The sequence below is a fragment of the Cyclopterus lumpus genome, chromosome 19, assembly GCF_009769545.1.
Source record: "Cyclopterus lumpus isolate fCycLum1 chromosome 19, fCycLum1.pri, whole genome shotgun sequence".
NCBI lineage: Eukaryota > Metazoa > Chordata > Actinopteri > Perciformes > Cyclopteridae > Cyclopterus > Cyclopterus lumpus.
Window position 1 is genome coordinate 5,617,780 of NC_046984.1, and position 137,129 is coordinate 5,754,908.

Here is a 137,129-nt window from a genome sequence, read left to right on the forward strand (position 1 = left end):
ACTTCACGTGGAGCTGCTTGTGTTTCGTATTCTGAACGTAACAACATGCATTTCAGAACTCATCGTGCAGATGCAACGTTTCTATTGAATTGTCAAGCGATTTTGGGCGAACTTTTGAACTGTCGCACAATAAGAAATGGCTGTCCTCCACCAGTAAACAGAAAACAAGCTGAGGTTATGAACCAGAAACAAAACAAGTCGGCTTGAACTTCTAACTAACTCACCTACAAGATAAAAATGAATGGAGCAATATCTTCTGTTTGTTTCAATTGATCAAGTTTTTTATTTTTATATTTTCATTTAAGCTAGTATTGGACATGTGTAATGCCCTCTGGAGACAAAGACAAAAAAAAACAATTGTTCAGTCATGTAAGTAAAATGTTTGCCACGTCCATAATTAACCTCTTTTTCAACAAAGGCAAAAACGTCAAGCAAGCAATAAAAAAAAATAATTGCAAATTGAGCAAGTTGTATCCACTCATCCTCTCCATCCTCACTGTAAGAGCCATTTTGTTTGTCTTTTCTTTTGTTGGACCTCCCACCACTAGGGGGCGTAGGGCGGCTGTCAATTAAGATAATCAAGAGGAGCACTAAGGCCAGGTGTTGCTAGACTGGCAGGAGCGCACAGTGTTTGACCGTGTGAGACGAGACATGTCCGACAAACCAACGGTTTGATTTCATTCGTTTATTGGGAAAAGACAAATGGGTTTTGGACAGGGAATGTATTTTTGCCAAAAGACAAAAAAAAATGCATTCCCTGTCCAAAACCCAATTGTATAAAAACAAACAAAATGGCTCTTACACTCACTATACCTAAGGAGTTGGAGTAGAGGTCTATGAGCGTCTCTGCGTCGTTAATTACGTCCGTTGCGAAATTAAAAAGTTTTTGTGAATTTAAAGTCGCCCCAGTGAGCAGGTATATTCAATTCAATTCAGGTTATTTTGTATAGCTCAATATCAGAAATTACAAAATTGCCTCAGAGGGCTTTACATTCTGTACACATACGACATCGTATATGTCTCAGGCTTTTTTTGTGGAAGGTAATAATACAAAATATATTATTTTCATGGCCATAACTTATGGTTTTGTCTCGAATGCGCTGCTTTCTCTCCTCCGTCGGTCTGCCATGGTGGTATCTGGTGACTGGTCAGTAACCATTGGTTGTACACGTCTTTCCACAATGCACTGTACACTACAAAGTCCACTACGGGAGCAGTGAGTGATTTCGGACACAGTAAATATCTGTTTTCTGTTTTCTGCCTTTGCTAGCGGCATGGATGAAAACCAGAGATAGTTTTCTGAAGAGTTGCTGTGAAGCTCAAAGCGGGAGGCTCTGACTGTCCCCATCTTGGCAGTGATGACACAGCCTAACTCACGGTTAATACAAAAAAAAAAAAAAAGTCTTAAACATGTTTTGGAAGTGTAGTTTAAACCGCAGGGGTTTCTGACGGATGCAACATTGCTGCAAAGGATTATGAAAATTAATTGAAAGCCTCTCCCAAAAATACAAACACTACTGAAAAAATACTAACAGGCAAAGAAAATCATTCCAACCGCTTCCACGAGCCTGAGTCGTATGTGACTGATAAACAGAGTGAAGAACCAGCTGCTTGAAAACGTTGAAATGTGGGATTTATTTCATGCTTTAATCGAGGAGTTCAGAATCCCCTTTCCCATGATAAAAGCGATGAGGACCATCTTATCCCTGGACTCGCAGTATCTCAGGGGAGGTTGCTCAACAGGACGAGATAGATCCGAACGCAGTCGGAGAAGACACGCGGTTGTCTTATAATTGGGAACGTCTCATATTTCGGCCAACGAGCGAAGCTCATTCTCGACCATGGAAAAGAAGTTTGACACAAGAAAACACGACGTTTACTGACCGTCTTTTTATTAAACGTTCAACTGCATTTCACGGGCATCATCAGTCGTGTTGACGGGGTCTGTTCAAAGCTTTGGAGAAAGAAAAGGTCAACTGTGACTTTACTTACTTGGAATCTATGCAACCAATCACAACAGAGAAGATGGAGATGAAGAGAAGAGAAGAAATGAAAAGAAAATATCGGGGCAACATTACTTATTTTCATAAGTTGAGTTTTCCTTCTGCCTCTTCAGCTTTGCTTTGTTATTGTTGCATCTGCAGGGATCCATAAAGTGTAATGTTCCGTCACTGTGTAAATCCTACCTTATGATTTACATTTGCACTTTTGCTCCTGTGACCTGTTTGATCGGGGGGGGGGGGGGGGGGGGGGGGGGGATGAACAAAGTACAGAGAGACGCTCGGGTTTTGTTTTTTTTAAAGTTAAAACACACTGACTTCATTCTATTCTGTGGGATCGCAGAACAAATTATTCGGATGACAAACGCAGGACAAAGGCTTCCACAAGGGTTCCGTCTGTGATGTGGACGATGTGGATTCATCGCCACCGCGACATTCATTCCCGTTTTGTCAGAAGGTCCTTCAGGGAAGTGGGTTTTAGGAAGGGCAGAGGTGAAATCCAAACTCTCGGGGTAAAACCACAAGGTTTGCATTTAAAAAAAATTCAAAAAAACCTCAGATGGCAAAATGTGAAGAAAACAACCTGACTCGTTGACTTTTCTCTACCACAGGCTTCCTCCCGACGGGGGTCCGCCGAGTCGCAAATTAACGTCGATTTAGAAACAACAGCCTTTTGTCTCGGAGGGCTCTGATTCTTTTGGAGCTTTCTTTCTGTCCCCCGTCGGGCCACTTGGCTCCGCGCCTTGTTATCTTTCCACGTGTAAACCTTTCATGATGAAATTAAGCAGAGGGCATATGGCGGCTCGCCAGGCCTTCGGCTGCTGTCACTCAACCTGAACGTGATCGACGTATCGTGTGTCTCAGTATGAGTCCGTCTCTCTTTGGGTCCTCGTCTCTTTACCTTTTTTTGTGTATCTCTTTTCTTTCTCCAGTCTCACTTACTTTCCCCCCTTTTTTCCCCTCTGTCTCTCTTTCAATTCACCTAAACTCAATTACCAAATCTTTTTATTGGCTTTGCCAGCGTGAAGATCAATCTTGCTGATGATTCAGAAACTCTTTCTCGTCTTTCCCCAACACACACACACACACACACACAGGCTCAGGTTCCATCGGCTTTGTGGCTTACTGGGATTCATTCTCGATGTCCGATGAAGAAGTACGTCTGGGTCATTTCCACGCGGATGTTGGTTTTCTCCCTGGGAGCGACGCTTTATCGCTTTATCGTCGCTATCTGATATTCATATTCTTGTCATCTCTCGTGTTTTCCCAAGCCCCTTCAACCCGCCCTCATAAATAAGGATACGCTGTGGATTTAACGGGACACGGCAACAGACACCGATGGCTGAAGCCACATTTATCTCGCATGTCTTTCGTTTTGTGACTCGGTTTCACATTTTACAGCCGGGGGGGAAGAACTGAAACACGTGTCCCCTGAATACAAATATGCGCATGTTGAAGAAAAAAGCTCTTTAAAAAAAGCCTTTTTAAGAGCATCTCAACTCATGCTAAGCCTGGGAGCTGATGTCGGCACCGCCGGCGTGTGAAAATCCGACACTGCTATCAAACAAAGCTCCCCGAGGATTCTCCCATTCCCTTTGGATACAGTCGGGGTTTTCACTGAGCTTCTCGTGGCCTCTTCAATGCTCGGCGTCTGATGGCCGCTGTGCAGGAGACACTACCCTATTACTGCGGCCTCATGTTTAGGAACAGTCTCCAGATAAAACAATCCCCCCGGTGTCCTTATGAGTTATTTTCTAATCCCGCAGGGGGGGAAATATGTCACACATGTCTCCACTTTTTATCGTTGTATTCATAATATTTTATCTCCATACACAGAACGTGCACGAGTCACACATTTCAGTCTTCATAACTCGCTCTCCTCCGAGGACCGGGGACAGGCATTGAGGTTAATTGTGAAACGACACATGGAGTCCCTCCCGCCTCTCTCTCCCGCAGAACTATGAACCAGCGGTATCGAATATCTCACCGAGAGCTGTTTGGCAGAGAGTAGCAGCCTGACTTCACTTCTGAACACACGCCTGACGCGCAGAAAAAAACCCAGACTGACTGACAGGAAGCATGAAAGAAAAGAAAGTGTTGCCGTGGGCCGGGTTGGCTCCTCCGTGCCATGCGATGGGGGCGAGAGATCCGAAAAGGAAGCAGACGGAGGGAGGGGTTGCTTCGTGGTTTTGACGAACGCAGCGCTCAAACGTTTGCAATCGCATCACACGGGGTACGGCTGTGTTCAATGTCAAAGGTTCAGGGCCGGGGTCATTCGATCATTAACCCTGAGAGAGCCTGCAGCGGCGCCGTGGGTGGCGGAAGGGTGCGATTTCAGGAATAATTCAGTCGGATCCAGAAGTTAGCTCGATTCATGTCAGTGCTGGCTTACCGACAAGACTCTGTGTGTGTGTGTGTGTGTGTGTGTGTGTGTGTGTGTGTGTGTGTGTGTGTGTGTGTGTGTGAGTGTCCATGCCGTTTAGTCTGTTGCAGTAGAATTATGGGTTAATTAGTGTCAGTGAAAGTGGAGACTGCACAAATTTAACTCGACAATCAAACGATACTGCAAAGGCTGACATAACATGACTTCAGCAGTAATGTATCGGAGGCCGATTCTGTCTGGGCTTTGTCAGATATGATTGTGGTGCCGCTGATACGAGACACAGCTGCACCAAAGTTAGGTCCCCGTAGAGTAAAAAGTGAGATTTCCATGTCTTTTTTTTTTTCTTCATTTTTAAGCAGGTCTGTGTGCTTTGTGGACACTGTAAAATGATCCCAACGTTAAATCCACGGAGAACTGGACACAGCTGGTATTCAGAATGTGCGTCTTTATAAACGAGGGCTTCGTTAATGGTGTGATGTCACAACGATACAGTCACAGGTAGAAGAGGAGAGGCTGCAGTCAAGACGCGGACCAATCAGATTAGACTGGGCTTTTGTTTTTATATACCCGTGTCTGTCTGAAACACTCCAGTTTAGGGCCTGTCCCTTTCAGACCGAGGGCGAGCCAATACAGGTATATTCAGACAGACATTGTGAGAAAAATCAAATGCTTTCCAAACAATAAAGCATGTCAATATGCTCTCGTAGAAACCCCAAATAAAAAGTACGAACCCGAGAATGAGCACGATGTGTCTCCTTTAAAGAGTGCGTGCTGCTAAAATATCACTTTGAACCAGAACCAAAGAGTTGAAGAGTGCAACGCTTTCTACTGCAAACTGAATCAGGTCCAAGTCCAGACTGAGACCAGAAGGCTTTTATTGAGCTCGCCCACTCAGGCTGGAAATAATTGGTTGATGAGAGCGGCGTGGTTGAAGCAAAACAATAAAAGTTGCGGGCAAGAAAACTAAAACAATGAGCCTAAAGACACAAATATGGATCAGTGGCCCTTTACAGTTTTGTGTAATCAGTCCGACTAATTGTCGGGCTAAGCTTCCCCAGTGGCTTAATAAAAGCTCAAAACAAGTACCGTCACTACTGTTATGAGAGCATTGAACAAACACTATGTTTATACAAAAGACTTCTAAATTAAATGTACGGTAAACAATCCATATTACTATGCAAAAGAAAACTGTAAAACGGTGTAAATATAATACAGCTTATGACTTCGACCTGCTAGAAACTCGTGTTTCCAAGTATGCCGTAATAAAATACATCACTGTACAAGTTAAATGTAAATGGTAAATGTTTCCCCGCAGAGGGAACGACTTAAGGGATCTTAAATAATTAATGATGAACCAGAGTGAAACAACGGCGCAGAATTGTTTTCATTAACGATGCCGTGAGATGATTCATAGTCTACAACGCAACGCAAGGCCAGGAGTGGAGCAACAGATCACTTATACATGGTGGTTTACCATCCACAAATAACTCCAACAATAAGTAGTACATAAACCAAAAGGTAATAGCAGTAAGACAATATAATGTGGCACATTTCAGAGTGCAGGAATAATCTGACAGGGTTAAACATCTGTGTGTTGAGGACGGTGAAGACAGAACGGCCGGGTAATACAATATCACCCCCGAGAAACACCCAAAACCTCAACAAAAAACACACCCAAACTCAAAAATATGGTCAACTTTCCCATAAACAAACTTAATATAACATAAGTCGAGTTGATTTTGGTATTGAGAGCTTAATTTCCACGGAGAACAGACCTTTTCATTTCCAGCACTCCCAGCAGCATCTGACCATTCGGAGTATTAAGTTAGTTTTTCCCAGGACTGAGCTGTTCACTGGAAGAACAGAGAGTAGTCTGCAGCCGTTTGTTCATAAAAGAGGACATATGCAATGTTACGCGTCATCATGAGTCATTGCATCTTCGACTTCTTAAAGGAATAGTTTTGCCATTTTGCAGTGCTTATTCACTCAATATAGTTCATATGCGAATGCTAAATATGGAGCCCCGTCCAGTTATCTGTGCTTAGCATAAAGCAAACGGTTCGCCTGGCTCGGTCCAACGTTAACTCAATCTTCCTATCAGAACCTCGAACATTGTTTAATAAGAAAATAGTCAGACTATTCTTTTTTACTAGTCTTTTTAGGCGTGTGTATTGTTTGCTGCAACTCTATTCAGACACCGGCTGGAAGGTGACTGTCAACACAGATCTTTTTTCTTTTCTCACGGCATTGACGTTAAAGTGCAGAACGATAAACGTTAAGTCCTTTCTGTTCTCTCCCATCACTCCGCTGGTTCCTTCGGTTCCACTGGTGTCTGTGCTCTGAGCGGCCTGCTGCCTCCTTCCCTCTCTCACTCGTCAGCTCTCGAGGACGGGAAGTAATTCACTAACCCCTCTCATCACCACTCCAGTTGTTCCCGTCTCCGGGCGCTTTGGCGAGCCGTTTTGATGAATACCATGACGATTCATATGCAGCGAGCCTAGCCATACCATATTAGCCTCAATATGATGGAGTGTGTGAATATGGAGCAGAAAACCCAGGGCCCCTGACTGAGTTGAGAGCAGTATCCGCTTTAATCCCTTCAAGAAGCGAACATTCCCTCATGGATTCATGAAAAGAGCCCATTTATAGACATGAAAAAAAAAAAAAAGGCCCGTTTCAACAGACTTTAAGTGCAACGGCCAAGGAAAACAATGTGCCTGGCCAGAAAAACCCAAGTCTGTAATGCACCGACTTAATTCCATTCTCTCGCATGAAAAGGGAATAAAAACTTCAGGGCTGGATGGAAAGCTCGCTGTGTCCGAATTGTGTGCGTCTGACAGAGGCACTGACATACAAAGTATCACTCTGCACGAAAATCAACTTGAGGCTAAATCACACCACAGGCTGCCTCAGTGGGGCCGCGGCGCGTCACGCCGATATATGACAAGTGATTTATGGACAGCTCGGCCAAGAGGCCGGAAAACAACAACAACAACGAAAAAACCTGAGGGTGAAGCAGAGAGAGAGAGATAGAGAGGGGGGGGGGGGGGGGGGGGAATAAGCTGACCGGGAATGGAAGGGAAAGTATACAAAGACAGAGTGATAAAGTGAGGGGGCAGATAGATGGAGAGCGCTCGGTGGCAGTCGTCGGTCCATTTGGTCCATTAAAGTGGAGAGTAACGGCCTCCCTGACTGAGGGATGATGGGGAGAACCGGCCCTTCCTGTAGGGTATAGCTCTTGAAGTGATGTATGGTCGCGAGGACAGAGCGCGGCGCTCGATGGCCGGTTCCTGCTCCCTCGGCTCATTACAGGCATAAACACCGGGGGGGGGGGGGGCCCTTCCTGTAAGGAGATACACAGCCCGAACTATTGTTTTCCGTGGGATAACTTTGAGTCTGCTCAGTTCTGACTTTAAATGATACTGCACTTATAGAGAGTTTAAAACTGCATTGTACACAAAGCCAAAGTCAACGCTCTAATAACCGTATAGCACTCGTGCCTACTTGTGCTTTTGAGAACATGAAACTTCAAAGCTGCGCTTTAAGGGTTGAATTACTGTGTGTAATGTGCAAGGGGTCACTCATATTGACACCTGACTCAGCAGTTTTGTAGGCCAGGACGTCTATGACATTTCGATTAATTTTGCATTCTTGTGAACACAGCATCTCCAGTGGATACATGTGTAATGATCAGATAATACGAACAGGCTTTGTTTAGCAATAGTTTGGCGTTTATAGTTGTGTCTGGATTTCCGTGAGCCGGAGAACGGACACAGAAACAGCGAAAAAAGGTGCATTCGAGCCTCTATTTGTGCAAGTGGAGGTTCTAAGCTAAAGAGTTATTCTAAATATTGTTCTCCATAAACAACACCAATCACATACGCAGCGATAACACCGGGAACAATCCGGTATTGTTGTCCTAATTCACTAAAGCTGTAGCTTATGTGCTTTATTTGAGAGTGGCAGCTTTAAGCGTGCCCGCTCCACCGGCCTGACAAAACAACAGCATCGTCTGGAGGTAGTTAACCAGGAGAGGGCTGACGAAGTGGAAGCCAACAGCGAGCACAGGTCCGTGTGAAATGGACTGCGTACCTTTCCTACTGGCAAAGAAAGACGTGCGTTTAGTGGCTGGCTTTTTTTTTTTTTAAATGCAGCTGTTCCAGAAGCCTGAGATGTGAAAAATAGGTGCAATTTGAGATCGTTGTCAATTTTTCAAATAACTGACAAACACGCGGTGGATGATTGTTCTCAGACGGGAGGAGGGGGGCGGGGGGGGCCTCTGAGGAGGAATTGCCAAAACAACTTTGCTTTTGAGAAAATTGCAGCCCTGAAAACGCTGGAGGAGAGTGATGACCATTTACTAATGAAAGCCCTCCTCGAGGGAGACATTCAGGCTCATCCGTCACACAGTCACAGACTGACATGTGGTTTAGAGAGGGCCTGAGAAGGTGTGGGCCTCAGCTAGAAAGACTCCCTATGACATGTTTTCTTATGATTAGTGAGAGTAAGAGCTAAGTGGGAGTCATCTCCAACTCCTCAGTGGAAGCCTGCTGTCGGAAGGCACGGCAAACTCGTTTTTCAAAAGTGCGTGTTGGTCTGTCTGCAAGTTGTTAAGCCTTTGTGCGACTGCCTGTCTTTGGTTTTTGGAGTTCACCACCTAGTTTAAGATCTGGTTCCTTACTTTCCTTTTGTGCAAAGGCGTTTCCCCAACTCCTTATTCCTAACCATAATGAAACTAAATGTCCTCCTTAGAGGCAATCCATCTTCTGGCCGACAGCTCGGTACATCAACCACATGGATCAGACGGTTGAGACACAATGAGGACTTAGCTTTTGTTAAAGAAAGGAAGGAAAAAATAAAAAACGAAAAGAAAGTGTTTTCCTAATTGGGCCGCTTGAGGAAAAGCTTGTCAGGGCTGAAATCCATCACGCTGATTGCTGGCCTTGTCTGCGTGGAACCACATGGGGGGGGGGGGGGGGGGGGGGGGGGGGGGTTTGTTGGGGTCCTTGTGGTTTTGGATTCTGCACATGCTAGTTGGATCTCCGGAGGGAAGCCCTCGCACAGCCGAGAGCAGCTCATTACCTCGGTTAGTCATCAGCTCCACTGTCTGCAGCCGGATGATAAATGAGCCGGTCGTCATGACAGCCCCGTGGCCCAGGGTCAGGCTGACATTGACGGTGGGACGCCGACAGCAGCGAGGCCGAAAGAGATGCGACCGCACTGCTTACGGGCTTTCGGGGAATTCAAACTCCGTGGCTGCATCAGAGGTCTTCTCTGGCAGCGTGGAAATGTGTGAACAGTTGATATTGTTTCTGAAGGGATAACTTCCCATCCGTCTCAACCCTGATCATGGTTACATTTCAAAGAAGCCCTGCGTGCTTTCAGCACTTATATCGATGTTTAACACTGGTAGTTACGCCACTGGAGACATCACTTTAACACAGCCGAGCACGCTTTCTCTTTTCTTCTTTGCTTACTCCAGAATAGTTTAAGATGTAACCAGTAATTCTGTTTACTGTCATTTTCACGTGACAATCGAGAATCAATTCTGAATCAAAATGTGAGATATCCAAAATGTTTCCCCACCATGTCTCATCCATTTTGTGTTTGGATCATGAATGGGGCTCAACACCTTTTATGTTTATATTTCATTGCCAACAAACGGTCCAGCAGGGCGACAAGCATTGATGATGAAGATTGATGATCATACAATAGTGTTCTTTTGCATTTCTACACAGTTTTTGTTTTGATCTTTTATCGATGACAACTTTGGAGCTTAAACAATCTGCAGAAAATCTGTTTAAACCAAATATCCTGATATTCTGATATTCTGCAGATTGTTTAAGCTCCAAAGAAATGTAACTTATTGCAAGCAAGAAGAAATGTAACTTATGGCTAGCAAGAAGAAATGTAACTTATGGCTAGCAAGAAGAAATGTAACTTATGGCTAGCAAGAAGAAATGTAACTTATGGCTAGCAAGAAGAAATGTAACTTATGGCTAGCAAGAAGAAATGTAACTGTTTGCTAGCAAGTGGTCAACAAGTGGTTGGTGCAATGTCCGGTATTGTTGGCCAGCTAAGCCGAAACAATTAGTTTAGATCAACATAGCTGACTGTTGCCAAGCTACAAGTCAGGATTTTGGAGTTTGGACCAGTCTCTCCATTTCTAGACAGTTTCTTATAAAGGTTTGCACACAGCTAATTCTGCAATTGTTCTTTCAATGGCCATTTGAAGTGGATGTTACAACTCTACCGAGCCAAATCTGTGAAATTGGAAATACTTTTGCCATTCCAATGTCTGCTTTAGGAACCCTCATTCCTCAGCAGACACATACATGCTCTCTGTCACACACACACACACACACACACACCTGACTCCCCTGTCAGTAAGTTGCCCAGGTGCTGCATGAATGAATAAAAGTGGCCTAATTCTGATCAGATGTCACCTGTTTCAAATGTGCAGTGATTTGGAGTCATAAAATTTGCCGTGCGCAAGTTTCCCCTCTGACTCCAGCAGACATTCCCCGTTCGGCTGGCACTGCTGCGGCTACTTGCAACGCTAATGCATGAGACAGCCGGATGTCTCCCGGAGAGAGCAAGAGGGCTGTGTGTGTGTGTGTGTGTGTGTGTGTGTTTGGACCTGTCACTCTCGGTTGAGGGATGTTGACGTGAGCTCAAGTGGCATGACTGTGGCTCTCTATGAGGGAGGTATGGCACAGAATCCAGACTGGAGGGGAGTATGGTGTGTGTGTGTGTGTGTGTGTGTGTGTGTGTGCGCGTGTGTGTGTGTGTGTGGATGGCTTGGCAGACATCAGATGAGGGGATGTCATGCCCCTCAAACTCTCTCTCACACACACATACAAACACAAACATCCATATCCAACTGCAGCGAGCATGAATGGTCATTCAGCTCCAGCCAGCAGTATGAAAACAAGTCAAAGGGAGGAAGAGGAGGAGAGGGGGAGGGGGGAGGATGAAGGATGGGGTCTCGGGCCAAAAGAAACACGGTGGGCTCGTCTGTCCTCCTCCCTGTCCTGATGAGCACCCCAGGCAAATATTCTGTGAATGAGAGCATATTTTGGGGGTGCTTAAAGGTCCATTTTACCCGGCGAAGGAGGTGGAGGAGAGGTGACTCATCTCATGATGTCATACAAGATGAACATTTCTTTAATGAGTCTCAATGTGTAATAGAGGACGTATATTTTGGCCTGCTTCTTGGTCTGGTACTGCTATTACTGTACAACAGTGCTGGTTCTCAACCTTTTCAGCTTTAGTGATGGGATCCAAAAAAACTAAGTAGTAGCCCATAAATGTCTTACTAGTTTGTGTGGTCCAGAAAGCTCTTGAACAATGAAAGGAAACAACATCTGTGGCGAGGCTCGAATGGCTTAGCTTAGCATTAAGCCTGGAAACGGGTGAAACAGCTGGCTGCTCTTAGCATTTGAAATAGTCCGGCCCTTATCTCCCCTTTAACCCCAATTTTACATTTTTCATCTAATGCTCTGAAATAAAACTAAAAAAAATATTACTCAAATGTTTTGAGCTTTTTCTTTAAACGTGATGAGCTGAGATATTTACTCCGAAGCTACAAAGAAGACGAAAAGGTTTTTTGTTTTTTTTAAATGTATTCCACAGTTTTATACATAGAATAAGTTAAAATCTCTTCATGGAACATAAAGCCACAGGCTTGTTTTAATATGTGAGCTTCAACACTTAATGACTATTTCTCTAGGTTCACTCTCTCTCCACTCTATACGTTGTTTAGCAGCTATGTTGGTAACCAGGCTGATGTGTGTGGCACCACGATAATGAGGTGACTCTAAGATCATTGACAATTTATGCTCATTGGATATAACAATTCAACAAATTGTGAACCTCGTCCGCCTGACATTTCCTCTACGTCTCTCAATGCGGTGAAGCCGTTATGTGAGAGGTTCTATGAAGTCTGCTGTGGGTGTGACAAATACTCATATGGGTTTAAATTACCTTTGAAGTGGTGGCTAATGACTGTGGTGGGGCCGTTTGGGCTCAGTGGCTACAGCCGCGAAACAAGAGGAGTCAATATGGAGCTGGGGCCTTTTGGCTGAGGAAAGAGGAATACAATGACAATATTTCTGCCCGTAATTGGAACGCAACAGCGGATCCAGATGGAGGGAGAGATTTCATTCAGAGACACTTGCATCAAAGAATTCGTCGCAAATGTTTATGCAGTTATACCAAAACGCTTAGCTCACAACGGGCTGGGGTGGTGGAGGAAGCTGCAGCGACATATAATCTGCATGAATGTGATTGGACGTGACTCGTCAGCTGGTAACCACACAGCTGTTCATTGAGCTACTGATTGTGGAGCATGAACGTAACGGCTGGTGTAAGTCAGCTAGTTCATGAATGCACATCCTGTACTTTACTAAAGATTATTCAACATGATTAATTCGATTTTAATGACTAATTTCAGGCACAAAATTCTCAGCAGACCAATCCTTGATAACCAAGTTCTCATTGCCGAATAAAGAGTTGTAAATGAGGTGCTTGAAGTCCTAACACCTAAAGAATAAACTCTGTCATTACCGCCCACAACGACCCAGTGTTTTCTGATCTGACGCCAGCTTGGGGTAACGTTCGGAAACTAAAGCTATCAGGCTACGATTAGGAAAAGAGTATGGTCGTGGTAAAAGAAACCACAATGTTGCTGGCAGATTGGATGTGAACTGTGGTCTCCAACATCAAAGTCATGCCCTTTTGTGGCCCCCCCCCAACCATCTTCCCTGACCTCCCTCCAGAGAGGTTTTGAGGCGCTGTAACAAACGTCAGGCCACTTGCAGGGCCCCACATCCCGAGGGGCCGGTTGGAAATCAAGCCTCGGCCACAGTCGCCTCGGCCTCTGAAAGAGAAGAGTCATTATTCGCATGACCACAAGGTCGCTTGTTTGCGAGGAAAACACAAGCATCGGTCGTTTTAAGTGTTTGATCAAATGATTGATGCCATTGTTTGTGCTGGTGAGGACAGCCTGAAACACCATCAAAAGAAGACTCGCAGCCCCATTACAACCAATTGGGCGAGCCCACGCTGAGTGATAACACAGTTCGATAGCTCCCCGGGTGGAGACAGATGCTATCTGGCTCTTTCGTTGAAGCGGCGCAAAGTCCCAGCAGAGTCCTTTATATCCGATGTAAGACACGGCGGTGTCAAAGGGTCCCTTGTGATCCCCCCTCAGGACCAGTAGGTATTTTAATAGCTGTCTGACCCGCGGTGGCTCTCTAACCTGCTGCAATCTCTCTCACAGGGAAACTATTGTGTTGCAGGAGAAACACGGAAAGCAGAGGAGGGCCTAAAAAGATGCTGTTGACTGCTTGTTACTCAATATATCCTGAGGCTGAGATGAGCATCTTCAGTAAAGTCCAAATGGACTGTGGCATTATTATGATTTTTTTAACCCCTAGAATGACTTTATGTTGACCTCTGCAGCTTTAAAACCTCCTACGGGAGGATCTTTGGGCCTCCACCTGAGTAGGTGCTGCATATAGGTTTATTCTTCTCGTGGGAAGCTGCTTTGCTGCTCACCTCAAACGCTGCGTGTCTCTCGTTGGCTGTGCGCTCCGAGGCGTCACCATCTGACATCCAGCAGCAGAGCTCCGTGCATGCGTCCTCCCCCCGGTCTCCTCCCATTGTAGAAACAGCTGTAGACCGTGAACCGCAGAGTGCGGGTCCGACACGGATTACCTGGATACCGGCTGCAAAGCCTGGGTGGGCATCAAGCAGCGAGAGTAACAGAGAGGCAAGCGCTCCTTTTTTTTTTGTGGCTTTTCTTTTGTAATCCCTTCTAAGAACATCGACCATGGCGAGCCGGCTTCTTCACACTCTGCATGTATTACTGATTCTGGAGTCGAGCTGGGGTAAAATGGGATCTGAGGATCTTGGTGGAGCCGTGCGTCAGGGTGCCGTGGAGGTCTCAGCCGCCGTGGAGCAGCGCGTCTTTGCGCACGACGCCGCGAGCCGGGACATGGTCTCCGTTAACATGTTCAAAGTGTACGAGAAGTACAGCAAAGAGCCGCAGAGCCAGAGGGACGGGAACACCGTGAGGAGTTTCAAGGCCGTCCCGAGTGAGTGACCACAAGCCTGTTATCAAATCCACGTGACCGCTCATAATACAAGAATACAGTGTGTCAAAATAGATAGATTTATATTTAAATTGTTACTCTTTGCTTAATTAAACATCTATCAGATATGTCTCGGTTACTGGTTTTATTATGGACCAAAACATATTGATTGGGCATTTTGTTAAAAAGTCTAAATTAGCTTTTTGTTGTGCCTCTTCTAAATGGTTAATTGAAGCATGTTTATGTCACTCAGATCATAATGATTAACACGGTACCGAGTTGGTGGTCATTATTAAAAAAAACATCACAGCTTTTAAAAAATAGACAAACTGTTTATTTCCTCAAGCACTTTAGAATATGGTGAACTAGCATATTAGCCAAGGCTTATTTACAAAATAATTTGCGAATTCAAAACAGTGTTATGCTATACTGCTTATGTCATATAATCACATTCCTTGCTTCTCCACTTTTATTTTAGTCCTTTTTTTTTTTTTTTTTTTTTACAGAACTGTTTTACAAACTAAAAATACAGAAACAGGCTGAAAGTTTGCGTAAAAACCTCGAATAGTCTAATGTGAACAAAATGAGCTCTTAAAAAAAAAAAAGGGATTCTTTTTTAATAATATCATCAGTCGAGCTCCCTAAACGCAGGTGTTTCAATAACGTAGCCGCTTCCCTTTGGGCCAAACATCTTCACCCCGATGCTCCGCTGGTATCATGATTCAGTGATCCGGGGGACTTTTAAGTCTGTTAGTCCTCCGGTAGCTGCAACAGCCAGGTGTTAGACAAGAGCCTATTATCACACCCAGACACCGGCTGCACAGCGAAAAGCCTCAGAGGAGCTCTTTCGGCTATAAGCATTTCCATATGCCTGCGACAGACCTACTGGACCGATCCAATGTTTGTCTTGCAGGATGAGGTGGAAGTGTGGGAGACAAGGGTGAACTTCAAGAGCAGAGCCATCCAGGAGGAGGCTTTTGTTCGTGCGTGAGGCCGGCACTTAAGCGTGCCGTGCTTAATATTTTCCATACTGCTGCTTATATGTCAGATGTGTTGAGCAACATATTGCAGAAAACGTATTGGATGTTGTTGTTCGTGTGAGTCAAATGTGCCAGAATTATATGATAGAGAGGGGTTACAAGGCAGCAACTTGATCTTTTAAGTCGTCCTTGTTGTTCACTTCAGAGATCCTCCTTCAGGTCTGCAGCGTAGGTTTGACAAAACATCCTCAGTCAAGCCAATAGATACATTTGAAAAAGCATGGAAAGACGGGAGGAAAGTAAGGGCCGTCTTCCTCAGAAGTTTTTAAATTGAAGAGCTTGTTTTCTTCATCCGTCTTCCAATTTCTTTTTTAAATTCTCCAGGAGTCTTGCATGGCAAAGACGTGTTCCAGTTCAACCTGTCCACCGTCCAAGAATCGGAGCTCATACTCCTCGCCTCTTTTCATTTCCTCTACAAGCGGCCCCGCCACCACCAGCGACCGTGGCGTTTCCGAAGGCCTCGCCACCCGTCCGGCAGCCTCCAGCATCCCTATCCTCCCTCCCCGCAGCTCCTCTTCCAGGGATCCTCTTCCACAAACTCAGCTTTTACAACACCGCTGGGGAACATAACTCTGGCTCCTTTCAAGAAAGGCTCTTGGCAAACAAGGGATGTAACGGCCGTGTTGAATTACGCCAGGGATGTCAAACAGCTCGTGGTCACGGTGGAGTTTGAAATGGGGTCCTGGGCGACTCGGGGACAGCAGAGGAGCCCTCACGGCCAAGAGCGCCTCTCTCCAGCCAACCTGCCGTATCTCTTGCTATACGCTGACGATCGAGCCATAGATGAGCCGAACAGCGTATCCACGTCGCTCCAGAGGTACGGGCCCTTCCCCGTGGCGGAGGACGCGTCCCCCTCGGCCTCGGCCTCAAGGATCCGGAGGGAGCTTCATCTCCAGATCCAAACCAACGACATTCCAGAGGTCCAGTACAACACCTTGAAGAATCATGAGCTGTGGCAGAACACGTACTTCCCGGCGAAAGCCAAAGCAGCAGCGAAGCCAGGAAGGAAGCAGGGTCCGCAGAGCAGCGCGGGCCTGGGGAAGCCCCAGGTGCTGAGCTTCGATGAGAGGACGATGAAAAAGGCCAGGAGGAGACAGTGGAGCGAGCCCAGGGTTTGCTCCAGGCGCTACCTCCGGGTGGACTTCGCCGACATCGGCTGGAGCGAGTGGGTGTTGGCGCCAAAGTCCTTTGACGCCTACTACTGCGCAGGGGCCTGCGGATTCCCCATCCCTAAGGTTACTGGGTTCCTCTTCATTTTTATTCAAATAATAGAAAATTAGAATCTTTTCAGGCATCCTATTGGTTTATTTGTGCCTTTTTTTTCTTTTCTTTTTTCCTGTTATAATAGTAAGTTCTATCCACGTTAATTCCCTTTTCCTCCCACTCATTTGCTCAGGTGGTGCGTCCTTCCAATCACGCCACCATCCAGAGCATCGTCAGAGCGGTGGGCATCGTCCCCGGCGTCCCCGAGCCGTGCTGCGTTCCAGAAAAGATGAGTCCCCTCAGCGTCCTTTTCCTCGATACAAACAGGAATATGGCGCTAAAGGTTTACCCCGGCATGTCTGTGGATACCTGTGCCTGTCGGTAGGGCCGGGCAGCCGCACCATGACGTCCGATCGATGAAGATAAAAAGGTTGAGAGGAGGACGTACGTGTAGAGCATATATCAGGAGGGCATTTCCACATCGAAGAGGACCCCAGCGATGAGGAGGGACTCGTGAGTCTCAGTGTGAGAACTCTGCTGTGAAGCTCGGACTAGCGACGTTGACGAAATAGTTTCCATAGATGTGTTTCTCTCCACCCGGGCCGCCGTTATTTCTTTTTCTCCCTTCATCCAAAAGCAAGTTTAAAGAAGTGCACTTAATACAAACCTGTATATGTAATAATGTATAATGTATTGACCGTCTGGATGTTGAAGTTAAGTAAAAAAAAAAAATTTAAAATACTTTTATAAAGTGATCTTCCCGGCTTTGATAATAGACGAGATAAGACTTCATCTTCTTTGGTCTCGGCCTGGTTTTGGAAATGCTTCCAACTCGACTGAGCTCAACGTCTGGCTTTCAAAAGCTTCTGAAACCTTCGGACCTCCGCCTCCTCTGCTGCTTGCTCCATGTCGCTATAGGAGTGAACGGACATTTGGACACACTGATGAACTGCTCACTGACTCCCAGACTCAGGACGGCAGCACATTTACATCCCACCAAATGAAACAACCCTCGTCATGTAAATACTGTAGTTACTAATGCTAACTAAATGGTACTTATTCTGAAGTGATGCCACATTGTTGCCATTTGAACACCTCCCATATATTAGCAAGGAACGTTGTCCGTGCATGAGAGGTAATATCTTCTTTGAACTGTATTTCAATAGCCATTTGTTTAATCTTGGATGTCATGAGTGTGTTTGGACACCTACTGAGATGTAATGTGTTGCAGAGAGGGAGGGAGAGCGGTGCGTGGCTGCCACCTGCTGGGCATTTGTGGGAATGTTGAAGAGACGAAACCCTTTAAAGGAGAACGTTTTAGTACGTCCTGTGGCTACTCGGTATTTCCCTTTGATACATAAATACTGTTTTATCAAAGATGATACGTAGCCTACGGTTTGTAATGATAGTAGATGTCCATAGTAAGTAAAAAGGGATAAATGTATCCGACCGTATAACTGTATGGCTCATATTTGAATAGTGTGATGTGGGCTTTGACATATCGTAGACATAATAATGTATGCGTGGGAAGGAAATAAACTGAATTGTACATACGGTCAAAGACACTTGCTGAGGTTTTATAAAAAGTATATAAATCACAGACTTTGTGTACATTGGACATATACCTATCTACCATACATACACATTATATACAGACACACACGCATTCATATACATATATAGATTTAAAATAACAGGTATTGGGTCTGTGAAAGTGGTGTGATCGTGTTGATTTATTCTTTCTATTGTTTATTTGTTATTCTTTAATGTCCTGTGGCTCTAACTGTGTTGAAAGGGTGATAATAGTTGAAGCTGCACTTCTTTGTTTTGGTTTTACGGTCCACACTTTTACTCTTTTGGTTCACGCTCCCTGCTCTCATCAGACAGCTGTTTTCACTTCAACAGTAGAATTTTGCTAAATCCACATATTTTTCACAGGCGTTAGAAGAAGATCAAAACCAGAGCTGGAGGGAGAGTGAATATTGAACATGGCTTTGTCAGATTGTCTGCTGGATGTGGATATAGACAACTATTTGCTACCAGTTTGACAAATGTATTTTACAGTTTGTTCCCGAGAAGCCCCAAAAAATGAATGCTGCTCGGAAGAGCTGTTCAAAATAAAATAGTTAATTGGAGAGTTTAAATGTCACATGATGTTCTAACCGTTGTTTCAAAGCGTCGTTCACCCTGATAAAGAAATTCTGAATTTCTTGACTTGGAAACAGAAACATCTGTGCTGAATGTTGGCACCAGACATTAGCCATCGCAAGCCTCATCAATATCAGCCATTAAAGACCATAGTCTATATGCCAAACCCAAGTATAATTTAAAGTACAGTTTTCTAATGCATATTTTTCGACACAGTAATTTGGCCAAGAGTAAAATGACCAAAGTTTCACAACACGTAGTTCTCGGTCCAGTTTTCCCTGCGGTGTTTGTTTTCCTCCTGCATGCCGACATTATTAGCTGTGTCCGTGCCAGTAGGTCTTGGACCTCTTAAACGCTTGAATGGGCCATAGTGAAAGCAATTTTAAGAAACCCAGCATGAACCAAGTACTGAGTGACTGCATTGGTGAAAGACAGAAATTCCAAGAAAGGCCGGACTCAGGCCAACGTCCCCCGACACATTGGCTTGTGGTTCCGGTTGAACCCCCCCCCCCCCCACACACACACACACACACACACACACAAGAACAAGGGGCATGTCTTTATTTCATTTGCAAGTGGTGTGAAATAATCTCTGAGTCAGAACATTTTCCCGTGTGTTCTTCCTAACGGCCGGTTGTTCTTTGAAGAACCGACAGATCCATAGAGAAATATGCTCATCAACCGCGAGAGATGTAGTCCGCTGAGCACAAATGGCACGAAAACAAACGGTGACTTTCTTTAGGTGCTTTTAAATTGCCAAGCATCATATGTGGCCTCTCAATTATAGTGGAAAAACTAGTGTACAGTTGAATTCCAGTGTCCATAATGTGTGATTTTAGGTATATAATTATTAATTAACAGTTGTAACTGCTCCTTGTCACTCACTGGTTTACAAGATTAATTAATTTGCACATTCTCATAGCTATTTGTGTCAGTCAAATATAGTAGGCTATATATATAGGGATCAAAGTCATCAGACATCTTGCTATCTGGAACATGTGCGTGACCTGCAGTGGCTGGATATAAGTTAAACGACACTAACACTAGTGTTTTGTTTCCACTGGCCTCAACACTGTCACCCTCGAGCTGGGAAAAGGCATTTTATGGAAATGTCTGCTTGTCAGTAACCTCACAGTATCCAGTGCCTCCCTCATTATCGCTGTCAAGTGTTTACAGTGTCTTCATTAGCAGCCAGCCCTCTAGTGATAACAAAGCTTAAAAGAAGGCATCAATGGCAGTGATAAGCTTGGCCAAGCTACTATTTTGGTTGACACAATTCCCCCTGTTTACTCTGGGAGCATGGGAGCGGACATCAGGACTGTAGTCCTTGCATTGGGGATCTCCATTTTACAACCTTGCCGACGCAAAGTCTGTTTTTAGGCCGGGCAGAAGGTAAAGTTTGTGCCAGCTCAGGGGCTTAGAGAGGATCTACTTTCAAAATGCAGAGCTCCAGATCCTTCCTGTTCCAGGTTTGTTTGGGTCTGGTGGTTTCTATTGGCCCCTCCACCTGTAAACCTCTCAATAATGACATCCAGAGTGAGGACCCCGAGGGACTCTACTCCCAGCTGTCAGAGGAGGACCTTCTGGAGAAGGACGACGCCGACTCCAGGATGGAGAAGCTCCTGGGAACAATGAAGAAGGGCTTTCTGAGGAAACTCAACCTGTCGGATGTTCCTCAGGAAAACAGCAAGATCTGCCCTCCTCAATTCATGATGGAGCTCTACAACAAGTACGCCTCGGACAGCTCAGCAAACCCTCAGTCTGATGTCATTCGAAGCTTCACAGTCCAAGGTACATGAAGAGTTTAACTTGTCAAAGTATGATATGAAAGTCAATATGGGAGTCCTAAAAGTCTGTTTTCCCTTAGAGTTCAATATTTGTAAATCTCTGTCCAATATACATTGGACAGAGATTGTATATTTGTGTTTTCTAATTGCTATAGTTTCTCTGCATTTTTTTTTTACTAGTAATATTGTGGGGGGGCTGCACGGTGGTGTAGTGGCTAGCACTGTCGCCTCACAGCAAGAGGGCCGCGGGTTCAATTCCCGGTCGGAGCGGTCCTTCTGTGTGGAGTTTGCATGTTCTCCCCGTGGCAGCGTGGGTTCTCTCCGGGCTCTCCGGCTTCCTCCCACAGTCCAAAGACATGCTGCAGGTTAATTGATCTCTAAATTGCCCATAGGTGTGAATGTGAGAGTGAATGGTTGTATGTCCCTTCATGTGCCCTCGATGGACTGGCGGCCTGTCCAGGGTGTCCCCTGCCTTCGCCCTATGTCAGCTGGGATAGGCTCCAGCGCCCCTGCGACCCTAATGAGGATAAGCGGTATTGAAAATGGATGGATGGATAGTAATATTGTTTAATTAGGGATTTTTTGTGGGGATTTTACAGTATTTAAAACTCTAAACCAATGGTCCCCAATGAAAGGAATGAATGTCTACTTGCAAACCATAATAACTGTGCTCAAAAGTGAAAAAAAAGTGTGAAGCATAATTAAGCCTTTTCAGGTTCCTCAAGTTCCTAAGTATTTCTGTGGGGGCCCACAATCCTGGCACCACTGCTCCAAAGTGTTTCAGCACATGTTTTTCATAGCAAAATTAGATTACATTAATATATTGTGCCTGAATAGCTACATTATTGCTTTAAAATTGCACTCTTAACTTCAGCATGTCAGAGCCCTGTAGCATACAAACATTGATAAAAACCTGTGTTAGTGTTGGTTGTCACCCAACACCCAAATTCAGATCTGTCAACATTAAAAATGTAGGATTCCATTGCGTGATTAAATTTGTATTTCACTCTGAAATCAGAAACTATCAAGCTAGGCTAACTAAAAGAAAGTGAAAGCTAATTAGCTTAGATTGCTAAATGTAGCACAAATTCAATTTATTTCAACACTTCTGAGTCATTGGCAGCTCCTGCACTCAGTGTAGTGTTCGTCCTGCTTTATAGAAAGCACTATCCTATCTTTTATTTGTGATTGTGAAAACTCAACAAATATTTCTGTGACCTAAGTCTTTTGTACGTTACTCTCTTAGACTGTAAGTTGTCGTTGTGACATAAACCATTGGTTTGGCGACTGTGGTTTTGAAGCCTTGAGTTAGACGTTTTGGCCATCGTCATGTTTGATTTTTGCTACCAGTGAATGGAAGTGGCCATATTTGCAACAGAGGAGTGACATATATACGGCTCTGGTAAAGGTAGCAACCTGTCAATCACAAGGTAGCACCGCTCCTAAAGCCTACTCTGCTTTATGGTCTATTGGGAACATCATTTACTAAATGAACATCATGCTGTATTGAAGAAGACTTGGAACTAAAGATTGAGACCATAAACTCATGTTTACAATGTTTACTGAGGGAATAAATCAAGAGAGAAGTAGAGTCCTTTTCTCATATACTTCTATACAGTCAGACCTTTTTGCGACCAGAGGATTCGCCTTCTGATGGCTAGTAGAAAGAAGGCAACTTTAAGGCACTTTGCATTGGCTTTACTTTTTCAGAGCTGCCACCTGGACCTGGAGTCCAGACAGTGTCACGTCATAACATACAATGTTTAAATCACAGATGGGGCAAACTGCACAAAGTAATTGCTAATCGTTGCAACTGCAGTAACATCAACATGCTTTTTACGTACACTAGCCAAAACAAACCCCAATGATACATATCCAACTGATTTATTTTTACACAGGTATCACACGTCCTTTAAATATTCTGGAAAGTTCCTTATACAGCTTTATCCTTGATTCGACACTTACGGAACATCTTGGTGGGTCATGTGACAGGTCATGTGATTTTGTGTTGCCATAACAACATTTCCAAGATGTCTGCTCCCGGTTGTGAGAGATCTGACACGAGTAGCTCAATTTAAAAAGCTTGCTAAAGGTAATATTCACCCATTTAAGAATTAATAAAACAATTCAGATAAATATCGTTGTGACAGATACGTCACATCGGGACTTTAACCTAAAAAGTTCACAAAAAAACTCATGTGACATATATGCACAATAAGTAACATAATTATGATCTGCTCAGTTAATTTGGCTGATTCAATGATATTTAGCTAATATATTGTATATTAGTCAATTCAAAGCATATTAAAACCATGCTATATTCATTAAATTATTAATACAAAAAGTTTACCAGTAAAGCCCAATGTGACATACCTGTAACATTTCAGATATTTGACACTATTTTGAAAACAATGTCAGAAATGTGTTCAATGTGGTCTATTTAATCTCTTTTATATCCCCCATAATTTTCCTTGAAGGACAAATGGGTTCTTATGGGTTCATATCGTCTGACAGGCAGCAGCTGTGTCATATAAACCGCTCTAACCTCTTGGTTTCTATCCAACAGATATCCCTCTCTCTGTGACAAATGGAACAAAGTCAAAGCACAGGCTGCAGTTCAACGTCAGCCTCCCCAACCATGAAAAGATCACTACTGCTGAACTGCAGCTCTTCTTCTTCCCAGAAGCCAGATCAAGGGTCCACTCCCACATATCCAAGGCCACCATCAAAGTCTACCAAGTAGATTACAATGATTTCACATCCACCACCCAACTGCTGGTTGGCAAAGAGGTGACAGGCTTGGAGAGCACGTGGGAGACATTTGATGTGACCACAGCTATTCAGAGCTGGACCAAGTCTGGCCACGGAGCAACTGTTTTTGATGTCGTGGTGGATAGGAAGAATTGTGGGGCCTCTAAAGGCGGAGAAGAAGGCGCAGGCTGTTTGAATATGAGCGTGTCTGTTGGAGATAATACTTCAGCGGCTTTAATAGTCTTCTCAGATGAACTGGGTAGCAGGAGGAGGGAAACAAAGAAGGAATTAAAAGAAATGATCCTTCACGAAGAAGAAACCATCTTACACTCCGGCGCCGACTGGAACAAAGGAGATCAGCTTTCAAACGAGATCCCGGACGTTCAACATCCACGGAGACCGAAAAGAAAGGCAGAGGGAGAATACTGCCAGCGGACTTCTCTCAAGGTCAACTTTAGGGACATCGGCTGGAACAGCTGGATCGTGGCACCTCCAGAATATGACGCCTTTGAATGCCGAGGCCTGTGTTACCACCCGCTGACGGACGAATCGACCCCTTCAAAACACGCCCTCATCCAGACGCTAATGAACATCAGGAACCCCAAGAAGGCCAACATGGCGTGCTGCGTCCCCATCAAACTGGACCCCATCACAGTCATGTATCTGGAGAATGGACGCATCACTATAAGATACCTTTATGAGGAGATGAAGGTGGCAGAGTGTGGTTGCAGGTAGTCAGAGAGAATTGGTCTGCTCTGGTGGTAGGTAGGTGATCATAATGGTTCAAATGCTGCATTTCATTCAAGTTAGTCTGATCTTCATGCCCTCCATAGGCCCAGTAGAGGAAAAGTACCCCAGGTCTAAAAAGAAGATGAGATAGAACTTTATATATCCCAATGTTGCAGCAGTTGCAGTACAACAAAGAAAAGAGTGCATAAAACATGGATGCATCCTACCTATCTATTTTCTTGATATAGATAGTAGTAGATTAAAAAAAAGTATATTCCTCCCCATGCAACAGTATATGTTACAGGTATGATGTTTGACATGTTGATATGGTGTTGGCAAGTACAGCTGAAGTATTTAGTTATTGCAGGTAGATTTTCCATAAATCAAAAGACATTTTGACCTGATGATGGCGCTAGATGCAAAGTCATGGCATCCTAATAATTTAAATGCATCCTCCTGGTATCAAAGTGTGTAGCAAATTTCATAGCAATCCATCAAATAGCTGTCGAAATTCTGAACAAAAAACAAAAGTCAACCTGGTGGCACAAAAGGAAAAGTAGGAGATCGCCAAAAGTCATAAGAGCTCATCCTCTGTGTAGCATTATGTCTCAAAATATGATGGCAATCCGTTGTTGATTGGAGGACCGACATTGCCCTTAGAGCCAAGTCGCTAGCATTGCTAGCAATATTAAAAAAGGCATGCAATTCTTACATTAAACATACTGTATGTACCTTTTTACACTGTAGTTATGAAACAATGCTATGTAGCATTACAGTTTATTCTATTCTTTCAAATATATTGCTAATAAAAAGTCTTAAACTAAAAAATAGTGATATGTCTTGAATGATGGAACCATCAACAAGTCAGTTACAGCTTGTTGCATGCGCTGCTATGAATTATAATAGAACCCGTGGCCTTAGCTAAAATCATGTTGTTGTTTTTCTGTTTAGTTTTTTACATTTTACATGTCAACACCACCAAGCAGGAAACAAAAAGGAGACCGATATCTTTGCATTGTGTATTTAATACTGGATATATGTACATAAAAAAGCTTGCCCCGTACACTGTCTTGGTCTAATACGTTTAAAAAAAACAAATAATTGTAATTGTATGAAGTAAATATTGTTAAACAGGGCAAACAGTATGTAAAAAGTGAACCCAAAATATATAGTAACATTTTTATCTAAAAAAACAAAAGCACGTGAGTTTTTTTAATCTTATTAGACCACTATGGATCACAATCACAACAACTATAAAATGATTTAATTCATTAATTAATTGACCTGTTAATCATAGTTTTAGTGTAAATCTGTACATTATCATTGGAAATGTAATTTGTTTATATTAATATATATATTCTGTCCAATTCCTCCAACCATACATACATTGCTGAGTGGAGAGTTTTTATTGTACTGTATGTCTCATGATGTCTCCATTTGTTTCTGAGGCTTTCCTACCTTGAAATTAATAAAGATCTTGTCACAAAAGGACATCTTATTTTAGTTTCTCAGCTCATCCTGAATTAACTGCATTTAATAACTTTGTTTTGCATGACTGAAAAACTTTTTCCAACCAATACAATCATCATAGACTAGTGAGACCAAATGCAACTGCCTTTCTTGCCTAAAGTCAACACTAATCACCTTGTATCGGCAACTTCAAAACTAATAATACTTTCACCACACGGCACAAATAACTATGAATAACATAACGCAACAATTGCATCGGAAGACTGAGTTGATTGGGAGCTCTTTTTTTCAAACACAAACTTTCCTGGGATGTTTTTCACCAGTAAATAGTTGCAGTAGCAGTTGGGATTACTGAGTTCCTGCATTAAATCATAGCTGCTGCCATTGCTCGTTAGAGGATAGTGAAAACAGCTGTGCGTCATTGTCTCCTTTAAGCAGTGACTGGAGTCTGTCAAATGACTCTTTGGCAGATTACAGCAGTTATATAATGTATAATGGCAGTTATATGCTGTATAATGGCAGTTATATACTGTATAAGCTCAATGGTCCTAATGGCTCAGTTATGAACAATATAAGTACGTTAAGTACTTATTTGTCTACAAAGAAAGAATTACAAAGTTTAGTACTTTTTTACTTTGTGAGTTACTTTTAGTTTTTAATTCTGCAAAATGTTGAATTCTGTGATTTACGATATTTTTAGTTATTGTAATGTTGGCAATATTTTATAAGGTCGGAAATGAATATTATCTGCATGTACCATTCACACCGTCCAAGACAAATCCTGAATTACCTAAAGTCTGTAAATCATATTTATTATTAATTTGTCATGTGGGTTAGAGGACGGTTATGTGCTACTTGTACCACATAAAGAGAAAAACATGTACATATAAGTATAACAAACTAATTTCACTCAAACCAAATATTTTCGTGTTAATGCACAGTGTCAGTTTTGTAAATATTTGAAGTCAGTGACACATCCTTATCAGCGCTGAAACCTCTGTGATAAGACCAATGAGGGGGCAAGTTCATGTAGACACTTGCACGTCCTTCCGGGATGACCCATAATTGCTCTCGTCTCAAAATAGCATCAATAACAAGGCAGGCAATACTATTTCAATGTCCAAGAAAATAATTGGATCTTTTTGACTTTTGCCCCCAACAGCATGTGACAACAGAATCTGGATTTGCAGTACAATATTTCATCTTTAGCCTGAATTAATTGATTTGTCAAATTGAGAGAACCACAAATAGTTGTAGACTCAAAAGTTACAAATTATGACCGTACAAAGTTACACGACGGCGCCTTGGAGTGACCATAGAGAGAACATTTCTTATATTGAGGCCACAATTGACTAATTTGCTCACACAAGATATAATTCTGTCTCTTAATTTAATCAAATCGTTCCCACAAGATCGACATTTGTGGGCTCAATTTAATTAAATGTTCCCACATTGTGGTTTATTTGGTTGAAGATAAATAAAAAAGTAACCAACGGATCTGCCACGTGCTTGGCAGACACACAGAGACAGAGAAACAAAATTCCACCCAAAGCTACGCAATATTTACAAGCTAGTTGCTAGCTGTGACTAAACAGGGAGCATATAGCCTCTTTTTGGGGGCTTTTACACAAAAAATCTGACTCAAAATGATGCTGATGAGATCAGAGCGGTAAAGTTGTGAGCAAGAGTATTTATTATTGAATTAATGATGTTTCAATATCTGCAGGCTAACTAGCTTACTGAAATAGCTAATGAGTAGCTGTTCTTGCCCGCTAATGTGCAAATTATCCAATGAGATTAGTTCATCCGACAGAGCAGCCTTGCCTTCAGAGAATATTTGTATAGCTACAATTCAACGGTTGTATTTCAAGCAAGATAGCGGTTTAGGGATTGCAATGTCCACACCATTGCTGTAATCAAAGTATAACACAATGCAGTGTATAAAAGTCTTGATCGGTGTCCTGAGAGTTGGCAAAGTGGACTTATTATGTAAGGCGTGAGGCAGTATTAAAAGTTAAGACGTTGAGATTAGCTGAGCACAGTGTACTGTAGTATTTGGAAGGAGATGGCGTCTGGCTGCATAATGCTGAGTTGCGAAATTGCCTGGATTAGGGTCCCACTCCTTATTGATGTCAGCTTCAACCTCAATATTTAGATTTGAACACTTCAGCAAATATAGTTTGAATTCATTGTCAACTTGGGACTTTAGTTTTGCCGAGGTAATATTCACATAAACACTTTCTTTTGTTCACGGTCCACCAAATAAAAATAAATAATTTTGATTAAAAGAAGCAAAAAATCTAACAATAGACTACTGTGAAAATATAACAAATCAGGGTGAAAAAAGGAGGATAAGCAAATGACTAAGCATTCAATCCAGATGAAGACTTGTTGTTCTTATATCCAGAGTGTGTTTGTGTGTTTTTTTTCTCCTTTACCCCATTCTGATCCTGCATGTGTTTTAAGAAGACTTTGCCACGTGTCTATAAACTGTGTAATCATGTCACCAGTGGAGCGGCCCAGACATGACCCTTAAAGCTACCAATGGCATCAAAATACACCACCATAAGCTTTCATAACAAATATGGGAGTGAGAGAGTGTGAGAGTTTCTGACCAGGCTTTCGTATCAATCAGTCCACTCCGAATACATGTGACCTCTCCCTACTTTGTATCTAAGTGGTAAGTGGTTTAACATATAATATATAATGAGATAACATATGGTGAATTCAGAAAACAATGCCTAAATAAGTCGACAGTAAGTAATGGTAAATTGTGTCAAGTATATTATGCTTCTACATTATGACAATGCAACTGCATAAAGGTAATGTATTCTGTTTACGAGAGAAAAGGTGACAAACTGCACAGGCTCCCATTCACCATTTTTTATTATGTCTGTTAATGTCTGCTGACATAGATAATGCGATTAAAGGTTTATTTGGAACAAAAGCCTCTTATGTTGATGTTTGTTCCAACTCTCAACACAGACAATTGGACTAAAGCAGCCAAGTGAAAAAGAAGACGGAGTTGTTCTGATGCAGACTGTGGCGATGGCGCAACACACACCAGCCCCCTAGTGATGCTTCTCCTATGTCCTCTATCCGTCAAGTCATCATTCCAAACCACTCTAATGTTAGGAATGGCCTAGATTATTTTGGAAAACTGCTGCTTTCCTGATAACTTAGTTGGGATGCAGGAGGCCATCCAACAAGCCATTAAAATGATAAGGATCCCCCAGTCGGAGTTCTTCATAACAGTTCCAAGATAGTCTAATCACAGGCCAGAGCTGGGAAGTGAGTGGTGTTTCCCCAACCCTCACCGTCATCGCCATGGAGGCTGTCGCAAAAGCCAAGTCCCCTCTTGCTAGAAGGAGTGCCATTCCAAAAGTTGTGCAGAGTATCGCCAACATAATCGGGAGGTTTTATGCTTTCACCGACAGAGTTCCAGCGATCATTCAACATCTGCCATATACAGACTTATTCTCTGTCGTATATGAGGAGGACCTAGTTGTCAGACTCAACCAGGACCTCCAGATTATATGGTATTAATATGTTCTGTTATTTCCTTGATATAACATTTTAAATGCCAATATTCTGTTGACCCATATAGTAATGCATTAACAATGATTTTATCATTATGTAAATGTCTGTTCATTACATTGGACAATTTATCATGTCATTGATACATTTTTGGATTGCTTGCTTATTTAATTGTCCGCATTGGGTATCCTGTATGTTGTTTCAGCTTCGCTGTTCCATTACTGCAAAACTACCAGCAGAGGGAGGAAGTACCAAACAAACCTAAACTGACTCTTGCTGTTCCCTTCAACACCGCTGCAGAAGAACCACCATGAACTGAACAAATGATATGAAATGTGTAAAACAGACAATACAATTATTCAGTGGATATTGGTGGAATTATTTTAGATTGAATTTACTTTCCAGACATCAATAGGAACATTTCTCTTTGACCATGAAGAAATTAATGAGCGGTGTTTTTAATTATATGGCAATCATTACTTTTCACATGCTCTATTTCAATAATTTCTTGGGTTTTCATCTTCAAAAATGGCACAAAGGTGACACATCAATGACTTACACTTAGAAATACCGACACCAAGAGGCTTTAATAAGTGAACCCACATGAACTTTAAAGTCTTTTCCCGATATTTGGGTACAAAGCTTGCCTTTATGACACCTCATATGATACCTTGTGTAAATCTAAGACGATTATCTTTGGCAACATCTCTTTGTTACTACACCTATGGCTAGGTTCTTATTGCCTTCCAGAAACACTCAAAATAATGCGATTAGAGGATTATTGTGGGGCCAATCCTCTTATGCGTGCATGTGTTAACAGAGACCGTGCAGCCAAAACAGTGCCATTCGACAAAGCACCTCATCGGAGAAGGTTTGGCTCAACAACATCCACTCTCCGTCTACTCATTTCTTTGTCTGACTTAACTGACACAAATGGCAAAGCTTATCTGCCTGGTGGCACCTCTGCTAGTATTGGGGAATGTTTTCAATATCCATGCCGGGTTTGCCCCCAACCTCATCATAGATATAGCAAAAATCGTCATGGACAATTACTGCTCACCAGAGAAGCTGGCGGGCATGAAGGAGGCTATTGAAGCAGCCGGAAGCAACACGGAGGTTCTCAACATCCCAGACGCTGAAACCTTGGCGAATGTACTCAGTGCTGGAGTCCAGACCACAGTCAGTGACCCACGTTTGATGGTCTCCTATGAGCCAAACTATGTCCCTGTGGTTCCCCAGAAGATGCCTCCCTTGCCCCCTGACCAGGTAATTGCCGTCTTGCAAACTTCGATCAAGCTCGACATCCTGGAGGGCAACATCGGCTACCTGAGGATCGATCACATCCTCGGGGAGGAGGTTGCTGACAAGGTTGGCCCTTTGCTCCTAGACCTGGTCTGGAATAAAATCCTGCCAACCTCAGCTCTCATCTTTGACTTGCGCTACACCAGCAGCGGGGACATCTCAGGAATCCCCTACATTGTGTCTTACTTCACCGAATCTGAGTCTCTGATTCATATTGACAGCGTGTATGACCGTCCCTCAAACACCACCACGAAGCTGTTTTCTATGGCAGCACTGCTGGGGGAAAGATACAGCATTACCAAACCCCTCGTTATCCTCACCAGCAAAAACACCAAGGGCATTGCCGAGGATGTTGCCTACTGCCTCCAGAACCTGAAGAGGGCCACCATTGTGGGCGAGAAGACCGCTGGGGGCTCTGTGAAAGTAGATAAAATCAAAGTGGGCGACACTGACTTTTACGTTACCGTGCCAACTGCAAAGTCCGTCAACCCCATCACCGGCTCCACCTGGGAGATTACAGGTGTAACCCCTGATGTGGAGGTCAACGCCGAGGACGCCCTTGCCACCGCCATCAAGATCGTCAACCTCCGTGCCCAAGTTCCAGCCATCATTGAGGGATCAGCGACCCTGATTGCCGACAACTACGCCTTTGAAGATATTGGTGCTGATGTTGCAGAAAAGTTGAAAGGGCTCCTGGCAAACGGCGAGTACAGCAAGGTTGTCTCCAAGGACAGTCTGGAGGTGCAGCTGTCCGCTGACCTGAAGACCCTGTCTGGGGACAAGAGCCTGAAGACAACCAGCAACACCCCAGCCCTGCCACCCATGGTGAGTCCCTTGTACATACGATTATGGTCTTTGGGTGTGTTTGTGACAGAAGTTCCTTTAAAAGAGTTTTTCATTTATACTTTACTTGTGCAGCTAAAAAATAATATTGTGTTCAAAACTTTTCTAAAAGTATTCATTACAATGTTGTGGTGATGTGGGGGAGATGATTTGCACTGGATCAACATGTTAATAAGTGCATGGAGGATATGATATCAATATCATACATATTATACAAATATTTTCTTATATCGAAAATACATACGTGAAAATCTGAAAAATGTACTTTTACTGAGACATATTGCCCATGCTTATATAACAAATGCTGAGTTGTTTGTGTTTTACCCACAGGATTATTCTCCAGAGATGTTCATTGAGCTGATCAAAGTCTCCTTCCAAACTGACATATTTGAGAACAACATCGGATACCTGCGTTTTGACATGTTTGGAGACTTTGAGGAGGTCAAGGCCATCGCCCAGATAATTGTTGAGCACGTGTGGAATAAGGTTGTCCACACTGATGCTCTGATCGTTGACCTCAGGTGGGTAATCCTGCTCACGCAGCAAGTAAAAGCTTCTATTCAGCTTTTACAGCTAACATGAGATGACATGGGATAACCTTCATCAATGCCTGCATGAATTAAAGTTTCACAGAAGAGCATTCAATTCCATCATAAAACTAACCTTTCTCTGATTGTCTGGCCACTGTTTGTTGCAGGAACAACATTGGTGGCCCAACAACAGCCATTTCAGGCTTCTGCTCTTACTTCTTTGATGCCGACAAGCAGATTGTGCTGGACAAGCTGTATGACAGACCATCCGGGACCACCACCGAGCTCCGGACCCTGCCTGAACTCACAGGTAATTTAAAAAAAGAACTCAATCCATAGATTCCAGTGACTTGAAAGTGTGTGACTATAGTGAACATAGTAGATATTTCATAGGAGTTGGTGGTGCAGGTTCAGCATTGATTGTCTGGATGCTTTGTTTGAATAAGTGATGGGTCTTAAAAGTTGTCATGTTTGGCATAGTCACTATTTAAGGCATCGTCGGTTAACAAGAAAGCTTAATTTTGTCACTCACCCTTTCCCTTTTTATTTTTAATAAATCACTACCCTAATTGTATCATTATGTTCATCCATGACTCCTTTTCCCACTTTCATCCTTCAATTCAATGTTGACGACCCAGCCATCACTCGTCTACCTCACAGGTTTAACCTATTTCTGCCTCCATCTTATCCTCTTCCTAAGGCACAAGGTACGGCTCCAAGAAGAGCCTGATCATGCTGACCAGCAGAGCGACTGCCGGCGCCGCAGAGGAGTTCGTTTACATCATGAAGAAGCTCGGCCGCGCTATGATCGTCGGGGAGACCACCGCCGGGGCTTCCCACCCGCCCAAGACCTTCAGTGTCGGTGAGACCGACATCTTCCTCAGCATCCCCACTGTCCACTCTGACACTGCCGCCGGGCCGGCCTGGGAGGGAGCTGGCGTCGCACCCCACATACCCGTCCCGGCTGACGCCGCCCTGGAGACTGCCAAGGGCATCTTCAACAAGCACTTTGCAGGCCAGAAGTAAACCACGTCCTGAACCAACCAAGGGGGCTTTGGCAGCCAAATAGTTTCCAGATTTAGAGACGTGTTTGAGAAGTGATGAATGTAGATTAATCACAATGTGTAATCCGCTGTCCATTTTGTCAAAACCTACGCCTGTGTAGCCTGTTTTGTAATGTAGAGCAGAGGTTCAACAGTAGGATTTGCCTCTAGTTGGTATTTCTGTTGAATGTTCCTCCGGCTGCTGAAGGTTTTGAGAATGAGTGATGCTGCTCGGCCGATTCATTTGTGAAGTGGGTCGGATCAAAACAACTTAAAAGATTTACATTTTTTAAGTCACATGTAAGAGATAGGAAACAAATTGAGTGAAGACACAGAAGAATTACTTTCAAGCTATGTTTGCTATACTTGCATTATATTCGATTTTTGGAATTGGAACCTCTGTGAAGTGATCCACTTGTTGCTTTGGTCTGAAAACCATCATGCAATGTCCTCGTTGTGTATGGGAAATACATAAATTATGCCACGTGGGCCTGCTTGGGTTGTATCATTTCCTCACAATAAAAAAAGACTCAAAACTCAAATACAAAAGTGTGTGTTGGTCATGTTTTACATGAACAGAGGAGGTATCAGACATAAAACAAAAACATATCAGTTTGTAGCAATACAGAAGTCCTTTTTTTTATTAATTCTTTATCTATTCTACAGTGAAGTGCAAGAAGTTTCCTTTTTATTATTGTGTCATAAGATACAACCTTTAATCAACAACTGGGTAGAGAAAGCCAAATATATATCTATTAAATTGTAGCTTTAGCTCACCAAAAAAAAGAATAACATGATGGACTTCTACATCCGTACCACAAAAGGCAAGTTTGGTACCCAAAGGAATCATCCAACAGACAGGCAAGAGAAGATTGGTCTTGGATCTCATGTTTAAGGACCATGTGGTCTTTTTTTATAGTACAATAGTAAAGAGATAAGAACTCATAGTCGTGTCTACTGGAAGCCATATAGAAAGCACATGTTTGTATTAAACAAAGTGTTTTAAAGAATATATTTTAATATGAATCTATACATTTCTAAGTCTTTTAATATATTTTTTTAAAATAACATAAAAGTACATTATTTCAACTCATTATGTTTCTTTCAAATTAGCTGGAGCTTACAATTTGTATTGTTAATGGTCATATACTTTAGTTTAATCGTGCACAAACCCAGAAAATTAGGTGGGCAAGATTCGACCATTTGAGGCCCAAATACAACCGTAAAATAATACTGTAAAATAGCACTGGACCCTACGCAAAAATATATAGTCTATATGTAACGTGTTGGTGTAAATGCTGTCATTAGATTTTGGTTGTGTGTTGGGTCTCTCTGTTTAACAGGAGGCTGAAGTAATGACCAGTAATGAGGAGGTCTGACGCTTATGAACGGGATTGACCGTATTACTAAATCAGGCTGCTGATTGTTTTGTAATCTGTTTGTCCGCCTGGTTTGTGTCCAAGTGATGGGATGGCAAATTATACAAATATTTCCCATGGGAACATCAAGACCATGAACTGTTCACTCAGAAGTTATCGTTTAGATATCGATATTTACTCAGAGACATCCTGTACCCGTGATTCGTATGTGTTAGTAGTACTGTTCAGGTTTACAGTGCAGAAAAACAGAGGGAGCAAACCTCAGCAGCCATAGCCAACAAATAGCTTTGTGTAGCTGATTGTTTGTTTGTTTGTTTGTTTGTTTGTTTGTGTGAGTGTCATTATAGACAAATGGAATCCTGAGAGGCAATGGCGGACTCAGCCAATAACAATCAATGGCTGTTGCTGAAAAGATGCCGACCATAAGGGTTTCATTTCATGAAAGATCTCGTGGATTATAATTCAAAGCAGATACAGCCTCATAATATATCACAGATATCCACACAGAAGACCTGCAGTAATAGTTCACAGTACAGGATCATTAAAGGCAGGATATTATGGGGATGGTCCAGGGGACAGTCGTGCAAATAATGTGCATATAATGTTTCACGTCGTACATTTCGATAAATACAGTTTAGATTTGCGTGGGATTAAGACGACAACTCATAGGATACTTTAAGGTATATTTTAATAAACAAAGTTATAATCAAACATTATGCTGCACAATTGATGAGCAGTGTTTGAATCACCTCCATCGGTTTGATCAATAATAACAACGACAACACAAACATGTTGTGTCTGTTTGTTGTTGTTGTTCCATGTATTCTCCAGCCTCTGGTTTATGATGATAATTGCTGTATTTAACTAGCATCAGCACAGAGAAAGCCAACACACTGCAGCAGTGAGTAATGAGGGCAAAGTGATGGGCACCTTGGTGTCGAGACTCATGTATGACAAAGGGCTTCGACATACAAGAGGGAGGAGGGTTCATGTGAGCTCTTCATCATCATCCCATCCTGCAAAATGCGCGAGTCTGCCACGTGAGGGAGGCGCAAAATGACCCATTTCCCCCGTTTCTCTCTCCTCCTCGGTGTGAAACATGAGACCTGGTCCATTGCAGCCAAAGCCTGTCCCCTGGGCTCCCGGTTCCTCCAGCGCCAGCGCTGCTCCGCATTACCAGCTTCATTTGGCTTTTGTCCGTTTTGACACTTTGACAGGAAACTTTTGATTTCATCTGCCTTCACCAACCATTTGTAGCCATTCTCCCCTCGACACGCGGGGTTGGACTTGTTTTCTGCAAATGCTGCTTTTAAAACTTTTTTTTTTCTTCTTTTTCCTCTGCTAACTGCACGTGGATTTTGAACAATCCGGAACTTTTATTTGTGTAATCATTCCAGTTGAGAGAAGGCATCTCCTCTGCGGGGTGGGGGGGTGGGGGGGGGGGGGGGGCTCACTGGTCGGGATGCGGCTGCTTGTAAACTGAGCTCACAATCAACGAGACGTGGACGCGTCGCCTTCACTCTTTCTTTTGTCTTTACATCTCTTTAATTACATAACTGTCTCTGGGATGTAAGAAGACACTCAAATTGGCTTTTTTCCCCCCTTCTTTTTATCCACAAAGGAATTAACCTTTCCCCCCACCCCCCACCCCCGAGGAAAAAGTATGGCGAAACTCAAGTTGAACATGCGTTTTGTTTTGCTTTTATTGGGATTATTTTTGCTCTCTCCTCCATCCGCAAGAGCCGAGCCGGAGCAGCAGGACGAAGAGGAGGAGGAGAGTTCATGTCAGGGCGCTTTTGACCTGTATTTTGTGCTTGATAAGTAAGTAGAAACAACTTAAAGCTACTTATATATTCATTAAATCATAATAGGAACACCATTTGGAAACCACCATGGACCAGTTTCTCGGGTGCGATAAAAAAAATGCATTACTGTACGTTTATTTAATTGTGTTATTGAAGACGCACACAAACACCGGACAACTCATCTTCCAAACACGGGGTGAATGACACCAACATGTCTGCTCCAAACATGATGCTTTTTGTTTAGTTTTTTTTTTTTAAACCAAAAGTAGAAAAGGGAAAGTTTCGGCTTTATCGACTGATTCTCGCGGCTGCATCTGCGGTGACATCTGTGCGTGCGCGCGCGCGCGTGCGCAATGCTGGCAAGGAGGCTGATTTACAGAGTACAGTTTGCTGAATAAGCGAAACAGAAGGGATGCAACGATGATGATATCTCTGTTTCTCTGCAGATTTAAAAGCCCCGGTTTCTTTCTCCACATCATGTGTGTCACTCTCCTTACAAAGACAACAAAGACAACACGTATAACCCCCCCCCCCCCCCCCCCCCCACCCTCCAACTCAGGCCAAAGGGACTTTTTTCTGCTCTTTGCTCCTGCTCTTTCATTTCCACTCTTTTTACGCCCACATAGGAAAAATGCTGTGGTTGTGACATCTTAGCGCTGGACTGCAGCCGAGGGAAAGAATAAAATGTCAGAGAAAAAGCCTGTTTCCCTTTCAATGCCTTTACTGTACATTCAAGCACAGTAACTTTGTGTTTTCCTACATAATGGAATACATAATGTGACTCGATGTACAGATAAAACATCCATACAGCGTTGTAGTATTCATCCTAAAGATAAGTATGATGACTAGAATTAATGCAACCCAACAAACCATCATCGTTGTATAATTTGATGGGGGGTCTGCAAGCAGTAGAATGGGAACCTCTACTGTGAGCAATTGTCTAATCTGTTGAGTATTGGACCTGGCCATTGCTGTATCAGCTCATATCCTTCTCCTTGCATTAATGGAGCACTGCCGGGAATGGGGAGGGGGAACAAGGAAGGACAGGAAGCAACAACGTTTATAGAAAATGTGGTCTTAATTTGGAGAACAAAATGTTGCACGCAGCACCTTTAAAAGCTAATTTTTTCTTTGGGCGGAGAGGGGGGGGGGGGGGGGGGGGGGGGGGGGGGGGGGGGGGGGGGGGGGGGGGCTCATCCATGATGATATGAAAGATATAAATGAGAAATCTCTTGCAGATTAGCATCCCTGATGACTATATAACGTCACATATCCCATTCGGTGTATGGCTTTATGGTCATTTTTCACCCTGATGGCCCCCAGTAGGTATCAGCATCTAGTGACAATTTGAAGTGCCTTGCTGAGCATGACACCCTTGACATGTTTCCTGGCTTGTGAAAGTTTTGACTCCTGGACACAAAACACGGAACTGTGGACGGCTGCATTTGACGTGCGCTGTTCGGTAAACACTGACACATGCTTCAAAGGAAACAGCTTCTTCTTCTTTTCTCTCTTTTTTATTTCAATGTCGGACGCTATTGTTAGCCGGTGTACGTGCTTTGGTGCCCAACTCTGGGGGGTGACTAGCATGGTTTAGAGAGGAAGCTCATTAGAGACCTGCCTCCACTTCACCTAAACCCCATCCCTCGGGCCTGAGTCGGGTTTACGAGACACAGCCTGAACTACACAGGGTGGTGAAATGCTGACGGCCCTCCCTTCATCAAAGTACAGTAAGACACAAATGACTACTATCAGGATAGTTTGAATCATCGGTCACCCAGACTCCAACCATGCATGGATGTGTTCGTCTTTTGTAAATACTCATAGGATGACAGGCAGTTCATTGACAGTGGCTGAGCAGGGGGGAAAACACGCCCGAGGGCTTTCATATTATGAGCCACACATGATGATGTCACTTATCAGCTCTAGTCTCTGGTTGAAGCTGTTTAATCAGCAATATCTGCTGTAGCTATTTTCTGATCCAGTCTCCATATCAATGAAATTATGAGCGCGTTTAGTGCCCATGGGGGCCGAAGTGTTGCTTTCATGGAGCAAGGTGAAAAGTGAAGCCTTAACCATAACGCAATGGCTCTGTGAGCACAGTAGTGCTTTGAGCTAAATGCTAACATCAGCATGCTAACGTGTTACTATACAGCAAGGAATCTCTACATGAACCGTTCATCAGAATCACAATCAGGACCTTTTATTGCCAAGTATGTTTTCTCATACAAGAAATTTGTCATGGTGGGTGGTGCAACAATAGACAATAACATTAACATTAACAACAATCAACACAGTGCAAGAATTAAGAATATAAATATAAAATAAAGTGCACAGACAGGCAGGTTTCAGTACTTTGACCAGTGTAAGTAAGTTTAAAGTGAAGAGTTACGTGTATTTTAGTGTATTTAAGTGAAGAATTAGGTGATGTGAAGAATTAAGTGATGTGCAAGGGAGTGACCGGAAGGTCCGATCTACTTCACACTTGGCATATCGCTAGTCGATTGGTGCAATTTGTACAAGCAACAAGTTTAGTATTAATAATCTTTAAATCAACAAGCATACTGTGCTCTGTGCTTTTCACTCATGATACAAACATATGAATTACATTTATTTTTGGGGTGCAAGTTTTGCTTTTTGCAGTGCCTATTTTTTATTCGAAAATAAAAACATAATGGTTGCCACTGATGGCAACTAAAGGCCAACAATCAGTTGCCGACTTATCAAATTGCAGAATTGTCCAACATCAACATCATGTCTGCAGACAGGGTTGATTGTGTTGAACTAAGAACGTGCACATGCCGATAGAATTGGTTCATTTCATTAGTAAATAGAAACACACTTTGGGCACTGCGTTGGAGGGTCACGAGTGTCACAGTAATGAGGAAAGATAACTGCTGCATTGGCTCATAAAGTCGACTCCAAAGACATTCATTGCAGATCCGGGCAGATGATGTCATGTACCGGCTCGAACATGTAGGACAGTGCTCTCTGAGACTGGCTGCAGTCTGAATGCTAGAGGAGGTGGCTAATGCCTCTATGGTTCCCAGTTTGAATCTGGGACATCCGGGACTGGGTTCGGAAAATATGGGTTTGAGTGAGACAAACTATCCTCAACTTCTAAGTGCCCTTTATAGTTATTTATGACGTACTAAAGGAAAAGAGAGGCGTTACAATACCCACAGGACATCAGAGGGGCGAAGGGGCCGCAGCACAACATCCAGTGTCAGGACTAAATGGCTGCAACCAAATAAATGTAGAGGTTGGTTCTCCCTTCAAGTCCAAGCAACACACGTTTTAAACTGTGACTTTAACACAAAGGCACGATTGACTAATAGGATACAGATGGTGGAGGAAATGAGAGAACGCTAACCCATATGATTGTCAAGTCAGACGAATAACTGGGTCAAAATGACACAATATACAAACCCAAAAGGTCTCCGAATGAAACAATGGTGTTGATTTCAAAACGTGAACAACTCCAAACCCGTAGCTATTATTTTTGATACAGTAGACTACAACGTGCGAACATTTGGGCCAGTTCCACACCCTGCCACCCGCAGTTAACAACATGCATCCCTGTGTTGTGGTGTATGTTATTTGAGACATACAATACCAATTAACTGATGTCACCACCACTGTAACTTAAATAAAGTCACACACAAACTAGACTGGAAGTCTACAGCCATGCTAGCTTCTTCCTGAGGCTGCACTCGGGTATAATGTGCACCACGTCAACCATCTTAGTGTGTTTAGCATGCTAACATTTGCTAATCGGAGCGTGCTAACGTTTACTAATCGGCGCCAAACACAGGGTACAACTGAGGTTGATGGGAAATGACGTAAGTTGTGTACGTGATTCATTGAGCAACGTATTAGACAAATACCAATTGATGATGGCTCGAGAGGAAAAGTCAGAGGATCAGCAAAGTTATTAAGATGCATTGTCTGCGTAGCACCGATATTAAATATAAAGGCAGTTCATCTAATACTAGTCAAGGTTTTTGTTCATGGCAGACCAACTTACCGACTGACCAAGAGATCATCATTGAAGTCCTGAGACTAGCTTGGCTATAAATTTGCATAGAGGGAAGAAGCTAGTTCTCCACCCAGAGATTGGCTTTGTTGGCCAGCTGTCAAATTATGAAACAGTGCGCTTTAATGTAGTCACTGTGGTCATTTGGTGTGTAGTCTTGAGCCCCATACTGCTGCACATCACAAAGGAGGACGTATATTTGGTGATTCGGAGCAGGCACAAATCTGAAGCAATTATTGCGCAATATTACATTCACTGTTTATTTTGTGGATCAAAATATCATCTGAAGAAGGGGAAAGTAAAATAGACATATGTAGTCTTCCAAGTTTAGTTCCCCTCTTTCTGTCTGCTTTTCTTTTTTCCGCTGGCTCTTTTGAGTTATCTCTTTCTCTCTCTTTTGTTTCCACCCGGCTCCCATTACCGCTCGAATCCATACTCCTCATTGCCTCACTTGGAAGTTTGAAGATAAGCTACACTCTTTCCAGACCCCCGTAGTGCTAATTAGTGTTATTAATAATATCATCTTTCTCTTGTAGGCCCAGGCCAAATTTTTGTCATTTCCATCTCGTCTTTTTTTCTTCCCAACACCACATCACGGCTGAAAATTGTTGTTATTGATGTAGTCACAAGTTGGCGCTACGGTTGGCCGTTGGGTCATGCTGCCTGAATCATGGCAAGTCAGCGGAAAAAACAAGACTTGCAGCTGCAGTCCATAAATATGTTGCATATGTCTAGCAGTGGAATACGTTCTAGCTGTGGAATGACACTCACTCGGTGTTTTGTCTTTTTGTCTTTTGTAGCTTGCTGCTTTGGTGTTTTCAGCAGGAATACATGTCTAGTTAAATAATACCATGCTGAAGTCCCCCAGGGACAAAGGCAGGACCAAAGGTTTTTAAAGGGAATGAATGCCACTCTAACACTGAAAATAAAAATAAATAATCTTAGGACATATATCTCACATGCCTCTCCTCCAGCTAGTTATCCTCAACAATTTGCTACTAGAAGTGCAGCATTAGCTCAGCAATCTTGCAGTAAAGACTTTGACTTCCACAACGGCAGTAAAAGTAGGTTAGTGGTTTTAAACAAACAAATCCTTGTGCCCAGTCAGTTGAATTGGAGCACCATCATTGGCTGCAGGCTGGGGTGGTGTGGGTATATAGGCCCAGCTGGAATGGCAGACAGTGGAGTTGGGATGTTTTTCTTCTTCTTTTTCTTCGTCAACACTTAGAACCGTGAGAATGAAGCTGAGAGCCGCTACGACTTTAGACCGATGGAGCTTTTTCCCACATGCCGTCATCCCGTTGCCCTCTGGGAGAGAAGAGCTTGCTGGGTAGTTAAAAGTGGACTTGGTTAAAAAAATTAAAGAGAAGGTTTGATATCAAACATGCTTCAGCTGTAATATCCTGTGCTAGAGTTAACGGATTGCAGGCATACTCAACAAATCCCTGACTTTCAAAATGTCCGCATTATACCCGTAGCACAATCAGGTTCTTTTTGAAACATCAACTGTTTTCTCCTTTGAAGGCTCCTTCAAGCATATAGATAACATAAGATATGATTTTTTAAAAAGAAGGTCCTTATGATGGAGGTAGACGGAACGCTTACCTAATTATTTTGCTTGAGAAGGGGGCAAATGGCAAGCTCACCGAAAATTAATGTTTTTTTCAGTTGCAAAAAAAAAGTCTAAACGTCCCTATCCAAGCCCAGTATTTTAATTGACAAAAAATCAAAAATGTGTTGCAATAGCCGTAAAGAGTAAAAAACGCATTCATTTTATTTGCTACAGGCAAAATGTTAGCAGTCTAACGTGATTTACCAAAATGGCGAACATCAGAATGTTAAAAAGTATACGTATGAATTATGAGCTTACGTTAGGCACCAGGGGACTTCAGCCTCATAGAGCCACTGTGGCTGTAACTCTTGATGTGAAAGGCCTCAAAGTCTTTTTAAATTAGCTGTATTTCATTGCTATAATAATGTAACACCGGTAAACGTTAATTCAGAGCTGGCCAACTTTTAAGACGTGATGCACAGTACAAGAATGCGTCAAGAGTCAGCTAATTGATTTCCATCCTGTATGGAAATAATTAAAAACCAGTGGACCACTGGAAAGTTAGAAAAAAAAAAAAAAAACATAACTCATAAACTCTATGACATTATCTTACAAGTAAATTGTAAGCAAAGACTTAAAACATTTAGCTTTTTCTCTTTTCTCTTGTTTCCTGCTCTGTCTGTCTTTCTGTCTAATCCTTTAACCCTCCCTGTATGCTCTCCTCCTCCATACACACACACACACACACACACACACACACACACGCACGTATGATTCGTTGTCTGCGGAACCAGCTCTTTCAAAATCATCCAGTCAGCAGTAAAAGACATTAATGCAAAAAATCTGTTTTTATTCTTCAGGTCTTCTTGGACCATTGGGGGCCATCTAGCAAATTCCTTGTCTCTCCTTGACATCTGTTTGGCATCGCTGAATAGTAATGGTGCATATAACCTCGCTTTGTGCTTATTTAGAAACAGTAGATCACCACCCTGGATGTGAGATGTACTGGTGTAGCAGCAGAGGGACATACATATCCAAACTTTGTATTATTTAGGCCAAAACTTGTTTATTTAATTCACTTTATTATCACCTTTGTCAGTTACCAATGATCTGTCAATTAAGCAAACCCAACCTCAATATATCCCTGTAGGAGCCTTAATGTCTTATTAATGAAACAGGTTGGGGTTTTATATGTTGTTTGGCATCTTACTACCTGGATTAAGATACATCTTAACAGACAATACCAACAATAGTCAGTGGTTCCAAAGAAATGACTCAAGCTTTTTTGATATTCTTTATTTTGTGGGGGTGCATGTTGTACCATTACAAGAGAGTTGACAAGAGAGAGATAATAGAGAAGGAGGTGGAGAAAGATCTCTGCCTTAAAACCCAGAGGCCATGTTAACCACACATCAACATAATCAATTGTTTACACTTTGCGTTGGTCGTCATGTGTTGTTGGTGCCTCAGGCGTTTTGTACGCCAGCTGTGTTGGCTGAAGCACACGGAAGAAACTTGGCCTGACAGCTTTTCATCGAATCATCGACATGTTTTTCTTCTGGCAGACAAGTTTGCGTTGGAGCCAACAGATTTTTCACATTATCTCACTATCTTCATCTTTCCATTTCTCTTTCCTCCCTTTTTTTTTCTTTTCGTTCCTTCTTCTCTCGGCACCCGGATGGCGCACGGCCCGACACATGCTCTTCATCTTCGTCCAATCAACAGAACACCGTTGCTCGGCTTTTGCCGATTTGCTGTGACACAACTTCAAACCGCTGCTGGGTCTTGATCACCTCTCGAAACCTTTATTTTATGTGGCCAAACCCCAAACCACTGAATTCAAGGGCTTCACTCAGACTATTAAAATTAGATCAAAGGAGTTAGGGGGGAAAAAAGGCACCACATACAATAGTTTCATGAAGAGTTATAGAATGAAATGACCCACTTCCTTTCCCAATGCTGTTTGGACAGGTGAGTGAAACTGCAAGCTAGGCCTCGGTCCCACTACTGCAGCCACCTCGGTCAGTTGAGCTGATCCAATGCAAACAAAGGCCATTGTGGTTCAGAAATAAAGATAAGCAGATGAAAACTAAAAGGTGTGAGTCCTCAGATTCACCCTGGTGTTAAATAAATACTCAAAAATGATCCCCACACCTCTACATGACTATCAGCTGCAGGAACGTTTCACAAGACTTTCTCCTTCTGCTTCCCCCTCCTCTGTCGCTGTAATGGAACAGTTTAGAAAAGAAATTGGCTCCTGCCATTCCTTCAGGTCAGAAGCCGTCAGTGTGTGTGTGTGTGTGCGTGTGCGCAGTCCTTTGTGACTATTTGTGTTTGCTGCACATTTTGTTGAACACCCAAGCTAAACATTTCTCTACCTCAGGCTTTTTTTATTTCGGGAGGATTTTGTTGAGCTTGTAAGGTCTTGTCCTCTTTCTTTGCTCAGTCAGCCTTGATGTGGGGGAACGAGTCATGTCATTAAAGCAACAATAAGTCTGAGGAAATGCTGAGCTAAGGTGTTTAGTCGACCAGTATTTGTGTCTGTGCAGACTAGACAAGTGAAAACACTGAAACTTACATTACAAGTATATGTTATTTTGGATGCTTTTATTGTATTTGGAGGATAAGGGTCCAGATATTACCAGTGTGGGTGGCCCAAGGGAACCTGCAACGCTACCTTTGGCGGAGCTGCAATGCTCTACTCGTTTTCACTCGCTCACAGCTCGCCGCCTTATGAGCGATCAATCTGGTGATTTTCCTTGGAATTTAAGTCAATGAAGTTTGAATATGAGCTGGCGCTCATTTCAGATACTGTTGCTTGTTTCTCCTTGAAATGCTTGTAGCTGCGGAGAGTTTTAAATGCCGATAAGTTCAGCATCTGGAAAAGAAATTGATGATCAACAACCCTATCAACCTCTTGCCGACATCCTATGATCTGTGCGACAGAAGAATTATTTATTTTTGCCTCTTTAAATGTGAAAAATGAAGACTATAAGATTACGAACACACAGTATTCTTCATGTCTTCCTGTCTGCCAATCAGAGTATTTAGAATATGGCAGAATAAAGAGCCTGAGGCATGATGGGAAAATCCCTTGGCTGTGTCTACCCTCCCGAAGCTTGGCTAAATAATTACCCCTCCTCTGCCAAGCAATAACTCAAAAACACCTTAGGGTATAACCTCTGAGACATTCAATTGCAAGGCATATAACATGAATCACAATTAATTTGGAGCAGGTGCTGTTTTCAAAAGCAATTCGTAAGACTAAGGCTCATATTTCGTGTATCTCAAATATCCAAATAATCAAAAGACATGTTTTCTCATCAGCCCAAGGCATGAAAAGCCTGTGAAGGTAAGCTAGGATAACAGACTCAGTGTTTAGTCTGGTTCCTACGACCTCCCAACTGTTTCAACCTGACCATTTTAACAATGAAAAGAAAAAAAGACATTTGGCTATTCCTCAGTGGACTGCGTGGCAACGGAAACTCTCAAATAAATAGAGGGAAAAAAATGGTTGACCTTCTGTTGCATACAGAGAAACATCAACGCATTAATGCTGGCCAGTTCCTGTGAGTCTCATGCCGTTACATCCGTTAGTCAGCACCTAGAATAGCATTGAGTCAGCCTTACACTTTATTCTAAGAAAGCCTCATCCTCTAAACCTCGAGTTTGACCACCGTCAAATAGCTCATTTCCCATGTCTCATCTCTCTGGTTCACTCGTTAGCTAATAGATGACCAGCTGACCGGTCACATCATACCGGAAGACCTCTCTGTTAATGCTCACACTTAATACAATTACCACTAAGACACACACACACACACACACACATACACACATATAAACAGTCTGTCTAGAGGAAATGAAGGTAGCTCCTTAGGGAGTTTTTCACAATAGTCCAGTTTTATGGAGGTTTCCCTGGGGAGATCGGGACCTATTTCCTCAGCCTTCAGGGCCTCATTCAGGATACAGGAGGGTGCTAAATTACACACCCGACCACACCACCTTTTATCTCAACAGGCCCCCAATGTATAGAACAGGCTAATTGTTTTAAGTCCCAGTGGCGTTTATGATACTTGCCATTGATAGAAACGGTGTAGTGAAAATAATATTCCTTCCATTAACTGAACAAACCAAACAATTTTTTGTTACAAATAATTTTGACAGAAAGTGACGTTTCTGTAACAAGTTAAACCGTTGTGTTAGTCCAGAATACATGCAGCTTGTTCTTGTTTTGGAGCTCATGCTATTTACCCCTGTTTCGTTTTTAGCTAGCAAAGCAGTATTTCTCTTGTATGACTGCTCTAAACTATCAAAGTTAGTGTGTGTCTGATAGCGTAAGTACTTACTTACTGTGTTTTAGCTCAACAACTCATTTGTTAATCACACAGAAATCATATTTTGAAACTAAGCTATCTGTTATCTTCGGGTGAATTAGCTTTTATGCTAGCCATATTTTAATTAGGTTTGAGCTACTTTTCTTGCTTACCCCGAACTCATGATGTTTGATTGTTTTCATTGATTGATAGGTCTGGCAGTGTGAAGAATCACTGGGAGGAAATCTACTACTTTGTGGAGAATTTAGCTGAGAAATTCAAAAGGTAAGAGAACGCATAGGCAAACATCTATGTCGACATAATTAATGCATCAAGTATGGAGTACAAAGGTATGTGTGTGTGTGTGTGTGTGTGTGTGTGTGTGTGTGTGTGTGTGTGTGTGTGTGTGTGTGTGTGTGTGTGTGTGTGTGTGTGTGTGGGAGGGGGGGGGGGATTTATAGAGTAACATTTGAAAGGCTTGGAAAGGTTTCACAGCCGGACTTTAAGTCTTGGAACACTTAACCGCCTTGCTGCGTCTGTACTTCCTGGAGCATCGAGCTGTAGATCACTGAAGAGAAATACATACTTTACGCAGCAGTCATCCCGGTAAAGTAAAATAAATATCTGTCCCTACAGCGACAGCTGGCAACATGCTTAGTCACTCAGCATGCAAGCTGATGTTTCACCGTCTTCAGTATCTGAGCTGATGTCTGGTGTCAGTGGGGTCACGAGCAGTGACTACACAATTAAGATACTGTAGATATGGCTGCACCTTCGCATGGCTAAAATATGAAGCATATATATTTCATTAGAGGGCCGCGTAAAATGCAAAAATTCAACAGCTGGCCTTCAGCTCGTGGGTGTTTTTGTTTTTTTCCGTGCTGCTCGAAGGCCACAACAACACCTGGAGCTTTGTCATGAGACCGTAGCACAGAACCAACCCTCCCCAAAGTTTTTGTTTTTCACAAACACGAGAGCGTCTCAAACGGCGCGAATCTGCATTCACTTACTTTCTCTCACAAATAATACAACACATTTTTTGTTTGACTTCGGGTGGCTGTGCATGTATGTTTACAAGCATATAATTCCTCTCTGAATATAAAATGTCACCCCGACAAACAAAAACAACAGGCTTGCCCCACATCTGAGGGGTTCAGCAATGTAGTTTGAGTACAAACTTTTGAGTCATTGTCACGCATCACACAAAAGCTTTGAATCCCAGGCACAACTCGGTGCATGGCGTCACTGGATGTCCTGGTGTGTTGAGGTGATTCTTTGAGGTCACTGTTAGAGTGACCTCAAAGAGAGAGAGAGACGTGTAGTTTTTGTTCACAATGATTCGTGGTTTAAATGAAAGGATTTCAACTGTGTTTGTCTGGCATTGAAGTAAAGCACACGGTGGGTTACGGGCAGTTGTTTCATGTTTCTGAGGAAAACAATAAGTTGCTTTCGCAGTGTTACTGAAACTAAATGTTTTTGATGGTTTAACATTTTTTTTATTATTGTGCAAAGTTGGACAAAAACAACTTGCAGCCAAATGCAGTTGAACTCTGTCTTAGGCACATATCATCAATACTTGGAGCACCTGTGGGGATTCTCTTACTGGCTGAATGAAAGGTGAGATGATGTTTTAATTTTTCCTGTTCCAGTCCCATGCTGAGGATGTCCTTCATAACGTTCTCCTCCAGAGCATCCACCATCATGAAACTGACGGAAAACAGGTAAATTAAGTTCTGGCTGTTGAGTAATGTGATGCATTAACTCCAACTGACTAATCCAAGCTGATTCTCTTGTTATGAATAAATGTTATTATAGTACAGGGGGCTCTTCTCACACAAGAGGAACGATCCTCCGTAAAGGAAACTCAAACTGTTGCGCCAGAGTGAAAGCAGATGCTGTCTGAACTGACATGAAGCTGAATACTGACCCTGTATCACAGAAACTGTGTCTCCACTGACTATAAATAACAGTATCGCGGGGGGGTGGGGACTTTTGTAAAGGATAGAGACACACACATTGTGCAAATAGTGAAGGGATATATAGGAAACAAACAAAGAGGCAAAACACAATAAATTGCAGTCAAATGGATTAGTTTCTACAATGGAGGAGAGCACAACTCGGACAAAAGTGCAGTTTAAAACGTTTCCTCATCGAAACTCTCTTTCTTCTCTGCAGAGGGGACATCAGAAAGGGGCTGAACGCTCTGAAAAATGAGGTTCCTGGTGGAGACACGTTCATGCACCTCGGCCTGCACAGGGTATGTGTCAAAAATGTTTTTTTACACCTTTTTTTTTGTTGCAAAGAGCAAGTCTGTCAGTTCAAATGTGAAGCTTTGGTATTTCCTGTCTTTCTCACCACGAGAATGTCTTCTTATGTCAAGGCGAACGAGCAGATCCACCAGGAGAACTACGGTACGCATAACATACGCATAACATTTTTTTTTTTTCAAGCCTTCAAGCTCAGTCATGAATTACGTTGAGGTTATAGCATGATGACTGCATGCTTTATTCCAGGCCCGGCCAGCGTGATTATCGCGCTGACAGACGGAGAGTTGCAGGAACATCAGCTCATCACTGCGCAGCAAGAGGTAGCCACTCGTAGCTCCGCGCGGCGCATTAACACTTTTTTAACACCTTATTAACACCTTTGCTTGAATGCCGGAACTTACTCGGTGTATTGCTTGTGTCTTCCAACAGGCGGAGAGAGCCCGGTCTCTTGGAGCCATTGTGTACTGTGTCGGTGTCAAAGACTTCAATGAGACACAGGTAGCGCCGACGTCATAAATCTCTATTCGGTTTACCTTCGTATTCCCTGGTTTGAAATAAAGACCATGCGTGTTCAGTGCCACGCGTGTGGAAATGCTCTTACCTCCATGTTGCGTAGTGTGTATTCAGTGGTCCCTGTGCGATTTGGCTAACCCATAATTAAAAATGTCCTGAAAACCAATCCAAGGACCCTGAGCTGCCTCTTCAAGATGCCAACACACAAAGCTGGACTGTGTAAATGTCTGTAACTGGAGTAATAGTCAACATTTAGCTCCAACACGAGGAGGAAAATATGTATTTAATGTCAAAGATGTTTGAAACCACGTGAGGACTGTGTGTGTGTGTGTTTTCAATTCAGTTTATTTTGTATAGCCCAAAATTACAAATTTGCCTCAGAGGGCTTACAATCTGAACACATATCACATCCCTGTCCCAGGACCTCACATCGGATCAGGAAAAACTCCCCCAAAAAAACGTTCTTCCCATCCATAATGTCTAACGTCGTGTCACACAAGTACATCTGGAGCCAATTGGGGCCTGTTATGAAACATCATTGTCATCTGAATGTTATAGATGTCTCTCTAATTATTTCCCACAATGTACTTAATCAATATTCGTCTGTAGTTTAGCTACTTATCTCCTCTCTCCCTTCTGTCCTCCTTCCACACCTCCGTCTCCACCTCTCCCTTTCTTTAGCTGGCCACTATTGCAGACACCATCGAGCACGTGTTTCCTGTGTTGGGCGGCTTCCACGCCCTCCGGGGAGTCATTGATTCGGTAAATAAACTCCCTGTAGCTGACGACATTCACATATTTATCTTGAATCTGTCCTGCATTCATGGAAACACTTACTCAAACATGAACTGCCTTTTATTTTTCATCATTTTGACACACCTGCCTGTTGCAAAGAGGCCAGCATCTGTGCACGGAAGAGAAAAAGAGTACTAAAATGACTTTATCCCGGTTTACCCTCCAGATCATCAAGAAGTCCTGCATTGAGATTTTGGCAGCTGAGCCCTCCAGCGTGTGTGCCGGAGGTGGGGAGCTGAAAACACACACACACACACACACACACACACACACTCGTACACATGCTGAAGCGGACACTTGAACTGTGTTCACTTCAGGGCTGCGTGCCCCGTCTCCTCTGCTCCCGGACTGAAACAGGGGATCTTATATGGGCATCCAGGTCACTCACAGGAAACCTATTGGGACGGGGCGCTGCATTGGGGTTAATATTATAGGCTCTCATTAAAAGGATCGGTCGTGAGAGATTGTCTGTAAAGTAAAGTGGATAACATCTTTAGTGTCCTGCCAAGAGAAAGATTGGGACAGTTAAAGCAACGTTAAATGGACTTTAAATGGCACAAATTATCAGATAAATGTTGCACTTTTTGGCAAAACCAGAGGGACTTTTACACCGTCTCACGTCTGCTTTTTGTCTTTTTCGAGCGGTGAATTACTTTCACCCTTAAAGGTATTTCACATGAAACTGAAAAGCAGTCTCTGGCACAGCTCAGTTTCGGTCCTGAAGGTTCAGCCTCATCATTTTTGCCGGTTTCAGGCAACATTGCAACTACTGAGGGTTTCTGTCGAACAATGGGAACTCAGTCGTATGCTGAGTGGCTCAGTTGTGGGGTGGAAAGGTAGACTTTAATTAATTTCTTTCTACTTTGTTTACTCAGATTAAAGACACGTGCCTTATTAGTCTTCAGCCTGCCAGATTAGAGATTTGGGTCTGATTTAACGCTGTGACTCGCTCATTATGATGGACCGTCTGTGTATTTGTGTCTCTTGGTTATTCTTTGCGAACGATCTTATACTGAATGTCATTTATGCTTACATAACAGTGACAATAGCTAAATGTATATTTCTGGAAAGAAATCAGAAATCTGTACATTTACACACGCATGCGTTCTAGATATACATTCATACATATTTAAAGTATTTAAACGTGTGAAAACATAATAAATGAGTGCTGTGCATTCTCAGATTTGAGGACTGAGGCTCATATTTCCAGCAGTCTCGGTGCCGCATGATGAGCATCATGTGCGATACACGCAGTATGAAATGTCATCTTGCTTGCCAAAGAGTGTAAAAAAACATGTGTATGTGCAACCAGAGTCTTTCCAAGTGGTGGTGAGAGGAAACGGCTTTCTCCACGCCAGGGACATCAACCAGGTGCTCTGCAGCTTCAAGATCAACGACACCGTCACAGTCAGTGAGTACGCCGACACGTTGCTAGTTTCTTTTTAATGTATCGAGGTTCAGATCATCCTCTGTTTTGGGTGTTTTTTGCTTTCACACTACGTGACATAATTCACACCCATTCATACACTGATGGGAGGAGCTAAGTGGAGAAGATACTTCATTATGCTTTTTATGGCAAGGAAATGGTCATGTTCAGATGTGCAAAATGTCAGCTTCCAAAGTCCCGATGGATCAAACACCACCACACAGTCCCATTCTGACGCTATAGGACTCTGCTTCGGAGGAGCGTACCTTCATTCAAATGTCGTCTTTGCTTCCCAGATGAAAAGCCGGCTGACGTAGAAAACACATTCCTACTGTGTCCAGCTCCTGTCATCGATGAAGTTGGGAAGTAGGTGCCTCTTTTTATTTAATTTTATCGATGTCACATTCATCTTTGATTGCATTCTTTGCCTCAGACACAGAGAAACACACATATGCACATATACGGACCACGAGAAGCCTGCCGTACGTTAGCTCTTTTTACAATCCCCAGCCGTGGCTGGTTTCCTCTTTTCTAGATCCCAGTACGCCTTAGCACAATATACGGGGTTCTGTAGCCGTGCCAGCACACGCGGTGGTAAAACCTCCACGCGTTTGTCCTGCTTCGGTCCTGAATTACAACCGCGGCCAGCTCCACAGAGCATCGTAGCATCTTTTAGCTCATTGTTTTTGGTTTCATTAGCCACAGCTTTACTGTTTTCACATCAGTCATTTCCAGCTGCAGGAGGCATCTGTTTTCAGTTTTTTCTGTAACTAAAAAACTCTAAAAGCACACTGTTTGCTATCAAAACGTAATAAGCTGGCGATGCGTCAATGTTGTGTTTAAAGCTTGCTGCGCCGGCCTTTTTATCTGCAAAAAAAAGTTACCATACAGTATAAGAACCTGGACGTTTTCATGTTCTGAAGAGTCCTTGTGCACTTAAGAGTCCACACGACGTTGGCGGAACAGAGGGAGGCGGCGGGTTGTGAAAACTAAGACAACTGAGGTTGTTTTGCTCAGAACGTTGGCCACAGTGTCACACCATTTTACTGCAACCCAAGCGGAGGCCCGAGTCGCTCGTCATCAGCTGGGCCCTACTCTCTTTTCAGGGCCCAGCCGTGGTCCAACATCAACAATCCACAAAACCTCTTTAACTGAAGTTCTTCATGGGAAGAAAAGTACAACAGTCCACAGAAGAGATGGTTCAGTGGAGCGTGGTTAAAGTCTTTAAACTGCATGGGGACAAAGAGACACTTTTAGTTCCTTATTCACACACTTTCTTGACCTGTAGTGTTATTTGTGCATAATTATATAAATGCGCTACAAATTCCTTCCTTTTATTCCCCCGTAGAAATTACAAATCCGATTTACGGTGGAAAGACAGCGAATGGGAGTTTCACTGCAGGGAGGAACGATTTGGACCGATGACTGAAGCTTTAATCGATATCTCAGCAGAAGGGTCGTAAAAGTGTCGGTACATCGTGTGCCTTCGCCTCCCTTCAACGTCCCAAAGTCCTGATTTGTGTATATTTTCTGTTCTCTTAAAGTGCTCCCAACTTAACCTCCCGACCCTCCTATCCCACACTTATCTTTCTACCCCTCTCCCCCCCTCCCTTTTTCTTTCTCTCCACCTCTGCCTTTACTTTCAGTGCCACCGTGGCTCTTTATTTTTTTCACCAACTGCTTTGCCCTGCGGATTGTTTTCCAGCCCCCCGCCCCACATACACACACACACACACACACACACACACAAACACCCTCCCCATCTTTTTGCCAATCTGTTAATTTTTCCCCTCTGTATCTGTCTCTTATTTGTGTTTGTCACCCAGAAACTTCCTTTCATCCCCCTGGCAGTCTCCCGGTCCAGTTGTGGCTGATTAAAGCCATGTAGCAGCTTGCCCGGTCTTTCAAGTGTGTGGCCGCGCGTTTCTCGGCAGGGTGGAAAAACCTTCTGAGTGTTTGAACCGCTCCGTTAATAGAAATGAAGTTAGTTTTTGATGAATTAGCAGCCGTTTGTTTCATTTAAAATGGATTTACCTTTGACAGCAAATTTTACAATTTTATCATTGCTTCATTGCTTTCTGGGCTTTCAGTTCAGGTATGGATTCTCTGCCTCTCTGGACGTGGATGTAATCTGTGTTTGGCCAGTAAATAGTAAATCGGTTTTGTGTTTTAAGCAGCTTCTTTCTTCCAATGAGCATTAGGCGATCCCCAGTGTTTTGTCTGATATGTCCCATTCGAGTGTGTGTGTGTGTGTGTGTGTGTGTGTGTGTGTGTGTGTGTATGTGTGTGTGTGTGTGTGTGTGTGTGTGTGTGTTCTTGCTTCTACCGCCTGCCATGTTTCATTTCCTCTCCTCACAGCTGTCAGACAGGGTGCTCTACAACTAACATTTCCTCCACACTGCTTTATCTCCTCCACATCCTCAACTTCCCGCTGGTCAGATTTCTCCGGCTCATTTTCTCTTCATAGCATTTTTCTGATTTCTTTTCAAGGTCCTCGGGTTTCTTCTGTCGGACATTTATCCGGCAAAATATACTGTTTCATAGATGGAGATATTATTGTCATAGAACAACATGGGCCCTGTAGTGTCAATTCCACCTTTGCCTGCCATAAATACTCACTGTAGAACCAAATCTGTATTATCCACCACTGAAAATAGTCCAAGGCAAACGCAATATTACTCCCTCATGTTTGCCTCATACTGCCGTACTGTGCCATACGGAGCTGGTCACAGATCGAGATACATCCAAAACGAGGACATAAACGGAGCCTTCTTTACCTTTAAGACTGTTTTAAAGGTTTTAATCCCTTAATGCCCAGCTGTTTGTCATCAGCAAGGTACATCTGCTGTTGATCACGAACTTCACCCACAAACCCAGCCTCCCTCTCTCTCTCTCTCTCTTTCTCTCTCTCCTCTCCTCCTTTTTTTTCCAACCCAGAGAGACATCTCACTGAATCAAAGTAAAGACAGGTTTTTGGGTCAAATGGCCTGCTTTCCATCTGCCAGGACTCATTCCCATCCACTCGGCCCTCTACCAGAGAAGACCTGGGGGTGGGGGCGTTTTGATCAACATGTTTTGAAGAGCTGGAAGAGAACAGGCTCCAAAGAGGCCACAGCAGTTCACATGAAATTCTCAGAATTCCCCACTTGGAGGAGGAAGGGGCTCTTGATCAACAAAGACTTGTTTGGTAGAAAACGCTTGTATCGGGTTCATTTGGGGCTCGGAGTGCTCAATTACAAGTGACACAGAGCTCGCAAACAAAAGTCACGGCGTCCTGCCAGGTCAGAACTGATCCGAGTCCAGTCCACTTTTAGTCATGTGTGCTCTGTGGTTGTTTCCCGTCTCACTTTCTCACTTCTAACAAACTACCTCACAGTTTGCAGGCGGGTCGGTGGCCCAAGTTCAGATGACATCATCCTGGGGAAACAAACTGAGCTCCAGGAGGAAATGCTCAAGGCTACACTAACTGCTCCAATCACGGTTGTTGTATTGTTTTGTTTTTTTAATCTAAATGCGTGTGCGCGCTTGTCTGTTGTTCTGTTTCAGAGTGATTTATCTCCAAGTGAGCATGAATGACGGTCTGTCCTTCATCAGCAGCAACGTGCACATCACCACCACGGAGTGTGTAAGTCCGCCCGCATTCGTCCTGCCGATTAACCATCAGTCATCGGGGGGGTTCAGTAGAATCATATAGATGTGAATTTTAAACTGATTTAATGGAGACATTATTAAATAGAAATGGAACTTCTTTGCACTTGGGTTGATTCTCATAATGTTTATTTTTAAAGAATTGTCTAAAACAGTGTGTCCTCCAAACTGATGATGAATAAGTTTTTCATAGTTCAGTTCATATTTTCGAAGGTTCTCAACTTCTAAACTAGAATCGTAGATTTACTCTTGAGGTTCTGTAATATTTCCATTTCTTCTCGTGTTGCATGTAGTTTCCACTCGTCTTCCCTCGGCTTCTTCTGTCCAACCTCATCTCTTTCCCTAGAAGCTTGTTGTTTTGTTCTCTGCAGTGAGTTTCCTTACCCCCTTTGCCTCTTTCATCTTCCCTTTCTCCATTTTGTTATGTTTCCTCCTTTTTTTTCGGGGAGCCAATCCACAGGGGGTTGTTGTAGCGATCCACCCAAAAAAAAGATCCTCGGAACCCCTCAGGAGAAGGTTACAGGAAGCTGGTTCATGACCGCGAGGTTGCCGGTTCAATATCACCAGTGCCCTTGTGCAAAGCCTTTAGCCCTCAGTTGGAGCGACTCAATGGCGATAGAGACTCTCAAAATGAACATAACTGTGTTAGCGTGAAGCAGGGTTGAGCTTCATCCCTCATGAAAACAAGATGCCATTTAAAAGCAATTTAAGTAATTTAATCACAAAAGAAATCACATATGTTGGAACACAGCAGATTCCCACCCAGCCCAAAAAGAAACATGCTCTTTGAAGCGGTTCCATCACACCCATGAAAACACTGTGAATTCAAACTGCTGTGTTGTGGTTCATGATATACACAGCTCAATCAGACCATAGCTCCTCGCCACTAAACTAAACCATGTAGGCCGAAGTCACACCAGGCTTGACGGGGACACGACAAGGTGCTGTGTTGTGATGGGTCGGCCTTGTGCATCAACAACGCAACAAGAACCCTGTAAACCCTCCCCTGAATCCTCCCCAAGTGCCACAGCTTTAGCCTTTGCAGTTAGTCCGCAAAATGTGCCCATACAGCACGGGAAAACCAACGCTGTGTGTGCGAGACGCAGATGTGGTCACAGTTTGCGGTCAGCTAAACCATCACATCACAAATTCTGCTCGACGGCTGTTGAAAGTTAGAGAAAACTTGCTGATTTGGGACATTTTCTAAGAGATGGTAATTAGTGCTCTGCGTCGGACCTCACTGCCAATCAGATGAACACCCCCCCCCCTTTGTCCTGGCCGCAAGACAGATAGGGGAAAGTCTAACCACATGTGATCCTCATCTGCGGTCCGTAATGGGAGCCACGTTTGGCTCATGGACGCACGCCTCGCTCAAAGTGAGCAAAGTCACTGATGGATTCCTTCGGCGATCACACAGCTCACGCTCATCGAGAAAAACACCAAAAAAAACACGAGTGTTTACATTGGCAGAAGCGATGGAGAAAGTACTCGGAGTATTACAACATCCTCCTGCACCTAGTTTTATTCCCACTACTACTTCTGGGGCTCCTTTTAAAAATTGATTTGTTACTGTTCATGCAATTATTTTACCAATGTGTTGCCCTCCCCTTTCCACTACTTCTTCCACCACTGCTCCATGCAGTTGGTATGTGAGTACAGATCTCCGCTCTGATGTCGCGTGTGTTTCACTCCCCAGTTTGACGGCACCATTCTCCTAATCACCCTGCTGGTGCTGTTCCTGCTGCTGGCCCTGCTCTTCATGTGGTGGTTCTGGCCTCTCTGCTGCACTGTGGTAAGAAAAAACGTAAACTACATTCAGGAAGTGGTCGATTTTGAAAAAAAGCAACACTTAAATTACAGTTATCCAGAGCTTCAAAGGGGTTTGTCTGACCTCCAAAGGGGCATTAAGCAGCTCCTACAGCAACACACAGACATTTGGGAGATGGGGAAAATGTGTGTGTGAAAGGCTCATCGATGTCATATCTCTTTTTGTTGCACAGGTGATCAAAGAACCACCTCCTCCACCTCCTCCTGAGCCCGTGAGTATAAAGACACACACACACACACACACACACACACACACACACACACACATGTATATATATTTACCCACCAGATCTGAAGGAGAATGTGTGTCTGATACGTGGAGTACAGTTTAAAAAAGCAACAATCCATCCATCCATCCATTATCACCCGCTTATCCGGGGTCGGGTCGCGGTGGCAGCAGGTTCAGCAGGCCGACCCAGGCCTCCCTCTCACCCGCAACACTTTCCAGCTCATTCTGGGGGATCCCGAGGCGTTCCAAGGCCAGCCGGGAGATATAATCCCTCCAGCGTGTCCTCGGTCTTCCCCGGGGCCTCCTACCAGTTGGCCTCTCTGCTGCACTGTTGTTTAAAGCAACAATGAATTAAACAAATAAAAAAGTATTGTGTAACACTAATGAACACACCTCTTTCTAATAATCACTTGTGTTTGTATATCCACGCAGCAATAAAGGCAATATATGCTATAAAGGCCAGAAATTGGATGAAGTGAGTTGTAGCAAAGACGCTCTATTACAAGCTCCGCCGATGGTTTGGGATGGCGTTCACTTCCTGTTTTTCAAAGTGGGCGTGGTCATTGCCTCTCCCCACTTTGTTTAACCTTGTGAACGTTGTGTGGATGGATGAAAAGCTGATTGGGTCATATTTGCGTGAAGTATTCATACTTTCTTTTGCTAATATTAGACATTTTACACCGCTAACAGACATATTTAGGATTACAAAAATGTGTTAGCTAAGGCGGTCACACACATTAGTTACCAGATATCGTGAGAGTGGGCGGCTGAGACTGAGAAAGGTCATTTTCTCCAGATTTGTCTTGAAAAATGCAATTTGTGTGTCAGAATATGAGATATGTTGCTCTTGAAAATGGGTCCAGTATTTACTTTGGTGACTATGGATCGAAGGAATCGTTCATAATCTGTGTTGATGTTCATCTCTCCTATTGGAGATAGTCTCATAAAAGGTAAAAAAACTAAAATGTATTTGTGTTTTAGGAGAGTTCAGATGATGAGGACGGCCTGCCCAAGAAGAAATGGCCCACTGTGGATGCCTCTTATTACGGAGGAAGAGGAATCGGAGGAATCAAGAGGATGGAGGTGACAAGATGACAAAAATGCCCGACGCTAACAATCATAATTGAATCGACAACCGAAAAACAATCGAGGGGAATCAGACCACTTGAGGGTCTCATTGCCTGCCTCCATTGTTGCGTGTGTTCATGTCCCCTGTGCTGTGCGTGTACAGGTGCGTTGGGGAGGGAAGGGCTCGACCGAGGAGGGGGCCAAGTTGGAGAAGCCGAAGAACGCCGTGGTGAAAATGCCGGAGCAGGAGTACGAGCCCTTCGAGCCCAAACCTAGGAAACATCACAACAAGAAGGCGCCTCAGGACCGGAAGTGGTACACGCCCATCCGGGTAAACACAGACTCCGTTTCCCCTCACATCCTACACACACACTTATTTAGCAGAGACGCTACAATTGCTGCACCGTAAAACAAAATGTCTGCTTTTTAAGAACACAAAAATTGGCCAGTTTGACCACTGGACACTTTTTTTTAGTGCTTGCTAGAAATATTTTGAAGTAACCGCGGGCGCAGCAGAACTATCTCCACCCACAGAGAAGTCCGAACTGCTTCAACCGAAGTAGCACCACGGGGTGGAGCTGCAAAGTTTTCACAACAGCGGGGAGGAATAAAGCCTCTTCTGGCCATGTTTGTGTATGATTAGTTGCACAAGCGCAACATTCTCCAACTGTCAATGTGCACACATAGCCAAAGTGATTTAACATATCCTTCAGACAGAGAGGCATTATTGGACCGGGCGTCAGTGCTTTTTGTGCTTTAATCCTACACCACAATACAGCTCTGTGTAGCAACACTGGCCTTTCATACAGCAGTCACGCTGACTGTTATCTGGAGACACCGATACCTTATTACGGGTTGTATTTTGAACTTGACACAGGCCTACAAACAGCACTGCAGGGATTCATGGGGAAACGTGACACTGCTCATACACCACAGTCAGTGTAGGAGAAAAGGTGAATTCATGCACTGACTAGTCCCTGTGTGTTGGGTGTAGTTGGCCTCTGACACATGAAGAATCTTTTTGCCTGTAAAACCTCTTTGTGAAAACTCTACACACAAAAAACTAAACCGAACAGACATTGAATGGTGAAAAAAACAATTTAGTTTATTCTCAATACTCAATACTATTGTCCTTTAACTTGCTCTCCAAAAGGGGCCGCCAGTTGTGCACACTGACGAGCAAACCTGAATCCTACTCATAGTGTTTTCTAAGCGATCTAATTGGTTACAGTACAGGTGTTTTCACAGGTGCATTTTGAAAACACATACATGCTTTTAGTTTTAACCAATGAGTCTAATGTAGACAACCACGTGTGGTTATTTACGAAAAAGTGTGTTTTAGAATGTCAGTGTAAAGCAGACAATTTACTTGTTTATCATACATAGTCCATATATGGCTCTATAGGCTGTATGAGTTAGTGCTTTTAATAACTATGTCACAAGTTCCTGTTTTTGTGTCTTGGACATAGAACAATAGAATAAGATGTAGTTGTGTCTAGGTAGTTTAAGATATTGACTTGCTTCCTCTCAGCTGTGTGCCACGAAGGCTCAGGAGTCTGCATTTTTTGGTTTTGGTCCAATCAAAAGATTCACCTGATTCACTTTGTTTTACTCCCCGGCAGACCGTCGGATTAGTGGTAATGAACGCTCTGTTAACTGCTTGATTCGTGGCAGCAGAGGAAATGATTCAGAGGGAACTAAAGTTCACGTCTATAATTAAGCAGACATGCTTAACTACATGGCCAAGTAACTAATCAGCAGCATTTACAGCAGAGAGGAAGGAACTAATTAGAAGAATCAGCTGCTGCGGTGTTTGTTTGGGATTCAAACCTGCAGACTCTTGGCCCGCTGAGGACCACCGACCGAATGTCCGCTGATACAGTAGAAACCGTATTAATAGGATTGTGGGAGAGTTTGGTATCCAGATGTGGCCAGCTGTTAAACCACTCCCCTCTGTCCTGTTCAGGGTAAACTGGATGCTATCTGGGCTCTGTTTCGCCGCGGGTACGACCAGGTCTCCCTGATGAGACCCCAGCCCGGGGATCATGTGAGTACCTCAGCTGTGTTTCATTTCTTCAAATGCATTCACCTACTCGCATTCACTTCTACTGTTCCTTACGTTTTGCTTCAAGGTCATCCCTCCTGCAGTGTCTTATACCTCTGATGACCCTTTCTTGTTTTTTTCCTATCTTTTTTGTTGAGTTCCCTGGGTGAATTGAATAAAAAAATACATTGGCTCATAATAAGGGGAATGGCCAGACTCATATTTCTAATCTAATATAATGCTGTTAAGCTACTTAGCTGATGTGCTATATTGAAGGGTTTTTATTTTGTATATAACCTGTAACCCCAAAATAATAATGTGAAAGTATAACAACGGGTAAGGTCACTACTGTAGGTGCCAATTTGTTCTCTTAGATGTACAAAAAAAGTGCATTATGTCCCAAACTGGCTGAGTTTTAAAAGTCTTCTTGTGTATCGTGCGGTTTGAAAATGCTCCAGTCCTCTGAACCCTTTGATCGTCTCGTTCTCCCGTCCTCCATCTGTCTCTCCGTCTCATTCCCTCCTGGTGTTGCTGCGGCGGCTAACACCTCAGTTGGTCCGCGTCCATCCTGTTAAGCTCGCTCTCGCCTGCTTTACATTAGACCCCATAAATCGGATACAAAGCAGAACCGCGGCTCGCACCCAGGCACATCCTTGTAGCCCGACGGGAGTGTTTTCTGTTGGGTGTGTGTGTGTGTGTGTGTGTGTGTGTGTGTGTGTGTGTGTGTGTGTGTGTGAGATGGTAAAAATACCCCCCTTTCTCCTCATAACAGCCACATGGTTTAGTTTTAATGCCTGTTGCCTCTGTGTTAAAAAGAAAAGCCCCAAGGTAAGAGTTTGGTTTGAACGTGGAGGAAAGATGGGAGGTCACTGAGTACAGACAGTTCTCGAGGGATGTTTTTAATCCCTCTGACACGCAAAGTCAGTTAATGTTTAAATGTGCTCTGGAGATTCTTTAGAATTCCCAACTTCACTAGTTTTGATGGACACTTTGTAATTCAGTGGTACATGATAAACGAGGAATATAAACTTTGTTGGCTGTTTGGTTTCTAGACGCGCTAGCGGCGTGTTTAATTAGCAAATTTCCACTAAAGGCACATTTTCCAACGCGTGGTTCGGCACGGCTCTACTCAACTCAACTCACTTGGGGACGTTGTTTTTGGAGTTTTCTATCGGCAAAAGTTGTGGCTACTTCCTGGTTCGGTTTTGGTTGAAACGCTGAAGACCACTGATTCGTCGGACAGAATCGTCACCAGCGGCCGCAATCTGACTTTTGTAAAATGGCGGCCATTAAAAGGCCAAACACACTAAAATACGATGGTGGACAATGTTCACTTTATACCTGTTAAACATCAGCATTATCAGTGCGGGCATGTTAGCATGCTGACTTTAGCCTTGCGCTTCTCACTTCTTCATGCGCTCCTCTTCCTCCCTTTTCCCTCTTTCCTGCCCTCCCTCCAATCTGTTCGGGCACCTTTTGTCTCCCTGCTCTCCCCAACCGTCTCTCCCGCTGACCGTCCCAAGCAAAAGTTTAAATCCTGCCTTTTTAGCAGAAATTTCCAGTGATTATTTAAATAATTTTGTCATATGATTTTATGGGCATTCCACATTCAAGAGTGTTTTTCTTGGCACTAAAACGGGTACAGGGACATTATTAACTTTCAGCTTTCCCTGATACAAATCAGAAGACAATGGGCATTAGCTTACAATTACATCTTCACCAAAGCCAACTGGAAGTCAGATAAAAAGAAATATTTGGGCCTGGATTTACTTAGTCTTATGTCTCTTACCGAGAGAAGCTTTTAGCGATGTCTGCATGCGTAAGCTGCGCATGACGCAACGCTCACTTTCAAGAAGAAATCGTGCCTCTCTTTCCACTCAAATGATGTCGCCTTCTCAAGTCATTTGCGGTTTCTAACGATGCGGTAGAAACATCTCCCAGGCCAGCAGGCCGACTCATTTCCAGGTACTGTAATGTCTTAATTCAAGGCGAAAGTGTAGTGGAGACAAGCCTGGGACCTTTTCCCCGTTGCTTTACGTTCCACCTGAACAGCTTGTTGGTGTTAATTGCCTCCCACAGTCCCACCCCCGTAACAGACCTTTTAGAGCTCTGAAGCTGGCAGACTTTCAAATGAAAGTCAACGCTCGCTCTTCACATGAGGCCGAGTTGACCGAGTTCAGCTTGGATTCTCCGTTGGTCGTTGTGTTGCCGTGCCAACGGCCACAGCAACGGCTGAATGTCACCCTTAACACCGGCCTGCTGCAGCGCTGCATCGTGTAGTGATGCAGTTAGTTCTTGCTATTGAATTCAGTGACACCAAAACAAACAAAATGATGGATCTTTTACTGTTTATATACTGTAATGACCACACACACACACACACACACACACACACACACACACACATGCGCTTTTTCTTTCTTCCAGCAATAAACTCAACAACAAAATCCCAAAACCACATCCATTCCACTGACGTCAGAGAGTACAGTATGAGGTGGAGCTAGTCCACAAGCTCTCTCTCTCTCTCTCTCTCTCTCTCTCTCTCTCTCTCTCTCTCTCTCTCTCTCTCTCTCTCTCTCTCTCTCACCCAAACGCAAGCCTCCCCGTGGAAGCGTTTAGCTGGCTAAAGGACATGAGGTAATACCTAGCGACTGCCAGGGCTGTCTCCACCAACCAACCATGTCTCACACACACACACACACACACACACACACACACACACCTACACACACGCACACGTTTTGCCCAGACCTAGACAATTTTATGACCTTGGTAAGACTGTAGACAGTGGAGGAGGTCAGTGAGAAAGAACAAGCGAGTGTGGCTTTCTTTAATCCAGGAAAATGTTCATAGATTCAAACCGCAGCTGGCAGCCGCTAACAGAACAACGCACGTGAAGCAAAGCTGGGTTTTTAAGGGGTATTTCTTTAAAAATGCCCTTCACATGCTATTTAATGTTTCAAAATTCAACTTGTCATAGCTTTCTCTCAGTATCACCTGCAACGAGGTTCACACACATTCAAAAAGGCACCTTTCATTGTAATGTAATTAACTTTGGAAAGGCAGCGGCAACACGTGGGAGTCACTTGCTTACATCGTCAAAGGAAAGGCTCTACACATGCCGCTCTCTTCTCTGTGCGCTACAACGTTTAGCTGCCACCAGCCGCCGGTTAGCTTAGCTTAGCATTAGTCACCCAGACCAAGTGAAAAAGACAAAAAAAAACGGATTATCCATTAGTTTCTCAATAAATCCTGCCAGAGTGCAGCTCTAGTTTGGAGAATGTGTGCATGTTGCCTAAAGAAAGCGAACGGAAGGTGTCCTTAGAGACTGCTTTTGATTTTGTTTTTGTTTTTGAGCCGAATGTTGCCTCCGTGTGACTGAACGTCAGTGTTAGAGAGGCGTGTGCGGCGGATCTCGAGCTGCGCGGGCTAAAAGGAAGAGGACAAGAGTGGTTGGCTAGAGCAGAGGGCAAGTGAAGAATTGCCACATTTCAATGAGGTTTATTATCATTTTCCTCTGTCTGGTGCCACCTGTTCTACTTTCACTCACTTTACTTTAATTCGAAGGTGTGTCATCTGCAAGAATGTTACACTGCTGTAGATTAACAGATTGGCTCTCGAGTGTTCCTTCGTGCTGCTTCTCCATTGACCTTTCCGTTTGTATGAAGCTTGTAATAAAAACACAGGTGCGAGAGTTTATATATATATATTTATTTGTTTTAAGCTCCACTCATTCCACACAGCTTTGTGAGTGACATCAATTCCCCCATTTTCCACAGAATTAAACCTCGGTCCTGTGGCTCCAATCACTGGTTATTAGCAGATTAACATTACTTCACTCCACTCTGGCTGCCAACCGCATGCAACTACGGAGCGAGTAGTGTTACTATGGTAGCGGCGACCTCGGTGAACTCTGGTGAAGCTCGTGGTTAGTGTAATATTTTATGAGCAGCTCAGGAGTGAAATGTAATTTCTGCCGGAACCAATTCATTTGTTTTACAGTCTGATAAATCAGCCTTACACTGTTAACATTTTTACAACTCGACTGCTACCTCTTACCGCCTGCCCCCCCCCCCCCCCCCCCCCCCCCACACACACACACCCAGCCTCTAACCCCAATCTTTTCTTCTTTTTCATATTGTAGCTGAACTGTAGCTGGATTTGAGTGTAATCTGGAAGACCAGCTGGCCATGCACACACACACACACACACACACACACACACACACAGAGCAGTGACTGTACCACTAATGTCACTGCCTTTTTCGCCCAGATCTGCTTCAGATTAGACACCTGTGTGTGTGTGTGTGTGTGTGTGTGTGTGTGTGTGTGTGTGTGTGTGTGTGTGTGTGTGTGTGTGTGTGTGTGTTCTTGTACTAAAAAAATTAGGTCCCCACTGGCAGACCCCTCCCACAAGCTTAGACATGCCTCATTGAAAGGCATTTTCAAGACAAAAATCTGTGTTTTTTTAAGATGAAAAGTCAGGGGATCACCAAAATCAGGGGACTATGAACCATGAATACCTGTATATAAGCCATGTTGTGGACCAACTTGTGCATCGATTCCCCCGCGAGAGCCGCTAAAAGCTCAATCAAATGGAGCTTTTTAGTTAAACTCAAACCTGTTTTAATCTCACGCGTATTCTTCCTTCCCTTCAGGGTCGATGCATCAACTTCACGAGAGTGAAAGAAGAGTCAGCGGCAGCCAAGGCCGCACCTCGCACCCCGATCCACACACCCTCGCCCCCGCCACCGGACTACCGCCCTGTGACCACCTCCCCGCCTCCAACCACCGCCAGCCCTCCTGCCAGATCACCCCCTTCGGGCCAGGTGCCCCCAGGACCGCCACCATCCCGCATACCCCCGGGGCTTCACTGTGCACCGCCGTCGCGCCCTCCTCCCAGCCTCCGACCCTGAATCACACAGACAAAAAAGAAAAAACTCCCCCCAGCCCCCTAAATGCACCCGCTTTGATGTCACAGACCTACCGCTCTGTTAAAGGTTGTGGTCCTCGCTGCTATAAGCAGTATTTTCAGTCCCAGTCGTACTTTGTTCCTCTTCTTGTATGGGAGACTGTCAAGTCAAACTGTATGTAGTCATTTGAGTCCTTTCAAACAAAAAGACATAAACTCGGGAGGAATAAATGTAGGAATACCAGGGAATCTGGTCATTGTTCATGTGGATCCCCTCCCCACTTCCCAAATTGAAAGAAAAAGCAGTTTGACTTGACACTGTCCCACTCAAAGGGTGAGCGAGTGGATTCGGGCACATATATTTTACTTAGTGTTGCCGTTTGTGAGATCAGGGGGATTGTTGCTGGACAGCAAAGCAAGTAAGCACAGGAAGTCCACAGAAGAAAACTGCAATGGATGAAATTTCTTTGTTGTCTTCATCAACTACTGAGTTAGGCCATTGTTAGCCAAAAAGTAGGTTGTACATGAAAATCTGAGTACCCCGATAAAACCTTGAATGGATTGAAGTATTTCTCCATTGCTGTGACGGCGAATTTTGGGAATTAGATTTCACAGAAGTTTCAATTGATCGTGTTGTTAAAACGGTGTTGAGTAACCAGGATTAAAAAAATATTAAATTTGCGGGAAAAAATTAAATATATTATCGTAATTTTAACTTTAATTCTTGTTCTCAGTGCCAAAGGGATTTTTTTTCGTCACATTCTTTACGATGTTTTTTCTATACAACATAACAAATTCCCACCCTTTCATAATAAGAAATTATACAGTTACATGATTTTGTGGACCAGTTTTTGTGACAGGGAAGTGTACAGATGTTATATGGAAGGTATGTTTTTACAATATGGAATTGAGATATGTTTTGGAAATAGTTTGGTTGATATCTTTGAGGCTTTGGATTTTGTCCTTAACCACCTTTTCATGTTTCATTGAATTTAGAAAACAGCAATATATATATATATTTTTTTGTTGTTGTTGGTATCCTCGTAAATCGACTGCTGGACAACTACAATGTGTATTCTTTTTTGGTTCGCATTTGGACTTTGAAATCTAACAACCAGAAATCCGGTTGAACTCTCTCCTCACACTTTTTCACACACAATCCTGCAACTGTACTTTAATACCAATATATGTGTTTATGTCTTCAGTTTTATCATCACCGGTCACATTGCAACTGCAGGGCAGTTTAAAGAGCATATAATTTATTATACTCCCCGAGAGAAATAGAGGAGTACTTGAATATCGACAAGGTGTCCAACCACCAAGACGGACACTGTGCGCAGAATTTAGAAACACAACAGCTAGCCAGTTAAAAGTCATACAAGGCTTACCAGCTTTTTACAACCCCTCAGCTACACGGAGAAACATTTCAAACTGAATGTGACTCATCACTGTTTATTTGTTAAAAACAAATGAAAATGTCCATGAATCTTGGTGTGCATTACGCACCACCTGGCTCCGCCACTGTGTACATAACATGTACACAGCGGCGCCTTTTGCTAGTAGACCAAATTGTGGGGAGGAAAATGGCTCCAATAAATGGAACTATGACATTTTGACTTCAATGTGTAGAAAAGAGGTTTAAAAATGCTGGTAATCCTCCTCTATCCACTTCCTTCTGGAATTTCTTTCTTGTTTGTTTCATTTTGAAGTACGTCTATCAGTTATAGCGTGTACCCCTTTACTACATGCATTCATCGCTCTGTGCCTTAAAGCTGAGCTAAAAGTAGCTTCACAATTGTTAAAAATACAAATACAGCTCAGTTAGAACACATTTCAATGTCAAACTGCAAAATTTTGCAATCAACAAATTAATTGGGAAGCATTCATTTCCATAAACAAATTAGACATGGACAAGACAATCCGGTTTTGCTAGCAATTTATAGCATTACATTGGACTACATTTCCCATTGTAGCTTTGGTAAAAATAATGTATTTAAATGCTTGGAAAGAAATGCAAAGTATTATTACTTTGGACTCAGCTGTGGGGATTTCCTCATGTTATCTCTGTTCTGATCAGAACATACAGATAGTAGATTTTTCACTTATGAATTCACAAAATTGTGAAACTAAGGTTTTAAAAAACTATTTGAGATATTTAGTTTTTTTATAAGAGAATGGTAATTCCGTTCACCTCTGTAAGAACTTCAGTGTGAATGCTGCACTGATGCGAAATCAGTGTTTGAAGGGGAACCTGTTCAGTGGCTATGAGAGCTCAATGTCATTCCTAATCAAGATGAGATACATTATGTTAATCTGTGTTTTTCACACGTATAAACAGCAGTACTGACGCAAATATGAAAGACGTATATCATTTTCTCTTGGTTGAAATTATTATTAAAAAAAAAACAGTATCAATAAAGGTTGACTTCCAAGCTTCTACAGGAGAGTGTCTGTGTGGGATTTCTGCCTGGACTCGTGTGTCAAATAAGATTTGGTGTCCCGTCTGTTTACTCCACCCATGCAAATTTGGCCAGTAGATAACTGTGCCATTCCCAGTTCGCCCTGCATACTAGCCACACACGCATTTTGGCTAGCGTCATGGGCGCAGAACTTACCAGGATTCTGGCCATGCCCGTTTAGCCTAACGTAGCTTTGTCGCAGCAGACATTTTATCTTGCGATTAAAATAAGCACAGGCGTAACTTATTAAACATTAACGATTGACTCGTTTCAGATAGGCGTGTTTGAGATGAACTACGCTATGGCTCATAGCAGGAAAAGCACAATGTTGACAAAAAAAACTGCGGTCAAGTCGGACAGTTTTCAGCCTCTTTCCAAAAATACACAGGAAGTCAAAGAAACAGTTACTACCCGTTAGACCCATTCGATATTTATGTAGAAATGTGCATGTATCTGCTATTTATTTTTTTCTTCTCATTATGCTTTATTGTTATCAATCACACAATTTATGTTTTTAGATTCATTGCACAACATGCAACAATAGCCAACAATCAAGCCTTACATTTTACACAGAAAAACGGGATTTTATACTAAAAGTGGTGTTTGTTGTCAAATCCGAGAGCCAATCAACACTCTGATCTGGCGACAGTCAGGGGTTTCCCATAATGCCCTGGGTCATGCAGTCGGTGGAGACCAACTGCGGCCGCCTCGATCTCATGAAATTGTCGTTGTAATATTGCTGGATGCGGAGAAAGACATGGTGGCACCAATAAGGCCTTTTCAATGGATTACATTTTAATGGCTCATTGCAGGAAAAGCACAACTGTAAATGATCAAATAAAAAATGTTGCGTTCACAGCTTGTTTCTGTTCCTTCCAAGTGGCCGAGAAAATGACTACACGTTTGATCAGTGCACGTGAAGTAACCTAAAACAAAGTAAGTTGCATATACAAATATTCTGCACTTGTAATGAGTTCAATTCACTATTTTGGAAGAGAGAACCAGAAAAGTGGTCTCGCTGGTTCCTCATCTTTCAATTCTGCCGAGGCTTCTTTCCTGATGGATGGAAGGGTGCTTTCCAGTGAATTTACCCCAAGTATGTTTTTCTTTTGCTGCGCTGGGTTCACCACTTGCCTTCCGGTCACAAGCTTAATACAAACCTTTCAACCTCTACTTCCCAAATCGCCAAAGAGGCACCAACCAGGTGGGAAATAATGGCACCATTGGACCTGAATTTAACTGTGTCGAAGTGTATCTGAGCATCCCCTTCCAGCTCCAAGGATGCCAACAACCGAGGTGTCACATTGTAACCTAATGTGTATAAAAACACATTCTGCGCTGAGGGAGTATTCACAATCTGTTTCTCTGGTCGGTAATGAATTTAATACAGCTCAAATAACCATGAGCAGTTCCAGCTGGATAATTACTGTGGAGTCTGCGTTTTTCCCCCTCTGCATGCAGAGGAGAAGAAGGATGTGGGATGTTGAAAGGGGTGGGCTGAATCCGAAAAAAGAAATGGAGAAAATGAGGGAGACGGGCAGTCAGTGCTCCAAACTGAGCAGAACAAAGCAAAAAGAAAGAAAAACAGCAGCTGGGACTCTCCCTCGCAGTCAGATCTCAACTCAAAGCTCCTTTTTTATTTATTTGTTCTCCATTTCTCCGTTAGGTATAGTCTTGGATGGCTAGCTTTTACTGCAATGGTCACAAACTGACCCATAATGCATCCCACAATATGTCACTGGCTGGTCAATATCCAAGATAATGATTTATTTATTTAATTCATTTATTTTGCAGGGACAATGCACACTAATCAACAGTAGGACTGTAAGTGAGCCAGAGTTAGCCAGAGAGGCTAATTTCCATCTGCTGTCCCTGGCCAGATGTTTGTAAGGCAGCCTAAAATAACAAAATCTAAAAATAAAATGGAAATAAAATTCATAGACAAACTGACAACAACATATAAACAAAACCAATACACAACAAAAAGAAAGCGTACAACAATAGACCAGAGACATAACGGGCTGCAGCATGAATCAGGCAGAACAAACCCAGCTACAATACAACATACACATAAAAAACAAATGCACATATAGGTGAAACAAGCATCAGGACAGAGAGCATAACAATGATTGCACACCTGATTGAAGCCATTCCTTCAAGTTGAACGTTTTGTACGTGTTTGGTGAACGTATGTGTGGTTGCAGAGCATTCCACGAGTGACCTGCCTTCACAGAGAATGTAGATTTGCTAAACGAGCTTGACCTATATGAAATGACACAATCACCTCTTGTAGCAGATCTAGTGAGTCTGCTGCTTTGACTGCTTTGTTTAACAAATTCAATAAGCGGGGGCGGAGCCATACCATTTAAAATTTTAAAAACCAGACACACATCAGAGAATTTAATGATGTTCTCCCAACTCAGGATGTGGTGTTTTGTAAGAATATTGCAGTGATGGTGGCTTTTTTTTAAACATTTCAACATATCAAGTATTTTTATGGCGTGCTTATGGAAAGTGTGAATATATTTTAATGTTGTGCTGTTGGCTTGTGCCCAGCTGGTTAAGCAGTAGGTCAGATGGGGGACAATCATTGCATTAAAATACAATTTTGCAGCCCGCATGGTTAAACAGTGTCTTATATATCTAAAATTCATGAGATTAAATTTCAAGACCTTTGTCACATGGTTTACCTGTTTTTTAAAAGAGAGATTAGAATCAATAAAAATACCTAAATATTTCAAATCTGACACTACCTGTAGCCTCTCGCCAGCAACATAAATGTCTGGCTCCGGTGACACTTTGCAAGCCCTCTTTGTGAAGAACATACAAACAGTCTTTTTAACATTCAGATGAAGGCAGGAATTTGCAAGCCATTTAGTTACATTAGTCATTGTGGACGTGAGTTTAAGTGCAGCTTGTTCTTTGTTCTTTGCATGCACATAAATCACTGTATCGTCAGCATACATTTGAATATCACACCCATCGCAGACATCCGGCAAATCATTGCTTGATTGATTGATGTTTCGCCATTTATTGTCTCAATAGTGCTGCAGGGGTGATGTTTTTTTGTATGCCACTTACTATGTTTTGTTCAGCAAAATAATCATCACAAATGAAAACCACTTCTGTGATTTGTGAAATCTGAATGCAATCAGCAGAAGTACAAAACTAATGTTAGTCCATCGACGAACTACCCGACAGCCATACGAGAGTGTGAAGGCGGACTAATCGCCGTCGCCTTGTCATTATTGCGCATTTTAGGCTTTTTCCGGGAGTCATTTAACTCTACATTGTTACCATGAAGCGATCGTGGTTATGCTCAGGCAACACAATGACGGTGGCGGTCGCAGTTAGGTTAAGAGAAAACATCTTGGTTGGGCTTAAAATGAGTACTTTAACTAAATTAAATAAATTCAGAAAGATGGTAAAAACAAACATTAGTTAAAAATAAATAAATAACACTTTGGGACATCAACCTCCCCGTCCGTTAAGCCATAAGCGGCCATCTCTCCCATGGTTTGCTGTGGCACATAGCGTATTCACGCGGATGCATTAACCCTGCAGTCAGCACAGGCTACATGGCGCACAAATGACATGCAAAAAAAGCAAGAAAGTCGCTCTTATTGCACGCAAAATGCCTTACAAATCGCTGTGTCATCCCCATGCCAATTCATGTGAGTGAGCTTGTTTTTAAGACACGTAAAAAGTTTCAAAATTCGCTAGCTAAACCACTGGCGCTGTTCGCCTGCTGGCTAGTCTGTTAGCTAACACCTCGTCCATGTTAGCGAGCTAGCTCGTCCTATTCAAGCTTGTAATTCAGCGTTCGGGTGTCGTGAAAACTGAAATGTGTTGTTTCCAGAGTCTGCAGGGTCTTTTTAAACTCGGGCTGTTTCATTTTAAAAGTTGTCTGCAGCCTAATTTTTGTCAACAAACAAATGAACGTTCATTAAAGCAAAAGTCTGGTTAAGTTTGATAATAAGCGGTTATTATATGGTTCTGCAACCACATCACAATGATCACGTTCAGCCACCGCTCTGTTTCTAGTCTGGTCCGCAGATATTCAGACAATATTTGTGGGAAGTAAATTCCACCGTCAACCGCCAAGCAGACGCAGCTGAAGGCAGATTTGCAAAGCCTCCGTGAAGCATATCATTATATGTAAAGACTACAACAACATACAGACTTATGCGTACTGTTCTAAGAGATGGAGGAGGTAACTGCATCATTTATAGTAGCTGACATGTTTACTGCTGCTCGGGTTTCTCTCTCTGTAATATTCCTTTTTTAACTGACATCCCTTGTTTTTTCATTTTTGTGTCTTTCTTTTCTTTCTCTCCCTCTCTTTCTCTCTCTCTCTCTCTCTCTCTCGATGCTGAAGAAAACCGAGGCCCATAGGAATGTGCTGATGGCTGAATGTTTCATCTCGGTCTCACATTACCGCCCAGACTGAACCTCACTGACCCACACACACACACACACACACACACAGTTGCTGGTATTTGTCATTGTGCCTGTATTTTGATGCCCCTGGTATCCATAGTAACTAGTGTGAGTGCAAACAGCAGGCTGGAAAGATGGAAAGCTGTCCTGAAAGCACAGTGGTGGGGTTTTCTTTTCTTTTTTTGCACAGTTAAAGCTGAGATCATATGACCATAGTCACTGTTTCTGATCCTCTACTTTGTGTAAAGTAATGCATTCTGGACACACAACTCTTTCTCTCTCTCGCTCTCTCTTTAATCTAATGAAGGCAAACAATGACAAATGTTCAATAACTTCATGATGCTAAGCTTTTGGAGAAGATGTGTTATGCTGATTGTATTTATCTTAATTTGAAGGGCACTTTTGCCAAACTGTCTCCTCGTCGTCTCAATGATCTAAATGATACCTGCTAAATGTTTGTATAATTACAGCGTTTGATCTTTGATATTAATACAACAATGTGTTGTCTCACAACATATTTTATCTTGTGTCTTTTGATGTGTTTTTATTCTTCTTAAATATAGTGTCAGTTGTATGTGTGGCCATGCCCTCTTCTCCCTGTCTTGGTGTAAGTCAGTTAGCTTGATGGAATTATCACTCTGGAGTTCCCCTCTGCCGCACGGAGCATTTTAACATCTTTTAAGACTCATTGTTCTTGTTTTGTCTTGACTTCAGACATATCTTTGTCATTGGGCACATCCTAAGTCTCTTAATTGCGTCCACATTTCCTCTGAAGCGTCACTTGGAGCGAGGTCTTTTTCTGATGACGGTGGAACAGTTGATCACAGCTGGATCGGCTGCCAGTCGGCTTTCACGGCTGTGGAGAGTTTGTGTCTGCACACGTGTGAACTGTATAATACTAATAAAGACACACAGTTACCATCACTCCCACAGCAGCATGTAACCTGTTTAACAAGCGTCATTCGGCATTCATACTATGTACTGAATCCTGCTTAGGGACTACAGGATCAATTTCTACTGGCTGAATACATTTATATGATGTATTCATTATTTGCTTCCGTATTTACTTATATTCTGATCATTCATTATTTAATAACCCAGAACTTGATTATAGTGTCTTTTATACATAAACACTGGAAAGTATTCATAAGTCTAGATGTTTCGGGGAAAATGTATGTGATGTAACTCATATCCAACCCAACGCTTTTATCAGCATCACGTGACTCTCCTGCTTTCTGTGACTTTAATGATATCCAAAATAACAGTTATTGAATAATAATAATAATAATAATAATAATAATAATAATAATAATAATGCATTCTGATATTCTGCCAATATAAAAATGAAATGAATATAAATGAAATAACAGATCATGAGAAAACTATTTTTTAAATAAAAGTTGTTTGATGGTCTTTTGTTATTCAGACCTGCAATTAGCATATATTTGAACAAATATTACATTTGAGAATGATAAACTAAACCGATATGAAACGTCAGTGATATTGAGAAATATCAGATCGGTCCGATCGTTTGCAGCGTCCAATCAAATAACTGATGAACAAAGAGGTTAAATTAAAGCTCATGGCTCCTCAGAGATCCCTCCTCGCTGAGCAGAAATAAGAAATAAAAGATTTGGGTTTAAGCGAGGAAATTACAAATGAGACTTGGGATTCGTTCTCCCGCCGCTCTGTTAACTCCGTCATCCTAACTCCTCCTGACCTTACAGATCCAACACATTTCCCATCAGTCCCCTCACCTGGCCATCTCCATCACTCACTCATCTGCTTCTCATTTCCCTGATTAGTCTTGCAGTATATATATATATATATACCTCTCCACCTTAACGCTTGTCTTGGCCAGCTTGTCGAGTATGCATCCATCTCTGTTGGCCAGTGTTAGTCTCTCTGTCTGGTTCGATGACACGCTGCCTTTCTCTTTAATGGACCTGTTTTCCTGATCTTCCTGGTTTGGCCTCTTTGAACTGAGGACGCTCTGACTTTTATCTTTATGCCTCTATTTAACTCGTCCTCCTTCTAGCGGTTACAGTTTTGGTTGGATAAGCAGCTGCTTTCAGTGAGAAATCTCATATAAACTCACTTTACTCTATCTGGCCAGAACAGATAAAGGAAGGTGGGATGAGCAACAACTTTCTCCAGTTTCACTCCACACCAGGTTGAGTCATCCTCCATAACTCATGTCACCTTTAACGGTCAGGTCATACCCCTCTCCTCCATAGTCACTAATCTGGGAGTTAGGTTTGACCCTCACCTGACCTTTAATGACCATATAAAATACCTGTGCAAAACCTCCTTTTATCATCTCGAAAACATCTCCAAACTCTGCCCCACTTTAACCCTGTCAGGTGCAGAGAAGCTCGTCCACGTCATTCAAAACAGCGCTGTCAAGATTCTGATGAGAGTCCGGAAATATGAGCACATAGCACCCATTCTCCACTCACTCCACTGGCTCCCTGTCTCATTCTACAAAGTCCTACTGACCCATAAATGCATAAATGGAAATGCACCGCCGTACCTACAATAACCCATTACTCCCCAAACCTCCACCCGCACCCTCAGATCCACAAACAGCTCGCTCCTCCGGGTCAACAACACCAAGCTCCGCCCCCACGGGCGACCGGCCTTTTGATCGGCAGTGCTTATGGGACAGTCTCCCTGACCACGTGAGGGCAACACAGACACTGGACTCTTAAGACCGGAACTAAAAACCTTTTTATTCAAGAAAGTGTTTTTGACTTTGTGCTAAATCACTGCCAGCTATTTTATTTTCTATTATAGTTTGTTTTTTAACTATCTACTGGCTCTGTAGCACTCATGCATTATTGTAATTATTATTATAGAAATAAATCACAAAAACAAATCTATCGAATATGCACGTCATTGATTTCAAATAATGAAGTGTTTTTTAAACGGGCCACCTGGCTGTCAACTCTCAACCAAAACATTTGCAGCTCTTCAGTTGTTTTCCAACATGGCGATGATGTGGACTTTGGAAAACCCCGAGGGCCACAGAGGCTGACGAATACGGTACCACTGAGGGCTGTTACTGACTCCCGTTGCTGCATAAGTGCGTGTGTGAATGAGTTCATGTCAGGGTTATTTTTGATTTATGACCTTTCCCATCAGTTTTTAATTTGCTTCGTTTTGAAAAACGTATTTCAGTTTAGTTTTATAGTTTTGGTTTAGTATTTATTTGGTCACAGCTGAGTGACTTTCCGTGGAGAATCTGGGTGTGTGTGATGACACTTTTTGGCTAAATTAGTTTGGATTCTCTTTCCAGTTACATCACCCTTTTTTTGCATGCAAAGATGCCTCGGCTGCGATCCCGCAGATAATCTTTTTTGGCGAGCAAAATATAAAAAAGAGACACATTCCGACCAGCAACAACACAATTACAGACATCTGACGAGTCTGCATGGGTCCAAGTAGGGAGGGGGGGGGGGGTGTTTAGACCTCAAATGACGACATTTGTATGTGTGTGTCAGGGGTGTTTAGACCTCAAATGACGACATTTGTATGTGTGTGTCAGTAGGCATGTTGTGTGTGTGTATCTGCATTTGTGTTTTTTTGTGGGTTTTTGACAGTAAAAATTAGAATGTGACAACATCGACGAGGTTTTGGAAAAGGTAGTTACACCAAGGAATTAGGCAGGACTACCTGGACTCCTGCCTAATTCCTCTGCACCTGAGCTCTTGCCTCATCACACACCGTGACACCCCGTGACAAAGTTAGGCGGGGCTTTGCAAAGGTGCATTCTAAAGAGATCCAAACCAATGGGCCACGCTGTAAAAAAGAAAATGTATGAATAAATACAACCCACACATTGTTGTTATAATGTCACTCTGTGTGTCAATGGAGCAGCAACTGGTCAAAAACGGTAAAAAAGAAAAGAAAAGAAAGTGAAGCAGCCAAAGTGCCAACTCTGCTTCGCTCAGCACTGAAAGGAATCACAGTTCTGTGATGCAAACGTGGCACCAGGAGCTGCCCCCCCCCCTCTCTTCCTCCACACACACACACACACACACACATCCCCCTCCTCTTTGCCTTCTCCTTCTTCCTGCCAAAGCCAACGTGACCACTCAGGCCTCAGGGGCAACTTGTGTGGCACAGAACGCCCCCTCCACCTCCACCTCTTCATCACCTCCTCCCCTCACATGTACTCAGTAAAGCTCTTACAGACTCAGCTCCCTACCTCCTTTCCTTATTTATCTCCGATCTACAGCTTACGATCTTAAACTCTATGAAGAACTTCTTGGTCAATTTCTCACTAAATTGATTCTCCACAGCAGCAAATTGGGAAAACAACATTGTTCTCTTGAACTATCTGTGTTGCCAAATGATTAGCAACTGGACTCTTTCGTGAAGGCACCTTGACGGTCATTCGGGTTAAGTTTAGTTTGACCCAGACTGTCTCCAGTAAGAATGATTATACCGTAACAACTTGCATTAACATGTAGCCCCCTGACCAGGAAGTGGGAAGATCAAGAAAGATAAACAAATAGAGCAGTTTGTTCCAATACTCCCACACACACATATGGAGCTGGTTGGCATGGATCAAGAGAAATAAGGTTGCACTGGTTTAAATTGAGGTTTAATTGGGTATTTTTAGAAACAAGCAGTACGTGGAGAAAATGCTGGATACATTCGAACCAATAAAAACTATGTTGCATTGTGCACAATGTAGTTTCTTCAAGGTGCTCCGCTGTGTGTGAAGGTCTGACGTGGACTTCATCCTTTTCCGTTTGTTAATTCCACTTGCACACCAGGCCTAAACCATAAGCGTACATTTGGAGAATATATCCAGGTTGCAACCACTGGTTTAATAATAAATAATAATAATGCATTTAATTTATATAGCGTTTTTCTTAATACTCAAAGACACTTCACATAATTAAAACATCCTAAAAGCTAAAAATAAATAAATAAGAATAGCTAAAACTTTCTGAGACTTTCTGAGTCGCTCGGACCCTGATAAGAAAACAAAAACAAAAACAAACAATCACACATTAAAAGCAGTTCTGAACAGGTGGGTTTTGATTTGCGATTTGAATAAGGAAAGATCAGTGCAGTCTCGGATGAGTTTGGGGAGAGAGTTCCAGAGGGAGGGGGCAGATATGGAGAAGGCTCTGTCACCCCACGTCCGGTGCTTGGTCCTATGTGGGATGGACAGGAGATCATCAGAGGAGCGGAGCCGCTGGGATGGAGTGTGGTGGTGGAGCAGGTCGGTGAGGTAGGAGGGGGCCTGCTTATGGAGGGCTTTGTGAGTGAGGAGAAGGATTTTGTATTGGATCCGTTGTGGTACGGGGAGCCAGTGAAGGTTCTGGAGAACAGGGGTGATGTGATCACGGGAACGGGAGTGGGTGAGAAAGGTGAGCAGCAGAGTTCTGGATGTATTGGAGCTATGCAGGTTTAGAAGACTGCATAGCTATATTAAAAATAAATCTCTATCTGTTAGCATTCAGTATCCGCGTTGATCAGCTGTTATATATGATCACTTTAACATGCTATTGCAATACAATATGGACATATATTTTGCCTAGCGTTACTTAGTTTAACATTTTTAGGCATCAATTGTAATTAGAGTACAACAGTATTGTATAATTACACTACGTTTATATGCTATTATAACACATCCTTCTAGCTTCTTAAACCCAGAGACGCTCTCTAGTCACTGTGTTTGCGACTTAAGTGTAACTTGTGACCAAGTCCGAGTCCCCATCTTGGTTTCAATGGTCCAGCAATAAAACATCCTTTTCTGACCCCCCACATATAATTTCAATTCAATTCAGTTTATTTTGTATAGCCCAATATCTATATATTACAAATTTGCCTCAGAGGGCTTTACAATCTGTACGCATACGACATCCCTGTCCCAGGACCTCACATCGGATCAGGAAAAACTCCCCAAAAATAACCTTTGACAGGGAAAAAAGGGAAAAAACCTTGAGGAGAGCAACAGAGGAGGATCCCTCTTCCCGGATGGACAGAAGCAATAGATGTCATGTGTACAGAATGAACAGCATTTACAAAGTTACATAAACACATTACATGAATATGAAAATGTATGAATGGAACTCCAATACATGAAACAGAAGGAGGTAGAGAGGAGGGGGGGCGAGGCGCATCAGCAGGGCCAACGTGGGAGGCCGGCTCACCAGGCATCAGACACCTCCAGGTCCAATGGACCCTATGAGACGTGAAGTCACAACGACTCCGGGGAGGAGGCAGAGTTAATAATGTGCAATGGAGAGATGTAAATTCATCCATAAGGAGAGAGAGAAGAGGAGATAGGTGCTCAGTGTATCCTAAAACATCCCCCAGCAGCCTATCAGCCTATAGCAGCATATCAAGGGGCTCGACCAGGGCAAACCTGATTCAGCCCTAACTATAAGCACTATTAAAGAGGAAAGTCTTAAGTCTATTCTTAAATGAGGTGACTGTGTCTGCCTTCCGGACTGAAAGTGGAAGCTGGTTCCATAAAAGAGGAGCTTGATAACTGAAGGCTCTGGCTCCCATCCTACTTTTTAGGACTCTAGGAACCACAAGTAGTCCCGCATTTAGTGAGCGCAGCTCTCTAGTGGGGCAATATGGTACTACAAGCTCCTTAAGATATGATGGTGCATCACCAATCAAGCCTTTGTAGGTGAGGAGAAGAATTTTAAATATGATTCTTGATTTTACAGGGAGCCAGTGCAGAGCAGCTAATACAGGAGTAATGTGATCTCTTTTCTTAGTTTTTGTGAGTACACAAGCTGCAGCATTCTGGATTAACTGGAAGGACTCAAGAGACTTATTAGAGCAGCCTGATAATAAGGAGTTGCAGTAATCTAGTCTGGAAGCAACAAACGCGTGATAATGAGCGTACAGTCCCTGAAGAGTTCTAGAATTCTCCAGTTGTACTACACACCAAGGGCGTAGGTTTGCATATGGTCCATAGGGACTAGTCACGACCAAAGTTTTGAGAAATATACAATTGTCCCCACCAATATTTTGTTAATTAGAAAAAATAATTGTGCACAACATATTTGCAAACTCATTCGTATTATTGTCTATACTATGTTTGTCGCCCAGAAGAGTGAAAAATACATTTCCACGTTTTCAAATGCGCCCTCGGGCCTGCAAGACCAGATGCTGTCATTTAATTGTAAGCTACTAAATACGCCAGGAGTTAATAAAGCCTCATATTAGTATTTCGTTTGGTCTCAGCATTGATATTGTTGACCCTGTTGTGCTTTGGAGATAGGAAAATGCCACCAAAAAAAGTTTTCTGGTTAGTAAACTTATTACATTTATAATCTCAAGTAACCTAATTTAAAAGAATGAGTGAGGGGGAACCATCTTCAAAGCTCGGAGAAACTCGGCAGCGCTCAACTCGAATACGCATGTGCAGTTAACCACTGAAGACGTCCTTTGCGTGAGGCGGGATGGCGAATATAGAAGCGGGAAGTTATTTTAAGGTAAGTTCCAACGTCATAATAAAACACTACCGTTCATCTATTTGGCAAACTTCGTTGTACCTTTATTCTTCATCTGTTAATTATTGGTTGGATGTTAACTCATATGTCTTCGATTTCGAAAGCTAACATTAGCTAGCGCTTAAGCTAGCTAACGTTAGCGCTTAAGCTAGCTAACCCGTCAAGTACACCATGGCCGTTTCTCAATATGCGTTCTTGTCCGTACTTGTGTTCTCGTGGACTTGTGAAACGTCATCAGTTGCGGCCCGAGTACTGTTCCAATTCAAAAGTCCGCTTCTCGCAAAGCACGGTAAAAATGCCCAGATGTGACTTGATCCGCCCAGTTACCAAAGGATGCATCAGAGGAGACTTGTGCGTACTTTGGACAGCCAATATCCCACAATGCATTTCGCACCAGCGACGGGGAACAATGGCGGAGGAGAAAATACTTAGCTGAAAGTTGACTTTTTCTAAATAATACTGTTGTTGAGTCACGGAATGTAATTTTAGGATGTTTTCAGGTGAGAAGTTATTAGTTCAAGCATCAAATCTGTCGGTTTGTCGAGATTCAGCCGCCGGTTTCGGAGATTTGAGGTCTGGCTTGCGGGACCGGTGAGCCTCGCAGCACCGGGCAGTCTGCGGTCAGTGTGGCTGCTGAGAACAGCCTGATGTCAGCAGGACTTTTTCAAATGATCCGCTGGCTCTGGTGTCTCCGTAGTGGACATGAGATATCATTCTGTTTGGAGGATCTAACGAGCACAAAGAGTTTATTATTAGTTCACAGGTTAAATCAGTTTAACTGAGGGTTGCAATTACATGTGTTAATATAACTATATATATATACAAATATATATATATATATATATATATACAAATATATATATATATATACAAATATATATATATATATATATAAACCTCCACACACAATTCAAAATAAAATAATTATATTTTAAAGGAAAACGAAAAAAGCAGGGTTGTCATATTTAGTTTGACTGTAAAAATAATTTAAAGTGAATAATTGTAGTAAACTCATGAGCAAAAACAGCTGACGTGGTGACGTCATCAAGTTCGCTGCTGTTCCAATTGCAGAAAGACCGTCCTGCGTCCTCCTGTCCTCTGGAGTCCAGAGTCCAAACTCCCAAGTCCAGACTCCAAAAGAACACAAGTCTGTACTCTGTAAGCGTACTTTGGATTGAGAAAATGTGAAATTGCTCGTGAAGAGTTTTAGTGTAAATATAACCACAACTTGCGTTTCAGAAAATAAGTAAAATAACACACTTTAAATATACTTATGATAAGTAGGGCTTCAAGTATGCTAAGATTAAATATACTTAGTATACTTTTTTTTCGCCTGGGTGTGCAGACTAGGCCAAGTTTTCTTTGTTCTTTAGGGAACAGTCAGTTTGACTGACAGTGACCGTCATGAAGTGAGTATAACAGTGTCCTGGACATGAGGAGTGAACCATACCATCCTGACCTTAAATTCATCAGAGTCCAGCAACTTCAGCACAAGAAGTTACGGTTTCAGGCAACATAGTATACTCAGTATCTGTGGCTGCATTATAGCCCTACATTGAAAAAGGTACTTAGTGTGTCAAAGCATACACCATCAAAAAGACCACTCTGGAAAAAAGAATGACCCAGCCTTCTGCTTAAATGGTTTTAGTAATTGGAAAAATGTCATTGAACGCTTTAATCGGCATCAAGCGAATAAAGCACACCATCATGCTGTAACAACACATGCAGTGGAGAAAATGCCAGTTCACACCCAACTACGACGTGCATTGGCTAAAACACAGCAAGAGGCAAGGCACTGTCTAATTAAAATGATGATAGATTTATTTAAAATGTCTTTTGTCTTCTTTCACTACACAACTGGCAACAGTTGTTTATATATATTTTGCATATAGAATATACTGTTACTGTATATTGGCATTTGAGCAGAACTTTTCTTATTAATTTCTTATTATTTATTTGGTGCAGAATACTGTTTTGTATTGGTGGGGGCTGGCAGTGTCCCTACCAATGCTGACACCAAACCTACGAGGCCCTTGGCCTCAACCCTTCCCGAGATGCTCGACACCGTGGTGGAAAACGTGAAGGAGATGTGCCAGCCGCCGGCAAGGAAGGTGACCTTCCCGTGGCAGAGGTCCTCCAGCCCCACCGTGTCGGAACAGGTGACCTCCACGGATCAAAGTGTACCTGCGGGAGACGCTGCGTTACTTTTTAAAATCGCGCAAAGAGGCATTGGACAGACTGTCGGGGGAGGAAAAGTCAAGCAGGTCTTTGTCCGGCAAGCGCGACGAGAGAGCCGAGGACACCGAAGGCGGCGCCGACAACAGCATGGCGTGGTGAAGCCTCGTGGTGAAGTCTCTCCTGGAACAGACCGTGGTCCTGTCTCAGCAGGGGCTCGGTGTGGACGGGGAGGCGGCGCTGGTGGGGCTGGAGGAGCTGATCCGCCAGGACAAGCTGTTCGCCATCTCCGAGCTGCTGGCTGACAAGCTCACCGGCATGTTCCACCAACGGGCACGGGGGCCCCTACAGGCCGCTAGTCCCCGGCAGGAGGGCGTGGTCGGGCTGGCAGTGTCCCTACCAATGCTGAGACCAAACACACTGTACGCCCTTGCTACACACACACACACACCACAAGAACAAGAACCTCAACCGTATCCAGCGTTTTAGAGTTTTGGAAAGAACTGTAGACGCCTGAAAGTATAAAAACACAGAAGACACGACCACAGGCAGGGAGGGCATGATGTGACCAGAAATCAGGCACCGGATGCAAGTCTCACATTTACATGTTGGACACATTAGCCAACGGAGCAGCCAGGACACCCACAGTCTGCAGTATTTTTTTGCATCACTGGGATTTGTTCTCATCCTACAAATGTGCAAACTTTCCTTTTCAAATGTTCAACGCGTATTGCAGGCCTGGTTTGCATTTAACCCTGTACCCAATTATCATGCTTATTTATTTCTCATAGAGAATAAATGGAGGAGAACTCTTTGCCTCGTGAAATTTCATCCTGCATTTTACCGCGGTAATCCCGTGTGTACGTGATGAAGAGCCGAGGGTTCGGCCTATATGATTGTTTCGACCATGTTCAAACCACTGTGTTTTAGGTAGCGACCAGCTCTCGTGTATACATGCTCTGACATTAGTATTGACTGTTTTCTTTCATGACCAAAGTAATGCTTAGTGGGAAACACACAGTGAGTCTACTGGTTTCAATGGTAACAACGTCGGTTAGGAGCTGTCAGCAGAAGAGGAGAGAGAGAGCGAGAGAGAGAGATAGAAGGAGTATTGGATCTGAGTAACAATATATATATTTATAGTGTGAGGAAAACAAACATAGACAGAAAGCAAAAAGAAAAGTGTAAGTGCTGTATGAGGGCATGGAAAATGTGATTTTACGTCATTTATACGCCCTGCACACTAGAAGTAATGTTACATCTCACTTAAACCTTAACACACGCCAAGCAGAATCATATATAAATACCCTAACACTCAGAATACCTCATTGTTCATGGTGGAGTTAGGTGGAATACCATTCAGCTAATAAATCTACTGATTATAAGGAATAAATGCATGCTCTGTTGTTCACCTTCAGCCACTTTCTGTCGCTGTGCCGTGCTGAAATCTCACTCTGATTTGTCCTGTTTCAACAAAATGTAAAAAACAGTACGCTTCGATTTCTTGGACTTTATCATTTCTGTTTGTTTATTTCACTGAGACAACGGGCCTAAACCATAAACATACATTTAGAGAATGCATACAGGCAGAATACTAACAGAACCTCCTGTTCTGCCAAGTGAAGCCAATGCAGAAGTGCCTTAAACTTGCATTCTCTCTAATGGCCACCAGGGGGCGACTGCACTGGTTGTAAAATATAGTCTGATCGAAAGTTAAATGACTACTTTGATTTATTACCTCAGTAAAAAAAAACCCGCCATGGCGAGAAGAGTGAAAAGCTGCCACATTTTCGACTGTCAGAAGAAATCAAACCTAAACTAAAGTCATAATTTTGGTTTGGTAAATTCTTACACTAAAAAGAATGCTATTTGGTCGCCAACGCAAGCCACCGTTTTCAACTTCATACCCAGCACACAAATGCGTCACACCGGGAGTCTTTCCATCATCTGCATCTGTATGACCGATCAGTAGCAATGTTACGTTTTCACAAAGAAACCACACTGAAATGAGTGGCTTCCTTGTCATCGTGAGAAGGGATTCCTGTTCCTGCCTGGTAGTAATGTTGAGTTCAATTCCACTTTGGGGTTTTGCTGCTACTATCTTACTTGGTCTGGCATGACCAACAGCGTGTGGTGGCACATGTTAGCTTATATGAGCAAACTTCTTTCCTAATGTTTGCTAACATTAGCTAAGGTTAGCCACCTTAAGCTACTGGTCATTTGCAGTGTATTATGGAAGAGCATTTGTGTTCCTTTCTATAGTTAACCGTTTCTCTGGCCTCCAGGCGACCGCTGCATCACCTTTTCCCCTCCGCTCTGGGAATCTGCCTTTGATAGAGCTCATATCAGCATCTAATACCCTGCAGGACATCGGGAGATTCTCCTAAGCTACTGTCCGGTACGGTAAAAGCCTCGAGACCCCCTGCTGACTAGAATGGAGCCTCCTGATTGGCCACAGGGCAGGGATTGCGAATGAGGAGATGTTTACTTGGGCCCTGGGGGATTTAATCAGTGAGTCTTACCTACAAGGCAAGGAAGTGTGTGTGTGTGTGTTCTGCTGAATAATAGTAGGCTACATCTGGGCCACTGGGCAGCATATAGGCCTATACGCAAAGAAAGGCCTGTTCCCTCCTCTGTTGCCAACATAACAGGTCGAACACACGCCGACACTCTCACACACACCTTCCCACCATGCTAAGCCTTGGAAACCTGCCTCGTCTCGTAACACCTTCCTTTGGCTCTGTACCCACTGGACGCTGTGACGTGGTCTGTCAAGCCACGGGTTGACAAGGTTCGCAGTTGTAGTTTACGGCAGACGGTATTACATGACTCACACCACACACCATAGCATTATGTGAGGTTTAGGAGAGCCCCAGGTGATTGTTGGGTAAGTGGATAAGAGTCTGGTGAGAGCAGGAATCTGGGGGATTAGCTCTAAAGCCATCATAACTAGTCCTACAAGCACACGTAAGCATGCAAACACACAAACGTACACACACACCAGCCACCACAATCACTGCTGAGAGGAATTTACCGCTTCATCTATTCTAGTTAGAGACCTCTGTTATTGTGGACAAAAGTCTGCCTTGCATAACAATCCTCTGTATTTATCCCACTAAGAGCACACGCTCTCCTCTCATAAACATGACTCGTGAATGACCTCCAGTTCCTGTTGCTTCACTAGCATCAAGTACGCATTACACTGAAGCAAGCCAACACAACACTGTTCCCGGTGCTGTAAATTGGAAGACAAATTAATCTTCCCTGTGAAAACATTACCAAGCTATTCAGGAAAAATATTTAATTCTGAGCTGTTTGCTGCTGCTTTGAAACTAGGCCCAATTCGGAAATTTAAGTTTTTACACAATCATTAACAGCTAAATAATTCTCGATTTTACACAATTGTGCAATGTCAGTATGTGTACTTTAAATGAAAAATGGGGGGATATTGATAAAATATGTCAAATTAGTGGTCATGGAAAAGAGTAGGGGAAGGCAGGAAAGACATTTCAAACTCAAACGGCATGGTGGCACAAGTGGCAGAGTTTCGTCACACAGAAAGCATACAGCGCCATCACTAAACTGTTTTAATTGTTCTTTTGGTGCCTTTCTGGGATAGTAGGGGGAAATTCCATTAATACTACTGGGGAAAATGTAAGTCAGCTGAAGACTGTCAAGATTTCTCTGGCTGTTTTTTGTTTTTTTGAGCCGCACCTATCTGTTGCCAGCTCCTTAAATATTACATCGCACTACCACCTTTTTACGATCCATTAAAACACATCTGGACCCGGGTCTGCCCGCCAATGGATAGAGAGGGTCCCCCAGAACTGAGACCCTTGAGTTCTGTTTGCCTTTGTTTTCTTCTTCTTCTCTGAGAAGTGTGCTTGAACCAATACAGCATTCAAAAAGTGTGTATATAATTGATTTAATTAAATCTTTTAAACGGTACCAACACAATACCACCGTATACAACAAGCTAATATGACACATGAGTACTAACATTTTATGCTGGCATTATCTTTCTCCACCCATCTTGCTAATATTAAAATGCAAATATTAGTTGCAAACATCTTCATAAAAGACTGAAGATGATGTTATTGCTCAGTAGAACTCACTTTCTGTGTGGCTTTCTTACTAATTGGATTTTATTTCGCTAACAAACATTCCTAGTGTCTATTAGCTTCAGCTTAGCCTTTGCACAGTAAGCTAACGGTGAGGGGAAGTGCAACCCACAGAAGTTGTATTTACAGCCTATAAATTGGGAATTTCCAACTGTGAAGGGGAACATGGTGCTTGTGTCCAGTGGGGGTGAGGAAGAGATTAGCTGGCACGTCCAGCTTTCCAGGTTTTATTTTTCTCTCATTTTTGATTCACCACTTCCTGTGGTGCAGACTTTCCACTGTACTGACAACTGCATTTTTTCAGGGGGGATGTACAGCGTGTTTGTATTTTTCCTTTACAATTCAGTGTGACAAGCTGTGGCTTTTTTCACATCTTTTTTGGTAGATTTTTGTACAAAATAAGTAAGCTTAAGAATTTCTTCATCGACCCTGTAACGAAGGAGTTAATTTCTGTCTTCTGAATCAACTATGAATCTTAAAACAAAAGGATTCATTGCATACAGTACAACAAATAATAATAATATATATATATATAAAAATGTATATATAATATATGTATATATATATATATATATATATATATATATATATATATATATATATTGATCAAGGGGGAACAGGAGGCTAAATATTGGCCTCACTGTACCATTTGGAGCATTTGAGCCCATTTATTATAATCTCCTAAAATTGCAGTCAAAATGTCCAGTCCAGGGAGGATTTGTGTAAAACGTTATGTATCCACCCTGTTGGTTTTGCTGCACACAGAAAAGTGCCAGAGGGAATAAAATTGGATACACACATTGTGATGAGGGAGTTTTAGAAAACCGATTGACTGAGATCAAATTACCAACTAAGCCTGGGACAACGTAACGTCCAAACCCCGCTGTGGCGTCGGGGTCATCCTCGGTCTGTCAGTGGGGGGAACAGTTTAGAATAAGGCTGACTGGGCTAGTGACCACAAACACAGCTCTCCCTGTGAAATTCCACCGTCAATAGGGGCTTTTTCCAGGCCCGGTGCGCCACAACCCTCCGGAGACCCTGTGTTTGCAGAGACTCCGAGCGAGAAAGAGACACAGTAGCACTGTTTGAAGAGTTCATGTCCTGAGAAGATGATATTAGTGACAGTGGGCAGTATTTTCACAGTCCAGTATGGTGGCTTTGACAAACTACTGAGTAGTGGATCCATGTTCTGCTAGAAACTCTAAGCTGATGTCTGAAGGCCTTTTCCTGCCTTTCTGACCGAAATGATGGATTTAAGTTTTAGTATGTTTATTATAAACATGTGGATGCTCACCACAGTTTAGCAGAAGATGTAATTCTCTAGGTGGAAAGAGCACCACCTACAGAAGCTTCATCCAGAGAAAGCCTCAGCAACGCAGATAACGGAATAAAACCAATGTGACCGTTGAGGGGTTGTTGACTCCTGCTTATGAGTAACGCATGCAGCCCACAGCTTCCAACCCATTTTTAATCCCCTTAAAACCACTGTTGACTGCCGATACCATACACACAGCCTTATTTTGACATGGTCAAAAATAGTAGGAGCAGTTTTCTCAGCACATGTACTATAATTCACTTTTAAAGCCTTGACATGCAGCGACAACACTTTTTCTTTGTGAGAAAATGTTGGGCAACGCTGTTCTCAAGGAACACACATCTGTAAATCATCTGATTCCTGCCTGAATATGTTATAGGTTCAAACAAACAAGGCTGTGTGTGTTCCATCAACAAGCCTTCCCTCCTACCACTCAGTTCACTTACGCAAGAGCAGAGTGCCATCTTGTGGTGAAGAAAAATATATTTCTCTTGCATACAGATTTGCCCGACAATAAACTAATTTAATCCAAATGTATGCCACTTTATGGCTCATTTGAACTTATTCCAGGCTCCTTTAATCAGGAGGAAGCAGTACGAAGGAGAATTATTACAAGACAATGGAATTTTTTCACACTAAATTTTATTCAACGGTTTAAAAACATGATTGAAAACAAAAAGAATCTGCCTAATAAATTGCGGGTGTCAATAATCATCAAGAAATCCATGTCATGATTAAATACACAGACACTTATAGAAAGACATTTTGAAAAACAGACTTCAGAAACAGATTACTCCATGGGCGTTCTTGTGGGAAAGCCTTATTTGACTGCAATGCTTTCTGGGAATTGGAGTTCTTAAAAGGAGAGAATAGATGTATGAAGCCGTATTGGTTGTCATGCAAGTATAAAATAAAAAAAAATGCATTAATGTCTTCTCTAAACATCCTAACACATGTGGGTGCTTAATTTAATCTCAAGTTTCCCTTTAGTCTTAAAAAAAAAAAAAAGAGAGGCGGAACTGGCAGGCTGTGCCAGCGGGCTTGAATTGTCACTTAGAAGAAGAAGAAAATAAATGCAAACATAGCTGAGGTGATATTGCTGGTGCCACACTGGAGTGAAATCCCCAGCTTTAAGTGAGCCGAGTCAACACTAGTGTCCGTGCTAAAGGTGCATCGTTAGCGTCCGAGGCGTTACATACGCTAAAAAGGGAGAACCGTGCTATCACGTGGACCACGAGGCTCTTCACAGGTCGGGGACAACATCCTCCACTTCATCCGAAAAGAAGGGATACGGGGTGGACCTTCTGGCTATACTTCGGATATCATTTGGGAAGAGAAACCGTTCTTAAAAAACAATTGTTCACGGTGGGGTGCCAGACAAAATCCTCTCATCTATTCCATAGCACGTGAAAAGGGGAACAGCATAATAGTCTCCCTCGTCAGAGACTATCCGATGAAACTGCCCGTGGGAAAGGGATAGGTTTTGGAAATTGCTAAAAAACCCTCGACGGGGTGGGGGTGGGGGGCGGGGGTTCCTACTGGAGACACCTTCAAAAGTTCCATGAGCCCTTTCACATTGTGGAAATATGTTGCACCTCACGGTTTGAAAGACAGACAGGAGACGCCGTAGATAAATGTTGCCAACGGGGCCTTTTCCCCAAAGGCCGAGGCCCGACGACCTTTACAGCCGGGAAGAAGTTGCGTATGCTTTTTTAATTTATTTTTAAGTTTAGATATTTACTCTGTGAAAAGCAGATGTCCCTCTGAAGACGACAGCTTGGAGTACATTTCAAGTGACAAAAAACAAATTTTACTTTTTTGTTTTTAAACAGCCAACAAAAGGCATCTGATTATCTGACACCAGATTATAGTCGGCTTTTTTTTTTTTTTTTTACCTGTAGTGTGACATTTCTTTGACAACACTCGTAGCTGGTGCTCTATGAAATCTGTCCAGGAACAAAAAACACACAGGATGTGAGGTCTACGTCTACAGTATTGCACATACGGAGAGAAATGCTGATTCAAGTTTGCGTACGACAGTTAAGAAACATAACACAAGAACAAGTGACGAGAGGGCGATTGTGATGAGCTCCGAGGCCTCGACCTCAAAAGAGACGCAACATGTCGATTCGTATTTAAACATTTGCGACACGGGGCGCTGTGGCTCAGTTAGGTTTTACTCCCGATGGCTTCACCTCATCCCCTCCGTGATCATACCGCTGGAGAGCTGTGTGACGGGAGCAGAGAATCAAAACAATGCACATCAAGCTACAGACTAGTGTGTAAACCTTTGGGAACAGTGCAGGACACACTCCACAAAGCAGGTCTGGATTCTCAACCTTGAATCTCTATTCTGGGATGTAACCCAGATCTGACGCCAACATGACCTGGAAGCGACAGACGTACAGAGAAGCGGTTTCTGCTTCGCTGCTCTTTGGGACAGAATACATGCGGTTTGAATTCCCTTCTTTGAGAGCTCTAAGAGGTACCTTCAAGCTGTGCGATTAACAACAACAACAACAACAACGGATTGTTGTTGTTTATGCTTCAAAAAGGTTCACAAAATGATAAGATATAAAATACAAGAGTCCAATAAAAAATAAAAACACGTATAAAGTTTCACAAGTTCAATAGAATAATTTTGCAGCTCTAAAAAAAGAAAAAGAAAAATGCATGTAAAGATAAAAGTGTGTTGGACACATTCCAGTCGAGATCAGATGAGCCACTGGAAACTTTCAATTTTCTTTCAGGATAGTTGAAACCCCTCAAAAATTGTTGAAACTACTTACTAAAGGGGGGGTGGTATTCGTGTTCCCAGTTGTGTCAGAAGCCACAGTGCTCAGACAAAAAAATCCGATACGTCATACACATGTGACTGCAGCTCAAACGGTGCAACTTGAGCTGCAGAGTGAACGTAGCCACCGTGTTTTACGGGCCCAAAGGGAGCTTCGACTACGAGCGGCCGGCATGAATTCAAGGCAATTGTGTTTGTGTTTCTTTCCTCTGGCGGCCGCTGTGGTCGGTGACGACGCTGGTGGAGCAATTCAAAACAATTATCTTTGCTGAGCAACAACGGTCAGTCGCAGCCTCCACAGCTGTGCTTCTACATTACGGGCGAAAAGCTGCTCAATGTACTAACTGAGGAACGGGCACAAAGACTATCAACTGAAGTTAACCCTCCATTTTTAATGCATTGTTCCTTTTGTCCGAGCAATGTCACGTGTCCCACTGAGCCACTTCCCTACCTTTAGAACTCACCTGGCAGCAAATTTAAAAACAGTAAAAGTGGTCAATTTTAATGTTTGTGCTCAAGCGAGCGAACAGTCACCAAATGTCTGGAGAGTTGTCCCCAACAGCGTCCCTCCCTTTGCACAAAAAGGCCTGACGTCTGTGCAGCGGTACAGCGCTCACAAGGATGCTGTCATTTGAAAAGTAAGTGAAATGATACATTGTATATATAAAAAAAAATAATAAACTTTTACTGCTTTGAAATCATAGCGTCCCTTTAAGTAATATTTTTGATATCAACTCTAAAACAAATGACTTCCTGTCCGAGGCGCTAGTACTGCCGGCTCCGTTGAGCAAAAGAATACTGGATTTACATTCATCGGGTGGTGAGAAAAAGAACAACGAGCTCTCGTGAATCTATCAGGGCTGTGTTGCTGCCCCCTAGTGGACATTAAGTGGTCAACAAAGCAGCTTTTAAGACCAATTCTTTTTTTCTTTCCGAAAACAAAATGATATGATTGACTGCAAAGCTATGACCAGGGAAACAGCTACGTCAAACTGAAATGTCATCCAAACACACTTTTGCCTACAACACACACGCGCACACACACACACACACACACACACACACACACACACACACACACACACACACCGAACAGCACCCGCACGCCAAATGTTTTGTCTGTAAGTTTCATGAAATCTTTTTTTTTTTTTTTTTTTTTTTTTTTTTTTTAAAAGGCAGCGGTTATAGCTTGGATTGATCTAAGAGTTCCTGAATCTAAAAAAAATGCAGAAGGGTTAGCCTAGCGGTAAAACTAGCGTCTTGCCGGACATAAACTTTTTTGTTTGTTTCGTCTTGTAGAAGGCACACAAACTACCACGAAAGTATAATAATAACCCTCAAATGTGCAAAAAAGCTCAGTTTACATTGTTTTCTCGATAACATAAAAGAAGGGGTGGGGGGGGGGGGTCTTAATATCTCACTATCTATCCTTCCCCTTACATTTCTGTGGAGGAGAAAAGAAGTGCAGAGTCCATAGTAGAAATGTGCTTTAGAACCGACACAAACGCCTCCGCATTTCGTCCATTGGCACTTTTAGCATTAGTGCAGATAAAAAAAAGGGCAGAGGCGGAGTCTGCAGCATGATGTGCCCGTTTGGCATGTGGTCAAAAAGGCTGCACACCAGAATGACAAGAAGTTCTGCTTTTAATTCGAGATAGTTCATAGAGACAAGGGGACGAGGATCTCCAGAGTTAGAGTGGAGACTGGATTCACTTAAAGAGTCACTCCCCCCCCCCAGAAAATATAATGACTCATGGTAGATGAAAGAGACGCACTTTCATGAGGTTCTCCCTCATGTTTTTTTTCCGCCCTAAAGTAGTTTCGTTCCTCCACGGTACAATTTTGATTCAACAACGGTAGCCGATCTCAAAAAGTTATCCAGCAATAGGAGGCAGCTCTGGTCTTTTAGCCCACCCCTCCGTCCATCCTCTGCATCCCTGGTCATTCAGACGCAGGCGAGGAGGCGGCGGTGATGATGGTGGTGGTGGCAGTGGCGCCGGTGGTGGGTGACAGCTTGGGGCCTTGGAGGGCCTGCGGGTTGACGATGACCTGGATGACAAAGTCCTTCTGGATCTTAGTGTCTTGCAGCCGCGTCTTGTCCGTGAGCAGCTTCCCGGAGAAGAACCAGCGCTGGTGGCCGGCGTCGATGTCCTCCTGGGCCTGCAGCTGCTTCTTCAGCAGCCCGATGGTGTCAGCCATGCTGGCGCTGAGGCGCAGGTCCGTGCCCGACGACAGTCGCACCTGCAGCGGACAACAAGGAAATACAGATGAAAGACGGTAACTTAATACTGGCTAGCAGCGCTGTGAGATGATCCAGACACATAATTAACAGCTAAAACAGAGTTTGATTTGTTAGTTACCTTTGACAAATATGTTGATGGGCATTTTAACGAACATTTTGCATTTGTTAAAAGTGGGGGCAAAGATAGAAGTCCCAGTTCATTGAGAGAAAAAACCCAGGTAAGTCTTCATGGATGCTTGTGTCACAGTACCTTGAGCTGGAACTCCTTCTTGGGTGCCACAGGAGGTTCGGGGCTATCGCTGGGGTCGTCGTCGCTGCGCTCTGAGATGAGGTTGATAGGCGGAGCCAAGCAGTAGACGGGCAGCTGGTAGCGGTTCCCCAGTTCGTCGTAGCACTCTGCGAGAGTTCCTGGAGAAGGGTGTCACAGGAAAACATGAAGAGTCGTCTTTTCCTAGACATTCAAGCAACGAGTCAGAGCCACGTCTTTTCTGCCCTCACCATGTGGCAGTGTGATGCTGGCCCCATCCACTATAGCCTGGGCCAGCTCATGGTCGCTGCCCTCCAAGGCCACGGATGCGGCTTTCAGGGCGTCCCAGATCTCCTTGCGGCCCTCGAAGGCCGGCGCCGTGTCCCAGAACTCGTCCCGCTTGCTCCGCAGCTGGCCCTCCGTCATCGGGTAGTCGCTCTTCCACTTGGGACGGTCTTTCTTCAGAGGCTCGTTGCGTCCTGCGACAGAGAGGAAAAGCAAGTAGTCAAAAGCGGAAAACACTGGTACAGTCCCCGTTTCCTGGGGACTCTTGGGGACACACACACACACACACACACACACACACACACACACACACACACACACACACACACACACACACACACACACACACACACACACACACACACACACACACACACACACACACACACACACACACACACACACACACACACACACACACACACACACACACACACACACACACACACACACACACACACACACACACACACACACACACACACACACACACACACACACACACACACACACACACACACACACACACACACACACACACACACACACACACACACACACACACACACACACACACACACACACACACACACACACACACACACACACACACACACACACACACACACACACACACACACACACACACACACACACACACACACACACACACACACACAACGAAGCCGGCAGCAGAGACAAGCTAGCCGTCACCAGAGAACATCACATCTCACCCTCGACACACCCTCAATATTAACACAAGGCCAGTCAAGCACTTATATTAGTGGAGGCCCGAGGGTCACATACAAAGACTACACGCTAGACTCAGGTCAGGGAACTAACATTTCTGATTGCCATTCAGGAATTAAACGTCTAAATATTCACAAGCACTTTTTTTTTTCTCATGGTTTTGTTTACGTTTTAAAAACATCCGTAGCACTTGTCAGAAACCGGCTCTGAACCAGTCCAACTTTATATTGCCAAACAGCTGAGAGGCAGAGATGCCACTCACTGAGGAGTGGAGGGATGGAAAAAACAAAGAGGAGCATGAAGGAGACAGCACACATCCAAGAGGATGGATTTCTATTCAAACTAATTATTTATAGGGCGAGCGGTTTAGGAGGAGTAATTCGGAGGACACGGAGTGGTGTAGGATTAGCACCTAGAGTGAAGCAGAGGGGGCTTCGTCACTACCACTCAGCCAGAGTGGTAATGGACATGTGGCGTCTACAAAGACGACGAATGGGGTTTAAAGTACAGCGTCTATCCTAATGTGGTCCATAAACAAGACACACAGGTACACGTACAACATCGGCACGGTGGGGGTGTTCTCATATTGTGACTATACTGAAGGTTCTCAAAATGCGAGACATGCAGCTTGCGGTTCATTTCCTCGATTAATCTGACGATGATTTTCTCAATTGCAGATCTAAAAGCAATCCAGCATTAGCTGTGCGAGTACATACACTAGACACATTGTAAGGAACAGGAACTGCTAACAGCTAATTCTGCATACTTTTAATTGAAGCTAATTTGACAAAATGTAAATATATAAGACTTTTTTTCTTCAAAAGAAACTTCTTCAAACTAATCCTTTAAATGAGTTACTTGTTTGTTTTGCTGCGTATGTAAATAATAAAGATCTGACAGGTTGGTGCCCATGCTCTCCTCTACGGCACACAATGGAGCAAATCCTTCCTTTCTCTCTTTACTTACTTAAACCATTATGGGACGTGAACTAAATGTCTCGCTACTCTGGGATTTTGACTTAATGACTCCCCACTCAGACCGGTTCCGTCTTAGCGACACGGCGGGTCAACACGAGTCACGACATCTATTTTCCCAAGAGTCCACAGTTTATATACAGTGAGCAAAAAACAGAGGCGATACAAATCAGAGGAGCATTGGCCTTTCCTGTTGTAGGATGCCTCGGATTTCTTTAGTCTTGATTAGTGTCGGTTCTGCCATGTATTGTCACTGTGCAACACGGGATTCCTCGAAGAGAGTAAACAATAAGCTAAATATAAATGCATGATATCACAACGCTGCACAATCAAGTGGCAGAAATCAAGACAAAAAAAAGAAGAAGCAATAGAATACACGTCTGACACGAGACATGCGTCATAAGGGAAGTGCGGGGGTTCATCAAGGCCTCCCTGTGCCGTATGTCAGGAGGACGCCAACACAACGACACACCCGACAGGCAGGTGGCTGTTAGAGGATTACCTGTGTCTGGGAAAAGAAGTTTCTTGGTTCCCTGAAAAGTCATCCAACAGCCCTCTCACAAAACCAAGCTTCTGGTGTAATGTTATTGAAGGGCCAAACTGTTCAGCCGGATCCATACTGCATTTTAAAAAAACACTCAAAGTAGCTTGATCGCATTGCGATGGAAACATGTACCATCGCATAAGTGGGTTATTGTACGCTTACTCTCGTGTCATCAAACAATGTGATGATGAGGACGACACCGTTACATAATTACTTTAAAGATATCTTTTAATCTTTGATTCTGTACGCCAATGTCCGATTGTCGGGTATTGTTGCGTGTTCTTATGTGCCAGTGCCAAATTAAACTTTCATTGTTTTCAATTATAACAAACAAATTATTCTGAATCACTTATTGGCCAATATTTACACTGATACCAGTATATCAGCGTGCTATTATCGGGCCGGTCAGGTGCTAAACTCAAATAATTTTTCTGCCAAATTGGCAGATTAATTCTAGTTAGAAAACCTAGTGGTGATGTCTTGACATTTTTTTCTTTTCCTTTATCTTTCTGGCCAACAGGCAAAAATTAAAAAAATATTAAGTTGATAGTCACAGAAGACTAGGAAAACCAGAAAAACTGCATTATTTAATTTGCTGTCACCGTTCGCTAATACCAACAACCTACTTTATAGTCCACCTATCAGCACCAGGTACTTGCTCTAAAAAAGAGTAAATATCTATGCTGTTAAGAATCAGTGGACACATTGACCAACCCTGTTCTACCAGAGTATATTCCTGCCTTGGGGATACATTTTCTTTTCTTCTTTTTTTAAATCCCTCTGGGGATGTGATGTGAAACCTGTACTTTAAAGTTATTCTCAACCACAGTTAGTTTTTTGGCTAATTTACATGTCTAAACGTACTCAAGAATTCACATAAAACAAACACGTCAGGTGACAAGCCAGCCAACGTGGCCTCGGTTGCAGTGACACAAAAATTATAATAATAATTAAAAAAAATTTTTTAAAGTGATGTGGGAGACAACCCGGTCAGTAAACACTCCAAAATATGTGGTGAGGAAATATGACCCTGTATACAAATAAGCAGTCAGTAATAGGTAAGCAGAATATGTATTTGTGTCATTACAGCTGAAACAGAACACATATTCACCGCCCAGGTGCTTTTCTTTTTCTCATTCATTTTGAAAGGTGGTCACAGAGACATTTCATGAAGGAAAATAAAGGAATGTACAGTTTGAGCGGAACTGAAAGCAATTGTCCGACACTGCAGCGATACCACGTGAGCGACTGTGTTTCCGTTTGACTGCACGAGGGTGTGTCAGACAGGGTAGGTTAAGTCCCGTTAGAGACGCCAGTCGGTGACGCAGCGGGGCATGATGTGACTTGTTCTTTTTGATTCGAAGCGTGGCCTACTAGGGAGTGTCTCTTGATAGCAATCAGGGGTGGGAAATTACCAAGAGCCCCTGCCAAAACCTTGGCTGTGAAGGCTTGAACTTTAAATAGTCTATTCGATGGCCACTTTGGCAAGAAACACAGAAAGACAAATTATTTTGAAGGTCTTATTCTAAAAAAATCTATATCAGATGTTCATTTTGGAATCCAGCCATGCGGTGAGAAACATCACGACACTAATACCCAAAATTTGAATCATTCTCCAGAACGTCCGATGTAAACTCGAGACAATTACTTTTGGAAAAAGACAGACTGAAAAATGCTAGAGGAAATTAGGGGGAGAGAACCTGCATCCAAATGAGTACCAGACACTCTAAAACAGTAACTACAAAGGGAACTTTGTCACCAACTAAATCATGTCCACCATTTTGCTTTTGAGTGAAGCAATATCTCTTGCAATCATTTAACTGCTGGAGTGTCTGGTACAATTGACCAACTTGCTGACCCCCAGCAGAGATTTGGCCACATCTCAGAAGTGGCCTCGGCGTCGTTTCCTATTATAATGCAGGTTTATTATAACAGCGTTCATAAAACCTGCTGCAGGTCTGTTACTCCTCTAATAATCCAATAAACGATAAGCAATATCATCAACATTGTTGTCTGGGTCGAAACTATGCAGAGATTCAGAAACGTCTGCCAAGTCAGCTGTGCGGCGCCTGCGTCCTTCAGTTTAGTCTGGTTGCACATGTAACATTTGCTCTCGCTTAGTGCTGAAGCAGCAATCCAAATTCCACCAGTCAGTATCAAAGACAAGTGGAAGAGAACAAAAATGTGGCAGTGTGCCAGTGTTTCTTTGTAAAAATGCTATCTTCTGGGAAGGTAAGTAACTAATGGACGTGACCTCTCCAATGTGAATAATCCACATATCAGCAACTCCGAGAATCAATGTTACCGACGGCAAGCTCCCGCTTGGTCACTCCACCCGCATTAAAACTGATGCGTTGTGGCGTTCACAGGAGTCACTACACTGCCACTTGTAAAAAATAAATAAAAATGACAGTTGGCCCAACAAGCTTGCCGTTGTTGGGTTGAAATTATTGGGTGAGAAAATTGTAGCCGTCGGTACAGACGCAGATGTCAGGTAAAAAAGTAGAAGTGTGGGCGAATGTGGCTGTAATCTCTGTTGATAGAGGGTCTGCCACCGTAGCGGTAATCTAAGGTGTGCAGGAGAGTTACACCAAAAGCTGTCTGCTGGCAAAATAAGAAAGCAGTGACTGGGAACAAAATAAATGAATAAATCACCAAGAAAAAGCAGCCCACTGGTGGGTGTATTGCCCTGCAGTGCACACGGACACACACGAATGTCTGAATTCAGACACACAGGTGTAGCTGCATTTACACCAAGAACAAATCTCCAGGCTCCAGCCAATGCCTGTACGCGTTATTTGCCGTTTATTTTCGATATCATTCCACAGACTTTTTGGTCTGAGCGTGCAGATAAAAGACATTAAGTGCATTGAGAGTGCAGATGAATCCCTGACCATGGAGAACGACCACTCAAGAGCTATGCACCAAACAGTCCTCTGGCCCAAACAGTCAGTCTGTCCACAGAATAACAAAAAAGGTGAAACCCAATCACAAGTGGCCACTTGAGATGCATCGGAGTGAAATGCAGCTGGATACAGGGAGTCTCAGCCACCTCTCATACACTAATACGCAGAAGTGGGACAGCTGTGAGATGCCAGCATGATTTCGCAATGCCTCCACCTTGGCATAGAAGTGCGTTAGGTGGACGGCACGAGCAGTGGCGTCGCGAGAATGCCATGCGTTATGATTTAGCAAAACACCTCTCGCGTGTCCACGCGATGCGCTCTTACCTCCTCGTCCGCCGTTCCTGGACGAGCCTCGGCTCTGTGTGTCCTCCCAGCCTTCCCAGTATCTCCCCACACATCCGCCCATGGTGAGAGGGCTGCAGATTGTTTCCACGCGTCGCACTAGCTGAAGAGGGGGCCCATCACGGCAGAAGACGATGAACAAGGTCCGATGGAGAGGACGGGTCGCGGGTCCGATGTTGCGAGCCTACAGGTCATCCGTGGCGGCGAAGACGGGGACACTTGGATGTTTAGTAGCGACGAGTGCATATATATATATATATATATATATATATATATATATACACACGTGTGTGTGTATATATACCTGTAAGATCAAGACTCAATACGCGTTTCCTCTCATGTATCAGTGCTGTTTGACTGTGACACGACCCCACAAGATTCCAAGCTCGTGGCTCGCACAAACGTTAACTAACAGTTTGCCAAATCAGCAACTAACCGCAACATCTACCAAACCGTTTTTGTTTAATGCTAGGACATAAACCGCAACATGTCAGTTGTTCAACTTGCCCGTTAAGTTGTGCTAGTCGTGAATTGTGAAGTCCAGCATTCCTTCCTCGCTAACAAGCTAACAGGGCCAACCAGCTAGCTATTATAACATCAGTAAACACAAACTTCCGCGCACTCGTAACCGTTCGCACGTTTCCTCCGACCGCAGTTGATAGTTACAGTTACTCGCAGACATCCGTGTCCCACACGTCAATTCTTTGACGGTGTTTCCAGATTGTTTTCTTTAATCCCCCCCAAACGTTACTCCCCTCTCCGCTGGTGAAAGGTGACGAACGGTGGATATGGAGCTCGCTCAGACGAACTTTTTTTTTTCTTCTCTCACGCCTGCGCGTAAGCACTCAGGCAGGTGCTGGGTTCTCTGACGTCAGGACGAAAAGCAATTATGAATGGGAGAGACTGCGAATAAACTCGACACTGGCGGAGGTATCGCATCGCTGTTATGTGCAGCTTCTATGTTTCTTGCTTTGAGTTATACGTTGAATGATTCGTTTTAAACTGCAGATGGTGAGCGACCACACTGTGCCTCGGTGTGAGGGGGAGACTGTGTCAAGAAATAGCTCACATCACGAATATCAGTCGACTGTTTGCAAAGTTTTAGAATTCGGACAGCACCTGAAGGCAGCACCAGAGACTAATGTTTGGTTTTCATTTCAACGCTCAGAAAACATGTCAATTTCAAGCAACACACGCGCAACCCAGTGGTCTATACGTAACGTCGCATTGTTCGATAACGGTCCTATTTTAAAACTGTTATGTCAAATTAGTCACTTTCACCGTTCGTTTCACTTCTAACTTTTTGCGCATGCGTGGTCCCAGTTGAGTTACAGAGGCACGATGGCTGCGGACAGTACCCTGCTGCTGTCTCTGGTGGAGGAATTTGTCTCGGGACTACAGGACAGCAAGGCCAAAGAAACCGCAACATGTAAATAAGTCTTCCTCATATTTGCTTCGACGCTTTCCGAGAACACCTCGCTGGCGGAAAACACGCCGTTGGAGCTGCCGCCTCAAGGATGAACCGCACGGCATGATGGTTGACTAGCTAACTTAGCGCAACAACATCCTGTGTTAAGAGACTCGCGATACAAAAAGACTCGCTCACTGGGACACTAGTCTGCTCATTCTGTCACGGCAGCAGCACACACTTAATGTACCCCTCTCGTTTTCTCGTAATGCCATTCGACGAGCAACTTGATAGTGTGTGTGCTCCAGTGGGCTAGCTGCCCTGTTTGTGTCCGAAGGGAGAAGCATCCTGTCAATGAACTCTGTACCTTTGAACCCGGCCGGGGTCCTTCGCTAATCTGCCGTTGTGCTGCTATGACTTGTCTTCTCTCTGTGTGTGTTTGTAGTTTTAATCAGAGCTTTGCGACAATCCGCTAAACGTGGCTTTCTGTTCAGGTGTCAAAGATGGACAGTTTACAATCCTGCAGCTGGTGGAAGCGCTGGGGTAAGCTATCGGAATGTTTACTGTAACATTACAGCAATAACGTCTACTAAACAAAGGCATTGACATGGTAGTATAATACAAATGTTCTGTTGTGCTCTTAGTTTGGTTTAGTATGTGTTAGACTATGGAGCTGGTGGAATTTTAAAAGGTTTCACCTCCCAAATGTTAATTATGATATTTATCATTTTCCTTTCCTTCCCGGTTTAGACTGAGCCTAACCAGCTCCCAGCCTCACACCCGAGCCAGAGGAGTCCAGCTTCTCTCTGACGTTTTACACGATTGCTATGGAGGTCTCACAGAGAGAGAAGGTACACGTCTTCTCTTATAGTTTGTAAATAGTCCGCAGTCTTGCGCAGCGGAACGCAACATATGAAAAGAGTGATATTTTGTCATCATGTCTCCCTGTCTCTGTTCTCCGCAGTGGAAGTGCTCATTGCCTTCTTTGAAAACCGTCTCAAGGACCATTATGTCATCACACCCCCTGTTTTACAGGGACTCAGAGCGCTGGTGAGTGTTTGATAGACTTTCAGTGTCAACAATGTCTGAAACATCCTGCGAGAGATTAACCGACTGCCAAGCTTGCAAGTTAGTTGCTGCTCAGCAGGTTTGAGCATCGTTTTGAGAACCTCCAGATGTGACGAGAGAGACTAACGTGCACTTTGTGTGTATGTGTGTGCTTTTGCTTTTTCCACAGACAAAATCTACAGTTTTGCCTCCTGGCTCCGCTGTGTCCATGCTGAGGTCTTTGTTCCAGGATGTTCATGTTCAGGTGATCCTCACTAAGACGTTAAAGTCGCAGCAAGCAACCTTTTATTATAACACACACCGTTTTTGTTTGTGCGGGGTGTTCAGTCCAATAGTAATAATAATCCCATTGTTTAGTTCATTCCTGAGGAACAAACATAGTTGATCAGCCTACTGTACACGTCTGTTAATCATCTGCTGCCCTTGGCCAGATGTGAAAATGCACAAAAGCAGTGTGTCATCCACTGATCTAACTGTCTTGTAACCCAACATACGCAAACACATACACACCCATGCAGAGGCTGGACAATTTTGAACGAGAAGAGGAATGCAACCTGGCATCACACTGCGGTGGCCAATCGCATAACCGGCGATCAATGGGCGAATCAAAACAAACGAGTCAATCAAATGGGCCATTTAAGTGACACGCAGCCGCACAACCCTGCCCCCTGATTTGTGAATGCGGCCTTTGAGTGTGTGATGATGCCGGTATTTTATTTCCTTGATGTCTGCGAAGCACTTCTCTTCTAAACTCGACTCATTAAATAGTTGTTAAATTCTGGGAGTTGTGTCTAAAGAGCTCATCGTCTGTTTTCTTTTTTTTCTCCAGTCTTTGATGCTGGCCGAGAGAGCGTGTGTCTACAACATGCTCATCAACCTCATGGCGACCAGAGAAGCCGGTAAGAGAAGCCAAGTTTAAGTCTGATTCACTGTAGTTAGTCAGTTTGTAGAGGGAGGCACAAACGGCTCCTCACAATAACTGAAACAAAAAATAAAGCTTCTGTGTTGAAAACGTAGGTAATCCAAAACAGCCGAGAGTGAGTTTTGAAAGTCAGAAATCTCACCAGTTGGCTGACTTATCAACGTAGTGATCGCTCACATCGGGGCACCTAAACTCGTACCGTCCTCTGCTTTGTTTGGCAGTTGAGTGATTAGCGTGCACGGCAAGTTTTGCATAGACGTAGTGTATAAGAAGCAAATGGAAGACAGACAGCGATTGTTTGTGTGTGGCCGCCAGTATTTATAATGAACACATGTGAACACAATGCGACCTCTGTCTCCCCACTAAAGTAGAAGTAACCATAATAATAGCACTTAAATAATAGCTTATAAGAAATTCAAGAAAAAATACAAGAAAATAAAGCAGATAAATCTGAAAAGTTAATATCTGCACATGTTATTGAATCCTCAATGTGGAATATTTTAACTCTAGTTTGAGACTTAAAAACATTGGAGCTCAGTTTTCAGAATAAGACTCGATCAGATCAGATTTCATGCGATGCTGGTTGCTAGTCATATATTTTATTTCTCAGTTTATAACGCAACGTATCATTTATTGTGCCGAAGTAGTCTTCAACACAGTTGTAGCCTACATCCTACAAACGTTTTCAGATTTTGAGAATATCTGTCAGCCGCCTCGCAGAACTGAAACGGAGCTGTGTCTTCCTGTTTAACGTTTCTGCAGAACTGAAGGGTTTGGGGGCAGACTTTGTGTTTGGTTTTGTCCAGTCAATGGACGGAGAGAGAGACCCCCGCAACCTCCTGTTAGCCTTCCAGATCGCCAAGAGCATCGTCCGCCGAGGTTACGATCTAGGTGAGAACGCATGCGTGTGCACATTCGGCGTCTTTCTCGCCATTTCCTCTGTGCCTCTGTTCCTCTCTGATCTCCTTTTGTGTGTTACTATCCATTGCACAGTCTGAGTGCGACTCTTATTTTGCATCCCGTTAATTTCCCGTCTGCTGTCTCAGGTAAATTCACAGAGGAGCTGTTCGAAGTGACGTCCTGCTATTTCCCCATTGACTTCAGCCCCGTAAGTGCCTGTTTACTCAGCTGCCTTTTCCCTGAGAACTGACGAAAGCCGAGAGGGCAGCAGACAGAAATGTCATCACCGACTTCCTGTGACCTCAGACTAACTGTGTTTTAAAATAATAACGCAGCGTCTGCTCACGTCCACTTCCCATATCTGCGTCACCGTTTGTTGACTCACTGGAACAACCGGCACTTTGCCACAATGCTGTGAACATGACGTGGGGTTTTGTGTGGCATAAGGAAAATTCTCCTTCCGTGAATGCGTGTATGTGCATTTGTGATTTCTATGTGTTGTCTCTTCTTGAATCCATGAATGGTGTGTATTCTCCAACCACCTCAGCCTCCCAACGACCCCCACGGCATCACCAGAGAGGAGCTCATCCAGATGCTGAGGGACGCCCTCACTGGGACGCCACGGTTTGCAGAGGTAGGACGACTCACTTTGCTTCTTGATGCAACGGAGGTCTTGTAACCTGAGAAGTTTTGGATCACGTACATTTTTCCTTTTGAGGGCCCCAAAGAAAGAGTTGTTCTGTTTATTACTTCCCCGTTCTCCAGTTTCTGCTACCTCTCATCATTGAGAAACTGGACTCCGATGTTCTGAGTGCGAAGCTGGACTCGCTGCAGACTCTGGTGAGAAATCCCTATTCAACTTCACTATTTTCCTAAAGTATTTATATGTGGATGATACACTGTTGACATTCCCTTAAGCACCACAGTGAGTCATTACAACCACAGTGCAGCTGCTGAGAGGCCCAGAGCAGGAGAGTTCATGTACAAGTTATGAAGTTGATGCATGGGTTTCTTATCTTTCTCATTATTTATTATTATTTTTCAGATTGCTGGTGTGTCACAATATGAACACAAGGACGTGGCTGAATTCCTCGAGGGACTGTGGGCGTCACTGCGAAGAGAGGTTTGTATGAGATAAATGTATACAAAACATTAATAGGACTTGGGATCTTATTTAATTGATGTGTGTCTATATGCCGTTTTAGCTTTGTAAAGAAACATTTAAACATCTTTTTAAGTGTTTTTTTTTGTGAATGAAAATGGCAATCTGCCTATCTTTATTGCAAGGAATGAAAACAAGAAGCATCTTTGACGCTGCATTCCTATGAACCGACTTTAGTTCTCAAACTCTCCAGTGTTTTTAGTTTCTGGTGGTCCAACAAAAGCATTTGGACTCTAAATTAAGGCTCCAAGACATGAAGATGAACTGATCTTCATGTCATCTAAAAGAAAATGACCCAAAACACAATGCCTTATGGGAAGAAGGGAACAAATGCAGTTTCTCATGCTCTGAGGGCCAATAAAAACACAACAGTCTGGACTGGTTTTCTTTTGTTCTTAAAAAGATAAATACTAACAATGTTCCCCTCTCGTTGTTTCCTTGCAGGTGTTTCAGACATCGAGCGAGAAGATCGAGTCGGCTGGCCTCGCTGCTCTCACCGCACTCACTTCCTGTCTGTCTCGCTCAGTCCTCCACTCTGACTCTGAGGACTCCCTCAGCACCTTCCTGGATCTCGTTCTCAAAGGTGAAATGTTGCGAAATCGAGCCTATTTGCACATGAAAACACATTTTATGTGGAAGGATGTAAGAACTCCAGGAGCGTGTAAAACATTTAGAAGGGTGTGGAAGAAGTGATGGAGGGGAAATTGATGCAGGCATAGTGGCTGTAAGGCGGTGAGAGAGAGTGTGGAGATGTAAAAAGTGCTGAACTAAATATATCATAACTTTGGTTAGTAGATAGGCAGGAAATTATACCACAGAGTCTGTTTTAGTTTTCTTGTTTCAACCGTTGTGATGTCATGTCAACAGTGTAAGAAATACAATGTTAAACTCGTATGATGGTTAGTGTCCTGTCCAAATGCAACTAAAGTTAAGGAAAACTTATAAACCAGTATCACATCTTTCATGACTTTTATAAGTACCGGAATGTAAAAATGTATAATTCTTGAGAAGATTGTGTTGGTTATAATCATTATAGAGACACTGGGGTTTGACCTAATATTGGTTTAATTTCTAAAGGCCTAATATCGGTATCATTATTTTAGACAGAAATCCTTCACATCCCAAAAATTTCTGTGTGAATCTTGATCTTCTTCAGGGTGGAATAAAAGCCAGTGACGCAGCATGGGAGACTTCAATGAACATGAATGAAACCAGAGTATTTTAGTGTTGCCTGCTTTTAATCCCAGCGAAAGCCTCTCTTTAAAAAAATGATGAAAGTCACTAACATACCAGTAAAGTGCAGTGAGTGGTCTAGTTTTTTAAATTATTTTTTTACTGAAAATGTAATGTTCTTCCAGACTGCAAACATCACCTGTGTGAGCCGGACCTGAAGCTGGTGTGGCCCAGTGCCAAGCTGCTACAGGCCGCCTGCAGCGCCTCCAACAGGGCGAGCCACATCATTACGGACGCGGTCATGCCCTCTCTCGTTGAGCAGTACAACAGCAGAGCACAGGTGAGTCAGGAACACTGACGCCCAGAGCTTGGTTTGCTTTTAATTTAAGCACATTTTGTAGTTTTCTTTTCGTTCATATGTTCATGAAGTCTATGCTGTCGATATTATGTGTGATGATATCCGTAACGTTTATCAAGCTGGATAACGTGACTGTTCTCTTTTGTGCAGTGTTCCCACAGACGAACATTGCTCGAGGTGGTGCAGCGATTCATTCAGTCAGCAAAGACCTGCGAGAATGGCAAGTGTTGTTTATTGCTTCACGGCGCCGTATTAATTCCACGCCGCTCATGTGTGACATCCATTTCTTACAGCTGCGTCTTGTTCCACTCAAACAACAATAAATAAGGATGCAAATCATCAACATAAAATACATTCGTTTCAGATTTGAATCTGCGTGTCCTTTTTGTGTGTGTGGTGGATACAATCTGTATTTGTCATCTGTTGCATGTGTGGTGTTTGTGTTTGAGCGTCTTCAAGCTAAAGCACCCGGTTCAGTGACGAGAATGAAAAGCTCGCTGTGGTTTATTGTCTCTTGACATTCAATCAGATGCCCCGCGTGGTGACGTGTGTTTTGTGAATGTCGTAAAGGAACTTCAAAAGGGATTATTTGCTCTTTTTTTATTTTGTGCGTCTTTTGCGTAACCATGGAGACAAAAGACAGAATTTTCTTTCGGATTGTAACTCTTCTCCTTTTTATCCCCCCCCCCCCCCTATCCCTCCACATCAGAAGACAGTGTGTTTCTAGCCTTCCGGCCGTCTCTGTGCAGCATGGTGTTTTCAGCTCTGACAGAGACTGATTCCAGCCTGCAGATCACGGCCACCTCTGTGCTCACCTCACTGGCTCAACAAACGGGTGAGATGCAACACACTCCTGCATCCACGGCCCGCAGCAGAGTCGGATTTAGTGCGAAATTCAGCACTGCTTCAATTCTTCTGTCTCTCCCAGGTCTGCTGTTGGACTCTGATGTTGAGCTGGCTGTAGATCACCTGACCAGACTGTTGCTGACGGAAGAGGACGACAAAGTCAGGTCAGCTCTCCTCTCTTCTAGCATCCTTCCTATAATACTGTGTTTCTACTTCTCTGTTTACCCCTTTTTTAAATGCACACACACAAACGCACACTATCTACATAGGGGGCAAGTCCGCCATGTTGCACCACCTTGTTCCTACAGCAGCCCGGTCCTTTCTCGTTTCCTACGTTACCTTCTCTATGCGCCTAGAGAGGGAGGGTTGGATGTAACCTGTAACCTCACCACTAGACGCCACTAAATCCTTGTGTACTTTTTGTTTCGCAGTTGAACCAATCAAGGATGTCCTTTTTTGCCCCCGATCAGAGTCATGTATTATAGAGGATCTTCCGATACCGAGTCCACATCTGATACTTGTATTTTCATAGATAGTACAGCTGCACACACTTCAAGTACATTCAAATCAATCAAATATATGTATCCTTGAAAATAGAAAGGCCTGCATCCGAGGTTGGTGCTTCCGGCTGCACTCGAACGGGACAACCCTACTAAACATAAATGGTATCCATCTGAGTCATTGCCCTGTTTCTGCCCCCAGCCTTGCTGTGGTGGAGTGTGCTGGAGCCTTAGCAGAGTTGCACCCTGCAGCTTTCATCACTAAACTGATCCCAAGACTAAAGAAGGAGATGTTTTCTGGTAAGTAGGACATACAATACAAAATACACACAGAAATATACAGATACTAATATTTTTGTAATCCAATAATTGTAAATCTTAATAGAAATCGAGTTTTTTATAATTAATTTAGTATTTTCTTGATACTGAGCAACAAAAATATAGCTTACATTTTAAAGGAAAATAAAACCCTACAAATAAAAAATATTTAAACGTCAAATAATTTATTGCACAAGTATATGTATATATGCCCCCTTCCACCATTGTTTTTCTTGAGTTCACCATTTCCCATTATGTCAGCAGACGGACGTTCACGAGTGTAATTTGCAAACCTTTTCCCTCTCCTCTGTTCAGAGCCGATGGATCAAGGCGACAACAGATTAGCTTCTGAGACGCCTTCCCATCATGCAGTGCGCCAGCGGTGTTTGTCCGCTCTGGCTGCGGTGTCCACTCAACCTAGTGTTGTCCAGGAGAGCACACCTGTCCTCTTGGAGGTCCTCAGCTCGGCACACACGGGTAATCTGTCTGGAAAGACGGGTTTCTGACTTCAGGCTTAAACGTATTCAGCTGTTATAGATGACACGTCTCCAGGACCACAGTCCATCTCAAACTGTCAAAACATATGAAGCACTCTTCGTACTAGTGCAGAAGTCTGACGCAGTAACATTACCAATTAAGTTTTAGATGAATGTTGTGTTTTTTTTTATGTGTTTTATCAGGTGGTGTAGTTTTCTCAGTGGAGGAGGTGGTGTTGGCTTGTCATAGTCTCCAGAGAATAGCCAAGCAGGTACAGGACACCGAGGAGACGGGACGATGCTTCCATGACGTCATCATCCCGCGCCTGCTGTCTCTGGCCCTCCAGGCAGCACTGCAGGGTACAAGAATAACCTTTTAACCTTTCCGGAGTTAACCCTTCACACAAGCCTCACCAAGTGACTGACACTTTAACTACTGATGCTTTTTGAGTCCCAGTCCCACCACAGCCTTCCTCAAATTGTGTCATGTTTAAGTTTAAAAAGAGAACTACTGCTGATTTTTAGGGATAATGGTTATTAAATGTATCAACATTACACAGATTAACACGGTAATAAACCCGTTCATGGCGTTAAAAAGGTGAACATTTTGTGCTTCCTGTTTTTCAGGCGAGGGGTCATCTGGTGGTCGTAGTCCTCTTCTGGAGGAGGTGGTCCTGTCTGCCATGGTCCCGGTCATCAGTACTTCCTGCTCCAGGCTGCAGCCCACGTCAGTACCAACTCTCTTCCACAGGAAATCAGCTATTTACATGGGCTATTTAGGAATACTTATGACTGTTTTGGGTGGAAATAATTATAATAATAATCTAAACCGTTTCATATAACCATCATTACCACATGCATCTAGTTTATATTGTTATCAGTCACACTGTAGGTGAAGCCTTTGTTCTCAACTTCATTTTTTAGAGTCGCTTTTGCCTGCTGTGTTTGTTTTTAGATTTTAGTTCAGATGTCTGACTGTTTCTCACTTTCAGAGTTAGTACTCAGATGTATTTACTTAAGTACAATAAGAACATTTTTCATGGGGTTTGTGCGGTTTCCTCTGGGGATGTTTCATGTCGTCAGGCTGGCGGGACAGACGGCGCTGAGGGCCGTGTCTCTCTTCCTGGATGGTGACGTTTCCTTTTTGCCCGACAACTCGTTCCCTTCAAACATCCAGCTGCTCAAGGTTTGTACGTACATGGATTTGTGTACATAAGTGAACGCAGTTCGCACTTTTTAACGTCCCTGTAACTTGATGTTCTCCCAGAAGCAGCAGGGGGACTCGTGGAGCCAGTCCCAGATGGTTTGTCTGCTCTTGGGATGCGTTTGTTCGTTGCCTCGCATTGTGAGTCTCAACACTTCTATGCGTTTTCTTATTTAAAAAAAATATTTAATATACATAGATGTATTCTAAGTGTTGTGCATGTCGTTCAGGTGGAGGTGCCTCGGATAGATGACCTGATGGCAGAGCTGGAGGAGATGAGCTGCACCTGCAGCCACCCGTTGTCATACACCTCGGCTGCAAAGTGCTTTGCTGGCCTGGTTAATAAGAGAGCTCTGGGTCAGTTTGGGTCTTTACACTCCTGTCAGACGGCAATTTCTTTCCCTAAAAAAACCGAGCGCTTAACTTTGTCAACTAAATGCCTCTCTTTGATGGCTCTGTTTCTTCTTCAGGGGATTGTCTCGACAGCCTCATTCAGAGGACCATGGAGAGGGTTTGTGGTGAGCTGGACTCTGCGTCTTCATCTGTACGCACTCAGGCCTTCACCCTCATGATCTGGGTAGGAGTCGCACTGTTTTCAGTTTTCTTTTTCTCTGCAAGAAAATCTTTTTTTGCCAGATATTGATCAGAACTTTTGGTCTGATTTTTAAGACTCTCGTGTGTGACGATACACAAAGGTTTTTTATTCTATATTACTTATTTTACCGTCGGCTCTAAAGCCATTAATTTAATTGGTGACTTAACGGATATGAGCAGCAGCAGGTGCCATAAAGTTGCTCTTGTCTCCAGGTTGCCAAGGCCCTGCTTCTCCGATACCACCCTCTGTTCACAACCCTGACTGACAAGGTAAAGACTATATAATATGATTTATTGAATACAGTTGGACCTTGTGTTACAATAAAACAATGTTAATCTTTCCATTCACTGTTCACGAAGCCAATATAAACTGGGCTGGACAAACTTTAGTTTTAATTGTGTATTTTGTTGAAGCTCTTTTCTCTGCTCGATGATGCTGATCTGGGTCCAGCGGCGGCAGACGGCTTCCGGCTGCTGATGAGCGAGTCCACCGACATCCTGAACCGCGGTTGCCATGCCGATGTTCGCATCATGTACCGCCAGCGCTTCTTTAGCGAGAATTCCGCCAAGTTGGTCCAGGGCTTCAACGCCGCGCCGCAAGGTACAAGCCCGAGTGGATTGGTGATTAGAAGTAATTGAGTTAAAGCCACGATGTGCTTATGATCTCATAAAAGGCCCGTTAGCAGACAGAAAGACGCGCTGCACTCAGTCCATGGTGGAGCACAGGAAATATTAATACTTTAAAGAATATATTTAAATTCTATTGTTGGTTATTGCTGCTTTTTACATATATTTATATCAAATGTACATATGGATTTTAGTTCTACAGTGCTTGTGTTCGTAACAGTTTATCCAATACCTTTATTTGTCCAGCTTTATTTATGATTATATATTTATACAACAAAAAAACGTAAAAAGAAATTGGGATCTGATTAAAATAAGTGAGACAGGCTTGCTCCTGCTCAAAAAGGATTTGAAAGACAACGTGAGGTCTCTAAAAGAGAACAAATGAGTCACTTGTTACTGGGGAGGTTTTAGACTTTCTCTGCAGGTCTCAGGTTCTAGGTACCACCTTAATGTTATTCACCCCTGTCTCCTCTACAGAGAAGAAGCCCAACTACCTGAAGGCTCTGTCTAACATTGTCAATAAATTGCCTAAGCAGGTTCAAGTCACTGAACTACCAGCGGTGAGTAGATGGTCCCACAAAATGCTGCAATTAGTGGCCCCCGAATTCTTTATGTAAACACCTGGGAAATGCTCAGTATCAATGTGAAGTTGTTTGTCTCTATCCAGCTGCTGTCTCTGCTGCTGGAGGCCTTGTCGTGTCCAGACCAGGGCGTCCAGTTGTCCACCCTGTCGTGTCTGGAGCCCGTCCTCGTCGACCCACCACCGGCACTCATCCAGCAGCTGGAGGCGCTGGTCAGCAGGCTGCTGGCCCTCACCTCCAGCCCAGTCATGGTTAGTGAGACGACATGCATGCCGGGGTTCTCTGTACGGATCCTCCTGTTGTGATTGTGAGCAGCAACGTGGCAGTATCATATGTTGAAAACATATCAAACTACAGCAGAAGGAGATTTATTTTATATATCATATAACTGTGTGATGCAGTCACAAATGCATGCGTACCCCCATTAAAAATCAGCGAGCAGCTCATTCCCCGTGTTCACGGGTGCCATCATTGGCGTCTTCATTGGTCCGATGCGGCTGCTCATTGCGCAGTGTGAACGTGTTAATTCGCCACCGCGCTAACAAATACTTTGTTTGTTTCTCAGAGCGTGAGGATCGCCTCCTTGCGTTGCATCCACGCCATTTCCTGCTTCCCCGAGCATGAGGTAACACCCAAAGAGTTCTGTATGTTTTATATGTTTGAGAACCGTGCCAAGTTGTTCAATACGTTCTGGAAGTTAGGATTTTCTCATAAGGATAAAGTAATTTAAAATGTGTTGAGACTTAGTGTTTTATAATATATCTGTGGACAAAATGTTTTACTATTCCAGGTGTTGCCATTTCGGACCCGAGTGCTGCGAGCGCTGGCCCGGCCTCTGGACGACAGGAAGAGGCTCGTGAGGAGGGGGGCGGTTCGGGCCAGAGCAGAGTGGTAAGAGTCCGACACCGGCGTTGAAGAGACACACTGGCAGAGAATACAAATCCTCAATCGGTTTGAAATCACAAAAATAGCACGAAGTTCTTCGCTTCTTCTTCTCTTATATTTGCTCATTGCCCACTCATGCTCGTTGTGTGAACCAGGTATTGCCATGCAAGGGAATGAAATGTCCATACAAACGTACAATAGGAAAGGTTGTATTCTCTTCCAGGAAGAAAATGAGCCGATATAACGTCCTGTTCTTTCGAATGATGCCAAATGAACACTGCGTTTTGTAGTTCGTCACAAGGTTTCTCTTTCTTGTGTTTTGTCCTCTCAGGTTCCTGTTAGGAAGTCCTGGAGGAAGTTGATTCTGCTCCTCAAACACAACCCTAGTCTCCCATCCTGGAAGAATACAGATGTGGGAAAGTGGAAGCTCCTGGACCAGGTACCAAGGATCAGAGCTGCACAATCCAAACGACGGCTCTCTTTCTCCTCGGTGCCCCCACCACCACCACACCACTCCCTTTTGGATCTTCCAGCATCCCTTTATCCTCCCTACTCATCTTTTCAGCTAGAATGCCACCCTCTCCATCTTCTCTCCCTTATTACATGTTTTTGTAACTGTCTATCTTCATGAACGCACAAAATAAGAGTATGTGGAGCAATGTCCAAGTGAAAAGAATGTTTAATGTCACACACCTCCTTGTACGTTGTCTCTCACTACGCAGTGGAGAAAACGTAACATTGGACTGCGTGTAAGCGTTTTAGGAAAATGTTGGGAAATGGGAAGTGCATTTTAAATCCCTCAAGGTTTTGTCTTAAAGGTTCCCTACTCCGTCACATCAGCAGCTAAAATATTGCTGCTCTTTCTGTCAAAAATGATCAAGAAATGTGATAATAATTTAGCAAGATTTTTGACATTCTAGCCAAACAGAGAATTAGGTTCTGAAATAAAATTAAAAAAATAGCTCTTGTTAAATACTTTGAATGTGTGAACTCCCGTAAAAAGAGAAATCAAACACCATACATCCGTTGAATGATGACGTCATGAACTGTGGGGACATTTTCTTTTCACTTCATTAACATTTAGACAATTTGGGCTGCTGGAAACATCAAAGACCTCCACTTAACAGCCGGATGAGAGCAGCACTGAACCCAGCAGGCAGCGACGGCCTTTAATCTTCTCATCTGGATGAATGTGTAATTGAGCAGTAATGTCCAATAACAGCTGGGGTGTTTGATTCATGTCACTGGTGTGCCAGCTGGGTGGGGGTGAGAAAATGAAACCTAGGAAAATGTGCTTGTGCCAATTGTCAGCTGGCTCTCCAGGGTGGCATGAATCAATGTATCGCACCGCCAGAGATCATTTAATAGGAAATACCTATGTGAGGTTAATGTACGTTGAAATAAGATTGTAAGTTATGTAAACAATATGACGACAGTGTGCGTTGTATTCTCTCAATAGCTGAGACCTTTGGACCTCTCAAACTCATGCCAAGGAAATACAGTATTTAAAATGTCATTAAAACCTTTTCTTTGTAATTATTCTAACTTCATTTAATGTCATTTCTTATTGTTTAAATTTCATCAGCTGAAAAACTTCAAACAAGAAATAACAAACAGGTTTTTTTTATTTAAAAAAGACAGATCGAACTGGAGCTCAGCTCCCATTAGTTACACATAACGGTGTAACGTTTCTATGGCAACTACAGATCCAACCCATCCATCAGTAAGTTCATGATAAACGCGTTGCGGTCGAAAGTCTGAAAGGGGATTAAAAATCTGGTGTTCCATTTCACAGCCTGATTCACTTTAACTTATGTTAAAGATCAAACAAGGCACAGCAATTTCTTTATCGGTTGTAAACCTTAAAACATGACTTATTAAAATCGCAAGACAAATTAAAAAAGCACATTTTCAATCATTTATCGCGACTTGCCCGACATTAAGAAACACTTTTGGATGTACCCTCGGCCCAAGACACACAAACACAGTTAATATGGACAACATGTACAACCGAAAGTAAAAGCTTGGCATGAAGTCCCGGAGCAACTCATTAATGGTGCTAGATTTTTGAACGTCGCCATCCATAAACCGTGAGCACATTAACAAAAGGTCACACGACCCGAACCGTCACTTTTTTTTAATGCTGGCACATTAAAACAGTGTAAACAAATGAGACCGCCTCCGAGAAGTCAAATGGAAAGCAGAAACACTCACACATTTGACCTGCGTCTCATATTTGAAAGACTAATTAATTGACGAAACAATTGAAATGAGATGGCGGCTACGATTCATTCTGGTTGACGGCGTGCCGCGCGAACGTTTGAGAACTGAAACGCGCAGCACCCTTAATGTGCCGTCACCGCAGGCTCCGGAGCCCTCCGATGCTTCCCGTGCTACCGCATCCCTCCCGTCTTCCATCTCACGTGTACTGAAAGTCTTTGTTGCGTCATTACGGACGGGTGGGAGAACGCCGTCGTCTTTACAACTATGCTGGCCAGCAGCACCATTTATGGATCTAAATTAGCGCTGCAGTTGCTGGATGGTGGCGAGGCCCACGGTTGGACCTTCGGTTGACCAGCGACGGCCGGGAAATGATGACGGACCCTGACGAGATGAATCACGAGTGCTTATTTCCAGGTGGTTCCCACTTTTTAAACAGTGCAAAAGACCCGCGTCTACTTGTGAAACTGCAAAGCTTCCTTTTCCTTGTTATGTTGTAGCAGCAGGAGCTTCTCTTCTTTGTCCTGAGCTGTGACTCGCGATGCCTCTACGTTGTTTACAGAGGAACGGATCAGATGGCCATGGGGTCTGTTCTGGTGAAGCTAAAGTCCCACATGATGCCGTCCTCGTTGGGAAGATGGCTGGAGGGCAAGAGGACCCGCGTGACCCAGTGTCTGGGGAAACGGAAGAACAAATAGGTAATGGCTCGAAACAGATAATGTCGTCTGACAGCAAGGGCTTTATTTTGAGTAAGTTGTTAAAAACACCCTTTGCTCTCGCCCCGTCCACGCGCTACATTGCTATGGATACGTTCTTCATACAACCCCACAATAAACAAAATCCAATTATCCCCAAAAGGTTTTCAGGAAATCGCACTGACCTTTATGGTCCTGATGCATTTACTTTCTGTAACCACGGTAACCAGAGACTGTCGCCAAGTCGGCCCGTGGCAGAAACTCTTAACGACAACATCTTCACAGTTTAGGAAAAGGGGTTTTGGAACTCACCTCCTTTCTTCCACACCCAGCAGTAACTTCCAGTTGTTCATTGTACCGTGATGATAGGGATTTTTGAACACCTGCGTGAGAGCACAGGAAAGCCATTTTCAACGTTGTATTCTTTTGTCATGTACGTTTGGGTCTCAAAATGGACGATTGTATGCGCTCCCAACGGGTGTCCGCACCTTGCCCTTCTCCTGGAGTCTTTTGGTCTCTTTGTGGTTGATGTGACGCTCCACGCTGGTCTCTGCTCTGCTGATGAGTATGCTGTGCCAAAGGGTGAGTCCTCCGAGAGCTACCGTCACCGTGCTGCGGGGAGGACGTATTGCAACATGGCGCCTTATCTGATGCTTATATGTATATATAAATAGAAGCGGTATGTGGCCATGTGTTCCTTACCTGGTCAACACCCAGAGGAAGATGATACTCTTCTGAGCCGTGGTCTCGATGTAGATGTCGGTTGGAGGCGGGGTCTGATAGTATCTCTGAAGGGGACAGGAAATAGTCACGCTTGCGTTGTTTGGGACGAATGTGGACTTATTTCACTTTCAGATCTAAGCCAGATCACTGCTCTCTGAGGTCCTTTCGGCTCAGTATCAAGAGGCCGCTCCCAATGCGGGTACGTTAACATCCTGTTAGTGATATCGGGGAGGGCGGGGGTGGGGCTGCTACTACACTTTCAAACCAATTGGTATTCGAAGCCTAAAGTTGTTTGTCCACCAGCTGGTGCGTAAGCACCTTTTGATATCACCGTCCTGGATCAGAGGCAAATGTGAGAGCAGAAAGATAAGATCCTTTGGGTGTCTCCAATTTCGCTTATCATTTGCCAACTGAGTCCGCCTCCTCCCTTTCACCGCCCTTACCGTCTGGGACCCTGAGCAGCAGAGTCGCGTTTATGGGGTGGACAGATAGAGAGATGCTTCTCACCTCTATCGCGCCGTAGGCCTCCAGAAACAGGGCTTTGCTGCTGACGCTGCAGTAGAAGCAGCCCAGCGTCATGTAGAGGCAAAAGGAGAAGAAGTAGCGCTGGTTGAAGTGGCCCACGCAGTTGTTCAACCAGGCTGGAAACATGTTCAGGTCAACGTGGACAAAGATGGGGAATCCAATACAAACAAAACGCTTGAAACATTTTATGCGTTATGTTGTTTGTTGGAAGGATACGACAGTGGTGGTCCATCTTCAAAACACAGCTGTAATAAAACAATGAACCATGAGGGATTCTTTTTTTATATAAACTGAAGAACTGTACGTGAGAATTATTATTTGATTATCTCACGCGTTGCAGATGCTGCAGTGGTGCGTCCTGGGCGGTTTTGGAGTGATGCATTTCTTACAGATGGACACTGAGGGAATATGAATTTTGTCCTAAAATAAAAACACACACATGAGGATTACTGTCTCACAACTGAAACTGAGGTACTTAGAGCTCAATGCACTGCATATTAAAAAAGTGATGCTCATAATAACAAAGCTAACGCCATATGCAATAATATCTTCCACAATAATACAATAAGCATCACTTCTTAAGTCACGCGTAAATCCTGCTACACCGCGTCTGCAAATCGTCTTCCGGTCTGGCAGGAGCTGGGTACCTTGGGCGGGTGTCCCGGAGAGGTGGTGGTGGCCTTGTAGTAATGGAAGACCACCATGGTAAGAAGCCAGTGGCCACAGCTCAGGTGCCAGGCGACCCAGTACGAAGGGTAGGTGCTGAGAATCGTGGGCAGGACGAACAGGTAGACGATGACCACAACCGAGGTGGTCAGCAGTGTGACGAGACAGACAAACACCTGAGAGAGGAAGAGAAAGAGAAGAGGGTGAGGAGCGAGGTTCGTGGGGGAAGGGAGGGGGCCAAACAAGGACACCGACAAAAAAAAACAGCTCACCACTCCGAACCAGCGGGTCACATTGTCCACGATCCAGTAGACGGGTTCGAAGGCGCAGTCCAGCAGAGTGTCCGCGTTGGTGAGGCTGTTGAAGTGCAGCGACGTGAGCAGCAGCCGGCTGTAGCTCCACAGCTCCAAGAGCCGGCCGCCGATCCGCCGCTCGGTCGCCCCGCCTCGGCCTCCTCTCTGCAGGCGGCACCGCCGGAACCAGCGCAGAGACAGTCTCATGGCCCGGGAGAGCTGCCACCTCCAGCTGCTGCTGCTGCTGCTGCCCGTACGCATGCCACCGCCTCCTCTCCTACACACTCTGCCTTCCAGACACACACAGACACACAGAAACACAGACCAACAGTTGAAAACGCAGGCCGTGTAAAACAGCAGCTCTTCGTAGCGGAGCCGGAAGTTTTCCACCGCCATCCCCGCCGCCTCCTTCGGGGGAAGTCAAAGAGTTGCGAATTAAAGTTAACTCTCCGAGAAAGCACCGGGCAAGTTCTGAGATGGCATCCTCTGTGTGACACACGACCTTCAAAGAAAACAAGGACGAGTTACCAGGTACTGAGCTACGCCCACCTGGCCCTTAGAAATTAACTTCTCCTGTTAATAATTCATAGCAAAATCCAGATGTCCAGGCCAAAAACAAAAACCTCTTAGAAACGTGCAGAGTGGTAACCCTATAAGAGGGGAACGCGATGGGGTGAATTTCTTAAGTAGGAAATAAAGTAGCTACCCGATCCCTCCAGGGCATCATTCCATGAAAGTGAGTATTGGTTACACAGATAAGCCTTGTTCAGGTTCTCCGGAATGGGATGGCATTAATAATGAGAGATGCTCATCGGGGACCTTTGGTCCAAAGTAAGGCCTGTCAACAACCTGCCCTCTTTCTTCGCTGTCAGCTGCAACTTGACTATCCCATAGTTACCGAAGAAAAAAACTAAATAAATAAAAAGTGCAATAAGTGATCTAGCGTAAAGGATGTAAATGTGACACCTCTATGTCCCATCTGTCAAGGTTGCACGCAATGTCGCTGTTTTCCTATTGTCATTTAAGGGTCCTACGTGCAACATTAATAAATCATGATTGAACACCAATTTACACTCTCTGAAGTGAGTAATTACTACATGTGGAGGCCCATTTTCACCAGAGGGAAAACGTGGATACAAAATGATGTTCAGGGCTGCAACTGGCAACTAACCAATGTGTTTTTTTGTTGTTGTTTTTTTACTTTCAGAGTCTTTTAATGGATCTTATCGATCTCAATCTCATCTGTATTAGATGTTTTGTCTGACCGACTGTCCGAAGATATAAAATATGTACCTGCTTGTTGTGCAGCCTAAACGGGACCTTCGATGGGATACACAGTGACACCCAGCAGGGCACCTCAGTCTCCGTGGCAACCCGCTGCCCTAAATCTGGTTTTAGAAGAAAGGAGAATCACCGCCTGTGTGTGTGTGTGTCTCTCTCTCTCTCTCTCTCTCTCTCTCTCTCTCTCTCTCTCTCTCTCTCTCTCTCTCTCTCTCTCTCTCTCTCTCTCTCTCTCTCTCTCTCTCTCTCTCTCTCTCTCTCTCTCTCTCTCTCTCTCTCTCTCTCTCTCTCTCTCTCTCTCTCTCTCTCTCTCTCTCTCTCTCTCTCTCTCTCTCTCTCTCTCTCTCTCTCTCTCTCTCTCTCTCTCTCTCTCTCTCTCTCTCTCTCTCTCTCTCTCTCTCTTTCGACCAGCGACATGTTCAAGCAAATACGTAAATCAACTGATCTACATGCTTGTCTTTTTCATATAAAATAAATACTTTGGATTTTTTGCTCTTGTTCAAGCAGTTTTAAGACACTCAAGTTTTTTGCAATCAATACGTCACTATTCTTAAGATATATACAGTAGACATGCATTAATAACTCATCATATATATATATATATATATATATATATATATATATATATATTATATCAATTAACAGTTTAACAAATTAGTTTCTATAATAACTGTGGCCATGTATGTGAAAGATAGGCTTACTCAATCCATAGCAATATGTTGAAAAGACGTCTGGGGTTATGGTTATTAGGATAGTGTGCAAAGCTAAAAAAAAAATATTACATTTATTATCGATTGATTAATCTAAATCTAAACTGGATATTGTTTTAAAGAAAATGTATGTGCCACTATTGTGACAATCTGACTATTATGGCAGACAACATCCTGTTCCTGCAAAAAAGGGTTTTTTTATATACTGTTTGACATTTTGTAGACTCAATTATTAATTGTTGAATAGAGAAAACAAATATGCAGTCTTGTTGATAATAATTTAAAAAGGGTTGCTTCAAACCGTAATGTCATGATTGAACTATTTTAAGTAATTTGTTTCCCCAGTCTAAAAGGACATATTACAGTCAAGTGGTGCAGCTTTGAAACTATATTAATTTATCAGAATGAAATTAATACTTAATTCCACAATGTTAGCATGAATTTGACAGCTATGATATCGCCCACCCCCGTAGATTAGATTGGACACTGTGTGAAAGCACCGACAGCCACAACCAGAATATAGTAATTCTATACATACTACATTCCATTAAGACATACTACATGTCTTAATGGAGTATTGTGGTCAGTATAGCCGATATGCTAGTGTCAGTGTAGCTCTTGACCAGCAGAGAATATCTACAAAGCCTGAACAATGCAATCGAAGACTGAGATTTTTGGACAAATCCACATTACGATAGTTCACGGTGACGGAATGATTAATACTCTGCGGTTTCACAATCTGATAATCTCTCAAACGGCAAAAATAAGCATTCATCCAATTAGCTCCCAAGACGTCCTGCCTCGCCGTTTGCTCTGTCGTTACTGCGGGCTGCCTCCCGCCCCCTTCGACCCGAGTCTTTGCTCATAAATACCGCACACCGACTCTACTCCGCTTGACATTGACCTGCTGTACCTGGTCAGGTGAAGAGCCCGTCGCTATAGGGTCGGGTCATGGCCGGGCTACACCGTTAGCCATGGTCCGTCTGCACCGGTTGCCTACAGCAAAAAGCGGTGCTTACGAAGATCGTCTATTGAACAAACGTTTCATTCAACAGTGTCAAGTGGTCAAGATGGTTAAAGTAAATGTAGCAGAGGAGGGTCCACTACCTGTTACGCCAAGGTTTAATCAGTTCGCTTGATTTGATTTGATTTGAAATAGCACGTGGTACAACGCAAAGTTCCTCACAAAAGGGTTTAGTGCCCCCAAAAGAAATAATTCCAAAGTGGGACCTCTTCGTCTTCTACTCTTTGGGCAAGCTCGCTCGAGATCGCGCAATGTGTCCTGGGTAATGAAGTCGTATTTTGCTGGAACGGTTTATTAAAATGTGTCTCAACCCACGCTGTATTAAAGTATATTACTGTTATGTATTCACAGTATAAGTCCTGACGATGACAACAGTGGATATTCAACAGACCGCCCGTTTGAAACCAATAACGGCGCATTCCCCAAAGTTGGCATAACCAGGAAGTACTGAGGTGTCATGTGATTGTAAAAAAAAATGGCTGCTGTGCAGTGGTAAGACTTTCTTTTCTATTTCAGAAAACTCAACGTACATTTTCTAAAATCGTGTGTTTTTACCGGCGGCTTTTAGGAACGGTTCGTGTCGTGCAAACGTGTGTTTAGTGATCTTAATCATAATTATCTTGCCAAATTAAAAGCCAAACTTGTTATGCAGCAGGTTGTCAACATAACACGACCAATCAGAAGTCAGAATTACCAAGTGGTATTATTATTATGGCTCTTGCCTTGCATCCAATGTCCTCTTTGCCGACGATTAGGTTGCATTTTGGCAAACGCCTGTGGTGAAGTGTCATTATGACACGAGGGAGTGTTAGCGTCAGCTGTCAGTAAGTAAACAGCATGCTCTCTATAGTGAGTGCACAGTGAGACTGTCGGTGTGAGCTCCCTGGTGATCTGAAGGCTGAATCTGTCTGTGTGTTGTTTACCAAGGCGATCCAGCGCACGCAGCTATGACACCGAGCTGCAGAGATGTCGTCCTGAGGCTGCTCTGGTTGAGTTTGGAGACTACCATCCCCTCAAACCCATCATGGTAGACATATATTTTTATTCTTGTAACTCAACTGTACAGCCTGGTCATAAACGCCACTGTCACAACATCACAGCGTCTGCATAGTTGAACACAATCTATTGTGTTGTTTTCACAGAAATTAAAATCTACAGTTGAGATTCATGTCCCGTTCACCGCTCTGACCTCCCTTGCTCCTCTCCACCCAGGTGACTGACACAAAGACCCGCCACGGGGCTCGTAAAGGCAGCACCTCCTCGTCTTCCTCGTCTTCCTCCTCGGTGGCCCCGGACCCCCTCAGCTCCATGCTGGATGGGACCGACCCCCTCTCCATGTTTGCAGCAGCCTCGGTCATCGAGGCTCCTGCCATGTCGCACAGCGCCTCCACTGGGGTTTGTAACGCTGTATTTAAAAAATGTTTTAAACACCAACTCTTGGCAGCTTCGATACACATTTATTGTTCCTGACCTTCAGAAACTAACATTCGTCAAACTCTATTTACCACACCCAGAAGTGGAAATAAGATCATACCCAAACCAGTTTTTTTTAAGGAGAGATGTTGTGCTTCCAGGACCTGGGGAGGAAGAGGAAGGAGAAGGAGGAAGAAGCAGTTGGACCAGACTTTGAGACCTGGTCGTCGAAACGCGGAGAGATCCTGGCCAGGTTCACCACCACGGAGAAGCTCTCAATTGTGAGTCGTCCTCCACCGTAACAGCGAGAGAATAGCAAGTTGTTCTGGTTCTTTAAACAGAAACGTAATTCCAATTTCTTTGTCTTCACAGAATCTATTCATGGGTTCGGACCGAGGTGAGACCCGCATTTGTATTTAGCATAACGATCATAACACATTTTTATAGAGCAACACAGAGTCTGTGTGTGTTTTTAATTTGTGTCCCTTACCGATAGCACTTTGTAGTTTAGCACTTTAGTAGCACTTAAATGGCACTTACTGATAGTACTCTGTAGTTTAACGTTATTGAAGAAATTGTACTTGCTTGATTCTTGTTGTTCTGAGTTTGGACTCATGGTTTAATGCACTTATTGTAAGTCGCTTTGGATAAAAGCGTCAGCTAAATGACATGAAATGTAATGTAATTTGGTCAAAAGCTAACACATCAGTCCTGCTGTCGCCGTAGGAAAAGCTCCAAGTCCAGGATCCTCCGCCGTTTCTGAGAAAGTGCGAACTCGCCTGGAGGAACTGGATGATCTGGAGGAGGTGCCTTCTTGTCTAAATTGCACATTTCAAATGTCAAAATCCTGTCACCGAATGCTCTGTTGCTTGTGTTTGCATGCATCCACTGCTCTTCGACTGCCTCTGGTGGTGCTGAGACAAGCTGCAAAATTCATCAACACGATAGATTTTCATTGAAGTGAACATCATTCTCGTTAAACAGAGAGAATCCATGTTCGAGCACCGATGGGTTTTGGACTGACGTGTGTGTGTGTGTGTGTATGTTCAGGGTTCCCAGAAAGAGCTGCTGAACCTCTCCCAACAGGAATACGCCAACCGCATTGAGGAACTGAACCAGTCCTTGAAGGAGGCTTGGGCCTCGGACCAGAAGGTCAAAGCCCTGAAGATCGTCATCCAGGTATTACAGCAGTTGAAAACACACAGAAAAGAATGGAGAGAACAACCTTTATGCTCCTTCAGTCACATTAAACACCTCTCGAACCGCTGGATACAGACAAAATAAGTTATTGTCATAAACACTGATCTGTGTTCTGTTTTCAAAGTGCTCCAAGCTTCTGTCCGACACCTCGGTGATCCAGTTCTACCCCAGCAAGTTTGTCCTCATTACTGATATCCTCGACACTTTCGGTGGGCAAAGAACCCTTGTATCTCTTAGTGAAAAGAAAAGAAGAAAAATAAAACGTTTTTCTGACTGTAGTCTCACTTGTCTGTAGGCCGGCTGGTGTACGACAGAATCTGGACCATGTGTTCCGACCCACGACCCCTGACCGGTACGGAGAAGACTCAAAGAATCCAGTCAGATGTAATTTGAGCATTTAGATTGTTTTGCCTTGAATCATCTGTGTCTGGCTCATGTCCGTTTCGGCCCGCTTGGCTTCCTCCCTCCTCAGACTCGTTCACAGTCGAAGATGTGAACGACACGGCCAAGGAGACGTGTCTCAACTGGTTCTTCAAGATCGCGTCCATCAGGGAGCTCCTGCCCCGATTGTATCCTTTTCCCACCGTCGGCAGTCTTACATTTGTCCCTGTGACATCCCTGATCATCGAAGACGCACCCCTGGCCTCATGTAGAAGTGTGACTCTTTGACCTCTGTGAACAGATACGTCGAGGCTGCCATTCTCAAGTGCAACCGCTTCCTGAACAAATGGTTGGTTGGTTTCCTTGGTGGGCTTCGTTAGTCCGTCGTTGCATCCCAGTTTCCCTTTTTAGGTCGACGCATAATGCGTTTAGCTCCAGTATTCTTTTGATATTCTGCCCTTTTGACTTGTTCCACTTCCTCAGTTCAGCAGTATTAGATTTGTATCATATCAATCAGAATTACTTTGTTGTGGGCGTTATTTGAAAGATTTGGTTTGCTGCAACGGAACAACAAAATAGTCCCTCCTGTCCCTCCGCCCCTCACAGCGGTATTCCGGAGACGCTCCCTCGGTTGACAGCCATGATCAGAGGGATCGGAGACCCCCTGGTGGCGGCGTACGCCAGAGCTTACCTCTGCAGGGTGAGACATGCTCCGACGCTTTTTCTCTCCCCGATTCTGAGCCATTTCTTATCCGTCATCCCCCACACGCCTACCGGCAGTCTAGGGCCAGAGATAACAGTGCTCTCTCCCTCCAGGTGGGCATGGAAGTTGCCCCCCACCTGAAGGACAGCCTGAACCGCAACTTCTTCGACCTGCTGGGCACCTTCCGGCAGGTCAGCAGTGACAGCGTCCAGAACCAGCTGGTCCTGCAGAGGGTGGAGGTGCCCGAGTACCTGACACTTTATTCACCCGCCGTCAACTGGATCTTGCAGTGCATCGCCTACAGAGCTCCAGAGGCACGCGGTCACACACAGTTTTAGCTTCATTTGTTTCTAACCAAAAGATATCACATAACGGCATTTTCAATGGAAAAAGGTCGAGCTCAGTCAAAACCCTTTTATATACGTAGATGGATATGCGTGTTTTTAATGCTGTTTGTGTTTCCGTGTCAGCCTCTGCTAACGGAGATGACGGAGAGATGCAAGAAGCTGGGGAACAAGTGAGTGCTTTTTAAAGACACTAATAATGAGGTGGATTTAATTTGGAGGCTTTTTCCTTTCTTTTTCTGTTCGGTGAAAGGTAGCGTAGTTCTGTACAGGAAGTATACGTCTTCATCAAACTGAATCAGATCTTGAAGATATATATATATATATATTTTTTTTTTTTTTTCAGATTAGTCATATGGTACGATGATCAACAGCATTACATCGTGGTTGCTTTATTATTATTCCAGAATGATTTTATGTCTACGTAAGGACACGTTTTGGTTGTAACCGGTGGACACACGCACGTTGCTTCAAAACAATTGGGAACCAGTTTATAAAAGTCCAGTTAAATTAAGAGATCCAAACACTGCCAATGAAGAAAACAACGATGTACTCGCCAGAAGCTTTACAGAGTTTCAACAGTTTCTGGTTTGGGAGAAATAAAATGTTCCTTTTACCACAAAGAATACAACGTGTTCCTGTTTTCCCCCATAGTGCTTTGCTGCTGAATTCAGTCATGAGGGCGTTCAGGCCAGAGTTTGTCGCGGCCAGAGCCACCGACTTCATCGGTATGATCAAGGACTGTGACGAGGCCGGCTTCCCAAAGGTCAGAGGGCATAAACATTCGTAATACGGTGGTCCCGTGAATATGTGAAGAAATATTACAGCAAACTTTGGAGTTCATGAAACTCTAGTTATACCAATGAGGTGTAAGCATTGTCTCGATTGTCGTCCTCTCTCCAGCATCTGTTGTTCGGAGCTCTGGGTCGCAGTCTGGCCTGTGCCGACCCCCCAGAATCTGAAAGGCTGACGATCCTCAACGAAGCCTGGAAGGTCATCACCAAAGTCTGCAGTCCCCAGGTACTGTAGGAATGACCAGGTGTGTTTGTGTCTGTGTGTACCCGCATGAACACATTCAGGTTGTGACTGTGTGTGGGATTGTTTGTTGTATTTAGGACTACGTCATCTGTGCCGAGATCTGGGTGGAGTTCACCTGCCGACACTTCTCCGTGAGTAAAGCACCGGAGGGAGGAGGAGTTGTCCCACTTTTTGTTGCTTAAAGTTCACGGGACTTTTGTCTCTTGCTCCTCAGAAACGTGAGGTGAACACCGTTCTGGCTGACGTCATCAAACACATGACCCCTGACCGGGCGTTTGAGGATGCTTATCCTCAGGTCAGCAGCTCATTGGCTCAACGGGACAAGTCTCCCTCCTCCTGCCGTGTGCTCTGTGGTGACTCTTGTTTTGTTTTGTTCTGCATCCAGCTGCAGTCGGTGATCAGGAAGATCCTCACCTACTTCCACGACTTCTCCCTCCTCTTCTCCATGGTGAGCAACCGCCACCTTCGAGATACGCACAATGGAAAGTTTGCATTCTGGAGGCCTGAAATAAGCCGCCTTTTATCGTGCCACAGTTCCACAATGTCTCCCAATCGTCCTGTTCCTCAGGAGCGTTTCCTGCCGTTTTTAGACATGTTCCAGAAGGACAGTGTGAGGGTGGAGGTGTGCAGATCCATCATGGATATCTTCATCAGGTAAGAGCCACCTCAGAGACAGAGTTTGAAGAATGAGATGTTTCTGCTTTGTGACAAGAAAAAGGTGACTAATGTGTTCATAAAGGTTTAAGAAAAGGTTGGACTTCTAATTAGTCTCATCTGTTGCAGACACCAGGAAGAGCCCAGCAGAGACCCGGTCATCCTCAACGCCATGTTGCACATCTGCAAGACCATGCACGACTCTGTCAAGTAGGGTATTTGTGTGTGTGTTTGTGATATATTTAGAATTACCTCCGTAGTTTTTGTCCTCAAGGAGCTCAAGGAATTTGGTATTTGGTCATTATTTCAATTATAATGTTTTGTCAGCGATTTTAAACACCTTGTTTTGTCCTTAATCCAGTCCTTTTAATGTAGATTGTGAATATGGACAGATATTTACTCTGACGCCTGTTGATCCGCCTGGCGGCAGCCTTCACCCCCTCTCTGGTCTCTGTATTGCAGCGCTCTCACTCTCGAGGATGAGAAAAGATCTTTGGCTCTGCTGATCATCGGCTTCATCCGCATGGTGAGACTCCTCCGACTTTTGTGGTTTGTGGCAATAGAGTATTTGTTTGGGACTATTTTCCGGTGCGAATAAATACACTTTTGGAGCTCTTGTGAATTATCTCTGGCCGCAGGACAGTGTACTGACTCAAATAAATTAAGCTCATGTTCATGGAAATGAAGAAACCTGTCACCCTCTCTCTCCCCCCCCATCTCTACACTGTCGGCAGTCAAATAAAGGTGAAAATACGCCCCCCTCCCTAAAAGAAAATGGGCCTAAATTAATAAATTGTGCCTAAATGGCACAAAAGAATAAAACTATACAAATAAATATGTCTTTTTTTTTCTCTTTTTTTACATGTTTGAAAAACAAGTAAATTCATGACTTCCCTATCATTCAGTAAATCTCGCATCACCTCTTCCGTCTGTGTGTCCGTCATTGTGTTCAGGTGTCTTTTGGACGAGACTTCGAACAGCAGTTGAGTTTCTGTGTGGAGGCCAGAGCCACCTTCTGTAACCTGGAGTCAGTGCTGGTGCAGCTGATTCACGTCAGTATAAATCAGTATAAATTTGCCGCTGCGATATTCATGCACACGCGTGCAGCATCCTCAGTGTTCGCCCTGTCGCTTCCAGACGGTGAACCAGCTGGCGATGGAGACCAGCAGGGTGATGAGAGGGAATCACTCCCGCAAAACGGCGGCCTTCGTCAGGGTGAGTAGACGAGCGCAAGCATCTGATCACTGCAGGCCACCGTACGTTCCCACGGGATGAGAACCAGTGCCTGAGTAACATTGAGCCCAGCGTTGGCTTCGGATGTCGGATGCTTTGACTCGAGGACTGTTATCGTTCCCCTCTCCTCCAGGCGTGCGCTGCCTACAGTTTCATCACCATCCCGTCTCTCAGCAGCATCTTCAGCCGTCTCAGCCTTTATTTGCTGTCTGGTCAGGTTGCGTTGGCAAATCAGTGTCTCTCCCAGGGTGAGCAGCGGCTTCCTTTCAAATTCTACACAAGGTGTCAATTTTAAGCAATGGTTCATTCATTTTCAGCAATTCTTCACGTTCTTTTTCTGTCATCTCCAATCCTTTACTCTCTTCCCTTTTTGTTTCCTTCTTTCCTTTCTATCTCCTTTTATTGTTCCCTCCTGTCATCATTGTTTCTCCCTTCCCTCGTCCCTCTCTTTTCTCTCTCTCCATCCTTCCTAACGCACCTCCAGCGGATGCTTTCCTAAAGGCAGCAGTCAGTCTTCTTCCGGAGGTTCCTCGCTCCATCAGCGTCGAGGGGAAACTTCGCTCTTCAGAGAGCTTCCTGATGGACTTCATCAACAACTTCCTGGCTACGCTGCTGGTTGTCCCGGTAACACAATCCTTTCCTCATTCTTGGGAAATATGACGAAAATCATCTGTAGCAGACACAAACAGCTCAGTTAGGAGTTTTGATGTGGGTGTGAATCGAAGGAGATGAAGTACAAAACCAACAGGCGAATCTCCTTAACACTGTGTCCAGGACCATCCAGAGCATGGCGTGCTCTACCTAGTCCGCGGTTTGCTCAACATGGTCCAGGATTACACCTGGGAGGACAACAGCGACGCCAAGGTGCGGGTCTACATCAGCGCTCTGCCCTTGCTGGCTGCCATGAGCCAAGAAACCTACCTCTACTCCATCCCTAAAGGTACATCCACACACAGCGTCATAAGAATATCTCCGATCCAGCAACACTGTCACTGTTCCGCTTTATGACAAAAGGCTCGACTGTTCGTCTTTTCGCATGTTGCAGTGGTTTATAGAGAGATTATTATTTTTTCGTCTTTACTTGTCCCAGTGGACTCCAATGAGACACTTTATGGAGGAGACCCCAAGTTTCTATCGGAGATCAACAAGCTGTCTGAGACTCTGATCGGACAGATCCTGGACCATCTGAAGGCCCTCGGTCGGGACGAGGTGAGGCAGCAGCGTCTTTTTCTCATGCTGCACTTTCTTTTTATCAGAAGTTTGATTTCTATCTAATAACGAAAACACCACCTTCGTCTTGCCCTCTTGCAGCAAAGCACACGGCGTCAAGGAGCTCTGGCCTTCTCCCTGTTCGGTGTCCTGCTGGCTCATGGTGACCTGAGGAACAACAAGCTGAGCCAGCTGGCCGTCAACCTGTGGAACCTCAGCCACAAATACGGACACTGTGAAACGCGAGTCTCAGTGAGTTCACACCCACACCTCTCACACGTTTAACAGATTTTCTTAAGCCGCTGCAGCCAGAACTGCTTAGATGTTTTCTGCACGTGGTCCAGAATACAGTCTCATTCATTTCAGTGAATGTGCTCCGTGGGAATGCAGCCTGTCTCCTCTCTCTGCTGCAGGTTCGAACCCTTGAGTGCATGAAACACCAGGCTCAGCAGGCCGACATGACCCACCTGTCGGATACAGTCCAGAGGCTGGCCCTTCAGTCCCGCACCTGAACGCCAGCCTCAACAACCTCTGTATAATGTTTGTGTGCCATGTTTGTGTAAATAAAAGAGAACCAGAAGCACACGGAAGAAGAATCCATGCCGTAATGTATTTTGCGTGAGGACACTTCGGGAATACAATTTGATTTGCATTCAGCTCTAAATTATTACAATTTGGTTTTGACCATTACAAATAAACCTAATTACAACAATTGTAGACAGAAGTTACAGAAAGTTGTTCTTGTGCCTCAATTCTTTGTTTATGCCATCAAGCCTAAAAATAACTACTTGCACACTGTTTTTATATATATATATATATGTATATATACAATATACACATACATACATATATATATATATACACATACATATATGTATGTATGTGTGTGTGTATATATATATATATATATATATACATACATACATATGTATATACACACATATATATATATATAGTGTGTATATATATATATATATATATATATATATATATATATATGTGTGTGTGTGTGCGTATATATATATATGTGTGTATATATATATATATTATATGTGTGTATATATATATGTATGTATATATCCATCCATCCATCCATTATCACCCGCTTATCCGGGGTCGGGTCGCGGTGGCAGCAGGTTCAGCAGGCCGACCCAGGCCTCCCTCTCACCCGCAACACTTTCCAGCTCATTCTGGGGGATCCCGAGGCGTTCCAAGGCCAGCCAGGAGATATAATCCCTCCAGCGTGTCCTCGGTCTTTCCCGGGGCCTCCTACTAGTTGGACGTGCCCGGAAAACCTCTAATGGGAGGCGTCCAGGAGGCATCCTGACTAGATGCCCGAACCGCCTCAGCTGACTCCTTTCGACACGAAGGAGCAGCGACTCGACTCCAAGCTCCCCCCTGATGTCCGAGCTCCTTACCCTATCTCTAAGGCTGAGCCCGGCCACCCTACGGAGGAAGCTCATTTCGGCCGCTTGTATCCGAGATCTCGTTCTTTCGATCACGACCCAGAGTTCGTGACCATAGGTGAGGGTTGGAACGTAGACCGACCAGTAAATGGAGAGCTTTGCCTTCCGGCTCAGCTCCCTCTTCACCAAGACGGACCGGTACAGCGCCTGTTTTACTGCTGCAGCCGCACCGATCCGCCTGTCTATCTCCCGCTCCACCTTACCCTCACTCGTGAACAAGACCCCGAGATACTTGAACTCCTTCGCTTGGGGTAGGCAGTTTGCCCCCACCTGGAGGGAGCAATCCGCTGGTTTCCGGCAGAGCACCATGGCCTCAGATTTGGAGGTGCTAACTCTCATCCCTGCCGCTTCGCACTCGGCTGCAAAACGCCCCAGTGAATGCTGGAGGTCACGGTCCGAGGAGGCAAACAGGACCACATCATCCGCGAACAGCAGAGAGGCGATCCCGAGACTCCCGAACCGGATACTCTCCACCCCCTGGCTGCGCCTAGATATCCTGTCCATGAAGGTCACGAACAGGACCGGTGATAAAGGGCAGCCCTGGCGGAGGCCAACACCCACCGGGAACGTGTCTGACTTACTACCGAGGAGACAAACACAGCTCCTACTGCAGGCGTACAGAGACCGGATGGCCCGTGCCAACGGGTCCGGCACCCCATACTCCCGCAGCACCCCCCACAAAAACCCCTGAGGGACCCGGTCGAAAGCCTTCTCCAGGTCTACAAAGCACATGTAAACTGGTTGGGCAAACTCCCAGGACCCCTCCAGTAATCTTGCAAGGCTAAAAAGCTGGTCCACTGTTCCACGACCGGGACGGAATCCGCACTGTTCGTCTTGAATCTGAGGTTCGACAAGCGGTCGGAGCCTCCTCTCCAGCACCCTGGCATAAGCTTTTCCCGGGAGGCTGAGCAGTGTGATACCACGATAGTTCGAGCACACTCTCCGGTCCCCCTTCTTGAAGATGGGAACCACCACCCCGGTCTGCCAGTCCATGGGCACTGTTCCCGACCCCCATGCGACACTTAAAAGGCGTGTCAACCAAGACAGCCCAACAATGTCCAGCGCTTTCAGCATTTCAGGGCGGATCTCATCCACCCCTGGCGCCTTGCCACCAAGGAGCTTTTTGACTACCTTGACGACCTCTGCCAGGGATATGGGTGAAACCACCCCAAAGTCTTCCGGCGCTGCCCCCTCTCCGGGGGACATGTTGGCCGGGTTTAGGAGTTCCCCAAAGTGCTCTTTTCACTGTATGTATGTATGTATATATATATATATATATATATATATATATATATATATATATAGTGTGTGTGTGTATGTATATGTATATATATATGTATATATGTATATGTATATATATGTGTATATATACATATATATATATGTGTGTGTGTATATATATATATGTATGTATATATATGTATATGTGTATATATATATGTATATATATATGTGTGTGTGTATATATATATATATATATATATATATATGTGTATATATATATATGTATATGTATATATATATATATATATATATATATATATATATATATATATATATATATGTAAGAATTTAATTAGAAGAAATTCCCTACAGGGCAAGTACTATATTTTTATTAACGCATTTTTGGGATTGTTTTAGAACATAAACTAGCACGCAGATTAACCAATATTTTACATAGATTGAATAATATGGAATGAACAATGATTGGCTCGAGGGGGAGACTCGTAGGACGAAACTCATCAAGCCACATGACCACGAGTTTTTACTAACCAAAACATTATAATTGTATTTTTCAAAACCCCAACTCCATGACTTGTGTGGTTCCCACTCCTCCCAATCAAATAACCGCAACACGCCGGCTACGGCGAGCGAGGAGGGTCTGTTTTGTTTATAGCTTTCCGGTTTCCCACTGAAAACACTTGGCTCGAGCGCTGCTGCGGAGCAACAATGTCGGAGCAGGAGTCTCTGAGGTGCTCCAGTGCCAGAAACCGTGGAGGCGTACAGAGGGTTGAAGGAAAACTGCGCGCTAGTGTAGAAAAGGGAGATTATTATGAAGCACATCAGATGTACAGGACTTTATTTTTTAGGTAAGCCTTCGTTTCGTGTTAATAGGTGCAGTTGTTGCTGTCATTTGGCTTTTGGGCCTGTCTGTTCCAGATCTTTCTACTGTCAACCTTGCTTATGTGCCTGTCGGTTTGTGATTGGCTGAACTCACCTCGGACCCGCCCACTCATCTTGATCCGTGATTTTGTGTGAACAGTTGTGCTGTCAATCTAAACTCTTATAATGGACCGCTAACTAGTGCTAGCTAGCTAGCGACATGTTTTAGCAGCACAACTAATGATGGCCGAAGCCGAGTTAACGGGCCAGTTGGTACAAGACAGTCAACGCTTTTGTGTTTATGCGTTATCGGAAAAGATACTTCGCATGTAATCTTAAATTACCATGATATAGCGGTTAACTGCATTGTTAATGTGTGTAGAAGCTGTCCAGCTGTGTTAGCATCTAGCCAGTTAGCCGCACACTGCACCGCCGCAGTCCGAACTGTGATGGGTAACGTTAGACATGTTTCCTCCTGCTTGGTATATTTATGTATATATTTTACTAAGTTAGTAGTTTTAGTGAAGAATATGATGAGTTCTAAATCCTCCTCCGGATCAGAGTTTGAGTTAGTTCGCCTTCTACTTCTTCGCCATTGTCATTTTCATGACTTAACAGTTATAATTGCAATATTATCTCCTGAAATCCTTTCATACAGGAAAACAATGCTGCAGCTATACTGTGGTCTTCAAGAAAGTTGTTATATCAAATTCACATTCACATTGACACCTTGTTTTGGATCTCAAGGAAAAGCCAGCGTGCATGTATCATATCTTGCTGTCCAAGGGGAGGGTCTTGGGTGATAAGCAGACGTTATCTCGCGTGTAATGTCGCTAACACTCCTGTCCTTCATCAGGTACATGTCACAGGCAAAACATGCTGAGGCCAGGGAGCTGATGTACAATGGCGCTCTACTCTTCTTCAGCTATAACCAGGTACATGCTACACTAGATTTCTGCACGATTAGCTGACCTGCTAAGTCCCGTGGCAGGTCTCTATTTGAAGGGTTCAATGTAAAGTGTGCACATTGTTTATGTAAACACCCCAAATAGGGGACTGATTATGTGATGTTTTAATGAATTCATAATTGTTGATTGATTACGCTTATTCTCCAATCCCCCAATTGCTTTAGCAAAAATATCCAATTCTTTTGAAAATATGGAATTAAAGATACACTTAATTGTGTTTTCATCTCCAGCAAAACAGTGCAGCAGACCTGTCCATGCTGGTACTGGAGGTGTTGGAGAAATCTGAGACAAAAGTTGAAGATGAAATATTAGGTGAGTGGGAGCATTGAGCCTTTAAAAGAGACTGATTCCCCTAATAGAGTACTTGTGCTAAACTTATATTTTTGTAAAGTTTTTTTAGTTTTTTTAAAGATTGGATAGTTTCTGCATATTTTGTGTTTTTATAACTGTTGTCCTCTTATTGTGTGAAAAGGTCATGTCTATGTCAGCGGTGTTGATAAATGTTCCCTTCTATTGCTACTGCGTTATTGTTAACCATATATACTGTATCTGAAAGATGCAATATTCAGCTTATTTTGGGAGTGAACATTGCTTAGCAATGGTCAATGTTGAAATGTATCAAGATAATCTGACATTAAACAATATACATTATTTACAGTATGTCCTGATCAATAGTAACTGTCTCTTCATACAATGAGGCATTTTTGAACAGCTGACATACCCAGATTGCAGTTAGTGATGGATTGGGCTTTCCTTATATTGCCATACAGTTCCACTATTGATTGGTGTTGACACTGTTAATAATATTCTTGATTGGTTTGGGACATCTCTAGTCTGTGATGTGATATTTTATAAATACTGCAGCATTAAAACATTCGGAGAAGACCACCTTTTACAAGGAGGGGCAATGAAATAACATTCTCTCATGCTGTTGGGGTTGTATGTGATTGTTGCAGAAAGCCTGGCTAAGCTGTTCAGCCGGATGGACCAAAACTCTCCAGAGAGAGTTGCATTTGTGTCCAGAGCATTGAAATGGTCCACAGGAGGGTCTGGCAAGTTGGGTCACCCAAAACTACACCAGATGCTAGCTGTCACCTTGTGGAAAGGTAATTAATGACTTAATTAGTTCATTAAATGTAGAGGATAATAACACAGCACACTCAGGCCGAAAGGGCCATGTGGAATCAGCAGGCGGCATTACATACTGTCTTGAAGCCAGGGCTGCCAAAGTGGCAGTGCGTAATGCCTGGAGCCTCGACACACTGCCCCTTAAGGGGGAGAGGGTCCCCAAATGTGACTTTGAGGTACGTCTACACTCTTGCATGCACGGAGGTAAAAAGAGAGGAGACGCTTAGCGCAAACAGAGGCGTTAGTGCACCGGCCAGACGAGTCTTCTGTCCGTATGGCATATTCGGTGCCATGGATGCATGTTGCCCATAATATTGCTCCCAATGGGCAAGCTGCCTTATTCTTGCGTGGATGTTAATATCTTAACCATTAAATGATTGAATACAAGGAACATTTGTGTCTTCAGAGCAAAACTACAGTGAGTCTCGTTACCACTTCCTGCATTCTTCTGACGGTGAAGGCTGTGCTGAGATGCTGGTGGAGTATTCAGCGTCACAAGGCTTCCGCAGCGAGGTCGACATGTTTGTGGCGCAGGCCGTCCTACAGTAAGTCAAACACCAATATTTGTTTTTGATGTCGTAACAATGTAAAAGTTGAAATCACCTTCAATGTTAGATTCAGATTCAACTTGGCAAATGTAATCTGAGCTTTTTGTTGGTGTACTATTCAGAATCTGTATGTGCAGTGAAGAGAGTGGTATTGATGTATCCTCCTCCAGTGTGTTGTGTTGTATTCATTGTCTTTCTCTTTTCCTTCATCCTCACACGTTTTGTCACATTTTCTTTCCCATCTTCTCCTTTTGTCTTTATCTGCCGTCCCTTTTTATATTTCTGTCCTTTTTTCTTTTCTGATCCTCCACTCTACAGGTTCCTCTGCTTAAAGAACAAAAATGGCGCTTCTGTAGTGTTCAGCACGTACACAGAGAAACACCCGTCCATAGAGAAGGGCCCTCCCTTCGTCCAGCCTCTACTAAACTTTATCTGGTTTCTGCTGCTGGCAGTGGATGGGTAAGTTTGATTTATTGTGTTAACACACAGGAACCTATATATATATTGATTATATATTATGAGCTCAATGTCATATGATAATGTCTTCTGTTGTAAAACTGTACAGACACCTCAGCTAGCATATGGGCTGACTTCCTACTGCAGCAGTAATCGCATTTGATTGACAAATTGTGTACCACAAATGGAAACAAAGCCAACTATAGACTTCATGTAGTGAGGCTAAAATATATGACATTGTCTGAGTTACTGCAGAGCTTGTTCTTCTAGTACTCTACAACAGTACATGGTTTGTTTGCTAATGTACAGTATTAAAAACCCTCATTCTCTCTGTTTCTTTAGGGGTAAATTAACAGTTTTCACAGTGTTATGCGAGCAATATCAGCCTTCCCTGAAGAGGGACCCCATGTATAATGAGGTGAGTGTTAAAAAAACCAAACAACTTGATGGTCGGATATTTACTGCCATTATTTACGTATTTAATAAACTTTAGTAATGGGACTGCAGCTGCAATTCACCATGTGTATGGTGACTGAATAATAATGTGTTCTATGTGTTGTGGTGGAATATTTCAGTAGTTGTTCAGTGTGTTGCATTTTCCTTTTTGTGTGTTTTTATTTCTGGAACTGCATATTGTTATTTATTTAACTGATATAGATGGGCATGTTTTGCCTATATGTTCCTCTGGGTGTTTCCCAGCTACATAGCTGTAAATGTAAGTAGGCAGGATTGTTTTTGTTTGTTGTTGATACCCGTCGAGGCTGTTCCCTTTTAATATTGTCAGTTTTGCTGATTTATCCGTAACCGTGTATTTGTGTTGCGATTTTCTTGTTTATTTTCTGTGGCCTTTAACAAACGGCGTATGTTCCTCCCGTTACCGTAGACTAGATAGGTTACAAAACTACAGCCGAAGACATTTGTACATGTTGCGTCCCTGTCTTATTCACAACTATGTCTTCCTCTACCTCCTCCTTTGGACAACTTCCTGGCTCCTCAGTATCTCGACAGAATAGGACAGCTTTTCTTTGGTGTTCCACCTAAACAGTCCCCATCATACGGTGGACTGCTAGGTGAGTGAACCAAGACTTTGTACATTAGAGCAGATTGAGCAGAAATTTGAGCGCATTATTTCCACATGCATTACTGATCATCTGTAAGATTAATTTAAATTTAAAGTGTTGCTCCCTGTATGATCTCATCGCTGTTTAATCACATTTTTAAACCCTCAGGTTTTACAGATCGAGTGTGCTGCATGCAATTTGTTTAGACAAATGTATATTGACATATGATGGTTTATAATAGACATTAAATAATTAGTTTGACATTTTGGGAAAAATGCTCATTTGCTTTCTTGCTAAACGTTAGATGGAAGATACCCCTCATGTCTGTACAGAAAATATGGAGCTAAATATTCTCTGCATGCAGCGACTTCCTTTAGTCCTGTTGTCGAGCGGAGATGTGAGTTTGGACTGTAGGTGTAGTGAGCATTAGAGGTGCCAGCCGGCAGATTTGGTTACCTTTTTAGAACAGAGCCAGTCTAGCTGGACTGGCCTGGGGGAACTAGGGGGAACCGTAGTTTCCAGTCTTTAGGCTAAACTAAGCTAACTTGCTGCTGGCTCATGCTATACATTTGTCGCTACCGACATGAGACTGCTATCAGTCTTCTCATCTCACACTCTGCAAGAAACTCAATGTGTGTATTTCTCAAAATGTGTAACCCTTCCTTTTCAAATGCTACATCTAATATTTAAACACCTTTTTGAAAAAGATCTCCGCACGGCGTAATGTTGTACAGTGTCATATCCTTGTATGCACAGAATGATGCTCACCGTGTTGCATCCTGCAGGAAACCTGCTGAACAGCCTGATGGGTTCGGGCGAGGAGGATGACACAGGCGAAGAAGCCCAGGAGGACAGCAGCCCCATCGAGTTGGACTGAGCCCGCCCCAGGACGTGGAGAACAAAACGAACACACGCAAAAACAAAACAAAAAATGCGGAAGACACGCCTCTCTGCTTTATTTCCACAACAAGGGTTGGGCGATGGCGCTGGTCCATGTTTTCAGAGGCGTGCTGTTTCCAAAAATAATACCCTTCCCAGTCTTAAAATCAGAGCAAGTATCAGGCTGCCAAAACACCCCCCTCAGCAGTGCCGGGACTGACTGCGCCAAACTGCAAACTCTTCCCGTCGAGTTATTATTATTATTTTATTTGAATCATTACTTTTGTTAGTGTGGGACTCTTGCTCTCGGTTTAGGGTGTATGATTTTTAAACGAGAAATAACAAACTGCCCTCTCCCTGTGACAACTTGCTCCAAAGAGAAGGGAAGGTTGGAGTCTCCCAGTGGAGAGGATGGCATCACCAGAAACCCCTCTTCATAATAATGATGATGATGATGATGATGATGATGATGATGACGACGACATCATTATAAGAGGGTTTAGTCAACTTGCTACAAGTATTCAACTGTTTTGTTTGCCAGACAGCCACTCGGAGCTACGGTGTTGCTGCATTTTTCAGCAACTTTCTTGTTAAAAAGTCTCTTCTTTCAGTAGTAAATTAAATTGTACTTGTCGTCGACGGCGTCTTTCAGTTTCTCATCTCTTTGTCCTTTTTTAGCAATATGGACAAAAAGACAACAAAGCTCTGCAAGTCATTATCAGAGCTCATATTGCACCTTGAATGTCAACCAAACAAACCCACTCTTCTCAGCGTCTCCTCCACAGTTCATAGTTGTGGCTGTCATCACTATTTGAGTGAATTACTGCAAACAGAGCTGTCTGTATAATGACATATTATAGACGTCCCATTTATGACTGTGCACTTGCTGAACTGCTACTGTTTGCATCCCAAAGAGGAGTCCGCGAAGTGATCTTTGACAATGCAAACGACCCTCTGTTGGAGTGAATTTGGCTTGTGTTACAAAATGCTAATATCTAAACCAGTTGGTCACATGATCGTTTCTGATTTAGTCTTATTCCGTTTTTCTGTTCAATTGGATCAGACATCAGTTCAGCCAGTGCACAATCAGAAGTGTGACTTCTTAAACGATAGCTGCTGTTCATCAGTGTTAACTTTCTCAACCCAGAACACTCTCACTCTGCTTGTTCCTCTTGACCGCTTTCTTGTCTCTCATATTTCAAACTTCGGCATCTTTTTGTCCTCGTAGTGAAACTCAGTCCAGGTCTTGTCAGTTTCACTTTAAGGCTACCTGTGCTCCAGATGATCTTAAAGGGGGGGGGGGGTCACATCCAACCTGTGAAGTCAAATGTAAACTTAATACTAGGATATGTCATTGGCGGTCCAATTTAGAGTAATCTTTATTTGCTTCTGTGTGTAACACCAAAGTGGCCAATACTAA

The 137,129-nt window shown here is 43.6% G+C and overlaps 9 protein-coding genes across 22 annotated transcripts in view; 7 read left to right on the plus strand and 2 right to left on the minus strand.

Annotated features, from left to right (window-relative positions):
• Positions 1 to 14,047: 14,047 nt before the first annotated feature.
• Positions 14,048 to 18,380, plus strand: gdf10b (growth differentiation factor 10b). The gene is made up of 3 exons (XM_034558889.1): positions 14,048 to 14,483; positions 15,845 to 16,755; positions 16,917 to 18,380. The coding sequence occupies exons 1-3, from the start codon at positions 14,219 to 14,221 to the stop codon at positions 17,106 to 17,108; spliced, it is 1,368 nt and encodes a 455-aa protein (XP_034414780.1). The 5' UTR covers positions 14,048 to 14,218; the 3' UTR covers positions 17,109 to 18,380.
• A 1,930-nt stretch (positions 18,381 to 20,310) lies between these two features.
• On the plus strand, positions 20,311 to 24,144 carry gdf2 (growth differentiation factor 2). Its single transcript, XM_034558890.1, has 2 exons — positions 20,311 to 20,662; positions 23,225 to 24,144. Exons 1-2 carry the CDS (start codon positions 20,311 to 20,313, stop codon positions 24,142 to 24,144), a joined length of 1,272 nt encoding a protein of 423 aa, XP_034414781.1.
• Positions 24,145 to 30,078: 5,934 nt separating this feature from the next.
• Positions 30,079 to 32,846, plus strand: rbp3 (retinol binding protein 3). The gene is made up of 4 exons (XM_034559254.1): positions 30,079 to 31,272; positions 31,621 to 31,811; positions 31,988 to 32,130; positions 32,521 to 32,846. The coding sequence occupies exons 1-4, from the start codon at positions 30,079 to 30,081 to the stop codon at positions 32,844 to 32,846; spliced, it is 1,854 nt and encodes a 617-aa protein (XP_034415145.1).
• A 2,378-nt stretch (positions 32,847 to 35,224) lies between these two features.
• Positions 35,225 to 67,117, plus strand: antxr1c (ANTXR cell adhesion molecule 1c). 4 transcript variants are annotated; one of them, XM_034559434.1, is made up of 18 exons: positions 35,225 to 36,063; positions 46,165 to 46,236; positions 47,601 to 47,672; positions 48,127 to 48,208; positions 48,332 to 48,362; positions 48,465 to 48,538; positions 48,648 to 48,716; positions 49,413 to 49,493; positions 49,693 to 49,753; positions 50,839 to 50,937; positions 51,249 to 51,318; positions 54,499 to 54,577; positions 56,297 to 56,392; positions 56,601 to 56,639; positions 57,638 to 57,739; positions 57,888 to 58,055; positions 59,691 to 59,771; positions 64,426 to 67,117. In XM_034559434.1, exons 1-18 carry the CDS (start codon positions 35,906 to 35,908, stop codon positions 64,681 to 64,683), a joined length of 1,692 nt encoding a protein of 563 aa, XP_034415325.1. In that variant the 5' UTR covers positions 35,225 to 35,905; the 3' UTR covers positions 64,684 to 67,117. The 4 variants fall into 4 exon arrangements, with proteins under 4 accessions (XP_034415325.1, XP_034415326.1, XP_034415327.1 ...); XM_034559435.1 differs by lacking the exon at positions 35,225 to 36,063 and adding an exon at positions 43,883 to 43,907 and having other exon boundaries at positions 64,426 to 67,099; XM_034559436.1 differs by lacking the exon at positions 35,225 to 36,063 and adding an exon at positions 45,478 to 45,503 and having other exon boundaries at positions 64,426 to 67,099.
• A 21,441-nt stretch (positions 67,118 to 88,558) lies between these two features.
• Positions 88,559 to 98,711, minus strand: ubtd1b (ubiquitin domain containing 1b). Of its 2 annotated transcripts, none has more exons than XM_034558499.1 (5): positions 98,071 to 98,711; positions 97,749 to 97,950; positions 92,217 to 92,444; positions 91,969 to 92,126; positions 88,559 to 91,717 (listed from the first exon to the last, which is right to left on the minus strand). In XM_034558499.1, exons 2-5 carry the CDS (start codon positions 97,828 to 97,830, stop codon positions 91,418 to 91,420), a joined length of 768 nt encoding a protein of 255 aa, XP_034414390.1. In that variant the 5' UTR covers positions 97,831 to 97,950; positions 98,071 to 98,711; the 3' UTR covers positions 88,559 to 91,417. The 2 variants fall into 2 exon arrangements, with proteins under 2 accessions (XP_034414390.1, XP_034414391.1); XM_034558500.1 differs by having other exon boundaries at positions 98,433 to 98,566.
• Positions 98,602 to 112,330, plus strand: mms19 (MMS19 homolog, cytosolic iron-sulfur assembly component). 2 transcript variants are annotated; one of them, XM_034558493.1, is made up of 32 exons: positions 98,602 to 98,696; positions 99,090 to 99,195; positions 99,669 to 99,717; positions 99,925 to 100,025; positions 100,139 to 100,224; positions 100,412 to 100,486; positions 101,072 to 101,141; positions 101,927 to 102,055; positions 102,211 to 102,272; positions 102,612 to 102,698; positions 102,830 to 102,904; positions 103,110 to 103,187; positions 103,671 to 103,809; positions 104,585 to 104,739; positions 104,908 to 104,977; positions 105,467 to 105,592; positions 105,686 to 105,767; positions 106,306 to 106,403; positions 106,737 to 106,898; positions 107,102 to 107,257; positions 107,525 to 107,624; positions 107,981 to 108,083; positions 108,165 to 108,242; positions 108,332 to 108,458; positions 108,572 to 108,678; positions 108,909 to 108,965; positions 109,110 to 109,296; positions 109,800 to 109,882; positions 109,990 to 110,154; positions 110,469 to 110,528; positions 110,694 to 110,794; positions 111,120 to 112,330. In XM_034558493.1, exons 2-32 carry the CDS (start codon positions 99,108 to 99,110, stop codon positions 111,148 to 111,150), a joined length of 3,087 nt encoding a protein of 1,028 aa, XP_034414384.1. In that variant the 5' UTR covers positions 98,602 to 98,696; positions 99,090 to 99,107; the 3' UTR covers positions 111,151 to 112,330. The 2 variants fall into 2 exon arrangements, with proteins under 2 accessions (XP_034414384.1, XP_034414383.1); XM_034558492.1 differs by lacking the exon at positions 98,602 to 98,696 and adding an exon at positions 98,760 to 98,777.
• Positions 112,331 to 112,395: 65 nt separating this feature from the next.
• zdhhc16b (zinc finger DHHC-type palmitoyltransferase 16b) lies at positions 112,396 to 118,929 on the minus strand. Of its 4 annotated transcripts, none has more exons than XM_034558497.1 (11): positions 118,815 to 118,894; positions 117,204 to 117,298; positions 115,890 to 116,196; positions 115,599 to 115,793; positions 115,283 to 115,371; positions 115,168 to 115,196; positions 114,934 to 115,067; positions 114,406 to 114,491; positions 114,192 to 114,315; positions 114,016 to 114,086; positions 112,396 to 113,682 (listed from the first exon to the last, which is right to left on the minus strand). In XM_034558497.1, exons 3-11 carry the CDS (start codon positions 116,169 to 116,171, stop codon positions 113,580 to 113,582), a joined length of 1,113 nt encoding a protein of 370 aa, XP_034414388.1. In that variant the 5' UTR covers positions 116,172 to 116,196; positions 117,204 to 117,298; positions 118,815 to 118,894; the 3' UTR covers positions 112,396 to 113,579. The 4 variants fall into 4 exon arrangements, with proteins under 4 accessions (XP_034414388.1, XP_034414387.1, XP_034414385.1 ...); XM_034558496.1 differs by having other exon boundaries at positions 115,890 to 116,200; XM_034558494.1 differs by lacking the exon at positions 117,204 to 117,298 and having other exon boundaries at positions 115,890 to 116,200; positions 118,815 to 118,929.
• Positions 118,930 to 119,198: 269 nt separating this feature from the next.
• On the plus strand, positions 119,199 to 127,817 carry vps35l (VPS35 endosomal protein sorting factor like). Of its 2 annotated transcripts, none has more exons than XM_034558502.1 (30): positions 119,199 to 119,417; positions 119,853 to 119,952; positions 120,138 to 120,320; positions 120,500 to 120,619; positions 120,711 to 120,735; positions 121,065 to 121,144; positions 121,389 to 121,517; positions 121,663 to 121,747; positions 121,834 to 121,890; positions 122,011 to 122,107; positions 122,221 to 122,268; positions 122,526 to 122,619; positions 122,736 to 122,936; positions 123,093 to 123,139; positions 123,621 to 123,732; positions 123,870 to 123,986; positions 124,082 to 124,135; positions 124,219 to 124,299; positions 124,390 to 124,452; positions 124,573 to 124,658; positions 124,788 to 124,868; positions 125,121 to 125,184; positions 125,612 to 125,710; positions 125,796 to 125,873; positions 126,025 to 126,139; positions 126,376 to 126,515; positions 126,666 to 126,831; positions 126,982 to 127,100; positions 127,203 to 127,352; positions 127,514 to 127,817. In XM_034558502.1, the coding sequence occupies exons 1-30, from the start codon at positions 119,401 to 119,403 to the stop codon at positions 127,610 to 127,612; spliced, it is 2,907 nt and encodes a 968-aa protein (XP_034414393.1). In that variant the 5' UTR covers positions 119,199 to 119,400; the 3' UTR covers positions 127,613 to 127,817. The 2 variants fall into 2 exon arrangements, with proteins under 2 accessions (XP_034414393.1, XP_034414392.1); XM_034558501.1 differs by lacking the exon at positions 119,199 to 119,417 and adding an exon at positions 119,689 to 119,749.
• A 2,592-nt stretch (positions 127,818 to 130,409) lies between these two features.
• The window catches only part of get4 (guided entry of tail-anchored proteins factor 4), a 7,549-nt gene continuing 829 nt past the window's right edge, over positions 130,410 to 137,129 (plus strand). The window contains exons 1-9 of one of the 5 annotated variants that reach the window (XM_034558386.1): positions 130,432 to 130,656; positions 131,526 to 131,604; positions 131,868 to 131,949; positions 132,594 to 132,743; positions 133,172 to 133,310; positions 133,632 to 133,772; positions 134,112 to 134,187; positions 134,767 to 134,839; positions 135,616 to 137,129. The exon at positions 135,616 to 137,129 is cut by the window's right edge and continues 829 nt beyond it. In XM_034558386.1, the coding sequence (XP_034414277.1) occupies positions 130,517 to 130,656; positions 131,526 to 131,604; positions 131,868 to 131,949; positions 132,594 to 132,743; positions 133,172 to 133,310; positions 133,632 to 133,772; positions 134,112 to 134,187; positions 134,767 to 134,839; positions 135,616 to 135,707 (972 nt within the window). In that variant the 5' untranslated portion in view covers positions 130,432 to 130,516 and the 3' untranslated portion in view covers positions 135,708 to 137,129. The other 4 variants (XM_034558388.1, XM_034558389.1, XM_034558387.1 and 1 more) reach the window with 4 other exon arrangements.

What these genes read in the sequence shown, in the direction of transcription:
- rbp3 (XM_034559254.1), top strand. Translation starts at nt 30,079, where the DNA reads ATGGCAAAGCTTATCTGCCTGGTGGCACCTCTGCTAGTATTGGGGAAT. An exon ending in CCCCAGCCCTGCCACCCATG is followed by an intron (nt 31,273 to 31,620) that starts GTGAGTCCCTTG and finishes TTTTACCCACAG; the next exon opens with GATTATTCTCCAGAGATGTT. An exon ending in GACCCTGCCTGAACTCACAG is followed by an intron (nt 32,131 to 32,520) that starts GTAATTTAAAAA and finishes CCTCTTCCTAAG; the next exon opens with GCACAAGGTACGGCTCCAAG.
- ubtd1b (XM_034558499.1), bottom strand. Translation starts at nt 97,830, where the DNA reads ATGGGCGGATGTGTGGGGAGATACTGGGAAGGCTGGGAGGACACACAG. An exon ending in CAGCATCACACTGCCACATG is followed by an intron (nt 92,127 to 92,216) that starts GTGAGGGCAGAA and finishes ACCCTTCTCCAG; the next exon opens with GAACTCTCGCAGAGTGCTAC. An exon ending in AGAAGGAGTTCCAGCTCAAG is followed by an intron (nt 91,718 to 91,968) that starts GTACTGTGACAC and finishes TGTCCGCTGCAG; the next exon opens with GTGCGACTGTCGTCGGGCAC.
- gdf2 (XM_034558890.1), top strand. Translation starts at nt 20,311, where the DNA reads ATGCAGAGCTCCAGATCCTTCCTGTTCCAGGTTTGTTTGGGTCTGGTG. An exon ending in TCGAAGCTTCACAGTCCAAG is followed by an intron (nt 20,663 to 23,224) that starts GTACATGAAGAG and finishes TCTATCCAACAG; the next exon opens with ATATCCCTCTCTCTGTGACA.
- vps35l (XM_034558501.1), top strand. Translation starts at nt 119,718, where the DNA reads ATGACACGAGGGAGTGTTAGCGTCAGCTGTCA. An exon ending in CCAGAGCTTACCTCTGCAGG is followed by an intron (nt 122,620 to 122,735) that starts GTGAGACATGCT and finishes CTCTCCCTCCAG; the next exon opens with GTGGGCATGGAAGTTGCCCC. An exon ending in ACCATGCACGACTCTGTCAA is followed by an intron (nt 124,869 to 125,120) that starts GTAGGGTATTTG and finishes TCTGTATTGCAG; the next exon opens with CGCTCTCACTCTCGAGGATG.
- antxr1c (XM_034559434.1), top strand. Translation starts at nt 35,906, where the DNA reads ATGGCGAAACTCAAGTTGAACATGCGTTTTGTTTTGCTTTTATTGGGA. An exon ending in ACATCACCACCACGGAGTGT is followed by an intron (nt 54,578 to 56,296) that starts GTAAGTCCGCCC and finishes TTCACTCCCCAG; the next exon opens with TTTGACGGCACCATTCTCCT. An exon ending in AGTGGTACACGCCCATCCGG is followed by an intron (nt 58,056 to 59,690) that starts GTAAACACAGAC and finishes TGTCCTGTTCAG; the next exon opens with GGTAAACTGGATGCTATCTG.
- gdf10b (XM_034558889.1), top strand. Translation starts at nt 14,219, where the DNA reads ATGGCGAGCCGGCTTCTTCACACTCTGCATGTATTACTGATTCTGGAG. An exon ending in GAGTTTCAAGGCCGTCCCGA is followed by an intron (nt 14,484 to 15,844) that starts GTGAGTGACCAC and finishes TAAATTCTCCAG; the next exon opens with GAGTCTTGCATGGCAAAGAC. An exon ending in GCGGATTCCCCATCCCTAAG is followed by an intron (nt 16,756 to 16,916) that starts GTTACTGGGTTC and finishes TCATTTGCTCAG; the next exon opens with GTGGTGCGTCCTTCCAATCA.
- mms19 (XM_034558492.1), top strand. An exon ending in TCCCCATTGACTTCAGCCCC is followed by an intron (nt 102,273 to 102,611) that starts GTAAGTGCCTGT and finishes CAACCACCTCAG; the next exon opens with CCTCCCAACGACCCCCACGG. An exon ending in TGGACTCGCTGCAGACTCTG is followed by an intron (nt 102,905 to 103,109) that starts GTGAGAAATCCC and finishes ATTATTTTTCAG; the next exon opens with ATTGCTGGTGTGTCACAATA.
- zdhhc16b (XM_034558494.1), bottom strand. Translation starts at nt 116,171, where the DNA reads ATGCGTACGGGCAGCAGCAGCAGCAGCAGCTGGAGGTGGCAGCTCTCC. An exon ending in CACTGCAGCATCTGCAACGC is followed by an intron (nt 115,197 to 115,282) that starts GTGAGATAATCA and finishes GTTTTATTACAG; the next exon opens with CTGTGTTTTGAAGATGGACC. An exon ending in AGGCCTACGGCGCGATAGAG is followed by an intron (nt 114,492 to 114,933) that starts GTGAGAAGCATC and finishes TGTCCCCTTCAG; the next exon opens with AGATACTATCAGACCCCGCC.